This window comes from Idiotropiscis lumnitzeri, chromosome 1 (genome assembly GCF_059441095.1).
Source record: "Idiotropiscis lumnitzeri isolate Australia: NSW breed Sydney's pygmy pipehorse chromosome 1, RoL_Ilum_1.0, whole genome shotgun sequence".
Classification (NCBI taxonomy): domain Eukaryota; kingdom Metazoa; phylum Chordata; class Actinopteri; order Syngnathiformes; family Syngnathidae; genus Idiotropiscis; species Idiotropiscis lumnitzeri.
This window is the reverse complement of record NC_142391.1, coordinates 40,743,770-40,865,665: the sequence shown is the minus strand read 5'-3', so window position 1 is coordinate 40,865,665 and position 121,896 is coordinate 40,743,770. Positions and strand designations below refer to the sequence as shown.

At 40.1% G+C, this 121,896-nt stretch overlaps 1 protein-coding gene across 2 annotated transcripts; it reads right to left on the bottom strand.

The window, feature by feature from the left end:
• Window positions 1–255: 255 nt before the first annotated feature.
• Window positions 256–87,463, bottom strand: sema4c (sema domain, immunoglobulin domain (Ig), transmembrane domain (TM) and short cytoplasmic domain, (semaphorin) 4C). 2 transcript variants are annotated; one of them, XM_088300998.1, is made up of 17 exons: window positions 86,949–87,463; window positions 58,535–58,650; window positions 39,483–39,691; window positions 24,384–24,538; window positions 17,638–17,700; window positions 16,474–16,572; window positions 16,122–16,218; window positions 15,686–15,805; window positions 13,608–13,759; window positions 11,480–11,655; window positions 9,136–9,280; window positions 8,611–8,824; window positions 5,551–5,666; window positions 4,400–4,554; window positions 3,954–4,045; window positions 1,486–3,734; window positions 256–1,395 (listed from the first exon to the last, which is right to left on the bottom strand). In XM_088300998.1, the coding sequence occupies exons 3-16, from the start codon at window positions 39,583–39,585 to the stop codon at window positions 2,839–2,841; spliced, it is 2,583 nt and encodes an 860-aa protein (XP_088157124.1). In that variant the 5' UTR covers window positions 39,586–39,691; window positions 58,535–58,650; window positions 86,949–87,463; the 3' UTR covers window positions 256–1,395; window positions 1,486–2,838. The 2 variants fall into 2 exon arrangements, with proteins under 2 accessions (XP_088157124.1, XP_088157117.1); XM_088300991.1 differs by having other exon boundaries at window positions 4,400–4,557; window positions 86,949–87,459.
• Window positions 87,464–121,896: the final 34,433 nt, after the last annotated feature.

Sequence of the window (121,896 nt, the reverse complement as noted above, 5' to 3'; positions counted from 1 at the left end):
TACGAATTCCAGTCAAGAGACGAGCAGCAGCACTTTGAGCCAACTGGGGAGGCTTGATGGAGGACTGACTGGCTGATTCTAAAATAAAGAGCACAACTGTAATCCAGCCGAGATGTGACGAAGGCATGACTTACTGTTTCAAAGTGCTGTTGAGAAAGGAGATACTTTACCTTAGTCAGCAAAGTTACAGCAAAAATTGGCTTGCATCTCAAAAAACATGTCTTGGTAGACTGCTTTTGACAAATCACACAGAAATCAAGTAGATCTTTTTTTATTTGTGTATATAGAACGTATATACACACATATAAAAAATAAGGGCATATGTACAATGATAATAAATATCGTGTTTGTACAACAAATAAGTTATTTAACATTACTTTAGAACAAACAAAAAAAGATCAATAAAATACAAGCAAAACTCGGTCAACAGGAATGAACACAAATGAAAATACCGCACGAGTGGTTATGGCAAACAAATGTGAAGTTTGGAGAATTCTAAGACATGCATTTTACTCCAACAAAAGACCGCCACTTGTTTAACCATTCTTTTGATTGTTTTTTTTTCTTCAAAATTCAAAGTAAAGCAAAGCCTGACAACAGAAAAAATACTCAATAAGACATGACCAAGTACCAGTGTATTCAAAGAATGCGTTTTAACTTCTTCAAAGTATTGATTACCATCAGGTGCACACATTCTAGCACTGATCTGCTTTAAATCAAAAGAGTCATATTTGGTTTTTGGCAGCTAACAAATGAAAAAATTATTTTGGTACATTGGTGAGCCTTCATTAAGACGAACAAGAATCAGATCCAAAAGATCACTTCTGACAAGTAAAAAAGAAAACAAACAGGAAATCCATCAGTCTTAAGCCATTTCTTCCTCGAGGGAACATTTTGCGGCAGTTAAAATATTCCGAAAGCTTGTAGACATTATCTCCGTGTTGCAAAGTGGACGGACAGCTGAATATTGATCTGGTTCAGAAAAATAACTTAAAAAAAAAAGCAAAAAGCAACAGAAGAACATCTGCAGTCGACTTTGGCTTACCCAAAGGTGAAGTGACACATGGAACACAGCCATGAAACGAAATCCTTTCCTTATCAAGTCTCCCTCCTCCCCTCCAAAGAGAGCATTTGTGTTTTACAATACTGTATTATATCAAAAAATCCAAAAAATGCTCAATCCAAAAAAACGTTTTTGTACAAGGATGAACAAAATGTACAGTCCTTTTGCTGTTGGTCATGCAATATGTTGTCTGACGTCCAAGGACCTCCTTGACCACGGAGTCATGGGGATAAGTGACGTTTTAGACCCCTGTCCACAGTGTGTTTAACAAGTGAATGTTCACATCTTGCATTGCTTTCCTGCGCAATGCCGACACGTCCAAAACAATCACCCTGTTTTGACAAAAGAGAGAACATTTTCAAGATTGAGTAACAGTGACAGAAAAAAAATGTTCAATTGATCATGAAATAGTGAAACAATACCTGTAACAGATTCAGTGGAGCTGTCCTACTGCATGCAGCCTATCAACAGGGAAATAATAATTCTGTCCTCCATGGGGGCCTTGCGTGTTTCTCAGAGTTCTTCACCTCTGTGTCCACAACACAACAAGCCCAACTTGGTCTCCAGCATCACGGTCTCCTGTCACACACTTTTTGACATTCAAAGCCTTGGGCGTGTGACTGAGCGCTGTCGTTTCTTTCTTTGCAGTGCCAGTTACCACTGTCAGCGTACAAAACATAAAGCACTTTTTTGAAACATCCGCAGCAGTCGCAACAGTGAGGGTTCAACTACATTCTCCATGCTTTGTGTTGTTGAAAAGTGTGCAGTCTTTGTCTTATTGCTGAATGCCAAAGCATTTTCTTTTTCGAGGAAATGAGCAAATATCCAAAACAGCGGATCTGACACATATATTTTCAACAACATGTGGTTCTCATGCACTTTTAGTACATTGAAGGTGCTTTGAAGGTCACCGTACAGGGTGCAGCCTGGAATGTAAGCATTTGTTCTTCACAAAAGGTAAGACTTAAGTCACTTGACGACTGGAGCGGTCCTCAAGAAATAATAACAGAAAAGTTTGGGAGAAATGTCTGGATTCAAAGCAACCATCACAACAGACTGGAATTCACAAAGGAAAAAAATAATAAACTGGGATAAAACATTTTGACAGAACGTCCTTCATTGAGAAACTCCCAGGTGTCTCATTTTCATTTCACTTCAATAGTTCTCTCATTGTCTCTAACATCTTCACAGAGATCCTCATACGCAAATATGATTGTTGTCTTGCGTCAACATTAATTAGGCTCCTCTTGGTTCACCATTCGAAATAAGGGAAGACTAGCTTCCGGTTTTAAGTGCAGTACAAGCTGAAAAAAAAAGACTTGAAGGAACGGGAATTGTTCTTGCCATCCATCAACTGGTCTCAGCAAAGATGCTGGATGACTTACTTGGTCCGTCCAACATGAATAAAACGTGCCCTTCAGACAACATATAATGTCATTGGTTCGATTACCATGCCGACGGTGTACTCCTGTGTACATACACCGTTAAGACAAATGGCCATTACACAGTGGAAGCAGGAAAAGTCCAAGACTTGGTGCACAGCACACAATAATTATGCGAGCGCGTTTTCGCGAACCATGGGTGTGAGTGTCTATATTTAACATGCTATAAATGTCTACAGTGAGCCAAACAGGCATTGGCAGGGTGAGGAAAGAGCAATGGTAGGTGACAACGTGTCACTGAACGAGAGAGAGCAGGCATCCTCAAAGGGAGGGAGGTAGGTTGGTTGTTTTGTTATTTCCAACTCAAGGGAACGGAGACGGTGAAGAAAAAGCCTAGACCGACGACTCCTCTGGATTAGCGTCAGGCAACACGCTCCTCTGTTGCAGAGTACGCCTTAGCTCTTCTTTGAATGGGCTTGAGTAGTCGTTCCCACCCATGCCCAGGCCCCCCAGCCCGCCGCCACCAGCGCAAGCCCCGCTAGCCCTCTCCTCCCCTGCTGTGCTCAGGTTCAGGCGGATGTAGCCGTTGCTACCGGAGCCTCGGATGTTGGTGAGACTGAGACGGCTGGGGGAGTGGATGGGCTGGCCTGGAATGGCACAGGGTGACGTCGTGCTGCTGACGCTGTTGGGCCCAAGGGCGTGACCGGGAACAATCTTAAGCGAGCCGTCCGAATAGTAGTAATTGGCACCCGTCTCCCAGAAACGGTCCTCGTCGCTGGGCATTTTGCTGGGCACAAAAGTGGGCGGCTCCTTCGGGAGCGTGATGGGATAAACCAGGGTACTTTCGAGAGGCTTCATGTCAGCTCCCTTTCCAAGTGCCAGCTTCAATCTCCTGCGCAGGTAGAGCGCTGCAACCAAGAGCAGGAGGCACGCGGCACCAAGGGTGATGACCAGCACCCAGAAGAGCCCCATGCTGCTGTCTGGAGCTCGCGCTTCCATGAAGACGGGAGCGCTTGCGACTACAGCCACTTGGTAGCGCTCCGTTTGAAACTTCACACCCTGCTCCTCGGAATAGCAGACGTAGCGCCCTGCTTGGATCTGACCCGCTTCAGGGACAACTAAGGCCTTGAGGGTGCGGTCGAAGCGCGGCCCTCCGGCCTCTGGGTCGCCAAGAAGGAGCTCACGGTCGTTGACAACCCAGAAGGGCTGAGCTAGGTTGGAGATCAAGTGGCAGGGTAACACCATGTCTGACCCCACCACCACTGTGACATTACGCAGGCGGGAGTGTTCTAGGGACAGATGGGGAAAGAAGGAGGGAGGGAGAAAAGAGAAATGCTCATTAAAATCAAATGTATATTCTATATTAAGAATCTCAAGTCCAGAGAATTTACTCAGCTAAAATCAAATGCATTCCCTGATTACATCGAGTATATAAGCTTGCTTTTCCAACTTGCACTAACAATCAAGCCCCACAAGGGCCCACTGTTGAGGCACATCTCATCACTCACCAGGGCTCGGGATGGACACAGGCTTGTCAAACTTTGCTTTTCCTCGGCTGAACCTCTCCAGCATAAGGTCTTGTGACAGAGAAGACGTGGATCTGAAATGCAGCGGGACAGCTCGAATTCAGTCATAGTCGTTTGCTAGAATGTACTAGAAGCAACACTAGAAAGAGTATATGTACTGCATCCGGAATCAAACACTTAAACAGTCCTTAATATAATGTGATCCAGCTCTATAAACTATTGCCATTTTGTTTCTACCAACAGCTAAATGTTAGCTGCTAAGTCTTCCATTTAGCTCTTGGTTGCTCCTAGCGGTAAAAACACTTTGCAGGGTTCAGTATGGATTTTCATTTTTTTCTTGGGGTTTGAAAGTTAAGTAAACAACATTTCAAGTATCTAAAATCAATTTCAAAACAGATTTCAATGAATAAATCAGTGAATCTTCATACCCTCGGTGGAGGTCAATGCGAACACAAGCTCGACCCTCACTGTCCCAAGCGCAGTAGGGGTCTCGGGCGAGTAGACAGTCTGGCTGAGACTGATAGCGGCTGCAGTTGGCTAAGGGCAACTGGAGAACCTCTGAACGAGAGCCGATGTAGACATACTTCTAACGAGAAACAATGAGAGAGAAAAGAGAACAGCAGATCAGAGACTGTTGAAATGGAAGAAGAAAGATAAACAGACAGACAGTGAGAGGGACACTCAGTTCGAGGTTGGAGGAGATAATGGGATAATCACTCTCAATTACAATAACATTTAGCCCACGACCCTCTTCCCAGTGCAATCTGGGCTGCACTCTTCACAAAAAACTGTTATAAAATGTCTGGTGTGGCTAAGCCAGCATCAATGAGATGAACAGCGGGTTTCAAGGGCTGGCCACAAAAAACAAGAACAACAAAAAGCCATCGATAAAGGGGAACAAGCCACCGTGGAGCTTCAGGGACGGACAGTGTCAACACAGGGCAAGCAGACTGAGGAAACAGCAGGGCCTCGGCACGGTTTCAATTTACTGCCGTGGCCAAGGATTGTAATTACTGTTATTGTGAAGCGGGTTTCGGGATTCATGAGATGACAAAGTACAACAAAAATAGCGCTCAATACAACAATGGCACAGGAATTCTGATACAGCTCAGGTATTGCGTCTCAGACGGTTTGGAAATTTATCTGAAGTTGCGGATGGAAATGAGCTGAAAACACAAAAAAAACTATGTATACATTTGCTTAGCTAGTCACCCAAATGTTTATTTCCACATGACATCTCAATCACAAATTGCTGCGGTGATATTGTCAAAAAAATGCTGCAGTACGAGTTTTTACATAATACATATTACCAAAATGAAATCAACGGAAATAAAAAACATTTCTGCATGAAAAATTAGGAACATATTTCATAGCAGTCAATCATTCTCCTGATTTTGTCCCATTTTGACGGCCTAGCAGTTGTTTGAAAATGAACACCCTTGAATTTGTGAGTGCACCCCCTCACCATAATGACGATATCATCATGGTGATATTAATCTTGGGAGGATTTTAGACATATAGTAGCTTTACTAGTGCGACAGCAGAACATCTTACAAGTAGTAGCTTCCGGGAAATTTACCTTGGAGTGGGAAATGGTCAGGCTGTCAACTGGCTGGGCTATGTCAAACAGCTGGATTTCTTCTATCACGTGGGCTTCAGAGCCCAAGATAACCACCCTCTGCAGCCAGCCTTCAGCTGTAACACACAAAAAAGGAGTTATGGCAAAGTGGATTCAAGTAAGTTCATTTCAGTTTCATAGGTAATCGGTTCAGAAAATGGACTGATGGACATCGTTTAAAAAAAAATGCTTAGCAATCATTGTCACAGTATTAAGACTCAACATCGTCATCCTTTTGACCTTACAAACACATTCATACACCACCTCTGCTTAAATTAGTGACAGCCTTTATTAAAGTGATCATTCAATGCAGATCTTTGAACCTAAAAAATGTGGAAATATTTTCTTGTTAAAAGCAACACCATAAAGGCACACACCAGATACTGACACCTTTGAAATTGTCAGTCGCCACCCATGTCCAACTGTGAGGTGGAATCACGTGCCACTATTGCAGTACGTGGACAAGTGTTGTCCAATTCCTAAATTCAATGGAATAGTGTTAAAAAAAGATATGTGCAATATGTGCCAGAATTCCCAGCCACTGCCGGTCCCATGCATGGATTAAAAAAATGGACATCCGGTGCAAACCAATGCCAAAGAAACCATGTGAATGACTCACTGTGGTGACCGGAAGTCGGAACAACAACTTTCAAATACTTGGTAGAAGGGAACGCACTCATTCACGCACCAACACACATGCTCGCACACACACACACACACACAGCAGGCATACAGTGTGACCATGATCGCCTATTGCAGACTAGTGTCGGCCAATTCCTAAATTTGGTGCTGTAAAAAAAGACATTGACAGGCGGTCCCCCCTCTCAATTCTCTTTCCCATCAGCTGCTGCTATGTTGCAGCTAATAGCTAATCAAGCCGGCAGCCCAATTGGCACAATGAGCACACGTCTGCCAAGGGCCCTGTTGAGTTTGTGCTGTGAAGCACAACGAGCGGGGATCTGTTCTTGGCTCAGGAAAAGCGAGCATGTATTACAGCGCCTGTGTGTGTGTACCAATGTGTGTGCATGTTAGCCACATGTGTTGCCCCCACAAACACCGTGTCTGCCGCCTCTAAACAGTCACGTGCCATACAGTAGTCACTTCTGAATGGTAAGTGGTTCCCCTTTCATTCACAAGACAGGCTGCATTCAAATTCACTTCAACTTGAATTTTTGATCCAATTCGAGATTAACATACCTCTTGATTATTTTTGATTTAAGCCAAAACAGGACACCTGCACATGGGCCCATTGGCCACCCACAAGAGATATTAATTAAGTCGCACATACGCTGACATTTCCTTTGATGCATGAAGATGAATCTCAGCATGCAAATCAAGCACTTAATTGAAACCCAGCTGAAATGTGGCCAGATGGCGTGTTGTTTTCTGCCACCTTGCCTGTTGCCAGTCCCTGTCCAAGTGTATTGCAGAAGGCGGAAATTGCTCATCTCTTCAAATACTACAGTATGTGATGCTCATCTAAATAACATACACACTCCCTAACATTTAGCAGCATCTGGGAAATTTGGATCATATATATATATATATATATATATATATATATATATATATATATATATATATATATATATATATATATATATATATATATATATATATATATATATATATATATATAAAAGAAGTGTCATAAAGTGTCAAGTAAATATTTACTTATCATATTTCCTCTAATTTATTTGCTGTATAATTGATAATATGCAGCCACTCACCCCAAAAACAAAGTTCCCTGCCTTTTTTCACTATGGCCGTTTCCTCATGAAACGATTTGGACTCCCCGTGATTTGTCTCTTCTGGCACACCATGGCAAGTTAGTAAGCATGGATGGCCCACTTTGCCGCCATTGTTGATTATTTACAAGAGTGTGTAATGTGAAATTCACACACATGCATGATAAGATCAAGAACTGCCTCTTCTAACACTTTCGCCAATCACAGCAGGTCATATGACCTTAAAAATAATATATACATATATCAAATATACAGCCACCAAAATTCAATATCCTATTTCAATAAATTTTTAGCCTTATCATACAAATAACATTTTAGGTCAGTGATGGCTATTGCACATCATGCAAATTGGCGTGAGCGTATGTGTATGTGCGCCTATGATAGAGGAGCAGAGAGCGATGTGATGTCTAATGTCTAGGGGTTATGTGACAACAAGAAAAAGCGTTTTGAAAATGACTGCAGGCTGGTTCAGGTGTGTGGGTTGGAGATGTTCACACTGAATTGGTCGATCCAAAGAGCTTGGCTACTTGAAGTAGATCTTGAGTCAAAAAAGGTGAGGCACCCCTTCGTTCTTTAGATTGCAATTCCTGACACAACGCCACTCCAAAACCGAGGAGCATTTTTCATGGTGCATATAAATATGCTGCTGCAATGTTCAAAGTTAAAACTTCCTTGATGCTCTCTTTTTATAAAGCTACACCACCAGTCATTTGAATTGGGTGTGTTGGAGGTGGCACACATCTAAAATAAGCTGAATATGGGCCCTTTAGGACAACCGTGGACAAACTGTGGCCCGGGGGCCACATGCGGCCCGTTAAACATTATAAACCGGCCTGCCTAACTTGAAAAAAATTAAATGAATAAACCCTGTTAATGTTTTATTTTCTAAATACTGTGGTTTTTCAAAGACAGATATATTGTTGTAACGCTTTTGTTCACTTTCATTTAAAATTAAATGTATGTCTTTCTCCGATGAGGTGAGGTTACCAAAACACTCCATCCATCTGGTCCTGGTCTGGCCCCTCTGTCAAATTTTAAAGCCCATTGTGGCCCACCAATCAAAAAGTTGGCCCATCCCTGCTCTAGGACTAGGTTTGGACATCCCTGATCAAGAGCCAATCCACCAGTCCCGGACCAAACACCACAAATGAAAAATGCTCAAAATTGTACAAATCGTATGTTGGTATCCTGCGCAACTTTTTGCATCAAAATCATAAAAAAATGACACGGCTTGGGGGAAACTGGCAAACCAGTCCCATGATGTAGTTTGTACCTGTGCCAAGAAAGAGAACGTTGTAGGCTCTCTGGTCTAGCCCAGTAACCCGATCCACAACTAGCCTTGTGAAGTTCACTCCCTTGGTGAGAAGCAGAGGGCGAGCGAGTGCTTTGTCCTCCATCAGTGGGTGCTTCTTGGCAAAGTTGAGTGTTGCATCAGGTAGCTGCAGAGAGCTGTTATAGCCGGTATCCCTGTCTGTGTTTGTTATACACTGCAGCACAAACAGAAATAAAAAGCAAAAGACAGGGAGGGGAGAAAGAGATGCAAGGCAGAAGAGAAATTTAAGAGGGGAAGACAAAGATGAGTTCAGAGTAAGAGGGAAAAGAAGGAAACAGAAGGAGAAAATATATTAGCATCATGTTATTTAGAAAAAAAACTTTTTTCACTGACTCCCACGTCCTACAATAACACCTGGATCATTTCACTAATAGCCTTTCTTGTCTTGTCACCTCTTTTCTTTCCACCATAATCCGACCACACCACAACAGTATAACCATTTATCCTTCCTTCATTGTTTCTTACCGATCCAGGCCGTGGGTTGGGAACAGGTCCAGTATAGCGCCCCCACCTTTGGGACGTCTCCCTGTATTCCTTGTAGGAGCCTTCAAACACCTTCTTCACATCATTGATCTGATACTGACATACCGCCGACACGTCCACGTCACCCCTGAAACATAGCAGGCGAGGGAAGAAGTTAGTGATGTGCGGTGGCGTAAAAGGAGAGAGACGGATTAGCTGTCATCCCATTGTGAGAAACGTGACGTTTTGCTTGCAAGAAGCTTCTGTGCTGCAGCACACCCAGCAAGAGAAAGCAAAAGTGGGAGATACACCACGCAGGAAAACAGGGAAGAGAGAGTCAAATAAACTGTCATTGTTTGAGGATAAAGATAAGAGTTATGCTTAAATAATGGCTTTTGTTACCCAGCGAACAAACGTGACAATTTACATTTCATTTAAAAAAAAAAAAAAAAAATGGATTCACTGCTATCGTGACAGTTATCCCTCGATTGAAAAAGGAGCCATTTTTGGCAGTAAGCTAAGTGACGTCAAATAGACTCTGGTTCTTTCGCACTTGGACTGTGAGGTGCGTGCTTTTACGATTGCGAAAGCTCAGCTCCTGGGTAAATAATTTTAAAACAGCACTGATGTCTTAGCATGCAAGATTAGTTCAGATAATGGCTTAAACTGTAAGTCATTGTTCGCATAATATCAAATGATCTTAATGTTATCTTTTTTCAAAAGCTCGGGGGCTTGGAGGAATCCCCCTGCAAATCGCATGGAGAATAAAAGGATTGAGATTTATTTCACTGAATGGAGAAACAAAGCTTGAAGTTCAAAGCTGGTAGCCTTCGCAACTTGATATTTCAACGAGGAATACAAAAGTCTCCAGTCAAAGCTCATCATCGCCTTGAGACAGGGGAGTTCTCAATTTCAAAAAAGAATACCTCAGGCCCTTGCTCCGGTTTCCTTTGTTGTCAAACTCATCAACACATTAAACTCAAGAGAGCGGCCTAAAATTGACATTTGCACTTCTTTAATGATAGGACACTCTTGTCTCTTTGTCTTTCAAGCCATCCATCCATCCATGCGTTTATCGATCTACTGCAATAAGATCAAGATTAAGATGAGTTTTATGGCCCAATTATTGGCAAGTAGGGACAATGGACATGTATTGGTCTTTCTTTCTAATCATTGTAAAATGATCAAAACAAATGCCTGTGGTCTTCTTTGGTTTTTGGTTCTTGGAACATTGTTGCTGCATATCGAACAATCTTTGTTGAATATCAAACAATCAGTAATTTCATTTGAGCAGGATATAAAATGCACAATTATGGCCTGTATACCAAATATTATGAATAATCTATTCGAGCCATTATTTCAGAAGCCAGTTGGATTTTATTGAAAGTCCAGACGATCAAATATGTTAGTAATGCACCGTAATGTCTTGCCCGAGTGAATAATACTGATATTTCTTATTATGCATCATAATATTCCAAACTGGTTAGGAAACATTTTTATCAGTCAGTTTTCGCACTTGTGCTGTTTTTGATGACAACGACGAAAATATTTTGTCGCCCCTTTTTTCTTCATGCCGATAATGAGACGATGACAAGCTAAATGTGGCTTTTTGATGACGAAAACACGACATGACGTACATGAATTTTCGTTGACGAGATGAGACAGGACGAAATTGTTAGCGTGTGATCCGTCAGACGTTCAAAATGTATGAAATCCCTTCCAATTTTTCATGGAATCTGTAGTTAAAAAAATTGCAATGCTGGTGCAATTTATCCTTGTTTGGGAACGCCCACCACCGGGACAAGACGCAGGACGCACGTGGCGCACACAGCGAGTAAGAGACGGTGAGGAGATGAAAGCCAAGTTCCGCCCTGTCCATTAGCACAATTCTCTTTTGGTCTATTTATGTTGCGTTAAGTGTAATAAAGCCGCAAAATTTTCCAAATAAAATGTTTTGGATCTCGGCTCATTTTGGAGCAATGAGTATCGATTCCACTGTTATTACTTTTATCTGTTCTTAATGCATAATCCTTAGTAGTCAATCAAAAAGTCTTTGCTATTGGGTGGAAAATGGAAACCAAGCCTATTTTTTACTAAAACGGACTAAAACCCCTTCATGTTTTCGTCGACTACATTTACGAAAACTAGACTAAAACTTTTTGGGGGAGTTTCCGTTGACTGAAACTAGACTAAAACATTTTTGAGTTTTCGTCAACTAAAACTAGACTTAAACTATCACGAATAGGAATGACCAAATGTGACAAAAAACTAATACGCATATTTCGTCCAAAATACTACGACTCAGACTAAATGTAAAATGCTTGCCAAAAACAACACCCCGACTCACCATTGAGCGTGAAAGATGCCGAAGAAAGTAGTCCCCCTCCAGTCCTGCCCTGGCAGTGTGAAGACGGCCCGTAGGTTGTTGAAGGAGACATGACGCTCGGGAAGGGAACAGTCCAGGCGAGCTTTTTGGAAGGTGGTCCATTTTTTCTGCAGGGTCCGGCTACCGCCAAGATCACCCTGAGGAAGAGACATGCCAGATCATTTACAAGGACACAAAAGCCCTTCCAAATTTGAGGTCGCCAGCCAATCTAAGTGCACATCTCGACAAATAACCATTCACAAGCATTTTTTAACACCTACGAGACTTGAATGTGGCACACGCTGATTAGGAGTTATATCAGCTGCTTTGATCAGCAGCTAAAGATGCTATTGTGACATTTCATAAGCATCTGTGTCTGGAAAATAATGATTTATTATTCAGTTACACCATAAATATGCCAATCGTGTCTTTGATTTTATATAACAAGCTTAGAAAAGCCATTGTGCCGAAGAATATCATTCTTATTGTCCTCAGAGATGGTGTGCGTTCGAGGGAAAAGATAAAGAACATGGTAATGGTGATAGTATAGCCGTTGGAATGAGGCATAGCACACTGGTGCAAAACCAATATCAGCAGGATGCATGAATTACGTCATTGCTCCAATGCTTATCAAGTGTGGGCAACTGTTTTTAATTCCATTCAAAGTGGTTTATTGTTTTTCATAGACAGACATTGAAGTGCCTTCTCCATAAAACGGTGCAAATACAGTGTGCTTAATTACACACATCTTCACCCTGTTAGCAATTAGGGCTCTATTTTTATTGATGCTGCATGTGGAAATGCAAATTTTTTGTGCAGGCGCAAGCATCGCTGCACGCGTTTACCAATTTGGCAGACCGTTCTACACTCAGCCGATTGTTCCGGTGCACCAAAGATGTGTCTTTATAGATATGGCCAGACAAGTTGGTGGCTGATAATCAGTCTAAAGTTACGCCTGCTCGGACCACGTCTGAATACTGGGGCTGTAAGTCTCACGTGATTTTGGTAAATTTCATCGGGCCGCCCACAATCATTCATAAATAGGCCAAAAGCAGGCATCAAACTCTTCGAATTATTGTAGAAATCAATTCATTGAAAGCATTATTAAAATAACAACCATTTTTACAGTGTCTAGTTCTAATGTAGGGGAGATACACAAACGAGCGGGACATATTTCAGTCGTCAGCGGTATTTGGCTCACGTTCAACATTAGAGATTATATGGCTGCATACAAAATAAAAGGTCATTGAAATCATAATAAGTCATTGAAAATTTCTGTTCGAGCCTGGTTAATTCTTGATACACAAAGCAAAGTCAATGAAAATGTTAAAATACTCAATATCACAGTACACGTCATCAATCCTACACTACTGCACCCATTTAATTTTAAGACACCCGAATGCAGCATATCACCTCCAAAACATTAGACGAAAGAGAAAAATGGAACACGTGCAATTGGTAAAATGCTGTTTTCTTTGTACAGTATGTCAGCAACATAAATTCCATAAGGGTCTTCGTGTACCCATCTGGAATGCTTTGAGGGGCGGGCAAATGCCGATTGGTTGGTTGAACTTGGAAATTAAATGATTAATAACACATTCCCCTTTTCATATTATTGCTTGAACTTGGTGTACATTGGGTGCTCAATGACATTCCAAAACGGCCTGCTACTCAGGTGACGCTTGATACTAATTCATTTGCGTGGGCTGCAAGATAGCAGTAGTCTAGACAAACTCCTGCAAAATTCACCTTCAGACACTTTTTGCATACTAAGGAATATGATTCTTTGAAAATGAATTCTTGCTGTGATAATCGTTTAACAATGGGCAATTAAAATATTAGCCAAAAGTGAATCGTATTGTTATTCAAATGCCCTTACATTTATTGGTAGGCTTTTTTTTTTCATTGCCAAAGGGCAGGTGATCATTTTCTTATACATTCTTACTTTAGTTTGCACAGTACGATATGCTATTATTTCACTGGCACAGCCTAGATGAGATCAATTGAGGCCACGATGTATATGTGCCCCTTAACTACAGTGACTTTGACACACCTGTTCCAACCAAACCAAACGAACTTGGCTTCATTTGTTCTGTGGTGTGAGGTTTACCTTGCAGACGCGAGCCACTCTCGCCACATTGAGCTCAGTGTCACAGTCCAGCTCCAACGCTCGCTCACCAAAGAAGAAATAGATTTTGTCGTCATCACCATCCAGACTGCCGCTGCTTTCTCGAACCAGAGCTGAACCCACAAAGTCTGGTTCTAGACACACACACACACGCAGATATCAATATTACTAGACAGATTGATAAACTGTCTGCAACATTTGATACTTCTCCTTTCTGTCTTTATAGACGACATTGCAATGACGCTCACATTCTTTTTTGTAGTCACTCTATGCAATTCTTTTCATGTTGTGAATGATCTTGACATTTTATTGCTTACCATTACTTGGCTACAATGCTGATGCTATTATTTTCAACACATACTGACTACCTCTAAAGCAGAACATTAAGGCACAGGACACCCAAAAAATCCAGATAATGTACCTGTAATACTTTAAGATTAGTTCTTGGCCTCATCTGTACATTTCCTCCCTCATCAACCGGTCTCTCTTCTGGCTCTGAGCCAATTGTAATGTCTGCCCTTTCATTACCAATTCCACTTGCTATGACCTCCTCATCCTTTCCCTTCATTTCTTCCCACATTTCTCATTTCTTTCCTTCAAAAGATAACAAAATTAAACAGTGCCAAAGTGCTATGCTTTATTTCCTCAACTCTTTCTCTCTCTTTTGTTCTTTGACGTTGCTGGCTTTTTTTCTTCCTGTAATTAAAATCTGCCCTAAAGAAACTGCCGCTATTGTCTATCTAATTTATTTCACGGGATTACCTTAATTCATTCAGGTGTCAGCAGTGTCTTATGCTCATACTGCTGAAAAATATGTTTGTGAAATTCAATTTAAGAGAAAACTGTTTTAAAACGGCTGCACTAATGAGGACTATAGTGCCAATTCATGGTATAACACGATAACGGAACTGAAGACTTTAATATGCAGTATCTATAGAAGTTTGGGACATCTGCAAAATCCACCCCATTTATCTATGTCAGGCGGCGGCCATTTTGCCAATTGCTGGTGACTAAAAATGACTTTACAGTTGCTCAGGGCTCAGATAACGACCAATCCGGACTTCCACAAACACAACATTAATCAGCATACAGTTTTTAGGCTAGTGGGTCTGCAAGAACATATTCTGAAGAACATTTGGGGGTTGACTTCCCCTTTAAAGGGATACTTGATTGGGCTAAACATGTATGTAATGTCAGAACTAAAATTCAACCCCTCGAAAAGCTCAGTAGTGCGGTACAAAATGATCTTAGGTAAGAAATGTTTTTTGTGTGATATCCTTGGCTGTATCAGTGGCTACCAAGTGGACAGGTGGTGGAAGGTGTACCCCCTAGTGGTGGACTTGGGGAAAAGAAGTAAAAGATTTACATTTAATACATAATGACCGATGAACAATTCAGCTTTCAAAAATGATAGTTTTGGGCAACTCATCAAAGAGAGCAAATCTGGCACGAGGAAATTACTGCATGTATGCTGCCCATTTCCTCATTCTCTTGAAAGTCAGACATAGCGGAGTAAATTGTGTGTATGAGGTTGAAGTGGGCATAAGTAGAGATATCCATATACATTTTGGTGCGGATTGATCACCGTTTTTGAAAATTATGAGTAATGTGTGACCATGATTTTGAATGGACAAATATTGTCAGGTTACTCCCGTGACACCCACCAAAACACAGGAAGTGTGAGGCGGGGACAGCTACATTGCTCACTTGAAAGGGGCATTTTGAGAGTAGTTATTTACTGATTTCTCCAAAACCAATTGATAAAATTGCTAATATTATTTTCCTGTTTAAAAAAAAAAAAAAAAAAAAAAGAAATATATATCTATATCTATATATATATGAACAAATTGATCATCAAGCCTGATAATCCCTTTAATATGGAAAATACCACGTTAAAGGTTTACCCTTCCCATTTTTACTACCCTGTTCTAGTTAAGGCACTCATTCACTGCTGTTAATGCAATGCTTCAATCCAGAAATATTCAAATACAACGTTAAGTGTTTTACACACAGTATTTCATTAATGCAGTACGAGTAATTTTTTTTCCTGACATACTTACCATTGAGCCATGCAGGCAAGTATTCACTCTTCATACTATAGTGCTGTTGGCCCAAGTTCCTTTGTATTACTGGCTCAGTTCCCAAAAAGTTGTTTAGCGTGGCTGAGTACAGTTCCTTGTCTGTTCCAAAAAAAAAAAGGCTTGGTTTAAATCATAATCAAGCAAAGATCATTTAGGTGGGCAGTCCTTTAGTGGACCACAAATGAAGAATGGGTTCCTGTAGTTTCAGTTAAAACCATGCAGTCTGAACTCAAGTCTCCAAGTAACTGCATTGCAATAAAACTAAATGGAAAGTCTGCATGAGTACTTTGTGAAGATTTGTTGTTTCATGGCTCCGATAACACTGTAAATCATGTTTTTCCTCAACTCAAAATGCAGTTGAGATGGAGCAGCGCTCACACACACACACACACACATGCCTGCAACAATGACTCACCAACTATCAGGCCAGTGTGGCCCTTGGCAGGGTCATATGGACATTTGCCCTTCCCGTCTTCCAGGACAGCAGTGCTGAGACTGAAATAATCTGCGTTCTGCACATACACACGTTAACACTCAATAATAAGCAGGTGTTTCATTAACGTTTCATGACATTATATATGACACAAGGCTACATAAAATGTTTTCCAATCCCATGTACACACAAAAACATGAATTCAGCGAGCTCAATGTGAAGATAATTGAATTTATTTACACAGCAGCATTATCCATTTTACAATAAAGTTGTAAAGTTCTGTCAGATATGATTCTCTATCTTGGCATGTAAAGTAGCTGTGTCACTTTCTTACCACATAGGTGCATTTAGGTTGAAAGGCGTAGGTACCACACGTGTACAGGTGTGTGTGGTTATAGCTCTGCAGGAAGCGGATGTAATTGAAGCACTCGGTCTGAGGGACAGAGGAGGAATTGTTAGAACCGACTCGCTCACATTGCCTTCCTGGTAAATTAGACATGAGATGCATAATAGTAGCGCCACTATTCTGGCATTTATTCGCCTGCGCCATTCAGACAGAAATCGCCCAAGCACGATATTGCTTGTCAGAATTACAAGTTGGTACAGCTGTAGCGGATTCATACAGTTAGATAATCAGTGCTGCCACAGTTACCATGAAAAGATAACTTAATGTCATTCGTGATTAGTTGATTGATATGTAACTAGGTTACTTTACTGCTTACTTGACTTGACAAGTTAGTTCATAGGTGCATTTACGGCCTTCCTGTGTGGAGTTTGCATGTTCTATCCGGTTTCTTCCTGCATTCCAAAAACAAGCATGGTAGATTGATAGAACACGAAATTGTCCCTAGTTGTGATTGTGAGAACGGATGGTTGTTTGTCTTTGTGTGCCCTGCGATTGGCTGGCAACCAGTTCAGGGTGTACACCGCCTTCGACCCTCATCAAGAGAAGGAAAATGAATGGATGGACTGAGCACAGAGTACTAACAGCTGCTTCTGAATCACTACAAAATGAGCTTCCATGCCAAACACAAAGTGACAACTATTCGACAACGATTTTTGCTGCTTTTAAACCTGTTAGACTGCAGGCGTGGACAAACTACGGCCCGGGGGCCACATGCGGCCATTTTAATCCGGCCCGCCAAACTTGTAATTAATGAAATGAATTAACCTGGTTAAGGTTTTATTTTCTAAATACTGTGGTGTTTCAAAGACATATTTTCTTGTAACACTTTTGTTCACTTTCATTTAAAATTAAAAGTATTTTTTTTCTCCGATGAGGTGAGGTTACCAAACACTCCATCCATCTGCTCCTGATTGTGGCCTGCCAATCAAAAAGTTTGCCCACCCCTGTGTTAAAGGAATGTCACCCACAATTTACTTTAATAAATATCTGGAATAATTAGTGGACGCAGCAAGTAGCGCTGGAGCTGCTGACCCATGCTGCGGCTTTCAAAACAGCATTCTTATAGAAAACCATGCTTCTCCATTAGTCTACCTGGTTGCTCTTCCCCTTGATGACACACTCCCTCTTCTTGTCCAATGGAGCTGGCCAGTCGATCTGCGTACAAGTGAAAGAAACCACACAATGTCACAAAGATATAGTACAATGTATGCTCTTTTTTTTCTTTTGGTATCGGAAAGTATCAAATATAACACGATTGAGGGCATTCCAAATATTTGGGTTATTATTTTAGAAACAACAGCGGAACTGAGAGTCTATACAAATATATCAGAATTTCCATATTTTGAAAATTCTGTCAAGAACATTAGTGTGGGATCGTTACTGGATTGCAGCTTTTACGCAGCATGTGGAAATGTAAAGCGTTAACATCACTGTATGTTTGGCCAAAGCTATAGCAGGGTCTATTGAGATCCATCAATAATTGAACCAACCAAAGAACATGACTGACTAACTAAAGTCCACCAAGGGGTGTTTAACGCAGCAAAACAATGTCGCAAATTCGGAGTGATAAGCAGATGGCAGTGGAGAACAAAACTTTGGAGCGCTGGCATCTTTCCTGGACGTTCCACACGAGGGGGAATGTTAACAGGTGGTCTTATCTTCAATGCAAGATTCATAAACCACAACAGCCTGCGCTTGCATGATGCGTCTTGGTTTGTGCGCACATCTCTGTGTGAGCATGTAATAACTTCTCATTACAGTAAATCAGATAATAATCCTTCAACTCCTGCAGTCTGCTCACTATGCCTTCGCTCACCTGCTGTAATTGTATTGATCACAATGCGGGTCAATTATTGACGACCCAATGCCAAAGCAGATTGGCTCTCTGAGGCTTCATCATCCCTCTGAATACGTGGGCAGCCATGTATGAGGCAAACAATCACAATTCCCACAGAGTGCATTTCAGCAAAACGAGATCCAGATATTACAATCTGGCCAATACAACAGGACGGAATAAGCGCATGAGGAACAGAGCCAAAGCGTGAGCAATATGCATTCATTTTTGTGTTCATCTGCCAAAAGCAGCGCATATTACAATTTTAATATTTGGCTGCTCACGAAACTATTATGGAACGAGACGTAAGCAAAGGCTAAGACATATACATTTAAAATAAAGCAATAACCTGTAAAAATGACAAAGCCTCAGTCCCAAAAACAGACTTTCCTTAAATGCCTTTTCTGTTAAATACAATTTGAATTGCATGTGGTTCTTTTTCGTTCTATACATACACAAAACGACTATTATTTGATTGAACGCCAGAAAATGTATTAAGTTACACAAGCACATATTGAGTCAACATCAAATCAGTTCACTTGAATGCTGGGCAGTATAAAGAGATCAAAGGATTGAGGTCTGCTGCTTCGCTGTCCAAACACTTGGAGACGTGCAATTCTGACATTTAAAAGCAAACATTTTTCCGACAAATGATTTGAGCACAAGAGACAAACATTTTTTATCTCACCAACATTGTCAAGTTTCTATGAACACAAATGTACTGGACACAAGTGCATCGACACACTGTATATCTATAACAAGGTTTTAGTAAGAAAATCTAGAAGTAGTTAAGGACCCTCATTTACATTGGATATTCTTTCCGTCATTGTCAAAGTTACATAATGTTTTTTTTTTTCATTTAATGAGACATTTTAATCCAAATGCTACTTTCAAGTTGATTTAAGTGAGACACAGAAATCCATTTTCTATTTCGCCAACAGTAGCAGTTAATAAAATAAAACATTTCTGTGACCCTTCATGGAGGACAACTTTAACACATTCTAAGAAAGAATTAAAATGCTTGACAGTTTTATTCAATTAGCGTCTGCAAACCTGAGCTTTCAAAAAAGAAAAACAGGAATGACTAATAAAAGTGTCATGACCCGTTTCTCGTCCCATGCCTCACGTGTTGTTTGTTTATGTTTTCCCAGCTGACGTGGGGGCGTTTCTCCAGCGCTCTTCCCCGGGCATGCCGCCACGCCTGGAGAGGCGCGCCCACCTGCCACGCACCTGACCCTGATCACGTCAGGATTACCTCTTCTTCTTAAACCCTCCGCGTCCGACGGTTCGATGTCGGATTATTCTCTTGCTCACGTCCATGTACCAAGTGATTATTCTCGCCATTGTTATGTGCTCCACGCGTTTTTCGACCTCTTGCCCGTTATTCGACTCCGTCTCTAGCCTTAACCCTTATTGGTCGTGTTTGCTTCCTGATTGGAATTCCTTACCCTTCCGCGGTAAGCGATTTACGTTTGTTCTTGTTTTCTTGCCTTTTGCAAGCGTTTTCTGTTCATCGCGTTTCTTCCCTGGTGTGTGTTATCCACCAGCACTTTCGGTTTTGCCATCGGCACCTCGTTATTGTTCTTTTGTTACCTTTGATCTTTGCCGGAACAATAAATTCCTTGCAACCCTCTCTGGCTTGTCCCTGTCTGCTCTTAACGAGTCCACCTCGGCAATCTCGGCACCGCCGGGATTGCTACCCTTACAAAAAGGCCCAACAACTATTACGACCCATGTCATAGATTCTTACACTCTTTTCCACTTTCATTATCTGGCCTTTTTAATATTTATTTTATTACATTTTTTTCATCTTAGTCTGTTCTCAGATGTCCTTGAATCAGAAAATTAAACATTCCAAAAAGAATAAAATAAGTACAGTGTCTAAATTAACACACCGCAAGGAAGTGTGGCAATCAGGGCTCGGATTAGACAATTCATAAAAGCAATAAAAGAAACGGAATTTCATCTATTAAGATATTTGTATTCACCCAATAACAAGTTGAGTGTGTATTGGGCATAATTCTTGCACATGTCTTAAAACGGTTGTACGAAATCATTGTATTCTGTTTTCATTTAGATTTAACACGTTCATTATTTCTGTTTAACGTCCCAACTTCATTGAAATTAGGGTTGTATTAGAAACTGCATGCAAAAATACACGCTCCTTTGAAAGTAGCTTGTAGATGAGCCTTGCACATGTCACTGACGATAACGTCCTGATCCACAATGCAAAGTTAAAAGCCACAATTTGCATATGAACCTATAGAATTCTCATGTCTCATGAAAATTTCACAATCTGGAAATTAGGGTGAATGTGCGGCAATAAGGCATGTTAATAATTGACTAAAGCACAAACGGGAGAATACGCCTCTATATGATGATTATTTTTTTAGTGTACAATTTTGGTATATAATTGAAAGGAAATTATATCCTTCCCTGCATCCAAATCAAGGATCACGCATAAGGAACTTTGGAAGTAAATAGTCACAATTTCTATTCTTGCATTTAACTAGAGCTGGGCGATATGACGATATGTACAGTATAGCGACGGCGATAGAATTCAAGTCTGTTGTGTCATTTTTCTATCGTCATTTGTGATCTGCAGCAAGATGCACATCTATAAGACTGTCAGAAAAGCTTGATTTGACAGACAAATGCATTCTCTGCGTAATCTTATGCCACACAGCTGCCACCGGGTACCGGACTGAACATAAATATGAGGAATGACTTATCGTACATTACATAAGTATGGTGCAAAATTAAATCTGACAAGCAATGAAATTTAAAAAATTACGAGGCGGGTGAATGCAAATGACAAACACTACTACTTTGAGAAGAATAACAACAAACCTGTAATTATTAACTATTTATCTGAAAATGCCCCTATTGCATGCAGGGTACGCCTTCAAACTACACAAGCAAAACAGTTTGCAAATAACAAATAAATTATATATATATATATATATATGTATATATATATATATATATACCCTCGTGAGGAGAAGCGGTACAGAAGATGGATGGTTATATATACATATATATATATATATATATATATATATATATATATATATACCGTATTTTCCGGGCCATAGGGCGCTCTTTAAAGTCCCTAATCTTGCCCAAAACAAACAAAGCGCCTTGTAAAGCGACGCGCCCATTATATGGACTAAGCATCACTTGCGACCATCAACCCTTTTACTCATTGGGTTGTTCGGAGCGCATGTTAGCACACCCTGCTGGACAAAGTCTGAGTCATCTATGCTTCGAATTGACCGTGACTTATACATGATGTGACTATGGTGTTTGGGTGATGGTGTAGGAGAAAGCTGGACAAAAGGGCAGCTGTCCACAATGTTGTAGTCTGTCTTATCATTTATGTTATTGCAAGCAAGAAACGTCCCAGGTTTAGACAACAGACAAAAAGCCCAAAGCACAACAGCACATCTCTCTAAACAGCCATGTGATTGGCTAAGGCTGAGTGGCTCCCAAGAAGCCATTGCTATAATCTTTTTGTGTTATTTTTATTTCTTTTGGGTATATAGATGGCATGAGAGATACATGTTTTGTGTTAATCTTATTTCTTTGTTTCATTGTTTGCTTGTATGCTGAGTTTTTTTTGGTTTTGATTTGAAACCGTGAGTCGAAGGAGTGTGGTGACCAGTGAACTCCCTCCCCTGACGTTGTCTAGTAGGCTAATGCCAAGACACCTTTTATTGGTTAGAGTCATTGTTATTGGCAGTGACTCTAAATAGTTTCATGACATCTGTCATTGAAACGGGGTGATACCTGTGACAATGATCCCTTAGGGGATTGAGTCCCGGTGAGCTGGCATCAGCTAGCGAGAGCAGCTGAGCTAGCGCGAGCAGCTGACCTAGCGCCTTGTAGTGCGGCGTGCCTAGTATATGCATTAAATACGGAAATAGCACCTTCAACTGGTGTTGCGCCCTTTGTTGCAGCGCATCTTGTGGCTGTAAAAATACGGTGTATATATATATATATATATATGTGGGTGTAAAAATATGGTATATATATATATATATATATATATATATATATATATATATATATATATATATATATATATATATATATATATATATATATATATATATATATATTCGGGCGTGGGTTCAATCCCAGCTCCGGCCATCCTGTGTGGAGTTTGCATGTTCTCCCCGTGCCTGCGTGGGTTTCCTCCGGGTACTCCGGTTTCCTCCCACATTCCAAAAACATGCATGGCAGGCCGATTGAACACTCTAAATTGCCCCTAGGTATGAGTGTGAGTGCGGATGATTGTTCGTCTCTGTGTGCCCTGCAATTGGCTAGCAACCAGTTCAGGGTGTCCCCCGCCTACTGCCCAAAGCGAGCTGGGATAGGCTCCAGCACCCCCCGCAACCCTAGTGAGGAGAAGCGGTACAGATGATGGATGGATGGATGGATATATACATATATATATATATATATTTTTTTTTTTTTTTTCCCCATTTTCCTCTAATTCAACGGCGGCATAGTACTCGCCTCCGTGGCAGTGAATAAACAAAACTTGTTAACAAGTATCATCCTCATGAAAAGATTATGAGGAGTAATTCAGAGGGAAGAGAGAAGCCATGCAACTTGCTAAGATAACGTCATGTTATTGATCGTGAAAGACCGGATTTAATGCTTGGATGGGTGATGGAGTACACTTCACAGCGGTCTGCAGGAATAACGCTAAAACGGAGTTGAGCAGCAAAATAGAAGGCAATTTTGGAAGTGCCTGGTATGGAAATTAATACAAAATAATGCTAAACACATAACGAAACAGGAAATGTTACAGCATCCCATGCGGCAGCTGGGAGGAGTGACCTAGAAGATTAAAAAATATATTCATGTTGAGTTGAGTTGAAGGATACAGTATATTGAATTCTTATTATATTGTATATGTGATTTGTTTTCACAATACAGTCCTGAGTGTTAATTTTGACTTTTTAGATCAGCACAATAAAGGTTCTCAAAATGTCATCAATTTATGTCAGAAACACTATTTTTTTATTCCTTTTATTTGGATTGATATATCTGCTTCTCTTTAGATTTGATTTTATATAGCAACAGTAGGAGTACCAGATGCATTTTTCGAAATAAACATGAAATAAAGTGAGAAAGGGTAAGCAGTCATAGTGTGTTCCAGCAATGGAAAATTGAAGCTTCAAATTTGCTTCATGAACCAGTTGTATTTTTTTAATCCTCTGTATGGCACTCTGTTAAACACTGGGGTGAAAGTACACTGACTTGACCTTTTTTGACCGCGTTATTTAAATCAACAGTGCTATCTAGAGGACTCAAAAACTGGTTTAAGAAGCAAAATTTGAAGCTTTAGTTTACCATCACTAGTATGTTTTATATATTTTTTCTAAATTAACGGAAAAAATTTAGTGGTATATCATTATTATGATATCAAATGGCCTACATCATGAGAGCAGAATTTTTCCTTATCATCCAGCACTCCATGCAACACTTTTAGACAGTTCTCACTGTGAAGATAAAGTTAAACGAAAACTCCTGCAGACAACAGTGCACTGTGTAGTCTATGTGAAGCATTTTTGTGACAAAAATTGTTTGATTATTGTAACCTCTAAAATGCTGACAAGAACATGCACCAGTTTGATTTTTTTATCGCAGCTATTGCGGTAGTTTCAAGTAATCGGTAGGACGCTGGTCTGAGAAAGTCAAGTAATAAAGTGAAAATGAAGGCGGGAGACATGAGAATTGTACTCCACAGTATAGCTGAACGATTTTAGGAAAAAATTGCCTTGACGATCTTGAAATCACGTTGTCTGAGATTGCGATTTCAGTCCCAAAACGATAAATCGTTCAGCCCTACTGCACAGTGCTGATAATGCACTCGGATGAGACGAGGACAAATCTGAAGAGGCCGTGTCAAGATGAAGGAACTACAACAAAACTTTTAGGGAGAATGTATGTTGTGTGTGTGCGCGTGTGTGTGTGGTTATGTGTGTGTTACCTGTGGCCGGAGCTGTCTGCTAATATCATTAGGGTCCAAGGCAAACAATGCCTCGCGTGCTCCGACGTACAAAACTCTCTCATGGTCCGACAGTGTCAACATGCTGTAGTTGAACACGCCCTGAATGCTGAACCTGGCCATGCTGTCCAAAACATCTGGATGAAGACAAACGAAACATTTTAAACATTTGCCATTATACCATTTCATTTGCCACATTTGCACACAGATGACAGGGTTGAAAGAGAACATTTCACACTTAAATCGTTAAAAATGTGTCCATGTTCCATCTTATTCACACCACTAAGCCTAGCATCCACGCACCTCCGACACATCCCCAACTTAATGTTATCCACCTAGCTCCAGTACACACATTTCTTGTTCTTAAGCAACACACAGATGGAGAGTAATTCTGATTTTCAATTTTAGCCCATATCATCCTCCACCTACATTCAACCTACGCTGCAATAATCATCATTTTTATAGAAACAATAAAAAAAAAAAAAAAAGAAGAACATCTCTGACTGTTCTTGCAGTTTCAGTAAACACATTCAGTGTTTCTTCACTCTCAGCTTGTATACGGACACCATCATCAGGAGAAGGCACATTTACAGTAGCTGGTAAACGAGAAGTACCAGATATTTTGTTTGCATAAGGGGCTTACATAAAAACACAAAAAAACTGGACGACGTAAAGACAAATTCCTGTAGTCTTACAATGTAGGACTGCGCCAAAACATTTCAAACGTGTGAAGCGCAATGCATACCGTCACCCAAGACTTCCGCACATCTAGTGAGTCTTTAATTGAGTATCTAAAAAGATTACAGCCACAAAGTCTTTCACTTTGTATTTGAAAATGGATCTTGTGCAACTGCTGTGCCTGCGCTTGTTCCACAATAAAGTAACACAGAAAGAAATGCTTCAGAGTTAAGGTATACTTTATTGCGAATTTTTGGAATCACACACTGACTTCATTAAAGACCTCATTAAAGCAGGCATGTAGGAAAAGGAAAAGGTAAGATAACTCAATTACTTATATTTGTTTTCTCTTAGTGAAATAAAGGATATTCGTTTCACTTCCGTTTGATTGGGATAGCAATTAATGTAGATAAAATTCACATCATGGGGAAGGAGAAGCCTTATTACTGGCGATGTTTACATCTTTCAGCAGATAATTCAGCCATTTTTATGGAAAAACAGTTATGTTTGAGATCTGAATGTCAGAAGTGTGATAAGGTGTGCCCATTAACCAAGGCTGCACAAACAAACAACATGAAATTGCTTTTGAAAAAACAGATCTTCTTTTCATTGGGTCTGAAGCAAAAAAAGCACCCGATTTGAAAGCAACAGCAAGAAGAAAAGCATCTAGAATCTTTACAATGGCCTGTCTGTGTGATTTATTTTTTTTTGCACATTTCAACAGCATCAATTTGAAACTGCGCCTGTGAATAATAATTTACAGATGTATGGAATGAATTAGACCTTTGAAACCCTCCAATAAAATAGCATTCTATTATCTGTGGGATTTGAAAGTATTAATGTAACGTAAAATATTAAAGTATTGACGTAAGTAAGCAAGATGAGCATACAAATATTTATGAGGGCACAATAAAAATGGATGTAATTCTTCAGGTACAAATAGACTGTTGATCATTTAGGATGCTGATTAACACCAAACCTTGTGATTCAAAATTTCTCTGGTCTACCAAGCTCATCGAATGTTGTTTAGTTGTGATCGAACCTCTAGAAGACAGGAACAAATACCCTCTCATTCGTCCACATTCCCTGTAATGCACATGGGAGTATACATATCGTCTACTTTCCAGTCATTCCCAACCTGGGGGCTCTGAGATGATCAGGTGTGCCACGGGGAATTATCCAATTCCGCTTAATTTGTAATAATCACCTCAACAACATTCCTAGCAATCACAATGTCCCATCACCGGTGAGCTGTGTATTTTTAAGACAGTTTGCAGGGCTACTCACGGTCACCCAGGGTTACCTGGTGCTCAGAGGTACCATGTTGGTGAACAGTGTTTTGAGAGCAGACAGAGAGGCAAATATCGGGGGATGAAAGCTGAAATGTTGATCTCTACTATTCTCACTGCCATCTTTTGTCAATGCCAAATGTCAACACCGGGCCATCACAGTTTTTGACCCACAAGTCACAGTCTTAAAGTCAGTCAAATTAAAGGATAAAATATGCACTCCTATTATGTTGAACGTGTTGCTTTTCTTTTGTTATGCATATGTTTTGACAGTACAATTGAGCAAGAGCAACAACTTGTGTATTCAGTGGTGCCAAATTAATCTAACTTAATTTCTTTCTTCTGGTAGTTTTGTAAATGTGTGCTGATAGAAATGGGAGTTTGCGCCGCTGTGGGTGTGAACACAGCCGACTCGCGTCCCAGCCAATAAGAGTGGCTCTTCTCATTCTTTTTAAAATCAGCTCATCAGAGGTGCTCAGTCCACATTGTGGAAGCAGAATTAGACTCGCTGGAGTCCATGCAGAAGATCAAAATGTGCAAAGTAGGTTTATAAAGAGCTGCAAGCAGACCTCCACCAGAGGACGATGTAAAGATGGCTAGGGCGATCACAGTGGTTCGAGGTGCGCACTCTGAGGCCGCCTACCCAATGTGATCGTTGGTGTCCAATTGTGGGGACACCCCACCAAACAATGAATTGATGTCTCCAATTCAGGTGGTTGGATGGATACAAACTGTTGTCATATTTTTGAATTAAATACAATGACATGTTGAGCACAGAATCTGTCTGCCTGCGCCTCGATCAAATCCTCCAAAATCGCGTTATCCCACCTGCGCCTAAAGATTAACCTACTTTCTGCCATCAAATTGTCAGGTACACCGGGGGCGTTAAAAGAATAACCATTCGGTCTGCTCTAACACCCAGCATGGCGCAGTATGGTCTGTCAAATTCCCAAACATGCAAAAGAAGGCTTGCACCTGCACAAAAAACAATTGTGCGAGTTTTCAGGCTAAGCGCATGTGCACTGTCTATAAAAATAGAGCCCTGAGTCTCTATCTAGCAATGTGTTGACAACAGATTTGTCTATGCTAAAATAAGTTTAGCGTTCTTGCATTTTAACACAAATTGATTTCTGTTTTCAGTTTTATGATATCTACTTCATAAACACCATACAGTACGTATGCTACTTGAAATTTCCAGGTAATGACGTTCTAACTAGTGACGCGAGACCACACATTGCAGATGAGTAATGAGGTGGATTGCTGTCTTTGACACAGGACGAAGGCTCAAATCCCAGTCACGAACGATATTAACGGGTATGGTCGACCCCAATTCCCACCATCACCAAGTTTGGTTTAAAAGAGAATGGGCTAAATCAGGAACGGCATCTGGTGTAAAAACATAATCACTATGGCGATACGCTCCTAACAGGGAAAATCTGCAGTGTCAACTTTCCACCAATAGAAGGTGCTAATATACTATGAAAACATCCAGAGACGTTTGGAAAGAGTAGAATGAACTATTCAGTGTCCGGGGAAAAATGTCTCAAAATAAATTGGGATTTCAACACGAGACATCTTAAAGGTATACATACAGTATACGTATATGTTGTTCAAATTTCGATTGCTCATATGCCAAAAGCATTCTGAATAGTAAGTAGGTCATCTTGGGACATCCAGCTGTTAATCCAGTGGTTTTCCAATGTAAACATGCTGTAAATATCATTGGAAACGTGGCAGTAAAATATGGACGAGGTGAAAATAGAAGAGAATCTTGACAAGCAGAGATGAGGAGAGTAAAAGTGCTTCATGAAAAAGTGGCAGATAAGTAGTGAGTTCATCTTATTTGAGGAGTAAGCGCGTATAAACATTGGGGGAACGTACAATGAGTGAGGGTGACCCAAGGAGTCAGGAGGCATGCTCGGGGGAGGACTGAACACATCTGTGTCTGCATGCAAGCATGTACACAGACACACAGTCACCAATGTAGCAATTTTATGGACGACCTAGTCGCTGATTTGAACATCCCAAAAAATGCGGCCTGTTTCAATGTCATTGTGTAAACATAAAGCTAGATGTACTACAAACCCTCCGCCACACTCTGCTGAACTCGAGGCCATAACTTTGGCGGGTTGCCAAAAAGATCACACTTGTTGCTCTCATGTAAATATATAGCATTATGCTTGTATGTATGGGGTGCTGCATTTATTGACTGTTTCTAATTCGAAGCGACCAAAAAATATTTGGTGAGCGGTATGTGTGATCCATTTGATGCTCGCACACAACAAACTTTAAGAACTAAAGGAGAATGATTCATAAATGAGATGCTGCAGAGATAAAAGGATGTGTATTGGGTGAAACAGATGTTAGAATACAAATAAAAGGCATAACAGAAAACAGAGAACTGAGGTTAATTTTGTAATGTGACATAATCGCAGGTGTTTCTACGACAGGTCCTCCTCTTTTGTTTGTGTGGAGGGATGCTCATTTCTAAATGAGATGGAGACTGAAAATAAAGCTACACTGGTTAACAATAAGGAGAATGGTGTCCTTGTTATTGTCATGGTGACCCAGGATGACTTACTTTCATGCTCAATATTGTTGGGCAAATCATTTTACTTCTGTGTTAGAAATAGTGACAATGCTAATGTTATTGCTCAAACAATTGAAATGTTGAAGGAATGGAACTTTCGATCCGATGTTTTTTTTCTTATTATTCTTTTTTAATGATTCATTAATTAATCAACAAATAATTACCTGACAGATTCATCAATTATTAAAATAATCATTAGTGAGGAGCTCTAAAATTTAAAAATGTGCAGCTAATCAATATGATTGGAATTGGTATTGCCCAATATCACTCATGGATGATCGCATCGGAATCGGCAGCATAAAACCCTGATCGGAATCACTACAAAGAGAGCGTTTGGAAATGCATTCCGAGCACCTTCTGGTGCACTTAAAGCGCTTATGGAATGTGTTCTTTGGTTATCAAGAGCCACTGCCTTATGCACTGGTCCCTCTGGCAGGGGACGCGGGGCGTCAAAGCGTCAGGGAGGACAAGATGGAAGCTACACAGGAAAGAAGTAAAGGTTGTGTGCTGATGGGGGATGATGGATTTGACTTTTGTAAATACAAAGAGGGAGCCTGTTTTACCTCTCAGAACAGAGTAGAGTTTGACCTTCGGATTTAATTTTTGAAAGCATTCCGATAAATGAAAAAACAAGTGTTTATGTCACTTCCACAATTGTTAGGAGAAATTACTACATCCAGGCTGTATGACATGTAAATATGTTACAGTTCCTAAACACCAATCTCGTAATGTAAAAGTAAGTAGAGTGGCCAAAATGAGCTGAATAGAAAGCCGTCCTTTATAAAGCAAAAGTGCTAGTTCAGATTGATGACATATCCAGACATTCGAGATATTTATTTTGCATTTATTTAATTTATCGAGCAAGGTTTTAATCTGACATGCATTCGGTCTTCTGTGTGCAGTCTGACAGTCAAACACATTCGATGTGTGTACCAGTAGGAGCCTGAAAACATATCCTGGTACTGTGGTGCCGGATGGAATTTTTTAACCAACACACTGAAAAAATGGGAGCCTTTGCAAGCACTTTGGGCGCACTGTCGAGCCCTGGTAAAATAAATGACCAATCGCCTCAGTGCAACTCTTGCAATAAGATTATATTGTGCATACTAATTAGATATTATGAAAATACAATTGCTTGGATTAAACCTGTCAAAATTGTGCATTTTATGCAAAATTGGTGATCGACTGTGATATCATAATTTATACAATGTACCAACGTTGTCATTGATCGGCTCCACCAAATAAGCCATTTAGAGAAAACACGTTCTGTGCTAGCATTGTCTCTGTGAGCCTAATTAGCTAATGTCTTATTTTTAGACCCTTGTGTCTTGTTCACAGCTGTTGGACCAAGATAAGACCTGGCCACCTGAATGACTGGTGATGTTCATGCATTTGTTCCATTATCAGAGATCTTTTGAACATGTAAACATACATTTTGCTGTGAACGGCAGTCGCCGGCGGGAGGAATTCTGGGCCTGCCGTAAATCGGCAATTTTACCATGACTACAGTAGGTGGGGCGTGAATTTATTATATTAGTATGATGTGGAGACTACCGTGTTATGTTCCAACTGGCTTCTGCATGAACTGGCCTCCGATTCCAGTCCATTAAGTTTTTTTAAGATTAATTTGATCACTTTTTAATATTAACCTCCGATTTATCCTTACTCTAATAGTAACCTTTTTTGTGTGTGTCATATGTCATCATCCACACCCACTTATCCTGAACAGGGTATGTATGGGCAATGGCGGAATATTTTTGTGAGGCCCTAATCGTTTTGCCAATCATTTTTGTTATAATTGTTCAATTCTTCAATAAATAGGTGAAACAAAACAGCTCATTTACAACTCCCGACTGGCTGCAAGAAATTGCACACAATATCAATTAAAAAGGCTTAGCCCAGGAGCCATGACATGACTGAATTAAGCAGCACCTTCGGAACGATCGCTCTAACCACTTTTCCACACGATTCATGGTAAAACCCTAGGTGGCGAGTTTTTTTGGGGGGGTATTTTACATTACATTATTCCCATGCCGCGGTCAACGGCAGATTAAATACACAAGTTGTTTAAATATTAATATTGCTCCATTTACCGATCGAACAGATGTTTATCATTTTCCAACCTTTTGATCGTTGATCGACCCCCAGAATCCTGACAGCGTAAAGTCTAATACTAACATGATCAAAAACCTTGGGATGGATACGTGGTGTAGAGGTAAAAGACTTGCTTGCTATGGTGTTAGCCAGCTGTGACCTTTGCAGTGTCACACAAGTAAAAAATGTCCTATGACAGAATGAACTAGCTAAAAAGAAGCCATCGTCAACTTGGGTCAGTGTTGGAAAAGTTCATTTTCATTACAAACTAGTTCCAAGTTCAGTTAACATTTCTTTTTAATGAACTTGTTAAGTTCATAGTTCATAAAAATAATTTTTTAACGAAGCTTTTATATGTTCCAATTAGCCATTACATTCAAAATACTGGTATTTCCCCGTTGTTGCTACCCATTCAGTCTCCACTAGTAGACAGCGGCAAATTTCATCCTCCAATCTCCAGAGGAACAACATTTTGCTTGAATGTTCTTTTTTTTCAAATGAGGAATTAAAATAAAAACAGGACTGTTGTCTCGAATGTGCATGCGCAAATATAATCTAAGGTAGGAAATATGTTAACACTATACTGGTATTCCCACGGGATGGGACTCAACTTTACTTTATTGAGATGGTACAGGATAAAAAAAAATCTATTTAATAAAAAAAATCTCTTATTAAAAGTTAAATATTACAAGCTCACATAAAATTACCAATATTCAGTCATTTTCATCTGGGTCCTTATTTTGAATAGCAAAAAAAAAAAAAAAAAAAATTCTATACTATCGGTATTGACCAATTTGACACTTATATTGTGAAAACTTTTCAGCCCAAGTTTCTATTATTATCTTTAAATGCAGCAGCTGTGAAAGATTGATTTCAACTCTGCAGAAAAGATCATTTTCATATGAAATTAATTAATTGGAAATTAATCTCATGACATCAAACAATATATTGCATCCATGTCAGAGACAAATTATCGTGAACACTGACGACGGAGACTGGGAGCGAAGCGAGGGGATCCACGTTGCTTCATTGTTATCTGAAAAGGTCTACTCAAAGACCTTAGACCTTGTGCCTTCATGAACCTTGTAGCAGCTCCCAGTCTGCTATAAATATATACAGCCACTGCTTATAGCTTGCAACCGTCCAGCCACTCACGCACCAAACTATGATTAAAGGACTATTTAAGGAGACCTTTGAAGTAGTAACAAACACTGACTGGGAAGCAGAATCAGGCAGGAGGGAGAGACGCTGGGTAGGACAGAGCCACGAGACTAAAGACAAACGCACATGCAGCGCGGACAAACCCTCATTTAAGTTGATGCCCACTTTACAAGAAAACTCACCAAATATACAAAATAAATACAGTACATGCACACACAGAAACACACCCAGGAATGGAAGTTTGGTCTCTGTTGCATTGACGTAGAGTGCAGAAGAGCATCAGGTGGAAGATAGAACGAGAGCATGAGAAGAAAAATTGGGAATTCTAGACATGCTCTGACTTTTACTGACTCAATTTGCACGAGACCTATAGTCGAGTGATTTGAATTTAGGGTATTGTGTTGCGTTATTCTCTCCTCGTAATTATTCTTCACGTTTTTAGTCATACTTAATAGCAGCTGCATTTCTCACACAGTGCATTTGTGCAAGATTGTTCAATTTTAATTATTTTTCGAAGGCAAAACCATTTACAGCAAACAGTCTTGGTCTAGCCAAGTATGAGCTTTTCATCTCTTTTCTTAACTGGGTCGCCGAAATCCTCCCATAGGGCAGAGGGCCTAGGATGGAGGGAATCCTGATAATCTTGGCACAGGTGTGGCTTTCCGTAACATACAACTAGACGTTCCACTGAAATGTAGCATACTACTCCTATTGATGAACATACAGATTTCTCAGAGCTTTTCAAAATAAGAGACACTTTCATTTTTCACAAAAACAACTTTCGACTATTAGCATTATCAACTAATTTCTGCATTTATGGTGGATTCAGGAGCTCAACTCACTAATTGGTAAATCCTAACTGGTGCCCGAAAACTTTAGAATGCGTCAAAGCAGACAGAATTGGAAAATTATCTTTCTCCATACAAATACATGAATAAAATACAATATATGTGAAAATATATCCTCAAAAGAAAGGTCTAGTGCACTTTGTGATTGGTTAAGTGTTGCATGCCAATGTACTTTTGCTCATTCAGTATATGTGCATCAGGGTGTGAAAAGCAAAAATAGTGTGTTTAAGTCACTTAAAGGTATAAAATCTCATCGTTGCGCCACTCCTCTCACTCTTTTAAGGCTAAATAAATGGACTATACTGTTTCTGCACATAAGGCCAATAGCGTTAAATCAGGGTATCAGTAAAACCCTTTTAACACCGCTGCAAGGAAGTGCTTTGCATAAGAGCAGCCTGGAGTGGCATATTCACTTTAATCCACATGCCCACTTGGTCACACATCAGCTCTTCCACAGTCAGTGTGACAACAGTGCACACTCCAGGTCGTGACATCTGGTCCAGGCTGTTAATCTCTACCGTCCAATCAGCTCAGGGGCGGGGGATGAGTGACACTCAACGCAGATAGCGAAGCAGTGATGAATTTTCCCCTTCCTTCTTCCTCCTCCCACATCTGTCCTGCCAGTCACGCACAACCTTGCTCTGCCTCCTCTGCATTGCTCTCAACTACTCATTACTGTAATTGGAGGCTTTGAGAAGATATGGAAGCGACAGAATGCAAGAAAAGAAAGGGAGGGGGGAGGGACAGACAAATAGTGAGAGAGCGAGAGAGAGAGAGAGTGAGAGAGCGAGAGAGAGAGAGAAAGAGAGAGAGAGAGAGAGAGTGAGAGAGTTTGAGAGAGCGAGAGAGAGAGAAAGAGTGAGAGAGAGAGATTCTCTGGAGGTCTGGCCCTTTTCCGCACCCCAAAACGTGCCATTTGTCTTTCCCAGCATTTCTAGATCAATCCATCGATCCCTCTCTTTTTTTGTTTGTTTTGTTTTTTAAACAACAGGAGGCATATTGGCTTTGGCTTCCCTTTACAAATTGCAGAGTTCACCTACTGCATCAAAGGGGCTCAATTTTCTAAACATCACGTTTCTTGGGACTCCTTTCTTTCCATCTTTTGCTTTTTTTGCCTCTGCTCTTTGTTTAACCTCAGCTTCTGTATTTTGCCATAGTTTTGGCATACTGGTCTTTGTCACTGAGTTTGGCTATGCTGCGTAATTGTTACTGTGTATTTGTGTGCGTGTGTGGGGGTGGGTGCGCGTGTGTGAGAGTGGGGGTGTGGATGTGTGTGTGTGTGTCTCAGAACACAACAGGAAAACCAAGAAGCAATGCAGGGACATGAGAGAAAAAAAAAGTTGCCCTCCAAAATATTCACACATAAACAAGTTTTACTTGACTTAGGAAAGTTGACCAAAAGTTTACTGACTCATTACAGGTGCAATTTTGGATAATATTGCTCGCAAGCTTCAACGAACTACAAGTGCAGTATTTAAACGTAAGCCTCCTGATTTAATGTTTACCTGAAAACCTCAAAATGCACTCCTGTATCACCGTAATAAAGACAACACTGTGGTCACGGTGCTAAATAAACACACTGAAAGACACTGTGGGTGTGTCTGTAGAGTCCAGAAGCATTTAGCTGTATTTTGGACAAAAAGTAACATTCTGTAATTAGTAGAACATTTCCTAGCATTTCTGCCCCGTTTGCAGATTGGGTTATGGCAGAACTCGTTTATCTGTCATGCAGGACAGTTTACATCGCCACTTGGAGCCCAATTACCATGATCTACAGCTTTTTTAATGATTTCTTATGGCAGCTCGTCATCAAATGCATTGATTATTATGCGTTTTGTGTGTCTACAGTATCACGTGATCAACAGCTTGTCAAGAAAACTATTTTAACATTTAAAATGTCAAAATTTGACTTTTAAAGAGTGGGGAAAAAACAGGCACAGTAAATTGCATGGCAACAGGACACTCACAGAGGATGTTTATTTTCGTGTTCTGCATCCGCATGTATTCCTTGTGTAATTGCAGGGAGGGGTGATGAGTGTTGGGAGGAAGGCTTGGTGGGGAGGGGGTAAATATTATCTCTGCATCCATCTCAGCTTTGACTTCCCTATCACAATCCCAACCTACACAACCATAAAAACAGACACGCACTCCTTTTGCTCTGCCAAAAGCTTCAAAATCCTTCCTATTGCCAGCCCAAGCAGTGCACACGCAGAAACATAGGACAGCTCCACACATAAACAGAATGGCTTTTGCAAGTCTGTGCAAAGATGAATCCTTGGAAGTTTTTGCCCTTTTAAGGTAGTAAGAGACTGACCCGTCTCTCGCTCTCTTTCTCCATCTACCTGTCTCACTTTCATGCTCTTTTGCCATTCTCTTTCCACTGCATCGTCATCTGAAACCTCCCTCCCTTTCCTTTTCTGCAGCTTTGTTTTTCCATTTCATCGTTCTCCTTTCACCATCATCCATATCAGTTATTTACCCTAGTATTGAGCTTGAAAATCTCATTTTTCTTCAACCGAGTGGAGAAATCTCTCAAAGAGTAAGATAATCCTACTTGTTTCCAATATAAATCAATTTGTGCCGAGAAGCTTTCTGCACTCAAGTGTCAAATCACGTAGGATAGGCGATAAGAGGTGACGTGATGTGCCTTCTCTCGGGTTTCAGGACTCAACCCTGCACTAGGAGTAATGGGAGCTCCAATACCTTCTAATTTCACCCACTTATTTCAGAGGTAGGCAAGTGGGGAAGACAGCAAGGAAGGTGGAAGAATGTTCTGAAGAATTACTTGCATCTATCACTGTTGGTCTCTTCTGATGCACCATGGGAATAGATGAGTTATTACCAAGATTTGGGCGCCTGTCTTCCTTAGAGATAGCTTGTCATCCAAGAGGAGCTCAGAGTAGAGCCGCTGCTCCTGCACGTCGAGAGGAGCCAGATGAGGTGGCTTGGACATATGACCTGGATGCCTCCTTGGTGAGGCGTTCATGTCATGTCCCACCTGACGACGGACAGCCCAGCCTCTGGGCCAAATTCACTCAAGGGTTGAGTGGCGCTTGACCGTTACAAAATTGAGTCTAATTCACTAAGCACGCGCAGATGGTGAAACGCTTGACTAACTGTGCTGCCAAGCAGAATGTGTTTCATTTTGCGCGAGGGGACACATTGCAACCAGTAACATCTGACCAATGTCCATAATAACAATCCGACGTCAATCCTTCCCTTATGAACGCTTGTTTCGCTTACTTCTTCCGAGATGAATGGGCTCACTCGAATAAACATCCCTCACTTTTTTACCACCTTGACAAAGCAATTCAAATCAGAACGAATATTTCAATAACATCGAAAAAAAAATATGCACTTGAACACAATATTGCAGCATGTCAATGAAAATATAAAGACAATATGTGTATTGCGCAAATGAATACAAAAATAAGTAATACTGAAATGCTTGCAAAGAAATGAACACACTAATTGGCTACTACGGGGTTACCGTGGATTATTGGAAAAGCATTAAAAGTCATTAAATTGATTTTGACCGAATTTAGGCCTTAAATGGTATCAAAATGCATTGAACATGATACCCACTGTGGGGAAGCGCGACTCAAATAAGGCCGTTGCGCAATGCATCAACCAGCACACAGAAGGCGGAAGCCCAGCTTTGATGTGGGTCAGGTTGCATCGTTCACTTTTAAATAAATTGAAAAATAAATCCATATATATAAAACAAATAAATAAATATCCGTGTTTGGATGCTACATTCATGGCCATTGAACTGGCTGGGCGGATCCCGGGCCATCTTCCCATCCTCTCTCCCTTATTCCATGACTGGATTCTGAATCTGAGGACCTTTCTGACTCCAATATTTATTGCTTTTGGTCCATTCCTCAGAATACTCCATTTTATCAACGACAATATAACAACAACAATGATCCTGTGTAACCCTCAATACCAACTGGTGAGCACAAGCAAAGGCCCAGTCAACAACCTGATGTCGCATGTGTTCCGAAAATGGCATCTTGAATTAAATTGTGGAGTTGTTTTGGCAATTCCAAGATGAGACACAAAGATTGGAAGACCAGATATTTGTCAAATTCCATAAACACCTTGAAATGGTATAACATGCTGAGATGCTGATTTGTCACCCTGAGAATGTCCAGAAACTACTGATGGTATAGCAACAGTTCCTTCTTTCAAGTCCACTTTTATTGTTCCGCAGTGATGCATCAAAAGGGCTTGGCAGGACAAATAGAAAAGTGACAAGCGGGTATATATTAGGGCTTACCAATTTAATGCATTTTCAATGTAATCGCGATTTGATAAATGTATTTTTTTGTCATTGCAAAAGCTGCAATTTGACTGAGCAGGCAGAGACGGCAATGCTGCAATTAAAGCCTGCCACACTAAGTGCGTCTAATTCATCTCACGAGACCTTCAAGCGAGTATTGAACTTGTTTGATCTTTTTTGCCTTAAGAGCTAAAAAAAATATATATTTTTTTTCAAACTCACTGTGTGCGCACTACTTAAACTGTGAACAATCAAAATGCATCTGCTGCGTCAAATGATTTGAAAATGGTGGTGAAAGTTGTCAGCAAGCAAATATTAAGTTAAAGCACCAGATGACAGACGAAATGATGTTAGTCCTCATTTAATTGACGAGGTGTTGCTGCTACCGAGACCACTTGTAATGCTTGCAGGCGTTCATCCCTTTTCAGAATGTCACATCATATAAACAGGTATGATATTAATTTTCCTGCACTTTCGCAAGTGTGATGGGTATTTACTTATAAACAGCCAAGATAAGTTTAGTGTTTAAGAAGTGCTTTTCAAATGTTTACTTTCATGACTAGTTGGATATGTTGAAGTGTTAAAGCCACAGATTTGTTTTCATTGTTCTTGCAATGTTCACTTTAATTTATGTCATTTATTAGTAATTTATAGTAAATATGCAGAGGTGGGTATTTGTCTGTCTGTGTGTGTGTGTTGCTTTTAATTATTTCTTTTTCTCTATTTGGCTGCGTGTCTGATTGTGTGGCGCCTGCGTGTGACCGTGGAAATTATGTTCTTGACGCCGAATGGCTGTCGCCGACGAGGGATGGCCTGAAATACTGACAAAAACTTAGTGACGGACTGACGATGCCCACCTCTTTTTATATGCGTACACCACACTTTTTAGCAGAATTTTGTTGTCATGGTCAAGGCTTACAACACTGCTCGTCAACGTATTGAGTATGTTTCATAATAATCATTTAATATTGTGTATTTGGTCAAATATACATTAGAAAAGGTTCTTGGGGAAAACCCCCCTCAGAATATTAAATCACGATTGCAATATTGAAGAGGGGGAGGGATCGCAATTACATTATATTCCAAAATCGTTCAGCTCTAGACGTATATGTACAACAAAAAGCTTTTGAAATTGCCCCACACATCCACAAGCCTGTTGTTCTCCTGCATGGAGACTTAAAAAAAATCTGAGCTTTATGTGCAAACGTCACAAGAGCATTTCGGGTTCAGTCAATAAGCATACAAAGCTAAACGGAAGGGGAAGGATCAAAGGCAAGAAAAGCGAGAAAGGAGCTTGAAAGATAGACAAAGAAGATGAAAGGTGCGATAGAAGATACTGAGAGGTTAAAAAAATGTTGTTTTTTTTTTTTGCAAAATCCCCAAGTAAGAGAATGTTGCACTTCTCCTTTGATGGTTTAAAACAGGCACCATTTCTAAGCCCGCTTGCAACAATTGTCATTGTTCAGTGAAGAAAAGCCAGGCATGGCTGCAGCGGAAGATGGAGATAAAGAGTGCAAATGCAGTTTAACACCAGGATTAGATTGGCATAATTATTATTTAAATTAGGGTCAACTTCAAAGTCTTAATAGAAATCTGACATCAGTCATTTCTGATAAAGGAGAAGCGTCTCTGACTGTCCAAACAGAATTAATTTGCTAACACCAACAAGGAGGTTAAATGCACTGGAAATACTGTTTGTTTATGACACAATTCTTAAGCAATGAATAAGTCAGAGGTAGGAAAAACAGTCACATGGTCACACTTCAACATCTTGTAGTAGTGTGCTTAACACAGTCCCACACTAAGCGACACAGATACGCTACACTTAACTGGACAAAGTGAAAAAATGTGATGGCAGAACCTCGCAGACATACAAACCTCCATTCTTATTAGGAAACAACAAATTCAAGCACCACCTGTCTTAATTTATTGAACCACAAATATCATGACACAATTGTCAAAGAAAAGGCAGATTACCCTTGCTGCAGTTATTTAACAAAACGAGAAAATGGCAAGAAGAAAGGTGAGACGGTAGATAAAACCCTGCATACGTTTTTGTGGCGATAAAAAGAGGCCTTTTTCCAATTTTTCACAAGGTTTCAAGATCGTGATCTCAGTATTGCACAGCTCACTTACCCTGATACCGCACAGTCTTGCGTGGGATTGGGTTCCAGTTGAGTCCCAGAGACTTTTCACATCCAAATAAGGACAACAAGAGCAAGACCTTCACCCAGGCCATTTCTCTGACGTAAACTCCCTTTTGGTGGAAATAGTGCCAGTGACGGATCGAGACCTCACTCAGATGATCAAGAAGGACTCAGGAGAGCAGACAGCCTCCTGGTCACCTGCCGAGAAAAAAAATAAACAAAAAACACCATGTCAGCTTGAGCAAGGCAAAAATTCACTCTCTTTAGTAACTGAATTGTGTAATAGAATGTATTTTGACAGAATTTGTACATTTATCAAAAAGCCAGAACAGGATTCTATAAGATTACGGCTGTCAGACAAAAAAAACATGTATTTTCGATAGCACTTTACATTATTTGGCTGGTGGCAAAATATGGCATATGCTGCAAAAAATTCCACTCTATAACCGTGCTGACATAAAAATCACAGTATTGTAAAAAAAGAAATTAGTTATGCAAATCACAGAGTCAAACAAAAACACTGCAGATTCCCAATTTGTGCCTGTGCAGATGTCCGCCAACAATAACAAACAACAAAGTTTAATGACCATTGGCTGGAGATTTGTGGAAGAAAGTTTTGTGTCCCTCCCTTACTCTCATTGATAATAAAAGCTATTGCCACTCAAAAAGCTGTGAAACTGCTTATCACCGCACTCTTGTTGAGCCAATTCAGCAGCAGTATATTAAACTGAGGCTACGTTATCAAAGTTAATTGTGCTGGCAATGCCGCAGACGCCAATGTGTTCGGAAATGAATGTTGAGGCAAGGACGATTCAATAGCAATATGATGTAAATGAACAGCTTTACATCGAATGAATGTGTCAAGTGTACAGCTACCGTGTGGCAATACAAGCCACTGACAGCAGTCCCAATGAAATCAATTAAGCACACTGAAACTCACCAAAGAACATCTATCAGCTCTGAGCAGTGAAATCGTTGTCAAAATATGATATTTCCGTTACAACAAATGACAAATTCATGTAGCACTCTTGATCAAGAGTAAAATGTGGCATACACTTTTTCTTGCTGCTGCTCTTACTGCATACTGTTGTAAATCGAATGTGATTGTAGGTTTTACACATGCGATTTAATTTTACAAACTACATTCTAATACATTGTTTTGAAATTATATCAATCTGAAATCATTGCTGACATTAAAAAAAAAACAGTTTCAAGAATCATTGGTGTAAAACAATGTCACAGTTTTTCAATGGAGTCTTTTTCTTGCAAAGAACTTCTGCTCTGGTAGATTATTTTGAGTAAGTAGGACATTGCTGGAGAGAGATGACACTCTTTAATTGAAATGTCATTTCTAATACACTGAGTAGCACAAGTAACATTTTAATCACCCAGGATGTTATCCCAAAACCTCAGCCCATAAATCTAAACACAATGTAGTTTGGGAGGGCCAAAAACATATGTTTGTTGATGAATGATCACACTCCAATGCTCAAGAAAATTTGAGCAAAACAATGAATCGATCACCAAATACATGACGCCTACATCCGGTGGCCACAGTCACTCTCCATTAATAATAAGATCCGTGATTGAATGTAGTGAGCTCTTTTGGACGGCTATTCTCTCACAAAATTTGTAAAAGTAGACTGACTGGTGAAGTACGCCTGTAACAATGAGACTCAATGAAACATCCAAATTGAATTATTAGAAGGTGTGAGCCAAAACCACTATAAATGGAATCAATTCAAAGATCTCCCTAAAGAGGGATGTTATAAATTGTGACTTGACTCATTCCTGGGGGGGAAGTCAAGTCAAAGATTTTCGATACAGCAATACATTTAAAAGTATTAATGAGGCATCCTGATTAATTTTGCGTTTGCGGAATATGAATTATGCAACAAAATCCCCGCATTTTTATCCATGTCAGGGGGCGGCCATTTTGCGACATGCTGACGACTGAAAATGACATCACACTTGGTCAGGGCTCAGCTAACGACCAATCACAGCTCACCTACTTTCTGAGGATGGTTAACTGATGTTCGCGAGCTGAGCTGTGATTGGTTGTTACCTCAGCCCTGAGCAACTGTGATGTCATTTTCAGTCAAGAGCAAGTGGCAAAATGGCCGCCCCCAGAAATGGCCAAAAACGGGTGGATTTTGCTTCTTCATTCAAAAACGCAATGTTAATCAACAGACCATGTTAACACCTTTGGGGTCCCATAGAACATATTGTTAAGAAAATGTTTTACTTGACTTCCCCTTCAGCCATTACACCATCTGTCTGTTTCCAATTCTGTATCTGTCATCATTTTGAGGAAAATGGGTTTCAATCATGTACATTGTGGAGGTTTATATTGACCTTTCACAACCAGCACAAAATGTCAAACTGTTACTAACTGAATACAAACCACTATACTGTCTATGACGTTCTACAGTAACATTAACGTTTTGTGTATTACTTCCTTATCCCTATCTAACGTACCACCTGTACCGTATATGACATTTCCAGCCTAGAAAACAATTGTGGTTGATTTGCTTCCTGGTGGGGCCGGTAAATGAAATTTGAATCTATTTATATGTGTGTGCATGCGTGCATGTGCGTGCGTGCATTTGGGCAACTCGAAGTGACTCTTATTGATTTCATGTTTATGAAGAAAACAAGAGGGTAAAACCCCCAGCCATAGCCCCCACTCCAGATCAGATGATGGTGATGTGTTGTTAAATGACCATTCTCAAATGCTACATTTGTGTGAAATTGGCAAGTCTGGGAATGCACGCTACTGGCTTTATTGGATCGATGCTGGAGGCCTTAGTGTGCAGCCAAAGCTTGAGTGAGCCAAGAAGACATTGAGATTGAGGACGAGGGATGGGGGTAGGGAAGTTGGAGGGAGGGTTGAACAGATAAAAAAAAATTATGAAAAGTGGGGAGGCTATATAAAAATCACAGATTTAGATACGTTGCTAGAGAAATTTTCCGTCTTTCTCAAACTATGCAAAAGGGTAACAGTAAAGTGGGCTTCCTGAAGGCTGGATTAAGTGAAGAGGCAGTGCAAAGGCTGAAGCAGAGAATGGGGGAAGATTGTGGCAGAAGGCCCAGTGAAGAATCTTCATTGAAGATTCTTCTCTATGTTAAAATAGAGATGATGCGGTCTCCAGTTTACATCTACATCAAATCATCATAACGTTTCAGAATATAATCCTTCTACTAAATGATTATGACCGTTGAAAATTCACATTAATACTGTAGTTGTGTAACAGTATACGCCCCCTAGGGGTGGGTAATATATCGTCATTGATATCATCAATGTTGCTTTCACAATGTGTCGAGTATTTATACTGCCTCAAAAGGAAAGACAAATAAGTCCGTCGATGACTGTAAAGGAGAAGAAAGTGGTGAAAACGTCATTCCACAAATCAGTGCACATTGACGACAAAGGAAGAAGAAGTGATTATGTATAAACGTATTATAAATGTTCATTCTGCAAATCAACAGGCAACATCCTGTCACATGAAGTTCTTCATTGTTACCATAGAATATTGTTGTATATTGTTTTTTGGAATTTTAGATATAAACAAGCTACTGTTCACAAATGCTGTCTATACATAATTATTTTGTGACGCAAGTCAGTATTTAGAATCCTTTTGCCAGAATATTGTCAAATGACCGTTATCAAGTTTTTTTTTTTTTTAAATATAGATATTTTTTAGCCCATATCGCCTACTCTTAACGACCCCCCGCCACCTCCAAAAAAAAAAATCAAATGTTGGTACTTACTATAATTTTAAGGTCACAGTAACTTTCACATTCTGCACAAGGGAACACATTTCCCAACAAATTTGCTCATATTCTCTATATATTAAAAAATAAATAAAACATAAAATTAATTACAAATAACAATTCAATTATAAAAGCCTGAGTTCTTTATGAGGGGTGGCAAGATCAATAGTTATCCCGAAGTGGCCTTTCATAATTTTGTCCATCCCTACTACAAAGGGATAGACCAACGCACGTGTCTCTCATTAGACTCCAAAGCGTATAATGGACTACACTTGTTATTGAAATGGTGCTCTGTTGATGCCGCTCAGTACAGAAGCAGAATAATTTACGGCAATTAAAGAGTATTTTAACAAGATCTCAATTCCAATGTACGACTAAAATGGCATCATTTGTTATTGCAACTCCAGAACTTTATAAACAGAATTTATTCTTTGAATCAAGCCTACTCTTATGATCTCTCATGATGCTATAGTTAATGACATACATCCCAGGACGCCATGTGCTTGTTGAGCACATTAATGCAATTGCATTGTGCCTCCACGCTGCCTCAATGAGGTCCTGCAGTGTCACCTCATTCAAATCATCTTTTGGAGGCTGGTACTGTTGTTGAGGCTGTTTTAGCTAATGAGCTGCGACATGGCAGCCTAAATAATATCAGTCACTACTCCACAATAAGAGAGCTCATTAAAACATCTACAGAAAGGCCAACATGGTCTGATTAGGTTTCAGAGACTATGCGTGTTTTGGTTGTGCTTGCAGACACACATACACGCACGTACTTGAGGTAAGATGACTCCCTGAAGGGAGAAGTAAAGTGGGGGAGTTTCTTCATTGTGGGGGCGGTTGTCAGGGGAAAGAAAGATGAGGGAGGTTTTCAATTCATTCTTCAAGTGTCCTTTTTCTTTGTCAGTGTGGAAGTCTGTTTTACACTGCCCTCCAGATCACCTTTATTTTATCCATGTGTTTTCCTGACAGCCATTTCCCCCCCCCCTGCTCCAACACACTCTCATCTGATTGCCTAGCCAATGTCTGACATTTAACCCTCAACCTCTGACCTTTCTGCGAGTCGCAGTGCTGGTCTACGTCTATTACACGGCGTAATTTTCATGAACCCGTGAATGCACGCACACGCACACACACAGACACAGCACACCCACACACGAAACGGCAACTCCCACCCTCTTCCTTCCTCTCTCGCCTCCCTGCAAAACAAACACTTCATCCAGCATCAGTTCTCTTCCTTCCTTCCTTCCTGCTACCTCTTCCTCTCCCTGCCAGATATCTTTCACTGCTTTTCCGAGTCACAGTTCGATCTTTATTATTTTACATTTCTATTTATTTTCATAAAAGGCTAAAATTCAAGGATTTGCCATTTTATTTCACAACTTTTATGATTTATTGCAAATAAATCTTAAATTCAGAATTAGTTGTTTGTTTTAATTAGAACATAAATTCTCTATTGCAGAGTAATTCTTCAATCTTCTGTCAGAAATAAAGGAAAGATCATTTTTTAAAATTTCCTGTCATTGGTTCAATAGAAATGTTATGTATCAAAAGAATTGGAAACTCGGTATTGGTATCAGTGCGTATAATATAGGTCTAAAAAAAAGCATTCCTAAAACGCAAACACAAATGCAAACAAGAACAAACTCAAAAAGACTTTCTGGCAACATGAAACCGGTTGAAACAAGCAATTTCACACTTAGTGACCTATTAAACGATGTTCCTCGTGATATCTGCTGTGCAATAGCTCCATGAATGCTTCTCAATTATAATATCGGGTCATTTAAAAAAATTTAAACATAAAAGATATCAATATGAAAGTCATCATGAGTGTGAAACTCAGTGTAGTACATTCTCAAATTTGCAATGTGTAAAGGAAGTAGAAGCAAATCCTAATGTTGCAATTAAAAAAAACAAAAACCTGTGAAACTAATGACAAATGCCAGTCATATATACAGCAGATGTCACCAAAAAATCCATAACAAGAGAAACATAACTCTTGCTGACTGAAGAGCAATTTCAGACACCTGTTTTTATGCTGTAGACAGTTCTTCGGGATATGTCGCTCAAAACACAATCTCATAAAAAAATGATTCACTGCCTTATGGTAATTTGTGATCCAAGTTCATCCCCAGTTTCATTTTTGTTACTCTGATGGTTATAACTGTGAACTGAAAGTTTTCAAATGCACAATAGGAGACTAGAAAGAAGATGCAAAAATAATTTTAACAATTAGGAAGTTGTTTTCTTTCCACCTGAAATATTTTAGCGCACACTCCACTTTCTCAACAACATCCAAAAGTGATTTAAATCCCAGCATCCGCACATTCCACTTGGCAGGTTTAGCTGTACGTCTGGAATATTAATGCAGAAGTGTACAGTTGAGTCAGCTGATGTGGGTTCAACTTAAGAGCAAAACGACTTTGGATTCTCAGTGAAAAAAGAAAAATATCACGTTGCAGAACTCTCTGCAAAATTGATGATGTGAGATGCGAAGTGAGAAATGTCAACAAGGACTTTATTACTCCTTCTGACTTCGATACCCAGGGAGAACGCCAGGTGCTTTACAGACCTTTTACTCAAATGGCTGGTAAGAGAAAAGCAATAACCCCGATGAGAGCGAATGCTGTACGTTCACGTGTTCTCTGTCACGATTGTTTCATTCTCATTATACTGAGTGGTGATCTGGACGTTTAGCTTAAGAAGAAGCATTTGGAATTGCAAAGTCTCATGAGTCCGAAGTGATTACAGACAAGGTGACTACGCATCGTAACACGTGAACGTAAAATACGAAGGATGGAGTTGTCGTAGCGGCTGGCTTGATTGTGCAACCATCGACAACGATCAGAAATACGATGGTTTTAATTAAAGAAGAAAAGTGTACATCCCCAATATCAAATACTATCGCCAACTATGATAACAATTTGTAGGAGAAATAAATACGCACTCAGTTGCGCGTAGGTGTTTAGCAAACGAGTGGAAGTTGTGTATTAGAACGTAATAAACATACCGCGATTTGTTGCAGATGAGGTGCACATCAACAAATGACACAATTCGTCGGGCGAGTTCTTCCTCGTGGCTTGATGTGATGTGTGATCTACTCAACGACGACTATACGTCAGTGTTTTAACCGTTTAACCGTTTCACGTGTTGTGTTTGTGGACCCTCAGAAAAGCTATGCTTTCAACGTCCCGATTTCTTGTTTCACAACCTTTATACTTCTTGCGACTATCTGTTGATTTTTGGTTAATAATCAGAATTAATTAGTTTATGAATGCCGTAACAGTTTGTTTAAAATGTGAAACATCTGGACAGTTGAATTATGTTTTTCTTCAGATTTGTTTTTGTTTTATTTATTTTTTTATTTCCATTTTGAAAGGATTAAATACTGAAGGTAAGTGAAAGCATCGTTACAGCCACTATAAACGCCGCAATGCAAGACACCCAAATGCAGTGTTCATATTTGAAGTAAAAGCTTGACAGCCAAAGATAGTTTTGATCTGCTACCCAATGAGTGAACACATATAAATGGAATCTCAGATAGGTTTTGAAATTAATTAATTAATCACCAGTCAGCGAGCCATCCATTAATGTTCATGCACCAAAGCACATTGACTATATTTGCATATGATTACTAATTTTCTAAACAGAACTGACGCATCCATCCATTCAAATGCTTTACAAGTAAATGCCACCAAATTTCCAATTAAAGGATAACTTGTATTCACTTGCCATTCTAATAACTTCAAAGTGAAGCAAAACCTTTGCCGCCTTTAAAGACAACCGATTTCTACTTGATGAATGTCAGAACACATATCCTTTGGGACTGCATGGTGCTGCAGTTACTGTCTCCCTGCAACCAGCTTTTATGGTTTCCCCTCGAGAAACTCTGTGGGCCTTTAAGGATTTTCTCTTTTCATCCCTCCTGTGGCTGATGCTTGCACGGGCATTCTCTCTCCCACTCGCCGCCTTGTCCATGTCATGGTCGGCTGGTCAGGCGTGACCGGCTTATGATTCTTTGATCACCTCTCTGATCTCTTCCATCATTGCCAGGGGCACCATCTGATTACAGATGAAATGGATCTGATTTGGGCTCTGACCACAGGCCAAACACCTGTTCAGACTTGACAAATGATAAAAAGGGGTGTACAGGCGGGATGAAACTAGTGAGACTGGCTGTCCCTATAAACGGACAGTAGGCCATCTGTGTTGGTGATATTGAAGTACATCTTATTTATAATCTGTGCTGCAGTAAGGAGCTAGTACACTTCTAATAGGTTCCAAAATAAAATCTTTCCGTATCACTGCAAACCAGGATTCATTTATATGTTTCATTTACAGTGAATTAGATCAATAAAGCTTTTCAGCAGATATTAAAGTTGAGTATGATATACTGCAATTTAGATGTGGCTGGAGAGTCGACATATGTTGCTGGCTCAAAATGCCAACTGAACAATGTAATGTACTGAACTATGTATCGTCATCATAGTGCAACATACTGGCTGGACAATATGCTCTAAAGAAAGTTTGGGACACATTTTCATCAGTGTTACTGGGGGCCACATAGGACCATGCAGCTCTAAGCATATGAATAAAAAAAATTAAAATATAGACAAAATATCTGCATATGTGCAAAATAAGGGCTATTAATGTATTTCAATTTTCATAATACATGGAATGGGGTACATTATTGACGGCCATTGAAATGCATTATTAAAAAAAAAATCCTTCCTGGTCTAAATTCTTGTTACACACCTCTTGATTAGATAAACACTGGATTGGTCTAGATGCCTTTCTTAAATAGTTTTTTTTAAAATTTTTTTTACACAAGGCAAATGTAAGTACACGCTCTAAACCATGCAGCAGTTCCAAATCATACATTTGATTTATCCACATGGTTGACGTGAGCTCTGTCGATAAATGAAAGCTATGGTTTTTACTTTTGTGGCTCATGCAATTTAGAGCCAGCTATAATTAGGAAGTCCACTTTCTCAACACTGCTCCTATGACTTTTTTCAGCTGCTTGCTTAAGTTTTTATTTATTTATTCATATATTTATTGTTTGGTTCCATTTTTTATTGTGTTACATTTTATATTTGATCTGCAGTATGTACAGCACTTTCTTAAGTGCTTTATAAATAAAGTTAAGTTAAGTTGAGTTTAATAATAAGTAAGAGTCATCATCAGTCATTACGGAGCTTGAGCCAGTGCTCCAGACCAAGTCGTCGAACCAAAATTGTTGCTAATGTGGTTGGTGTTTGTTTTTTTTTTGGGTTTTTTTTCTCCAAACTGACAAGTGACGATGACGTCAACGTGTGAAACTATTCTAGGCTGTTTGTGCAGCGCAAATCACTGTAGCAACTGTTTCGAGCATAAACCCCAGAACTGTGTATAATAACTGTACTCTGATTAGTGCACTGTATGCTCTGTGTCTAACTCTTAAAATGTCAGCAATTAGTTTGTGAACATAAAGAGTCACATATTTCCCTCCGGAGTTTGCCAGAGCCAGAAGAGAGTAAAGTGGAGGTTGGATAATTGTCTTGGATTCCTCAGAGTGACAGGAACTCAAATTCAGGAGAATGCTATAATGTCTGTCTGTGTCAATTGGATGTGCATCAACACAGCTGTTTACTAACTTTATGAGGTGATAGTGTGTCACGGTTTTGTGCGCCGTGTCCGAATGGTCCAGAAAATCAATTAATGCAAGTTTAACAAACTTCAATCAATGAAAGGCATTCTTTTCTCTAGTTTCAGTTTGAGTGAAGACATTTTAGTGTTCATGGACAGCTTTAATCAATGGATCTCATCTATTTTGCCGGAGGTCCATTTTCTCCAATCACTGCGGCAACTAATCTCACTCAGAGTATCTCCCTGGTCCCTCAGCTGGAAAGTGCTGATCAGGATCTTAGAGAAGCCTCTCTCTTGTGCAGAGATTGAACAATATTGCTTTAAAAGTAAGTGCACCATCAAGCTGCCTCCCTTGTTAATACACAACTTGTAAAAAGCAAAATGCCACCTCAGCATGTGATCCGTGCAGCGTTCTGTGTTAGTACCTCGATAATCGTCTGAGCACCACGTTGCGCCTTTTCAACTTTTTATATAAACCACTAGACTAAACGGAAACAAATAACACTGGTTTGAAGGGTTTGTATTACAGTGTGAATAGGGTCGACTTCACTGCGCTATATTTACTATATATGGATCTAACCAACATCAGTAGATATTCCAAATTAATTGTTTTTTTTATTGATAGCACAGGCATTTATGTCCTCATGTTTTTAGAGTCTATATAAATATTTATTTGTCAGAGTTAGATATATTATTTTGAGTTTCTTTTAGGTTGTCAAGAAAATAATGTTTGATTTGATTCCTAAATATAAATATGGGGGGGGGGGGGGGGGGCTAAAAACAAGAAATAAAATAGAAAAGAAGTCTGGCATAATAAATTGTCCCATGTCCCTGACAAAAGTATGCGTCTGCCACTGTCATCGCCTTTTCCCTGCTCGACCTTGTGCTTGACAGTCTGACCACGTTGGGGATGAGCACATGTGAGTTCGGTGAGAGGAGATAACACCCCAGTGCACTCAACCTGCCAGCACCGAGTGTAGGCCCCAGGGATGCAGGGCTGGAGTAGCGCTTTACCCTCTACATCAATGCACATGTTTCTATAGACCATATGTGCTTGGTGCTTGTATGAGTCTTTGCTTCTGACGCAGTTATGCTACGTTATTCAACCATATATGATGCAATGGTATGCTTAAAGCAGACTCTACTGGTCAAATGCATCTTTCATCACATGCATGGATACATACACACACACACTCACATGCACTAACACGCACACACTATTTATCAGGTCTTGGACTAGATTCCTTAGTTCGCCCTCAATCCTAATTGGTCATCGTTGATAATTTTGTACACTATAATTATAACTTCAAACAGTGTTTGAAGGGAGTAAAGACGCCTTCTGTGCCCGTACACAAAGCAGGGTTTATAAAGTCATGGCAAGATGATTTAGTTGTGGAAAAATTTGTGAGTCATGACCTCAACTCCCTCAGACACCATCATATTGACTAGAACAGAGATGCGAAGTCAAGACGAATTTCTCGATTTATCGGTCCAAATATGTTTCTACCCTCACCTATGCTCACGAGCTGGGTCGTGACCCAAAGAATAAGATCCTGGATTCAAGCGGCCGAAATGAGTTTTCTCAGCGGGGGGTCGGGGCTCTCCCTTAGAGATAAGGTGAGAAGCTCGGTCATCCGGGAGGGGTTCAGAGTCGAGCCATTGCTCTTTCGTATTTAGAGGAGCCAGATGAGGTGGCTCGGGCATCTTGTCAGGATGCCACCTGGATGCTTCCTTTGTGAGGTTTTCCCACAGGGAGGATGACCCAGGACACGCTGTCTCCCGACGGGCTTGGGAACATCTCGGGACGTCTGGGCTTCCCTGTTTAAGATGTTGCACCACGACATGACCTCAGATAAGCGAAAGACAATAAATGAATGAGATACAGAGCCACGCCCTCCTTTCCATATTCTTCTTGATGCATTGACAAGTCCAAGTCCAATCTCACAGGTAAACTCTAAAATCTAGAAAGTCTTCATGAAGCGCAAACTCTACTTTCTATATTTTTTCCATTTTATTTCATGCGCGTAACATTGTCCCAATTTGTTGGTCCTTTTGGTGAGCGTTACAAAGTGTTACTCATTCACCAACACACTAATGAAATCACTCCCTTCAGGCCAGGTTCAGACAAACAAGAAAATTCGCTCTCCATTGTATTTCAGCACTCACTGAATTGTGTTCTCGACTGTATGTTTTAGTGCTGTAATCAGCTCTGAATTATATAAACTGCTGTATTGATGCCTGTAGGCAGCCAAAGTACTTTCTCAATATGGAACAACAGCAGGGTATGAATACAGAACACATCCACGGCCTGTCCTTCTCTCTGGCCCTCAGTCACTATGCGTTCTGACTTAGTGAAGCCGCCCACTGTTCTCCGAGGGATAATTGTTCAGCAGTGCTCTTTTCCTTTCATTCCAGCTTCCCCTGTCCACAAGAGCTCCTGAGCGTCTTTCTTCGAGCAATTCCTTTCACAAGAGTTCATGAGATCATGCGGCGTCAGGAGCCAAGGAGCCCAGTAAGGTGCCGTTGGGCAGAAAGGTTACACCTAGCTGGACTCCGACAGAAAAGACGGAAATACACATCAACAACAGGATGCCATTAAAAAGGACTCAAACAGAATGAGAGGACCAATCGCAAATGTTTACTTGAATATATTGTGTTTAAGGCGATTTAAAGCGACTTGCTGCCTGATGCTTCTTTTTTTTTTCTAAACCATACTATCGCCGTGTCTGCTACTAATTAGTTACCAAATCACACACATTTGCGGCACAAGCAGTGTACTCAAATAACGAACCACGCCACATACCATTAAAAGTCAAATTCCATAGTATTAAGACTCATCTCTTTTATCAAAATATTCAACAAATAAACAAAATACAATACACTGATGCGATGGTGAAGCCACAAACTTCACAGCATGCTTGTTAAGTTAAAAGTCGCTCTTTATTTGGTTTCTCACAAGTTTGCATGCAAAGTCTTTGAAATGGGAAAAAAAAGGAACAGATAATCAAGGGATCAAAAGAACGTTACAGATGAAAGGATAGGAGTGACATATAAATTTGAAGCTTGGCTAAAGTAGTGAGTCAGTGGCCATATCCGAATGTGCACACTAGTCCCTATTTAGCGCATCAAGGGGTTACGCCATTTTATGATAGTGTCAGAACGTCAAGGGAGCATGAATGTAGGGCACTCAAAATTACCCACAATGCATTGGGAAAAGTAGTGTACATTGATGTTCACGCAACATGTTAATATAGACCACTATTTATTCTGAGCAGGAAAATCAAAGTGATGAGGAACACACCATGGAAATAATTATTGAAAGGAAATAACCGGCGCACCGGCAATCGTGGGGCTTGTGGGTTTAATATTAGTGTAATATGACCGAGACAATTGGCATCCTGACGTGCGTCAAGAAACTGATGTAAAGGAGAGAAGCCGGTCATTTTTAAAAATAACATATTTTTCAGCCTTGAAAAATAAATTAACTGCAAGTACTGCTAGTTGTTTTTTTTTCTTTTATCTGTGTGGCCTGCGGACCAGTTCCGCGGCCCGGAGGTTGGGGACCACTGCTATATAGCGCTACATATAGTTCAGGGCTATATCGTGAATCAGGGATAAGGGAATAATGGTGGACATTCAGACACAGCCAGTGTGTGGGGTGACTGCTTGTGATCTGTGGCCGGTAGTAGCTCCCGAATGAATGTGCATTCTGTTCCTGCTTGGGGGAATAAAGCAACTGAAGAGCATCAGCAACTGTGTCGTCTTTTAAACATCAACTCGGGCGTTACAATACTGTGTGCGCTTTGTACCACGGTAGTAGATCAACCATCCATCCATCCATTATCTGAACCGCTTATAATCGAAGATAAGTCCATCACATGACACCTCTCTCTCTCTCTCTCTCTCTCTCTCTCGCTCTATCCTTCTCTCCATCCCTGCCTCCAACCTCGGTCTCACTATGTTGCTCTCTCGCTCTCTCTTTCTCCAGTAATTCTTTACAAAGTATTCTTAAAATAAATAACTCCTGCAAGATTTAACAGAAAACCATAAACATGGTTTATATGCAAATAAATACTCATACTCATACATAAAATATTTGACTCAATGATTGTAGATTTGTGTTGTCATGGCAACTGATCGAAGATAATATGAGCTGCAGTGCATTTGCAAAGTTGCGAAGCATAACAGTGTTGAGATTTGACTTTAATTTAATCCCACTTGAAACATGAGGCATAAAATGGACATTTGTGGGGATAGAAAACTTCGGACGCAGATGACATGGTATCATCCTAAGCACACGTCTCCGTCAAATGGTGACGTCAAGGAGTCTCATCTCATTACCTACAGCCCTCCCTCTCTGGTGGGAGGTGCTGGTATCGGTTTTCAGCTCAACAAAAAAAAATATTGGGGAAAACTGTCATCGACATACTATTAAAAATAATGCAATGATTAAAAACAGACAAACGGTGCTTGTACATCACCATTAATGATTAATGTATTCTTTTTTTGTATTTCCCAAAGAAATACATTGGCAGTATGGCATTATTTGCATGTTTGAGATCAAATTATACTAAGACAGGAAGGGTAATCATGTTTAATGACTTTGTATCGTCATTTTCTGTCAGACATGGTGAACGTTACAAGGCAATAAATTCAATTAAACATCGTTCAAATAGCATTTTGAACAGCTGTGTCGGAAGCTACATTTTAATAATAATCATGATTAAAAACTTCATCACAATATTTTCACTCGGACCAGAGCCAGTTGATCTGCGGTGGGTGTCTGTATTGCGGATGATATCATTCATCATTTTAAAAGAACATTTAATGACAACTTCCAAGCTCATAAATAAAAAGTACAAAACACAAATAAACTGTAGCTAGAACAGATCTAAAATTACAGAGGTGTTATTTTACTATTTTTCAAAGCACTTAAAGACTAAAACTAAACAAAAACTTGCATACAATTTCGCTCCACAATATGCTGCTGACTCAACGGGTTCTAAAGCTGCCCTTGAGCAAGGCACTCAGAAGAGAGAACAAAAGCTGTGAAAAGTCAGCACTTAGCTTACATTGGGCATAAAAGATGCAAACAATGCAAAGCAGGTCAATTCAGAGAAAATGCATCCATATTCAGCAAATGTTTTCCTTTATACTGGATTGAAATCAATGCATATAGATGGCCGTAGCAGCCATTGTCGAGATATGTTTGGAAGGAAGGGAGAGGCATGAAATAAAAACGAGGGGAGAAAGAAGTCAGTAGCGTGCTGATGTTTAAACCTGGGGTCTATTAGAGCTTGATTGGGTCTATTAGGGGGTGAAGGGCGATAGGTGAACCTCAAGCAGCTCTCCTCCAGACACAGCTTTACATTAACCACTACCTCCTCTCTTGAACACACTAAACGATCAATAGCAATATGGTGGTAGGAGAGGAGTGTCTGGAATGGACCGGCAAATATGAGAGAAAAGTGTTGCAGGTTTACAGGAAGATAAACAGGGATCGATAGTGAGACGAGGACTTCTGTTACAGGATGGAGGAGTGTCAAACAGTTTACACTGGCCAACATCATGAAACTTCTCGCATGGAAATCTGTGTGGTGTCCATATGAGGACACTTTGATTGGCATAATTTCTTACTAGGCAGCTCTTTTTCTGTGGAGAGCTTTCAGTGACCGTGGAGGCTTTCTTCAGGTGTTGCAACTAGAGAGGGGGAGCTATAATTGGCTGTTAAAAACCAAGGCCCAATCAGAATTTTGAGTAAGAACCAGTCTCGCCTGCAACGCTAACCAGTGGGTACAGAGTCTTACCGTTTAATTTATCCCTTCTCTCTCTCGCACCCACTAGCATCCACTCTGTTACCTTCACCACCCTCCCAAATCAGAGGAAGCCAATTACACTGGTAACCAGTCTGTCAATAAATCGCAGCTATGCTGTTTACTCACTGTAGGGCTTTCATGCCGTCCTAGAAAAGGAGTCGGAATAGGAAAACGCTGGTTCGACGGTACACGATTAGCGAAAGCGGGTTTTGGGTTCGAGCTAATTTGAGACTGCAACTTAATGTATGTTTCCGTCGATTATATTGTATATGATAGACTGGTCCAGAGTGTACCTTATAGATCATGTCATATGACCCTGCATCAAACGTCCACAACCCTACATAAGACGGTTGGCATTTCAACAAATTGATTGCCGGTACCTTTTCTATTATTGGTTGTCTGGCATGGAAACCATTCCAAATACCTTTTCACATCAATACATTCCAGAAGTACGTAATAGGGATGGGAATAAAAAAATGGTTCTTTTTAAGAATCTGTTTCGAGTAATTAGATTCGTATAATTATTTGCTTGCCTGTTGATTTTGCTTTTTGATTACTGAAACGTGGCACATTAGTGATGTCACAAGTAAGGACTGTATTCAACTTTTCTAGCATGGCACAAGCATGTTAAAATGTATTGTACCCGGAAGACGAAGGTACCTTGGCTTTGCGCCTAGGACAGGACCAGCGTCACAAATGTGCTCTTTTTGTGTAGAAGAGTGACGGCTGAGCCTATCATTGTATGAAAAATAAATGAAGATTATGCAACTGCAGCAACTCGACTACATCACCCTCAAATACTTGGTTACGGCACTGCTACAGCAGCATGGGTACAAACTACCTTGGTCATAGCACAACATTACAACATACACAACAACAGTGCACGGTCTCGAGAGCAGGTTGTACGACCAGATATTTTTTTAGTGGAATTTTTCACTGGATATTTGTGTTAAGTTCTACTGGTATTTATGGTTTTTCTATTTGATTGTTTTTCTTTATAAATATGTGTTTTTTAAATATAATTAGCTTAGAGAAAATTGCCAGTCAGGAGATGAAATTAACTGTATCTGGAAATAAAAATGAACAGCTTCATGAGGAAACAACTTTTTTTATTTTTTATTATATAATATCTGCATAATGATAAGCGTCTATGCAACATTTGTATTATATCCCTCACCTAAAAGGAATTGACATGAGAATCAATATTAAATTGGATCTATAATCAGTTTTACTCAATTAAATTACAGTATAAATCAAATTATAAATAATACATTTTCATCAGTTCCTATGCCTACTAAGAAATATTTCCAATCCGCCGCTCCCGCTTTTTCACTTCAAAAATATGATTTTAATAATTCACTTTTCAATTCAATATCAATCAATTTACTGAGTATTGCTTCTGTGCCCTGTGGAGGTGCAAGTGAAAAATGGAATAAGCATCAAAGTAAAGATGTGTGCCATTTGTACTCTGAGTGCGCATCTGATCTAAACCATGCCTAAAATGCAGGATGTTTTGATGTGGTAATTAAGAGCTGCCCTCGGATTAACAGGCAACCAGTCCCCAGTGTGTACAGCCTCTTGTCCAAATTTACCTGGACTAGGCTCCAGGTCACCCACGACCCGAATGAGGACAAGTGCTGTAAAAATTGGATAATAATTGAAAGGAAAAAGTGTTATATTGCATGTCTACAAGGTTGTGTCAACGTTGGGTTGTAACAAGATGTGTGAAAGGGTACGCTGTTAAGTGAAACATTTAATCTGCTTCTACCTGACAAGTGTCAGGCTGTTGTGATGTATATAACCTCCACCATCTTTCCTGCATTCCCTTCACCCTCCATTTCCTCCCTTATCTCATCTCCCTGTCAAAGCCCCCTCCTTTCCCCTTTTCTCTCCCCGTCCAAGCCTGTTTTCCTCACTCAAGCGCTATGATGGCATCCTGTCAGAACAAACCTGGACAGCCAATATCCCCACAAACTGTGAAAGACAGAAAGACAGACACGCAATTATTAGAGTGGACGTGGGATAAGCGCATTGGGATTCAGAAAGGAGAGGCAAACATGTCGACTTTGAGTAAAAATATGGATTGCTGAATTATTACCTGAAGCTGTATTTCCCCTCGCATCACTACCGCAGTACGTGGGATGCATATGTGTCGCTTGTTCTTCTCATACGTCTTTTTCGGATGCAATTAAGAACACCCTGAATTTGCTTCCGAGCCCCCGCATTTTGTCACTGGATAAAAATGACTTTTTTATCCGGAGTCACTTTACTAAAGTCCGCCGTAGATCCTGGTTGCCCCATCAAGCTGACAACGGATTGTAAATAAGAGAGACATTCATCACAAGCATCACACATACACACAGCCATATCTCCTCACATCCAGTATGCTGCTATGACAAGGACATAGGTTGGGCGTCAGCAGTGAAAGGGGATTGGGACTCGTAAATAATAAACAGACTCACTTTTGTGGGTTGTGCCTACTTTATGGTTAAAACTTCCACTGGCTCTGCTATACACTCAAGTAAAAACCAGCCTACTGCCCGAAGACAGCTGGGATAGGCTCCAGCACCCCCGTGACCCGCGTGCGAAGGGGCTTAGGTAATGGATGGAATAATAATGTAACAAGATTTGCCTACTTGGTGGGGAAAACTTATTTATCACTGAAGAATTCAGCATAATAATAACGCTAACATCAACATTTTGTCTACTAAAACAAATAGCAAGCAGCATAGTCGACTTCTGAGTTTTGGGTGTCCGAATTCCGTTAGCGCGTTCTACCTGTGCTTGTGTAGGATTTCAAACACTTGCATGTTCGGTTCAAGTCTCCAAATTGTATAAAGATGAGAATGTGAATGTGATTTTTTTTCTTTGTGTATTGTTTGTGCCCTGTGAGTGGCAACCAGTCCAGGGTGTACCCTTCCTCGAGCCCAAAGTCAGCTGGGATGGCTCACGTGCAACAAGAAGATTGAAGTCAAACCCCACTTTTAGTTTAGTATATATACTTGAAATTGTTAAGAATTGTCATCCTTGGAGGGCCAGTTTCCTTCCAAAAGTATACCAGCATTTATGGAGCTCGACCTATCAGGCTGAGCATTTTTCTTTTTGAGTACTGCTTCGATGTGGTTTATTTATTACTGCGAGTGATAGCAGTCTTTGACTCACAAAGAAGCAGGTGTGTCTCGCAAAATAAAATCCATTATCAAAAATTAAAATTCACATATCCTAGCGGCAGGTCTAAACTCCAAATATTTATTTGATATATTTCTATTTTCTCCCTCTAGTTCGACGTCTCCTGTTTTTTGAGTTCCATCTAAACTAGTGCACCATTATACGTATACCTGTACACACACATATGCATGCGAGCACAAGCACACACGCGCAAAACCTTCAGTATTTCCCTACAAGAAATGCTTTCAGAGCTGACATCCAATATCTTACCTCACCTCAATTTTCCCCTCTCTGTCTCGCTCCTTGTCTTTGTGTTTGCGTCTTTCTTATCTCCCAGCTCATGCCCCGTCTCTTTACTTTCTCTTTGTCTCGCACCAAAATGATTTCTTTTAGGGCGTACCCAAAATTGCCTGTAATTTCCACGTCCTGTTTTGACAAGTATCACCCTCCCCCCGTGCACCATGGATTTCCTTTCCATCTGCATATTTAATTTCTTATTTCTTTTCATTTTTGCCTCGTTTTACACCCTCAATGCGCTCACACTCACACACACCGACACATGCTCACGGACGCACCGTCTCCGTCCTTTCAGCATTTTTCATTTGTATTTCTCAACAACACAGATGTTTATAGTTTTTTTTCCTTTCCTTACCCTTTTTTTGTTTGCACGTCCTTTGTTATTCTTCTCCGCCTCACTGTGTCTGTAAATTTTCTTCCTTTCTTATACGTCCAGCAGGGAGACTCTATTCAGATGAAGGTCACATGACACTAAAAGAGAGAGCACAAAGATAGGGGCAGTGAGTAAATTTATGTAGGCCCAAATAAGTTTGCCATAGGTGCTTTAATCATTTATTTTCCATACATATTATTGGCTTATCCACAAGTTGGGGATTGTAAACTTGCACAGACACACACCTGCAGCCACTTGCAAGATCACATTGAATGGCAGATCACACACTTGCCCAATTCCACAAACTATGAGATTGATCAACTAACCAAATGTGATAGATATTTGGAATAAAGAGACTTCAGATCACTTTCCAAGGTTCAAGTCCGTAACACAAACTTGCACATGAAAGTCGACAAAGTCACCCCTAAGCACAATATATGCCCTGTCATTGACCGGTCCATAGTATAGTCCACTTTTTACCTGAAGTCAGCTGTGATGGGCTCAAGCTTCCCGCATCCCTGAACAGGATAAGCCGTATAGAAATGGATGGATGAGGGTTGACAAAAGGTTTAACTTGAACACACACTCACACACTGTTACACACAACCCTCAGCCCTCAAGGCTCACATACAGTGGATCCCAATGTTCACACAGCAGATCAGGTTTTGTGTGTGCACATGAGCAGAGAGCAGGATCAGCATCATGTCAACATCAATGGCTCACTAAGTGCCAAGGGCCGTGCCGATAGTGTTCGAACCATGTGGGCTGGCTTGGGTTACAAAGAGGCAGTGAACAAAGGAAGAAACAAAAACCTCCGACACCATCATACTTGAGTCACCAAAGTCGCCAAACTAGCCTCTAGATGTTCAGCTTCATAGCATTGTGCTATAATGAGTAAAAAAATAGATTTGATTGAGAGAATTCAAGAAAATGTCGATTGTGCAGAAAACCTTGTGGTTAGTCCATTTACAAACTATAGGGGGAGTTTGCATTTTAAAGAAATAAACACTTTTTGTCTGTGTATTTATTAATACAGTCATTATGACTCATGTCGTACATGATGTGTGGGGGGATCACTCATACCCAACTTGAGCCTCTTATTTATCCGAGAAAAATGTGTCAATTGTTCGTCATCATCGAAGCACCTTTTTCATGATGGAGTGTTACAATAACACTGAGGGAACTTCATAAACTGAAATGTGGAAATGCTGATGTTTCCTGATTTTTGTGCTGGCACAAGGCATGTTGCACTTGTTTGCCATTTTAGTTGAACTGTCAGCGCCAAACTTGACGTTCCGGCGTAGTGAGAGTGTGTCCTTCGACATGCGCTCAGCTAACAACTAGGTGGCAGAGATTCACTCTAACCTTATGCCTGCTGTGACCACATTCGTTCATGTACTCGAAGGTCAATACACAATGACTGTTTTGACAAATATGATATTTTTTTTATTTGCTATTACATTGTTATTATATTCTTATTAAGTGAATGAGTGTTAAGGAAAGACATAACAAGGACAGTAAATATTTATTACTTCATTTTCTTACGGTCATGCATGTGTTTGTGTACATTTGTCACATCACATCTCATCTCTTTCCTTTACTTTCAGTTGGGACAGATGTACAAATGGCTATTCATTCATTTTATATAATGGTCATTAATGTCACGTGCGGGCCCGAGCTTGAGTACACTGCATTGGTCATGAGCGGATGACACGTATCGACAAATAAGCATTAACACAAAACCAATCCTCATTCAAACTCCGCACAGGTAGGTCTGAGATTCAAACTCGGGACCTCTCCACTGTGAGGCAGACATGTTAACCAAAAGGGCATTTTGCTGCACCATTCATAATGTTCTTTACAAATATTGCTTACATTTCAGATGTACTCAACATTAGTCTGCAAACAAATGATTATCTGACTGCATGGCAGCACGCTGGCCATCGCTGGTAGATTTTTCCTAAATGAGTAAGTCATCCAGACCTCAGCTTTCCATTGGCTTCATCCAGGAGAACACAGGAGCCAAAATACTGCAAGGCTCTGAAGAAACACTCGCACACACTCAAACTTAAATATGCATGCGTCCATGCGCGGATCGACTAATGCACACCAAGCTGGGCTCGAAGCAGCTACACGCAAGGGAGGCCAAAAATGAGAGCGGAGCAAAGTGGTGTAAAAGGCGGTTTCGTTAAAAAACAGGATTTTAAGAACACCAAACACCCTGTCATAGACATACCTCCAGCCTCTTGCTGCCTGTCTGTGTGTTTGACAGTCAGCGCCGAGAGGGACGAAGTGGCAAGCAGCCAGAGGCTTGTGAATCAGCAATGACTAACAGTTTAAACCCGCACTTACAGGGTGCTTGCAGGTGGGGGGAGGACATGCTTTCATGTGTGCGAACATGCAAAGTGTACATTTCTAACAGCCTTAAAGTGTGTTAATATGTGAGCCGGCATGCTGGTACTATACAAGCCTTGTCCATCAGGCTCACTTGTGACAGCTAGGACCTTTAATTGCATTGCGCCTAATTTGATATTGTCAGAGCTGACAGCCCCCTGATGAGCTGAGTGAAAATGGAGCAACTATGTACCCGTCACATCCTCCAATGAGCCCCGACAGGAGCCCAACTCTGTGCTCAGTTTGATCTCTCTACAAGACAATGCAATGGGATGCTAATCGGATGCAAAGGCCCAAGATTTGAGCATGTGCCAAAGTGTGTGTCTACGTGTGGAGCTCGTGCACGTAACTGCACGTGCGCACGGTTGTAATGACAGCTCTAATAGGAGAGAGGACTGGAGGAGGCAATAAAAGTCCAACAAAATGGCATGCCAGTATCCATTAGAGCTGAGCACTCTCCGAAAATCTTCCTGATGACACACAATCACACTCCCTGTTTGGTGAACATCTGGCCAAGGGCAGAGAGTACTCCCACCTCCCACCAAAATTGGTCTGCAGTGAGCCTTTACAGGCTTTGTCCTCTGTCGTGATTTAGTCATAAACTTTGACCCCTTTAAGTGTAGCTCATTACTGCAGGTTGTGATTTATGAGCTAAAATTGAGGTCGTCATTTGCTCGGAATATTATAAGCATCGCAGCCCGACAAAGTCAATCTCCACCAAGATTCCTCACGAGAGTCGTCAATCCATACACAAGTATTGGATCGATTAGTCAGAGTAGCATGGCGTGACCGATATAAAGCTAAATGTTGACAAATTTGTCTTCTTCCACATATGAATACTGCCTCTCTGGCAAGGTTATTACAGTTAACAAAAACTAACAAAATAACTAAAATTGTAATTGAAAGAAAAAAAACAAAACCGTTTCGTTCACGAAATAAAATAAAAATGCTTTATTAAAAACAAAAACTAACTGAAACTACAGCTTACGTGTACAACTCTTAATAAGATTAACTATCATCATAGCAAAAATGTCCTTCATTTTCATCATTGTGAGTTAATATGAAACATGAGCATCTGGGCTTCATTTTAAGTATGTTTGGCAATGCTGCATGCCCATACTACAGAACACAGGCATCAAACTCAAGGCCCGGGGGCCAGATCTGGCCCGCAATCTCATTTTATGTGGGCCATAAAGGATAAATCCTGTGTGTCAACTTCCTGTTTCTAGCACACTTTCTTCACTTTTAACAACATTGAGATATTATATATTGCCATTTATGTTACCATTCCCCCCAACAATAGTTTTAGGATTCTAGTTTATTACACAACACTTAGTGACCTTTTTTATTATCTTGCACCAAACAAATACTTTAAATGTCAAAACCTGTCAACCTAATAGTAAAACTAATAAAATTAAACCAAGACGAAACATTTTCGACAAAATAAACTAATAAATTGAAAAAAAAAGCTCTAATAATGAATTAAAACTAACTGAATTTAAAAAACAAAAGTCAATATGAAATAAAACTTAATTGTAAAGAACAACTCAAAATATACTATACTAATATTATACTCTCCCTGCTCTGAGGTGTTTAAAATAACATAGAGTTACTGGAATACAAGCTTTTCAAGATCAGTGCTGATATTTTATTTGGCAAGATATTGACTACATTTACATAAAGTTAATATTCGGATTAAGGTCATTTTTTCCATTTCTGAGTCATTCAGAATAACATTCGGACAGAGTTACCTCCCACTTCTAAATCACTCGATTGGAACGGTGACGCACGGACGTCATGACGTAACTATGCGTCATCTATGCTTGTTCTTTCGCTTCCTTCCTTTCTACCTCGTCATTCCAAAAGTGTGGTACCGTACTTACTCTATAATTCGCCAAGTTTTGTTTATTATGCTGCCTGTATTTCCGGTGGGTTGTGTGCCAAACGCTGCATACAAGCACAAATCAAAGAGACCAAGTAGACTTGAAAAGCAAAAGTCCACTGTTCAAGTCAGGGATGTAAAGTGTTATGTGAAGAGTACTTTGCATCTTGTATAATTTCGGTGAAACTATTTGGAAAAAAAAAGGTAAAACCTTTCACTTCATGCACTTTACTTAGAGATGTAAAATTACTGCTGAAAATTGGTGGTGAGCTGTTTGCTATTTTGATGAATGCCCTTACATTACCATCGCCACAAGAAAACACACTTTTCCAGCTCCAAACTTTGTAAGTGCAGCCTGCAGCGAAGATGCGATCAAAGCCTCTAGCATTACAGACAGCCAGAATGTGGCGACCGGATTTCTAGCAGTGGGAAAAGCAGTTTCAAGAAAAAGCATTACGTTCACAGATGTTTGTTTTTTTTGTATCCTTAGCTATCCCCTTGATTGTAAAGTGTAATTTATTTGCACATGTCATAAAACTAACCACCTATAATCGGTTAACAGTTTTAACTGGTGGAAGTTTGTTCAATGTTAAATGTGAGACATTTTCAACTAAACAGTTAAAGAAAAGAGGCATTATGATGGTCTGACTTGACTCGATTAAAATATTTGTGAGTTAGGAGAAACCCAATTAAATGAGAGCAGTGAAGGTGAAGGTAGAGAGGGCTTTGTGTGCATGTTTGTGTGCCGCCTGAGGTGTATTTATGCAAGTGCGAGGATGTGATGGTAAAGCACCGGGTTGAACCCTGACCTTGTCAGAACAAGGTCCCAATATCTAGCTCATAAAGGAATAAATCCAAACATATCTTTGCTGCAAAAACAGGCACATAGACAAAATGGGCAGCAATCCAGCTTCTTTCACCGGAGTACTTTTACTTGTGTTTTTCACATTGATGATGAGTCAAAATCAACAACTTAACATCATTAATAATTACCAATACTGGATGTGCTCTGTTTGAAGAATGTAGTTGAAAAGGTATTTTATTTAATTTTTACATCAAACCCCCCCGCTCTACACATTGCAGCTCAGGACGGTGAAATTGAGCGCGGAACATTTTAACATTATTGCATCGCTCCAATGAAAATCTGGCCAGAAAGTACACTGCTCAGAAAAGAAAGGGGCGACAACCTTAACATAATGGAGCGTCATAAAGTGGCCCAGAATGGGTTTGTGGTCTCATCAGTGGCATTCAAGCATTCGTCAATTCACACAAGTTGTTTCAGTCTGTAATGTAATTGTTCTTTTCCATTTGAGTGTGATTTTGAATCCATTTCTCTTGACCCTTCTTTTGTCCTCTAAGAATAATACAATCACTACATATTTTTAATTGGGAAATTTCATTAATCAAGGGTGGAATGTGTGATAAATGTGTATAATTCCCCACGTAAAATTATTCCAAATCTCTGCATCCTGTTATCTTAGTGATGAAATCACTCACGTTAAAATTCATGGTTTCGCACTTCTTATCATTTGAAATAACCAGGCAATCATATCCCCTTTCATTAGCTTTCCACTTCAACAACTTCAACATCATCACCCTCTTTCCACCCAAAAAGGAGCTGCACCTGAAATAACAAATATTCACCCTTACAAGGCTGGAGGATTTTTAATAATTAAGAATGTTTAGTGTTATGAATCAATTTGTGCAAATATCCATTCATGCAATGTTTGAAAGTGTTTCTATTGTATTAGGACAAAATGTGTTGGAAATATTCTGGACTACTGACACAAAAGATATATTTCTAACAATGAGTTTTCCCCTTCAATGCGAGCCAGACAATCAATCAGCACATCAACAAAGACATCCAGTAGCAAATTCTTTGTTCGCTAAAGGAAAAGTGGCCCAAAAAGTCGTGGCTGCTTCATCGTGACAGCACGCATGCTCACAATAGCCTGAGCATCTGACAGTTCCTGGCTCAAACCAACTTCACTCTGATGGAGTTAACCCTCTACTCATCCTGACTTGGTGATAAGTGATTTTCTTAATGCTTTCCTGAGTCCAAAGGGGTCGTCAAAGAGATTCATTTTGAAAATGTGCCTGAAATGAAGATGGCCACGAAAATGACGCAGAAAAGGATCCTTGGACATTGTTTCTGTTGTGTATGAAGATGTGGCAAAGAAGGCTGCAAAAATGAGAGGGATTAATTTTTGCTTATCCCAATCCTGGAACCTTCCTGACAAACCTTATATATTGTTTATTTGCATTTGTCCTTTCATGTAATTCTGTATGACAACATGAATCCCAAACTTTCCTTTTATGGCTGTACTTTGTTGACTTGCAGTCCCTATTGGCCTGCATGTGTTCTCTCTGTCGGGGCACACAGAGGGCAAACTTAAAGTGCCCCTCCCCTTCCGTGGTAACTACTGTGCCCTTTCAGATCCTGCACAAACTCCAGCTACAGTCTACAGGGACTGATGCCCTCGCCCTACAAACAAAAATCACCTCCCACTACCGGCAATGTCTACCTCAACGCTATCTGACTTCAGATTCAGTTGATATGGAATCCAATTTAAACGTTCTGGCCCTATTCAGCACATTACTCATCACCTCATATTTTGCCAGCTCATTAGTTGGGTATCTTCTGCAATAGTAAAACTTGGCACAAACATCTAATCTTTTATTGTCACTGCTAATATCTGCTGTATTAGTGTGCATTACACACATACAACAGCAATGAAATGCATCAAGTGACAGGTTGAAAGTTCCTGCAAGGTCACACTCCTGGGCAGTTAACTGTTTCGTATCCTACTCAAGAGCATCTTGGCACAGCTCAGAAGTCACCAACCAGTTCCTGCTCCCCTGTACACTTTTGGGTGTGCAGTGGGCCTAGAATCGCCTTTCCATGTCATGTCAAAAATATAAAAATATGACACACGATGTCTGACACAAACAGGATCATTTATTTCATATTTGTGTCCAATTGACGCAGGTATATCTGCAACCATGCATACAAGGACTCAACCTACTTAGCCCAACATAATGATGCACATAATCGCATCGACGTAGCATGAAACAAAAAGAAGTCAGATCCTAAAGGATTATCCCTGTTACATCCACGTAGACCCAGATTTGATGCACGCAAGAATCTTCGTCCACACAATCAGGAGTGCAGCATTCTCAGACTCTTGCAAAAAAATAAATAAAGATGAAGAAAGACACAAGATAGACTAACATTTATTTATTCATGAATACACAAATAAAATAGCTTCTCAAAATAATGATTATTTCAGTGACTTGTGTGTGTTTAGAAAGACAGAAAGAAAAAGTGAAGAAAGCGACGCAGCCTCTGAGCAGCTGAGGTCATTTTTATTAATAAACCTTCTGACAACAAACACACTTGCATCAAGGCCCTCGCCTTCCCTCCATCGTGACTCCCCTCGTCAGCTCCTTGTGAAATGGCACTTGCCAGACTGACACAGTAGGGGTGGGAAGTCTGTGACTACACACACACACATGCACACGCATAACTACACAAATGCAACATGCACACTCATACACAATGCAACATTGCCAGGAGACTATGTGTCAGTGATCTGTCTGTGGGTAACAGTGCGGAGCAGGTTAGATTCTGCGTGCGTGTGTGTGTGTGTGTGTGCGTGCATGTGTGGGTGTCAGTAAAGCAGAAGAAAGTGAGGTGAGACAGACAGGAAGTTTGGCCTGTACACGTGCACTAAGAGGCACTAAGAAACATGCCCTGGCTCATTTGTTCCCACTGACAGCAGAGGAGCGCGATGGATCTCTACAAAATGAGCCTGAGGAAGGATGACAGGTGTTTGTGTGTGTCTGTTTGTGTGTTTGAGGGATATATAGGAAATTAAAATTTGCATTTAAGCATGGGAATGATTGAGTCTGCTTATACTGTTCTTGTGCAAGTCAACATTCGCGTGTGTTTTCAGTAATGGTGTCATGGAGAGTGCTAAATGTGGGCACTTCAGAGGTTATTCTGGCACGTTAAAGCTTGACCCGGGATCATGAAGACACCCATGAAGTGCCCCCCGAGCTATCTCACACACTCATGATCATTGACTGTGAAAAGCCTCTGTATGCAACAGAGGCTTTTTGTTTGTAAGCAGGTGCTCATAGGACTTTATTAAAACCATACGAGGGGCTGTTTTTCACCAAGTGTGACTGCAGGGATTGGTCAAGTGATGAACTCCAATCAGGATGTTTGAGCATGTGCTTGCTGAAACTGTGCTGCTGTGTACATTTTAAAAGAAAGAACTAACTTCATGTTAAAAACAGATCGACTAAATTAGATTGAGATAGATTAAGCTGATGTGCTGGCATTTGATGACTTCACCTGCACAATGGCTTTGTTCACTCCATGTCGTTTTGGTGATACCGCCACACTCTCTTTTCAACATTGGCCGCAAAGTATCGACTTAAATTTTTTTAAACCTATTTACTTAAATCAACAGTGTCATTTAGAGGAGTAAAAAATACAACTGTTTCATGAGGCAAGTTTGAAGCTTCACTTTTCCATCATAGAATAACTGAAAAGATCGTTTTTCGAAAGAGCGCATCGTTATCAAGATATAAAATGGCCTATAATTGTGATAGAAGTTTTTTTTTCTTTTTTTTTACCATCGCTAGCATTACACACAATTGGACCGCACTTTGCGCTAGACTTGCACTGAGCACAAAAATAGAGTCTTCCAGGTTCCCCTTTGTCTTTATAAGCATGTACAAATGAGCTAGAGTAAAACACATTATATTCTGATATGTTAGTAGTGGGGCTTGATTAAAACATGTTGCAAACATTTTAAATTAAAAAATAATTATTCAGTACATAAACTAAAAAAAAACAAAATCTAATAAAAGTTTTTCTATCAGGCTATGATAAAAACAAAGAAATAGGTGAAATTTTTTATGAGGTGTAATTATCGAGATGTCATTTCAAGTTACATTTTGACAATATTCGGAGGGCTCAAAATCATTTCAAGTTGACAACATTCAAGCAATTAGGGTGACTTTTGCTGTGAACTCAATCGTGTAATCCAGAACAGAAATCATCATTATTGTTTATTACCAATTTATTACAACACACAAGGAAGCTGGACTACATCAATTTATTCTAACGTGATCTTGTGCTCCCTGCAATATGTTATATACCAAACGGCCTTGAGTAAATTTTAAAAAGTCTCCTTGTAAAATGTATTTTTAATTTCTGAGTGAAAAAAAAACTTTACTAGTTTCAGCAGGAAAGCAACACCGTTTTACTTCTTTCATCATGCTGTTAGCCTAATATTAGTTCTGGTTCACTGTCATCACTTGAGGCATATTGTGCGCCAGGAATTAGGGCACTGAGAAAAGTTCTGAGGAATAGAAATGTGATGAATCTATTAATTTTGCAATGCAACAGTTTTTTCCTAATTAATTGATAAGAATTAAGACATTATTTTAGTTTAAGTCACATCTTTTTTTCAGTGTGAGTCCTCCGGCTTTTCCAAAGTAAGAGCGACTGCGAAATACAAGGCACATGCCATCCGGTGATACAAAAGACATGGGCCTCAACTCAACAGTGACAATGTTAGGCTGAAAACCGATAAGAATGTCCCCATGTTCACCAAATTAAATACTTTGTACGTTCCTACTCTCGGTAATCTGACTATAATGTGCACGAATCATTAAGAAAAAGACAAAACTTAAAATACAAGAATTCATACCAGAGTGAAAACTAACAACGGGGTAGAGGGCATAAGTCAATGTGAATAAACTCAATTCGTAAATTTGATCAGCCAACTAAAGAGTCCCAAAAATGGTACATATGGCTCAGTTATTTGTAGTACCTAATCAGACTGAGCCAAACTGATTAGACTTTCAAAGAGATATTTTTGTTTTTGTTGTTGCACACGTGAGTCTGGCCCACATGACAGATTACAGCACAGCCAATAACATGAACTAATAAGTTTACTTGTGCATTAATGCACCGTCACACCATGTGAGTCCAATTCCGTTACGCATGTGTTTGTATGCATTAGCTACGCTAGTGTGTGCTACATAAAGAAGCTACTGTACTGTAATCGCAATGCAACCATGGATCACTGTTATGCAGTGAAGCAAAGTGTCTGGGAAATTTTAGCAGCAATTAAAAGTCTAGCTTCAAAGTAATTATAATTCCCCAAAACCAAAGTTGTTTCATATAATGTCTCCTTGGTTTAAATTGAGTTAAGATGGAAATGAAACAAACCAAAATCAGATGACAATGAGCACACAGATGGTGCTATGAGTTATGTAACTGAAACTTTCCAAAACAATTTTAATGCTATGTGTCAGTGTTTTCTCACGATTCGATGAGTAATTACATGCATACATGCGTTTGTAGGTTTGACGGTTGCTGACAAAAACAGTGAAGGGATGCCATGAGCATTCAGCATCATGTTCAGCTGCATACTAACTGGTAAACAACTGTCAGCACAGGCACCATGACCAACAAGGATTATATCTTGTTGTGACACTGCACAGCAGGCCTGTAGCCAATGCAAAAGAAAGTGTCAGGACTTGTGAAGATGAGATGATCAAATGTTGATGATGCTGTTACGTTGTAGCCACATGCAATAAGTCCAATTGCACAAAGTCAAATTACAAGCACACTATATGAATACAGTAATACATAACAGTCAGTTACTATAACATGAATGTGTCAGTGTCATAGGAATTTCAAAGAATGTAGGAGAGAATCTATAGGTGTTGAATAGATTATTTTGTCAGTGAGAAGAACAAATGTTTTTATTTCTCCCTCTATGTATTTTATTCTTGACAGGGTGGAAAAATCTGAAGCCACATTTACACCAACATGTGACATCCAATAAAAAAAAAAACTACGAAAAGAAAATCTTCAAGATGGGCGGGCAGCTTTCACCACATTTTTTTTTATTTTTATGGGAGGCAAAAGCTGCTGACAAACATAATTGCTTCATTTACTGTACATCTCAGTCACATATGGCAACAACAAAATGAGCTTTATAGAAATATTAAGATGTGTTTTGTTTGTAATGAAAACTGTCAGTGCATGCAGCTTTGCTATGATGTTGTTTTAGTATTATTTATTTGTTTGAGTGTTTATTTTTATTTCTTTTTTATTACTCACCCAGGCTGGTACTAGACAGACCTAATTTATTTTCCATTAACATGATATGACATTCACTAAAACCTACTTCTATCAGAAAGGCGGTGGACATTTATTTTATTTATAGTTAGTCTATGGGAATAAAAACTAACTCAGGCCATACTGACATCATCTTTTAAGTATGCGCCTGTTCAGATGTACAGTAAGCTTGGTAACCTGCAGCATTTCTAAACGAGTGTTGATGATGTGTTAAGAATATATTGCTGATCAAAGTAAAACTCTATGGCTCCTAAGATGACATGATTGACAATTCTGCTTTCAATGTATCTTTCGGTGTTGGGACAAGCAAAATGACAGTTGGTGGGCCGCAGTCCCAGGAAGACTGACTGACTAATGATTATTGCCCCTTTGGCGCTAATTTGACAATGAATGGAGCAGATTCACTGATGTACTTAAAATTTGTGAACCAATCTCAGTACTGTGTTAGCTTGACTTACCGGTGCTTGAAGTTACGAGCTGTCGCTTGATTCATCTTTTGCTTTGTGCTGCAGGCTAAAATCTGGATTATGATCATGCTTTGAGTTGAGTTGAGTTTTGAGTGAAGTGAAAACAAAAAATAACAAAAAAGTATGACCAGATGTACTTTCAGCCATTATTTGAGTGGGACAAGCAATCAAACAAAAATACAAAATAATAACACTTGAACGGGGCAGACACTAAACCTGAATAAATTTGTTACTTTTCTTTTTTTTTTTTTTTTTTTTTTTGGGGGTGAGTGGAGTAAACACCAATTGTTTCTTATTGTAGGTTTATCACCATTTTTTCCATGGAATTCTTTTCAGTTAGATTATTTGTTTCAATGCATTACTAATACTCATCAATTATACGCGGCCTGGTCTGGCCTGGTATTTGCAAACCTGCCTCTGAATAAAAGTGATGCACACTTGGAGCCTTCGCATGCTGTCAGCACTGGAAACAAAAGCTCAGCAGTCATTTGGAGATGGAAAATTGTTTTCAGTCCGTTTAATGGAAGCCACATCAGCAGGCAAAACCAGCGGTGGGCTAACTACACAGACATTTTGTCAGCTTTCAGATACAAATTGACATCAATAAAAGGGATAAGTCATTTTATCTTTTATTAGACTGAAATTAAGAGATACTGAATTAGTTCAAAGAAAAGCAACTTTTCAAAAAGCTCTCAACAATAACCCCCCTCCTCCGAAAAATACACACAAGAAAGACAGAATGTGCTTCAAGAGGTAAAAGTAGGACATTTTAATTTGCTTAGTTGATAGTGGTAAGCATGCGTGTGTGTTTGTGCATGCACCATTTAATAAGTCTGTAGTTCGTATGCAAAAGCCAACAAAGTCATATAATTTGTCTGCACCTCAGTCTGTTGCAGTGAGATGTTTCGGTAACACTTTATTTGATGTTTGTTCACAAGACTCATAATCATTATATGACACTTGACATGAACATGGATGAAACCTTATGACAGATGTCATTAAGTGTCATTCGGTAAATTAGGACACTTTTGACACATTGGTCAATGTCAACTTTGGATCAAAAGTGACATAATTTACAGAATGACAGTCTGATGAACAAACTTCAAATAAAGCAATTTGTCGTGTCTTGGAGTTTCCCCTTTAAGTCACTTAATAGATGTTTGTTTACATTCATGCTTGTGATTATATGCTAAGTTGTTTTCTTAAGTTGTCACTTACTTGTTGTTGAGAAGATCGATGCCTCCCTTGTGTACGTATGAAAAGTAAATATTATTGTTTATATCATTGGAAAATATACTACCCAAGGTGCCATTTCCTTTTTTTCCACTTATCTGTTTATTAGTTATATTTGCCCATAGATTTTGTTTTACTATGTTGCTTATTTTTTCATTACAGTACAGTGAATTTATATAACTGTATATTTGCCATTAGAGATTCGGAAAGCCACACATTTGGGGATTCATATCTTTAACCAATTCTCTGTTTATTCACTTAAAATCTTGACTTCATTGTTGTCATACTCAGTCCCAAGTCATTAAAGAATTACTTCGGTGTTGACTGGTGGACTCTTGGCGTTGGCTTAATTCATTGAGGCGTTTTCACCTGCAATTGAGATGTCCTGTTTTGAAAGCAGTCCTTGAACGCACTTTGTGTGCAGTAAAAAGTGACACTGGAAGCACCATTCTTCTCCCGACTCAATGTTGCTACAAATAGCCCATGTAATCTACTTTGCTTTAAAATACGTCTGTATTCCATAACAGAGTCACTGAGATTGACACTGTTTGTGTAAATTGCTGGCGTGCATATTTTTATGCCTCTAAGTGACACCATGGCAGCATGCGCTAGGGTGTTATTTAGGCTTACATGCGCGCAAATACTAATGCTAAACCTCGTGTGAAGGTGTTTACTTTGTGTTTAATAATTTTACTGACTTCCGGTTAAAGAATGTGACATGGGCTCATACTTGCGTACATGCTAGAATCATGGTGTTGATACTTATTGATCCTCTTTGTTTTATGTGCTTTGCCACCATTTTGTGGTATTTATTCCCAATTACAAATCCCTTTTGAGGGGATACAGATTTTTACTATTTGCGTCAAAGTTGTCCTTCTGTCATGGATGTGTGTTGTTGAGGTGCAGGGAAGCAGTGAGGCAAGGCAGATGCGCTCTCAAAAGGTTTTGCATTGCAAAATACAATACAATACAACTTTGTTTATATAGCGCATTTCACAACAGCTGCAGCTGCAACAAAGCACTTTCCGTATGGTGTAATATAAATTAGCGGGGAATTAGAACACAAATTAAAACACGTAAACATTAGATTCCAGAAGAACAGCGACAGTCTCTCATGTTGAGTCAAAAGCTAAAGAGTAAAAATGTGTCTTCAAGCAATCACAGCAAAACACTAAATTAATGAAAGTCCGAAAAACAAAATGCAACGAAACAAATACTCAGACCAAATTGACTAGATTGTGACGTGACAACTGCCAGGAACAAAAGCCAAATCGAAATGATCCTCCAATGATGAAAAAGGAGACCAGGGAACTGAATACAAGAAAACTAACGAGATAACGAGGAACATCTGGACAGGAGAAAACACAGGTGAACACAATAACCTGAAAACACAGGGAAAACATGGCAAAAGTAAAATTGAATAAAAAACAAAATCCACAACTGACATGTAGACTAATTATAATGATACTAATAAAGACTGTAGTAACAATAAAAATGTATTTATTTTCAGAAAAATACTTTATTCACAAAGGAGAATACATTTTAAAAAAGCATTGGGACTAGATTATCAAGCAAACACATAAAATCCCTTAAAAACCTACATATCCCAAAAAATATTCAGGCCACGCCGTTCAAGTCTGGTCCTGTGAGAATTTTTTCTCTTTGACTGGCATAAATGCCCAACTTAGCTTCCCCTTAAAGATGTAAGCGCTGGCACCAAATGTCACCTAATCTTATCTACTTTCCTGAATTGTACCAAACAAATAAACATGGGACAAAAGAAAACCTCACTAGAAAGTCTAAAATCATTTGTATGGTGATTAATGACATCTTTTAGTCTTCTACACTCGACCAAAACATGGAAAACATTTTCATGCAAAGCAAAAAATGGCCACTTATTGAATATAGCAAGAAGAAGAAGAAGGAATGTCTAAGAATGACAAGAAACAATTTCATATGAAGTTATTGAACAAAATTGTTTTAGGTTAACGTTTGCGTCGGGAGGAAACAGCTGGCCTAACTTTATGTGACAGGCATATAAATCATCATCATAAACTAAAACAGCATGCAATTTATACTTAATGGTTGTGTGCGTGTGTGTGTGCGCATGCATGTGATGCAGCGGGATGAAATGTTTGAACACGGTTCGTGTTAATGTGTGAGAATGTTCCACTGAATGTTTGTTGTCACTCAACCATACAGGTAGAAATATTCACCAACAGAGGCACAAAGACATTAGAACGCACAAACGCTAATTCCCATTCCCACTGCAGTCACAAAGAAAGAGTCATGCAGGCTCAGTGAAACAAAGGAAGCGGCACACACAGACACAAAGCAAATGCATACATATTCAAACAGAGAAAGAAACACACAGTGTGACAGACGGTGTGGACCTGGCAGCACACAGCAAAGCCACAATCAGTTCTTCAATGTTCAAGTGGCCCAACAAAGAGCAATACAATCTTCATGAGGCCTAAACCTGAAGCAATACTCCACAGTGAAAGCAGCTTACAAATGGACTATGTTGATTCTGCATAATACATGAGGCATTCAATAACAACGCACAGCAGATGGAGAACAACACAACTGCCCTTGCAGCAGAAGCAAAAGACAAATTACACACATGGACATACTGCTAAGAGCTCCGGTACACAGACACAAGAGGAGACTTATTACGCAATATTTGTCCTCAATTTAAAGCAGCTCCCAGGTGTCTCAATATAAGGTCTTTGACATTCACAAAGCAAAAAGACTGACAGCACGCTTATCATCCGCCTGTCACACCTTGGTTAAAAACACTCACTTTTGGGGCCACTGTTTGATCTTGTGCAAATGATGAGTAGGGCTTTTGACCACAGGATAACTAATCTGTGTGAACAAAAGTAGAACAAAGTAGGAACGTGAACCAGGAAGAATTAGTGTTCTTGTTGTTGCCTCAAGAATCATTTGGAGCGAAAGCAGTGTGCCTAAAAATCACCAGCTTCTGCCGTTAAAAATTCTCTTTCTAATTTGAAAAAAAAGACACATAATACAGGTGAATTATAATTATATAAGTTAATTTAGCATTTTTTTGGTTTTGACCTGTTGTGAGTTAAACCCTAATCATCCTGTCAGTGTCCAGAAATGTTTTTATAAAAATCCGTAAAAATCAATTTTAATTTACCTTATTTTTCTAACCTTAAGTTGCTCCGGACTATCAACATCAAAAATCGTATCATGAAGAAGAAAATAAAATATAATAAAACTTCTAACCACATAAAAGTTTAAAATGGTTTACCTAAACCAGAATCCTGTGTCACTTTGTGGGCGAAGGTACTATCCTGGCCAGTTGTTGTGCGTTTTGGTGCTGTAAAAAGTAAATCTTTGTTGCTGAATTAGCGAGCTATACCTTTCATTTGTTGCCGGGAGAAGCGGCAGCAAATTAACGATGCCCGCCGAACTTGGAAAACATTAAATGAATAAACCTTGTTAATGTTTTATTTTCTAAATATTCTGGTGTGTTAAACACAGATATTTTGTTGCAATGCTTTCAATCACTTTCATTTAAAATTAAATGTATTTTTTTTTCTCAGATGAGGTGAGGTTACCAAAACACTCCATCCAACTGCGCCCCTCTGTCAAATTTTTGAACCCATTGTGGCCCCCGCCAATCAAAAAGTTTGCCCACTCCTGGTCAACAACATAGGTGTCAAACTCCAGTCGTGGCACTTTGTGGTCTACACTTTTTATACTTTTGGTTAATAAGTTGAATAAGTACTTCTACTTTTTTAAAGTATTTTCACACGGCTATGTGTACATCAATTTATGTACAGAGGTCATGTACACTGTACTTATTCCACATATGTCAGAAATAGACAACAATTTCCTTTGTCACGTGAGGAGAAGGACGCACAAGTGGAAAAGTAAAAGTCTTGATTCACAAAAAAAAACAAGTAATAACAGAGAGTCGGGTTGGATGCAGAGGGCACGGAATAAAAAAACTCGTTCTGAGCAACTCGAGTTTAAATACTGAGAGAGAAGAGGCCATGCCCAATCTAAGAAAATAAAGGTGACAACATAAAAGGCCCATCACAAAATGGTCACAAGTTCACAACCAGTGACAATATACTTGTGATGGGCATGACAGTTCTTTTCAGTGAACTAAGTCATTGGAATCAGTAAAATGAATCATTCAAAACATTTATTCACCGAATCGTTCGCCAGTCCCCCCCCCCCCCCCAAAAAAAACACACCCACACAAAAACATTGCATCTGTAATGTATGAATGAGAATGGAAGTATAGTAAATTCACGCACTGAATCGTTGGCGAACAGGAAATGGCAGCATGTTTACTGACATGTTTGTGAACGGGAAATGACATCACGTTCACTCTCGGAATTGTTTGTGAACGCCAATAGTGTGACAGTATTTTCAGAGAAATCCCTCTGCAATCTGACTCTGGTTGCTGATTGGTCATCGGTCGAGAAGATGAACGACATGCGTATGGCTGAGCTCAAATGAACTAAGAAAAGAGCAAATCACTTAACGAAGTGATCCATTCGCTCCTGTTCACTGAAAAGATTTGTTTGCTAACGACACAACTCTACAATACACCTGGTTGATTAATTTCACACTTGATGAGTGGGCAGGCCCTCTAGAGACTCAATTATTCATTTGTAAACAATTAAAAAGTGAAATTTCCATAATCTGTCCCCTTTAAATACTGAACACAGGAAAATAATTTTACTATCTACTTCAGCACACAATGCAATATAAGTGGCTGCCACTTTGGATGACTCTGCGGTGCAATCCAGTCTAAAAATGTCTATTGTATTTAGATTTACTACATATAGTAGCCAGCTACATGTACATAGAGACACCCTCAGAGGAACGCACACCCACACACGCACGCACACACACCCTCCTGTGATCCATCAATGTGTCAGGGGAACGTTGGTGAAGAAAACAGCAAATAACTCACGTGCAAACATGTCTCCCTTATCCACCCACTCACACACACACACACACACACACCCCAACACCCCAACATACAGTAGCTAAGTGAATTTCAAAATCAATTAATTAAACAGCTAAGCCATCTCCCAAAGGGAGCAAAACAAATTATTCAAGAAACCTCACCCTGCTACGCAAATCAAAGATGTTAAGCAGTAGAAATGTCAAAAAGCAAAAAGAATACAGTCAGAGTGGTGTCAGACTGAAAGAATATTCATCTTAAAAAGGGAATCGATATAACTCATTTGGTTTAATTTGATAAGATTCTGCCTCGTAATACTGTACTCAAATAGCAATTTCTGCACTAAGAGGGGAGGAACTGATCGGCAGATAGAATGCAAGATGGCTTTGTTTGCATTTAATTGATATTCACCCCCCTTTCTTCCTCGTTGTCTCTTCCTATTAGTTTCAGGCCTTTTTTAAAAGTGTTATTGATTATTTGACACAAACAGGCTGAGAGGAGTTTGGGGTGCGTGTGTGCGTGCGTGTGCATCATGGTGCGTTTACCGCAGCTGGTCTGGCTTCATTTTAAAAATCGCAATAAAGAGATTGCCTTTCCCTCCTCCCTGGTCTCCTTAAAAAAGTCTTTACCTAATTGGTACATAAAACATGGCGTGGTAAATTATTCCATATGCCAGGTGTGTGTTTTTGGGCTGAAAAAGGCAGCATGGGAACAGTTGAGAGGGTAAAGCGACTCCGAAAGGTAACAAAACTACAATATTGATACAATGACAATGAAGCAAAGATGACAAGTTTGTTTGGTAATCAGTCACCAAGTTTGGACAAGAGAGATCGTCACCATCAGTTGTTTAATGGTGACGAGGTGGAGTCTATCAGCTCAATCCAAAGCAAACTCACTCAAGCAGGCCTTTACGGCCTTTGCTTAGTCCACTGGGGCACAGTCATGCTGGAACAGAAAAGGGCCTTCCCCAAAATGTTGCCACAAAGTTGTAAGCATACAATTATCCAAAATGTCTTCGTCTCCCCCTCACAAGGGTTACCAAAGCAAGTCATGTTTCTGACATTTTTTACGGCTCTGGTCTTAACCTCCCTTCCTTCCTTCCATGCATCCAGGCAGTGATTTGGCACTAAAGATATCCAATTCAAAAATATCTCGATACGCTAAAGAATCAAGAAGATTGAGGTGGTCTAATTAGGTGGTGAGCACATTTTGGGCTGTGCAGATTTGCCGATCGACTTAAGCGTGCCACTTACGCACCTTCATGAAATGTTTACATTCTGTGTGGAGCCCCCTTGTCAAATCGTGTGCGTCTTAAGGTCTTATTTTTCTTCCCCGCTCACAAGGCTGTACAAAGGACTAGCGCCTCTTGAAGGTTGAAACGTCAGATTGCATATTTTGATTCATTTAACTGCTTCTGGACTCCACTGCTGACAGCCACATGACAGAGCGGCTGCTGATTAGTGCTGGCAGCTTGGAGTTTGTCTGAAAGCGCAAATAACAACTACTGCCGCCATTGTAATGGTAGCAACACTGCCTTAGGTTTTGGTCGTGAAATTCATAGAAGTGCGACGAGATACATTGCCAGGCAATATTAAACAATACGCCATCTCACTCGCTTTTCTACTAAGGGAGAAACTCCAAATATGGAGCACAGTGCTCTGGTTAAATTACTTCTATAGAATGAAAATGAAAATGCTCCTTCAATGTAGCCTCTTACATGAGCCTCAAATTTGTCACTAGTGAACCTTTGGATCTAATCCACATTGATTTCAAATTTAAAGTGTGGTGTATTTTCTAAATGGCTCTCTACCGAATTCAAATGTCTCAGGAAAACTCCACAATCGGGACGTGCAGGAATCCTCATAATTCAAAGGGTCATACCTCTTTCTCCGCCTGCGCACGGATTCCCAGTTTATGCACGGCCACACCTTGAAAGTGCACAAGAAAGGCGCATAAGTAATTGACTTAAGCGCAAACGGGAGAATAGGCCCTATGGTGGATAAATGCACATGAAGCTGTGTTGGTATAAAGGGGAAAAAATAAAAAGACCAAGAAAGAACAAAATGACCACGACCATCTCTTATCTTGTTTTGTCAGACTGCCTGTCTGGGCATGCTGCGACTAACCTGGCAACGCAACCCAATCTTGTTTTCTCTCCCACCAGTCATATTGTTCCCCATTTGTGTCTTTCTCCACTTTTATATCTCCAATGTCATCGCTGTGACTTCATCCCAGCGAGTGTCCCCGTGTCTCACCGTTTATTTATCTAAATCTGTTCAGACCGTCTGCCATCAAGGTAAGAGCAGTAGACTGGGAAAAAGAGCTGCACTAGAGAAGTGCCACCACCTTGGGTCAAAGGTGATTCTGCAGTGGAGTTAAGGGTGAGAGACTATCTTTCTTTTCATAAACGTTTCCCCTCCCCAACACAGACTAGCTTCTCAACAACAGCACTTTTATAGCTTCATCTGCTGATACAGCTGGGCTCAAGAGAGATGCAAGTGCTGGACTCAAGGTGGGGCCAATAAGATGTAAACCAGAGATAGCCTTATCAACCCATGGGTTAAATAAGCTTTGAACTGCCCATTTGTCAACGCCAACTCCACACTGGTTGGAGTTTAAAGAGTTTAATGTGCTACATTTGTTTACAATAATACACTCGGAAACAAAGACAATTATGGACTGGTGTCAATTTTGGAAAGTAGGCAGACCGCTTTCCTTTAAAAGTGAAACAAAATACTGACGTTATGAGAACGCTCCGGTATCGTCAGAGCTGGGCACTTGACCCTTTTTTGACGGTCAGTCCCCCACATTTGTATAACTAATGTGATCCAGTATTTCCCCTCCAGAAATGAATAAGCGTATATAGTGTTAAGGCGACAGTCCCAGTGAGAAGGGCGCATTGTCAACAAAAAAACAACTGCTTGCCCAGACAAGATATTTGAGCCTGTATCTATTTTTTGGAGCAAAAAGGAGCAGTGTTTCATAAATCTTTGTAAGAACACTGAGGCAGCGACAGGTTCGAGTCAGCAGATGCTGAGAGCACTGTATCGCTTACTGCTTAATGAAGAAAAGCAGCAGTGGCGTGTGTGTTCCAATGTTTCCAGACTGGCCATCCTGGCATACACGAGTTGGAATCGTATTCGTCAGTTAAAGGGAATGCACCTTACCACCTTCCCCACACCATAGCAGACATTCTCTTTACAAAGAGCATCATTTGTTGTATTGACTTTATTGGGTTTATTTCTAAGGGTGCTTTAATTTATTTATTTGATTTATTTATTTTATTAATCTATTATCTTTTTTAATTTATTTTATGTGCTGTACATTCACATGTTTGAGTTTGAATTTATTTAACCAAATGTTTGCATAAATGGGTTGTATTTTCTCATACGGACTGTTGCTGACTAGTGTGCTATTCATGCTGATATTATATTGGATCGATAACTGTATCAGACAGTACTCTAGGCTGCAATATCGGTACGTATCAAAAGTGAAAAAGTTGCATCCTGACACCTTTCCTACTTTGTCTGTCTCGTTCAGGGTGTATAATCTTACAATTGAATCAAAGGGCAAAAGTCAAATGTGTATTTAGAGTTAACCGGTGCTAAAATGGGAACACAAAAATCACAGCTTGGAAAAGGCCAAAGTTGCTTGCGTTTTCCCAGAACTAAGCTTCGCCCACACTCAAGCTCATGGAAGCTCTAATAGAGCTCCCATGCAGGGGGCTTCCTGCTGCTGATAACCCTGCACTGGCCCCTGTACAGTACCTACCCCGGAGAGAGGCCATTAGCCTGGCTGAATCTCCTTCCTGGATAAAGATGCAGCTTACCAGCCTCGTAGCCACAGGATAACTTTTTTTTATTGTCTTTTTAAAACTTTATGAGACGACAGCATGGGAGTTGGCTGTATATGCAGAACAGAGTCTGCATTACTGTATGTGGGTGCTCTCAAACAGCATGCTACCAGAACTTCCTGCCCACTAACTGGCAGTCCCACAGTTGGGAGGGCTAGCTCGGTTGGAGAAGAACAATGCCAAAAAAAGGCTGTCATAAAAACAAAATACCATGGTCTTGATACCACCAAGAAAACACATACGCACACACTACTAGTTGACTGTAACTATCTGGACACATTATCTCGGAAACAACGCATCGGCTGACTATGCAAAAGCATTCAAAAATAACACGCATACAGACTTGCAAAGAAATTGTGCCACTGACTTTGAACAATATGCATTCGTTTGACCGTCCAAACAATTTTGACCTGTCACCAAAACCAAAATAAATACAGTAATAAGACAAGAATACAAAAACATCAGCCTCAAAACATCTGCTGAGTCAGTGCAAACAAAACTTGCAGCCACTGGGCTCTGAAAACAGTTTACCTTACACAGTGAATACCTTACACAGTGCCCCCGAAACACAGTTGGCTCATGTACAAGATTTCTCACTGAGTATTGTATCATCTCTCCCCAAACAGGCTTTAAGGTTTCAATCAAAGCCATGATGAATAGAGCCAAGAAACACAATAAAACATGAACGATGACAATGCTCTAAAAAAAAATGGGGAAAGACAACATCAGATTGTACTATTCCAGAAAAAACTTTTGCACTTAGTCATTAACATTCATGTATGTACAGTATGTCAGCTATTCTTTAGGTATGGACATAAATAACTGGACATCACAAACATGAATAGAAAACTTAAACAATGTGACTACAAACTACACCATTAATTTTGATTGATGTTTATTTGTTTTGCTGGTGTCTCATAAACACATTCTAGAAAAGTGGAAATTTGTGACTTTAAACTAGGAAAAGTCAATCTAGCCCTCCTTCATCGAAATGCAGCATAGATGTCAAAACTATCCTTTCGAGAGCTTCTGAAGGACTTATCCTACACCTACATGTTGCCATTTACCACAAATGGGTCGGCAGTACATTGAAGTAGCGGTTAGCAGACTGCCTCACAGTCAAGACTCCATGTTGACTTCCCATGTTGTGATTTGAAAACTCTAAACTCTTCATTCTATGTGAACGTATGTCTGAATAGTTATTTGTCTGTGCCATGTGATTGACTGGCAACCAATCCACTTCTCACGCAAAGTCAGCTAGGACAGGCTCCAGTACAACCCTAACGAGGACAATTGGTCCAGAAAATGAATGGACAGTTTCTGCATGGAGATTGCCATGCAGCAATATCACACACAATGTCATTTCTGCATTAAGCTACTCAGTAAAATGTTGCCGTTCGATCAACACTGCCAAATAAGGCACTAATTCCACACAGTTATCAGGCATTTTTGTTGTTATTGTTCATTGGACCTTGGAAGTAGAAATAGAAGATGTAGGAGAGTTCGTACACCGTGAAGAGTGCAGTGCACTGAAGACAAGGCAAGTCCTGCAATGTCAACATGGCTTTGCAAACGCTGATGAAATGACCTCATGGCTCATGGTCTATAACTTCACACATCTTTAGTGAACATTCATATAAGACATAATTTAGGGCATTTATGGGTGCACACTTTCTTAAAGGTCACTGTCTTTGAGCTCTTCCTCCTGTGAACAAAAGGTGAACATTTATGATGCTCTATATTCTCCTTTAAATCAGTCTCAGAAGACCCTAAAGTATGATACTGCAAATGCATTAATATAAAGGGAGTGGGGAAAACAGTGATGGTGGCTAGCTTGAGAGACAAAAATAAAGACAGGGGCTGGTTGTGAACAGATGGCCAATAGTGGTCAGCTGGTACGAAGTAAGTAAGCGGGTCAGGCCTCTCCTCCACTCCAATCTAACCATTCATACATTATGCAGAAGTGTGGCCATTATAAGGTGCCCCAAGAAGCTTCTTTTACGTCATCTGAGCATTCAAATGTGTCTGATAACAGGAGTTGGATTGTGACACCCGCCCAACAGTATAGTGACCATTTTAAAACGACACCTATCACCCTGATTGCAGGGGAAATTACAGATCAGAATGAAGGGTTTATCCTGTCGAATATTCAAATGGAGAAAAGATTTGGTTCATCCAAGAGTATACTTGCTCTTCTGATTTGCCTTTAGGACCATGAGTGTGTACCATATTGAATTTTCCACCAGGATGACTTTCTTGGAAAAAGGTCCCCCTCAAGGTTTATTCATTTATTGATTGCCGCTGAAGGGGCTGGACTGCATCATTCATAGAGAGTGACAAATATTTATTACGACCATATGCTCTATAACGTGAGTTTACAAAAGCCTTTTGGAAGATGATTCAGACAAGAATTCATTTAATTTAACTGAATTGATTTTCTTCTGCTGGGACATTTAAAGCACAAGCAGTGCAATTAGAGACACCATACGGATTATTACACAGCTTTCCTCAGGCACATTCACTTAAAAAAAACACGCTGACCACGCACTTGTCTGATCAATTAAATTTGAGCTCTATAAGTGCTAAGTGCTCACTCTCTGGCAATGCAAAAAGGGCCTCAGTACGCTACCTGGAGTGAGCTAAAACAAGCAGCAAGGAGGAAAGATGGAGGCATATGCTGGCAGAGGGAGAGAGAGCGAGAGCGAGAGAGAGAGAGAGAGAGAGAGAGCGAGAGCGAGAGAGAGAGAGAGAGAGAGAGAGAGTGGGAGAGTGAGAGAGAGAGATCAAAGGGAAGGGTAAGTTGCAAGAGGAGCAAAAGCTTCTTGTCTCGGAACAACTGCAATCACAGCCCCTGCCAAAGCCCTCCGGAATCATCCAGCGGCCTGACAGAAATGTCTCAACAGGCGTTAAAGTGCTCAGAGCGGACTACAGTTTGTGAAGTGTACTGTGAGTGAGGGTAAAAGCGAAACTGTTTTTTTCTTTTGCAACAGTATAATTTTTCTTTCTCATTCAGATGCAGGTTTAAAATAATAACACATGTAGTATATTACACACATGATGATGTATTGAGTTCCAGCATCATGGTGGACTGCACTTTCTTAAAGCAAAACCTCACTGACAATGTCACTTATACGGAGCATTATTCAGGGTGAAGGCAACACGTGTGATAGTTTAAGTATTGTCATTAGATGTGTACACAAGTACCAAATGAAGTGCCCAGTGAGTATCCGCCATCATAATGAATGAATCAATAGCACTAATAATACTGGCGCATTCAAGCACCCCTTGACAAATAACATTATCACAAACTGCTTGTGTTTCTTCATTTCGAAACATCAGGAAGTCCAGCCTAGCCTTACCTCCTGTTGTTACCCTGTGGCACACAAACACACACACACACGCACACCATAATACACGCACATTCATACGCAGAGGTTCACATCCACACGACCCATCTGTTCAACTCTCTAGACCTTGCATCTGGCCTGACATGAACCATAACTTAGTACGCAAACACAAGCGCACACTGTGAAGCGTCACAGCTAACTGAGTCGGGTCAGACTATTGAGGCGGCATCAGAGTTGCAGTGCGCATGGCAGCAAGCGCAAAACACACAGCAGCTAAAACAAAATCTAATCTGCCTTTGAAAGGGCTTTTTAAAGGAAACGGAATGCAGACAGAGGCTGAATCAAATCATCAAGGTTGCGAGCTCGCTGTTTTGACTGCTGGGAGTTGGTGCTGTTGCTCAGCAAAGGAAGCGCAAAAAAAAGAGAAAAAGCACTTGCAACCATCCAAAACGTTATATCGTTAGCAAATTCAGATGCATCTTGCTCTCGCAGAGACATATCAGGCCTGAACAAGGACTGAATGGCTTATGTGTGTGGTCTGGTACGTGAATCGTCTCTTGAGTTACATAACCTGGAATCATCCCATTATCACGGGAGTTTACTGTGCATTCAGCTGCTTGCCATGTGGCCTCCAGTATCTGTTGCGTTGACGTGATGCATGTGACACACTGATGACAATGAAACAGAGCAGGCGGGGGACATCTGGCACAGAGGCAACGTAGCGCAAATGACGCAATGTTGACCCTTTGGTGTCAAAACACACATTTCTGTCACATACAGTATGCGTACACATGCGGAAAATATAAAAGCAACAGAGGTGAAGACAGCTGGTTGATGTGCATGCAGGATGAAATAGAGCAAATCAATGCGCCAATTTTATCATTTACGTTTTTTTTATCATTGATGTTTAGTTGACTGGTTGTTTTATTTTGAATGGAATGGAAGCACTTTTTCAAGAATGTTCTGAACTCCTGTTCTGACACTAGTGTCATCCCAATTAGAATTATTAGAGGAGGTCTGCAATGTTCTGATGCTCAACTTCCCAAAACTGACATGTACTTCTTGAGACTACAAACTAATTGAAATCAATCCTGCAATTCGCTGGGAGCAGTACCCCACCTCTCACCTAAAGTCAACCCGTATAGGCTCCAGTTCACATGCGATCCGAGTGAGGATAATCAATATAGAAAATGGATGACGGAAGAAAAATCGATTATAAAAAACAAATCTGTTATAGTGTCGCAACATGTTCATAATATAGACGTAGTGCAAAACCACATAAACATGCCCACTTATATACGCGTATGTTGCATGTGGGCTTTTGTTCGTGTGACTAGTGGATATATATGTGAATATTTACAAAGAGATCAGTGTTTGTGAGTGAGAGGGAGAGAGAGAGAGAGAGAGTGGGAGAGAACAAGAGAGAGAGGAACACGAAGGGTGCATGGGGCAACATGGGAAGGAGGCTAGCTGTCAGGATGTGGAGTCCATTGTCTTTCCGACAATGAAGATATCAAGTCGGCAGGAGTCCTATAGTTCTCTCAATGGAGTCATTAACATCACGGGCCATGGGCCACCTGTGTATGCGTGTGTCTGCGTGTGTGTGCATGTGCGTGTGTCTTTGTTATACGTGTTGTGGATGAAAACTAATTCTTAATGCTTTTTTTTTTGTGCAAATTTCTATACAAAGATTGTCTATTTTTATGGGGCTTTGAATGTGAGTTGACAAAGTACAAAACTAAGTAAACCGAATTTCAAGTAGATTGTCCTCTGCAACACTCAATCCTAAAGTCAAACTCTAGCTTACAAACAGCCTCCCCATCCATTCATTTTAACTCTATATTGCATTTGTGCTCATTATGGTGGTGGGTGAGCTCAAGCTTATTGCAAGTGACTTTGGGCAAGAAGCAAGAAGACTGGTCAACAGCCAACCACAGGGCACATACAGGGTAAACAAACTATGAATCACACAATGAAACAAACATGCATGTTTTATAGTGGGAAACCGAAAGAGCTGGAGAAAACCCACTCACGCATGGCGAGAACATGCAAACATCGCAAAAAACTGTCCGATGCAAACATGGCACTTCTCAACTGTGAAGATGCGCCAACCATAATTCCACTATTCTGCTTTTTTTGATGTCATACATCTTTGCCACTGTTTCAGTGAGCCACAATAAAAAATGACAACAAATGACAGGTAATAAACATGTGACTCAAGTCACAGAGGAAATATAATTTAAATTCCAAAAGATGGCAAATTAAGACAGCCTTTCTCCTCCATCCCATTAACAGGAACTTCTCCCACCAAGCCCCACCACGCCCTCCCACGCTGTCTGTTAGTTAACAGGCACTGGCACCATTCTTCTTGTTAAAGAAACCCCCCTCGGAGCCACCACTTTTTTCCCTTAAAAAAAATCTCCTTGCCGTCCGTGAGTCCTGCCTCCACCTCAATAATTACAATAATCACTCAAGCAAAGCTAATACTTTCCTCATTAAGGCAAAACACCAGAGGGGGACAACAGGTCTTTAAACTATTTAGGAGTGTAAAATTTTGGCTCACATAATGCAATTTGGTATGGCATATATTTTGTTTAACTGAAAGGAATATTATAGGGCTGATTGAAAGGTGCAGGATGCATCCTCGGTAATCACCTTTCCTTCAACATGCCTAAAAGCTGCAAAGCATCAGCTAAAGAAAACTGTTGCTATAATCACACGCAATACAAAAGCGTCTGAAACTTCAAACTTATAGATTCATATCATCGTCTCTTCAGACGAAAATCGAGTGCGTGTCCTTTTAGTGAAAGCTCGAATTTCGTCAATTTTGAAGTGAGTTGATTCTAACCCCTGAGTTGATTCGTCTCCAACTGCTGCTGACCGCAGTGCGCTTTGTTTACACTGCGCTATGAATGGAGATAAAGTTGCACCACAATGAACCCCCGAAAAAAAGACTATTTGCGAAAACAATGCATACAAAAAATCCAATGTATGCCAAGATTTACAATAAAGCACAACGGAAACAATTGAGAGTCCGACACTCGCACTACACCGCGTCTTCCTCGTCATCATCAGCGTTAAGATGAATAAAAACTTACCTTGTTCTGACTCTAACGACGTGGATGGTAGTGGCGATGATGTGTTTCCTCAGCCGATAGAAGCCAATAGCCTTCTCCTCTTCTTTTTTCGTAACAGCGGATTTGTTTCTCGTATATCTTTCTTGAGTTATAAATCATTCCACATCCTCGTCAATGTCACGCCGTCTTCTCTTTCCTCTTTTTTTCTGCTCCTGTGCTATAAAATGTCCGGACGATGCAGAAAAATCAGGGCTTCTGATCCCGTCATTTAGTTTCTACGGAGGAACTGGGCTGTGCGCGCTTTGTAACAGGAAACCAGAGGAGGAAGGAGGAGGAGGAGAAAATGGGGAGGGAAAAAAGGCAAAGAAAATAGAGTGCAATTTTATGATCCAGAGTCTTGAAGGAGTTTAAAAACCTGCCTCTATGTCGCTCTAGAAGAAGTTCCAGAGCCAAAGCACCCGTCGGACTTGAGTAGCAGTGTTGCTGTATGCGTCGCTGTGCCAGACTGCTGAAAATGAGTGTGCGAGTGGGAATGCGTGCGCGTGCGTGAGCTCGTGTGCGAGTGTGTGTGGCGCAGCGTGCGCTTGTGCAGCACGCATCGCAGCAGGACCCGGGTGCGTTTTTTTCAAAAGCAGACAAATGGATCCCCGCCCATTGGCCTCTCAGAACAAGGACCCCAACACAGGCGAGAAGGGGGCCCCCGGCGGACATTAGCTGCCTGATGAAGACCACTTCCTTTATGTACGTGTGTAAAGCGAAGGCTTGTTCAGGAGGCGCTCCCCAACCAGGAGTATGACCTTTTACTTAAACACGTCCCTGGTCTTTTTAACCGATTTCTAAATGAGCAATTGGCAGGTTGACAAAGTTGGCACTCCAAGTTGGAAAGACAGTTCCACTTTAAACAGAAATCGAAAAAATACAAGCACCTCAAAACACATTTTGGGAATTTTGAGACTGAATTTTGGTTGATTTCTTGTGCATTGGATTTGTCCAGTACATTATATTAGGTCTTGCATTCTTGGAAATATAGTTTGGTTGTTGCTGGTTGTTTTTTATACAGGGTTGCCGATTTTATATATATGTTTTGGATACAAAATAAAAGTTTCAATGTTTTCGTACATGGATCTTTTTTTCTATTTGTTGTATGGTAATAATACTCATAACCTGATAACCTTGATACTGTTCCATCTTTATTCGGGGTCTTCAATTAACCTATGCAAGTATTGGGTCCATGGGAGGACATCACCATAGATGGGCACTTTACATTTTGCCGGGCCGTCCTCCGCCACCCTAGCCCTCAACCTTGGTACCCTTCTGTCCTCTTACTTTCATCCTTATTCATAAAAGTAATCGTCCTCCGTCCCTGTACGTCTTCGTACCATTAATGCGATTTCGTCCTCACATTTCGTCCCCACCCCGACAAAAAAAAGCCCAAAAAACAGCATGCACTTTGACATCGCCGACCAACACTGTCTCGCTGCCAAAGTGTCCTTCTTTTTCCTTCTTCTTCTCCTTCTTCCTATACTTCTTTTGCTTCTGCTGCTCTTTTTCTTCTTCTCCTCTATGTGCAGACCAAATGTTCCCACTGGCGCGTTTCCAATGCAGTACACGCAGTTGGGTGACCAGTGGCGTGATTGAAACATTCAAAGGCAATTTTAGTCCTTGGCCCATTTCGTCAAGTACGGGTAAGTTGAATTGAACTTTTGGCCACCTCATGTTGGCGTCGAAAACACCGTCAGGCGCACGCATGAGGGACAGGGATGGAAGAAAATCCACTTCCGCCCTAGCTTGGTTCGTCCTTTTTCTGCCCTCTGGCCCTCCGTCCCAAAAATGGGCTTTGTTCGTACGTCGTTCGTTTTGAAGTGCTTTCAACCTTGCATTTCACCAGTATACTCCCCAAAAAATAAAAGTGCCCGTACATGACAAGAGGCTAACGACTGAGCTTTCTGTCAGGGTGGAACAATTCTTTTGCAATACTAATAAAAGTAAAATATGGGATAACTTATATATTCAACCTAACGGTTTCATTATTCATTAACATTAAGGCTGCTTTATTTTCTATTCACTACTACAAAAAACATCTCATTAAAAGCCACAATAGCTACATTTAGCCATAAAAACGGATTTGTACACACATTAGCCGCTTCGGACGAATAGCCGCAGGTCTCCATGTTATTAAATGGTTTTATTAAATGTTATTAAATATTAAATTATTATCTATATTCTAAACACCAGGAGACGCCACCCCAACCCCCTAAACAACGTTGAACGCAGCTATACTTACAGAACATAGCGGAAACTTTCTCAGACTCTTGTCACATGAGGCAAATTCACAGATCATTTGGACCGGGGTGGTACTGTCGAGATGGCTGAATTTATTGCAATACATCCCTTTGCCCAAATTAAACGCAATATAAGATAAGATCTCTCTCTCTCTCTCCCTCGCTCACTCTCTCTCAGTTGAAGTCTCAGTTAAAATGCTAGTACACGGAACAGCATTACAGGATTTAATTCTGCTCCGAGTGCAAATATTTGAATTCCATATACCAGGTAACCCGGTTCGGGCCGATTCAAGGGACGGACAAGGCTGTCCTGAGGCTGTCCTTTTTTAAAAACCTTCTGGTCCTCTGTCCTAAAAATGCATATCTGTCCGGGATTGACAGACAAAGCATGACATCTCTGGGATGAAATACCCAACACTATCTCGAAAAGAATACTTTTTTCTTTTTAAAATGCCGATTAGTACATTTTTCAGCCAATCAATTTACATTCTTGGCATAAGTTGACCAACCACTCCCAATTCTGTGCGATGCCATGGCCGTAATTATAGTGTGCCAAGAAAGGACCCATCAGAAATCTTAATAGTGTCATATTATTCTGTCACTTGTCGAACTTTCTATCAGTCACTTTGTCTCTGCACCAGCACAAGAAAAAGCCCACTCCAAGGTACGTTAATACTTTTTTTTTTTTACCTCAGCCAGTATTGTAGGCGCAAGAGTGCACAATGTGGTCTAATTTGGTTAAGTGTAGTCGTTTGTTATATCAGTGCAACAATATTCAAATATAGATTTTATAGTTATTTGCACTCTGGGTTTATAAAATATGTAGTGTGAAAACCTTTTGATTTGTTGGCTAATCAACTTATTAAAAATGATGAGTCTCAAAAATATGTCTGCTGAGATGTTGAAAAATGAGATGAGCATCTCGGTTAGTGTTGGGGAGGGGTGCCTATATTCGATGGTAAGCCTTCTGAGTAGGTAAAGGCAGCCGTGCTCTTCACACACAGTGCTGCCTTTCATTAATATTTTCAATCAAATTTTGTGCTGTTACATCTCAAGTCACATATTGAGTGGTCCACTTAACATTAGACAGAAACTGTCTGGAGATTAGCCTAACACACAGCACATCTCCAGTATTCGACAAAAGAATATACAAGAGAAATTGAAGAAAACCCCCAAAAATATGCAATCAACACAAAAAGTGATTCCAACCGTGAACTTTTTTTTAGACATTGCTAAAACTTGTGAGGGTAGCAAAATATCGGATTCCATATTGCTGAATTTATTGACATGCTACCGTTGGGACACAAGGATAGAATATTTTAAGTTTATAGTTGTAAAGTGGAACTCGACACACTACAGTCTGTTCATTGGTTGTGAGAGAATTGTCACTTCCTTGCAACCAATTGAATATAACCCCAAGAAAATGAAAAACACAACCTCATCATAAATAATATACTACAGATTGCAAGTACGCGGCGTTTGAAGACAATGGTATCTGGCTCCTGAATTGTGTTTACTTGCAATCCAGTGTCTCGACGGAATTGTGATGAAGCTCCAAAATGAAATTGCTGATTATTTACTTCTACTATGTCTGGACTCTGCACGAAAGAGACTAAATCTATGATGCCCAGACGCATAATCTTGACCTATAAATTAAATTCACCAACTGCACAACAATATCCACTCATTGGAGAGTTGTTTTTATTAATTATTTTCAACGATACCCATTGTAATCCCTCAAATTTTTGTCTCATTGGGAATATGGAACAGGCCATCATGGGGGGCTCTTAACCCCAGTCCAAATCAATAAACACACTGGCACAGGCTGTTCCCAACGGATGCATACTGTATGTATCTGTTATAATTGCGTTTTCGGCAAGAACACATTGGGAAAACCGACTAGCATTTATTTCTGTTTGGGAGTGTCCATCGTACGCATCACATTAATGGTAAATTGCATACGCGGCTTGAATATGTTTTCTACCTGACTGTCAGTAATGTTATGGAGATTGTTGTCCCGAAGTCTTTGTAAGAGTTTTGACAGACAGACTCTCTAGCAGTCAAGGCATCATCATAAACATGGAATTATTCTGCAACACCCATAATTACACATTTACATTCAGCGGTAGCTGTTCTGGCACAGATTTGTTTGACAAGTAAAACATTTGGATTAAGGGAAGATATTTGGCTTGGATTCTCATGCGTGTTAAAGATGGAAAGGAAAATTGATGCAGCAATGTGCCGTTAAGAAACACTGTGTGGACAAAATGTCGGATGTTAGGCATCATGTTAACTTTGGTCCACTTTGAACATGAACACAAAGGAAGAAACCATGAAACAAAATCTATGTTTATGCCATTGACTGACACAAAAATAAAGAGACCTAATGGAAATTAATCTGGCAGCCAGATTGCCACCAAAACATTTCCCCCTTTTTCCATTTCTGCAAACCACAGATAAGTGTAATTACTGAAGCAAAATTGCAATTCATATCAACATGTCTCACATGAGCAAAGGCAGTTTGTTTTCTGATGACATTTACTGGATACACAAGTGAGTCCCCACTACTGACACTAGTTTCAACAAACACCATTAATGTCAGTCCAGATGAATGGCTCCGATCAGATAAAAATCAATCAACCAATCCGGATCCTATGAAGTGACCATAATTAATTGCAATTAAAGGTATTTTTAACTACCGTTTTTTTTTTTGCGAAGCTTTGTGAAGATATTTACTTGAATAATATCTTGGAATTAAAGTGAAATGACCAAATATGAAGTATATTTTAATTCAAAGACTGTTCTAAAACCTTTATTTGATCCTTGAATACGAGCTAAACTGATTCATCATTCCAGGCATTTTACTTCAAAACAATTCTCAAAACTTATACAGTACATTTAGTTCTGCCCACAAGCACCACGCTCCAGCAGTGTTGGTTTGCAAGGCCCAGTTGTAACTTGAGTCGGGTGTTTTGTTGTGCGATGATGTGCTAAAGAGGTATATCTAATATGGTTCAATATTTCAATTTGGCTTTGCAAAGTATGCAAATTATTTTTGAACTAAACATTCTATATATGCATTGTGGGGTTTTTATGCATTTCAACCTTTATCACATTCAATGCCGTCTTGCTGTGGAGTTTTAATAATTGCTTCCACACATTCAAGAGATTTTCATTCCTTTTTAATTCTACTTTTGTTTGAACACCTGCACAATGAGAGTGATGGAAGCAGACTCAAATGAGTGATTGTGCTCCAATGTCAAAACGTTGAAAACAAAAAACCTTTCACCATAGCCTTGTGCATATATCCTTGAAAGTATGCAAGGATGATTTGAAAAGTAATGACTGAGCATAGAAAAGAATCCAACTCATTGCAAGTCAGGGAATTGGAATTTATCAAAGCGCCTGGTGAAGATGAAAGAATAGCATCAGTAAGAATACAAAAGAAATGCGTTGATATCTTTCTATATCTTCTAGACTAGGACAAAAATCTATTAATCAACCAGAAAGAATCATTTTTGAGTTTACATCACATGGGTTTCGCAGAGAACAAGCATTGCTTTAATTCTACGTATTATCTTTCACACATTAGCTTTTCGTTACAATAAACTCCAGCTCCATGCAGCAGGATGAAGGAGTTGGTCGAAACGTTGCATAATATGGACTATAGTCATAAAAGTCTGTCAAACAACGTGTGATTATTCAAGTGATCTAGGAGCAGCAGCATCTCAACAATCGCAAGGAAGGAAGCTCTAATTTAAAGGAAGAGAGACATAATGGGGAGCTCCTCCCACCGCTTAGATTGTGCTTCGGGCTGTTCCTTCTTCCTCCCTGAAGGAGGCGAGCAGCAACAGGTCATTTGTTTCTGATTCTCCTTAGCACAAACAGCTGACTAAACATCTTCTGTACTTTGCTGCTGTAATCACTGCCTAAACATCTGCCCCCCCCCCACTAACTCCACGAAGAAAGATCATAGCCGAGATCCAAAAGCCCCACATGCAAACTCTACCTGCAATAATCAACATCTTGTTAAATTAATAATTCTACTATGTATTGAACCACATTGAATTGTCTAATCCAAAGCACAAAGCATAATTCTGGAGGCTATGTGTTCACGCTATAGTGAAAGATACTTAAGTATTAAGCATCTTTTGTGTTCCACCGGACGTAAATTGCGTGCACAATGCCTTTTAATCCCCACTGTTAGCTTTTGAAAAGGTCTTGTGAGGCTGGCTCAGGAAAGGCAGCTCTTCATATACTCCACACAGGAGGGATTAAATTGAGCGATTTGATTCAGGTCAATCTTCCCAGCAACGGCAGAGGAGGAGATTTCCCTGATTATGTTGCGAACAAAAGCTGCTAAATACAAGAAAGGAACATATCTCCTTCCATATAGCAGATCATCAATTTATAGACTGAGAATATAGATCCCAATATTATTTTTTTGCTCCACTTCCAGACATGCGTCCTACAAATGACAGTGATGAAGTGTTAATCTGCACTAAGAACAGTGTGTCACATTGTCAGAAAGCAGATTTCCTGCCAGCAAAGTGGGGTAACATCTCATTATGAGGTAGAACAGAGGTCATCCCCTGTGTGGATCAGCTTTTTATAATTTTCTCTTTTTGAATTTTTTTTTGTCCTCTTACACAAGCAAGGTTTTCTTTGGACGGACTTCTTCTGGGAGATATTGTGAGAAACAGTCAAAGCTGTGAGAGTGTTTATAGCTCCGAGACATTCATAAATAGGCTTTTTTTTTTTTTAACCTTTTTTATAATGTTGCCTCACCTTCTGTTTGTGACAAAACCACAATACTACTTCAGCCAAGCTGAGCAAGTGAAGGGCAGATTTTAGCAACTTTTGTGTCTCAGTGAAAATCACAGTTACAAATTCTTTTCCTTCACTGTAGGTATGAAAAAGTTGATAACAGTTATAACAGTATACTGCCGTGGACCCTCCAATGCTGACCACAAACTTTACCCTGACACTGGTCAGCTTCCAAGGAGCGGTAGTTTGAATTCCCCCCCATAATTCCCCATGATTTGTGTTAATTAAACAACATTGCTTTACCACCCAAGTGTTGCTGTCATAAAACTCATTTCAACTGTACAATGTTTCAAGTAACGAGTCAAAAATTATTTTAAAAGGGATGCAAATAACCCTTAATTATGCATACCTTTCAAAATGAACAGTTCAGAGACCTTAAACTAATGCTGTCGTATTCAATCTATAGGTCGTATTACTACATTAGTTTTAGGTATTTATTTATTCATTTCTCCTCCCCTAAAATTGCTTTCTGTCACAAATCATCTCATTACAATTTTATGGATACACATTTCTGGTCTTCCTCCGGAATGAATGGCCCAAATGTTTCATTGCCTGTGCAACTGACTGGTGCTTCATATCTATTGAAATGAGTGTATTAAAGCATGTCCCTTATGATGGGTGGCTCCTGCCTTTTCCCAGCGGAAGAAGGAAATTACAGTTCAAAGACCATAATTGGATTCAACTTGTGTATTCATTCAAGCCAGATCGAATGTGACAAGCAAGGTTTTAATCAGAGCCTTTTTGAGATGCTAGAAAATGAGTTACTTCTAAGTGCCACTTCACAAAGATGCTTCATTTATTTGATGAAATAGTGTCGTTTGATTAGAAACTAAAGAGGAGCCGGCTTTCAAGTCCAGGTAGCTCGTTTTTAAACAAGAAAGTATCTTAATTTTGTCAAACGTGTGTGTGGGGGGGAAAGATAAACCACTGGTTCACGGCTACGTTTCTCGCGCCTCATTTCACCATGTCACCAAGCCATAAATCAGTATTGGATGTGGGCTTCATTTAGATGTCTTCACAGATTGCCTTACTGCTCCTAATTTTTTTCTGGATGGAGTAACGGCATGGTGATTTATTGTCTTACCGAAGGAGAAAGGATTTGAGGGTGTTATTGCGTTGGAAACTGTAAATGCAGGATTCCACCAGTCTTACCTTAGGTCGGCACGGTTTGCCCTCTTGGAAATATTTGTTTCTCTCCTCTCCTCCGGTGCGTCAGCTGGAGAATTACAATAAACATCAGCCCAACTCGTCTCCTTGCAGCAAAGATACTGACGAGTAGCTTGGCGCGCACAAAATAAGCAAAATTCAATGTTACTTTGTTTGTTATTTATGTGTTTTACAGATGCATTTGGATTCTCAGTTGATATGTGTGCTTGAATGAAAAAAAAAACTGTCCTTGGTTTATCAAAACCAGGATATTTCCAAAGGATGTGTTCTACCCAAGGCTTATTGGTGGTTGGCTTTGAATACATATTTTTATATTCACTTATATGATCAGGGATTATTCTAAAACACAAAAGTCTTCAAGTAGTTCAAACAGTATCTTTTAGAAAAAAAGTGTGTGTACTTTGTGTGTCTGGGTCAAACCATCATAAAATCAACTAGTTTCTAAAGCTGATTGGAGTACATTTTCTGGTTGCTGAAGTAATATAAACCCTTTGAAAGATTTAAAAAAGAGACAATTTCTGGGACATTCCTTGTCCAATAGCAAATTATTTTACATAAGTATTATTCATTACTCTTATTATTTTTACATACACACAGTTTGTTTTGTTTTGCAATCATCCCCAGCGCAGTTTCAGATATTTACCATGTCACATTCAGCTCTATAAGGTAACCACATTTTAACAATGAAGGTTTTACTATTAGCTTTTAAATGCACTGGACCAACCCCATCATGATCCCAGGCTCGAATGGTTACATCCTCCCAACTGTGATAACAGATAACAGTTTTTGATCGCCGTGCTCGCTGGCTTGGCCAAGGCATACACATGCAAGCAACGGGGTTCCCAGGATTATAACGCTGGCATAGCGCTCAAAACCCAGCTTGTTTTTTAACTTATTCCTCACCCCTCCCACAAAACAGTGTCAACTAATGCAATCACTCTTCAATCAGTGTTCCACGGTGGAAATCTAATCACACTGGTTTGAGGTTTCAGCGAGCCATCTGCTTTAATCCGATCCCTGAGAAATATCCCCGTCACAGCGCTCCCTTTGCCACTGAAATAATTACCCATTTTGGCTGCTAATTTTACAGGTTCATCTTGTTAGGGCCGAGGCAAATGCGTGAGGTTGACAGTACTTCCTGGGGCGTTTTCCATTGCCGTGACTCAGCCCGGCCCCTCAGACGCTGGACAATGATGGACAAACACAGAGCTTCTGTCTGTCTGCCAACGCTCTTGGCCTTACCCCATATCTTGCATTCTTGGGAGCTTGGGTGTATGAATGCCTTTCCATGGCATCTTTGAAATGCTAAAGAGCAGCTGACTCAGCCATGAAAAACCGATGCAATACTTAAACCAGCTATAAAAACCCTTAAGCACGACAACCTTTATGTTTATGTTGTCCCCGGTAAATGGCAATACTGAGTGTCTCTGATAGGAAAACAAATAATAAATGACTGACAGTGGCCTTTTCTAATCTATCAATTTTTTTCTCAAAGCTCTTTGTCCTTCGGACTGAGTGCTACTTGTGCCGAGCGACATTCAGCTCTGATGTGGGAAATGCCTTCCTCAATGTTTGAACTTGCAGCGACACATTTATTCAATGACCTTTAGTCAAAACACCTTGACTGAGAGGTTTCCTGTGTCTGAAATGACATTGTGTCATACTCCCATGTAACAAAATATCAAGGTTCTTGATAAAATATCAGATATTGCAGAGATTGTTGCCAAAGTGAAACATTGAAATGTTTACAGGAATATGTATTTGTGTTCAATTAAATCAGGGGTCCTCAATTCTCTATAATCCTGTTTCTCGTGGGCCAGTGTCCAGCCTGTTTTCCATCTCTCCCTGCTGCAACACACCAGATTCAAATCATCAGATAATCAGCAAGCTCTGCAGAAGCTAGATAACGATCCTGATCATTTGAATACTGTGTGAAAAGTTAGGCAAGCCCTTTCTCTGTTTTTTATTCCTTGGCTTTCCATGCAACTTGAGACTGTTTACTGTTCTGCTGTTCTCTGACATCTTTACTGTGTTAATATCATTAATTTGTATTTTAACTTACTGGTCTTTTTTATTGAATTATTGCTACTTTGTCTTTTAGGCTTTGTGAAGTGCTTGGTTACAACTGCAACTGTGAAATGCCCTGGACAAATAAAGTCTTCTCGTTTTGTATATTGTATTGTATTGTGTGGCTGTATGTGAAGGTTTTATGACACAATCCCACTGCGCAGTGCTGCCTCGGTTCCAATTACTTATACCTAGTGTGTGCTTGACATGTCCATGCATGTGATAATTTGAAAACAGATGATAAAGGTCATTAATATGCACACACAGTGTGTCAACACACTACACATAAAAAATACAGGGTTGTCATCACCTGTTCTCAAACTGTTGTCCATTCTGCTCCAAATACCGCCGACAACGGCAAGTGCACACATGGAACGAGTCCCCTGGTATTTGTGTGCATTCACGTTCAATGGTTGTCCTCAATTTAGTGACTCTTGCAGGTCCCATTGTGTAGATTTTTGTTTTGGTATCCCCATAAAACGAAATATAATAGTGTGACATCTGGTGAACTTATCTCTAATTCAAGAAATGGTAACACATGTCGCTCCTAAATTGTTTTTGAACTTCAACTGCGATTTCATACTTCCAGAAACATTTTAAAATGAATTTCCTTTCTTCAACTATCATTTGGTTCAATGGGGTTAATAGGCCAAAAAAAACCTAAACAATAAAGTATACATTTTTGGAGCACCCTATTGATACAAATACATATTTTAAGTGAGTCCTCCGAACTTGCGCTAATGCAGCGTTGTAACTGTGAGGTTTCAATTGTGGATGAAAAATACTTCTATGGCCCTATTTTCGCTCCCAGTGCAGTCTAGCGCAAAGTTGGCTCTCACAGATCAGCCCTGCGAATTGTGCACTTGGGAAATGCCGTCGTAGTAAGTAGCTACACGGTCACTGAACATTTTTATATTGGATGGAAAAGGCGTTTGACCACTGGAGCCGATGGATAATTAATGCACTGCAACAAGATGGAAATGAATTATTTTACACAGCTCTCAACAAATTGTGATAAGAGAAAGTAAACTTAACGTGTGAAAATTTCATGAAAAAGTGATATTTGTAGAATGTCCGTGTTCCTTCTATCAAGCAACGCTGGGCACTTGACCCTTTTTTGACGGTCAGTCCGCCACCCTCCGCCGCTATCTTGTACCCATTCCAGCCTCGACCCTCCGTCCTTATTCATAAAAATTGTTGGCCCCCAACTCCAAGAATTTACAGTGCTGTTAACAAAACCTTTTCTCAGTGTGTATATGTGCGTGCGCAGTGCACGTGTGTGTGTATCCGGCAGTGCAGTGGCAGACTAAAGCTTTATCTTGAAAGCGGTGCATTGTGCTGTAGAACCACTTAACCTTCACTCCCGCATGCTACCCTCCCATGGCAATCCCAATAAAGTGTGGATTATTTTATAACACATCGCGTGGCTGTTGACTTTTACAAGGCCCCTTCAAGCGCCTGAATGACTTTTGGAGGGGATTTGGAGGGGGGCAGATTTAACGGAACGAAAGGCCAGGTCTGAAACACTCAGTGTCTCCAAATGGGCAGCATATCCAAAACCATCAACGGAGGCCTTGTCTGCCGGGAGCATAAATAAACAGCCTTCACTGATCCCCTTTCATTTTCCTTTGCTGCCGTATGGTTTTACACAAGACTTTACTGTAGCTACAGCACCACGTCAGAGCTGATGGTTTTCATGTTCATGTATCCCCTATACTGTCCGCACCATTACCTTTGCTGTCTTTACCATTTATGTCAAGAAGTTAAGATTAGTGATCAGATAAAAGACAATTTAACTTCCAATTTCTTCTAAAAAATTGTTCTGAGATCAGTTAAATTGGAAATAATCAGAATCATTAATGAGATTCCAAAATACTGATATAATGCATACTTACTATCACACACACACCCCCCCCACACACACACGCACGCACATACACACATTCTATATGTATCCATTTATCCATCCATTATCTCCTCACCAGGGTCACTATCCCAGCTGTCTTCGGGCAGTAGGCAAGGTACACCCTGAACTAGTTGCCAATCAATCACACCTAGGGACAATTTAGACTGTTCAGTCAGACAACATTGCGTGCTTTTGGAATATGGGAGGGAACCGGAGTGCTCAGTGAAAACCTACGCAAGCACGGGGAGAACATGCAAACACAACACAGAAAGGCCGGAGCCCGAACACATTAAAACAAGAAGCGGGAAGTTTTGAGAATTTTATTTTCAATAAAATACAAGAAAGATGCCTGTTGACTTAGTCAATTTTGATTGTTTTGTTCAGCCGTTATATTTTACATATATGAATACACGTACATATAAATACATATTTGTATAATTTAAGTGTGTTTGCGTGTGTGCGTGTGTGTGCATGTGTGTGTGTGTGTTGCACATCAGGCGCAATGCAAGTTGCCATGCAAACAGTCCACACAAGTTTTCACCTTGTGGTTTAAGTCCCATTCTTTTTACATAGCACTTTTCCACCGCTTAGAGATTATACATTTTGCAAATTATTATTATTTTTACTTCTTGAGAGCATTTCAAAGTGATTGCAGTTTTTGCAGACTTCAAGGCTTGTTAGCAACTTATTAGAACAGTGATCAGGCTACCGCATAGTCATAAACTCATCAGATGTATACGTCATAAAATTGGATGGAATTTCTCCATTATAGTATAAAATTTACATTTCCTCCAGGAAAAAGGCACGCTCAGTCATTACGTGTGATTCATCATATGACAATGACTAATTCCATGGAAATTAATAAGGGTGGCTAGGCAATTTTGCGGTGGGTTGTAGTTCTTGGATAATTCCGGTTTAATCTTACTTCTTATTTGTAACTGGCGATAACAAAAAGTGTTACCTTCTTTCTCTATATGATGGTACATTGTGATTTTGCATTACTCAAATTGACACAGTAGTTCTCTCTATTATTGGATGTCTCTGTAAAAAAAAAAAAGGCTTGGATGGGGGTGGGTAGCGGTGGAGGTGGGCCTGCTGCATCAGCATGTGTGCAGTAATGTGATAGCAAGGCCTGGCCACACAAAGAAAACAACCAGCTCTCAAACAATTCTCCCAGTAAGACCCTGGGAGGAAAGGGGAGGCAGGTGAGGGCTGGGCAGCACCATCGGCAATCCTGCTGCCTTCAACTGAAGTTGAAATTATTGTTTCTCGTCATCTATCGAATGATGAGGAATAAAACTTGCAAGTTGTGTGTGAAGTGATAACATCCACAAACAATGCCGCCCCTCCTACAAAATTTGTCTGTTCAGGCTTCTTTATACTCTGACACATTGGATCACGTGACCGTGGCGCAGTATGTCCGCCATTTCGAACAGAGAAAACATGGACCAAGTAGACGAGCGACTGTGTGAGGAGGCAAGCAAATATATTCATCTAATTGATGCCAGCTCCAGCTTTTATAAAGATGGCCAAATGGCAGCCAACTCCTGGCGTGACATTTCCGCAGCTGTAGGCTTGGAATTGTGAGAGTGCCAGCCAAGGTGGATGGTTTGGATGGACAAATTCGTCTGGATGAAGACAAGAATTGGCGGGAAGAGCAGGCGGAAGAGTCCTGCATTGTATTATTTTATGTCGTGGCTGTCTCCCCATATCCGGCATCGAGAGTCGGAGTGAAACTGCTGCACAGTTTCAAAACAACGCATGTGGGTGCAATTGATGCGTGACATTGACGCACTGACGTACACACGGACATCGAACGCGGAAGTATAAAGAAGCCTTTAGAGCAGGTGTGGGCAAACTACGGCCCATGGGCCACATGCGGCCCGCTCAACATTTTAATCCGGCCCGCCGAATTTGAAAACAATTCAATGAATAAACCTTGTTAATGTTTTAATTTCTAAATACTGTGGTTTTTCAAACACATATATTTTGTTGTCATGCTTTTGTTCACTTTCATTGAAAATTAAATGTATATTTTTTCTCCGATGAGGTGAAGTTACCAAAACACTCCATCCATCTGTTCCTGGTCCGGCCCCTCTGTCAAATTTTAGAACCCATTGTGGTCCACCAATAAAAAGTTTGCCCACCCCTGCTTTAGAGTGTATTCATACCAGGGGCATACATAAGGCGTGACAAATAGGGGGACACCAGGGGGTTGTATCCAAAGCTCCCCCCTAACCGCAAATGTATTTTGTGCATGTTGATCGAGGATCAATTACAGATTAATGCGCATGTTGAAGGGGCTTCGTGCTATAATTGAGGGGGCATATACTTTGAGAAAGGAACGTCCACTCCCCCAAATATGAAAATATTTCGGGTTATGGATAATGGATGTAAGCTTTGTGTAAAGGCACACTTCACGTGCCTTCTATTAAGTGGACTAGCGGCCTGATGTTTTAGCGTGATTAGTGCTATGCGTTTCCAAACCAGAGGTGCAGTCACCAAGGTACACTCGCCATCCACGTCACCCTGACAGCAACTCTTCCAAAAATTAGGGGAAATCGAAAATGGTCGTTTGCCCTTGGGCATCTATTGTGGTTCACACGCCCAAGATTCACATGAGAAAAATCCTTTGGTCCGCTTGCTTGGTTCGGGCCAAAAGTGGACTCATTCGGTGCTGTTCGCAACCACAAAGTGAACTTTATTCTTTCAACATATCCACGCGTATGACAATCACTGATTCCATTGGACAGATATAATCAGGCTGTCATACGGAGCTCATATGGAGGAAAACATGGAAGTCCTATATGCTGCATTCCTGCTCTGTATACTTGTGCTGTTATTAGAGCTGCAAAATCATTTGGAGTGTCAAGAGCAACTCATTCAATACAGGTTTCAAGACGCCCTGTTTCTAATTTTGGAACAGCGTCGGCGAATGCGTGCACTAAACCGAAGGAGACGATGTGCTCTGTGTGCTCCGACCCTCAACATGCTGCCAGCAGCGTGACTAAACAGAAGACAAAAGATCAGGAGGATCAGTATTAGCATTAGCAATTGAGAATGACAAATTTTTCCCATGATGCCTGCAATAGTGGCAAGCCCCAAAAGGCGCATGTAGCCTACAGTTTTTGTGGCTTGGCAGTGGTTTGTATTCACACCTGAAGCGAACTGCAGCAGCAGAGTTCCCCCATCAAAAAGTCGGTCTTGGTCAGGTCGTGTATAAAAGGTCTGTAGTAGCATGTGAAATGAACCCTGGTCCGTTTAAAGTGGACCAACCATGCGGGTTGAAAACACCCTTCGTCAAAAAGCATCACCAAAAACGTTTTCTCAAAACGTAGTGCCAATGGGATTTTTAAAAAAAATTTTTGTACGTATTGAAGTCTTGTTAAGTTTTGTCACAGTCTCTCATGAAATATTGCCGGTTTGTAATTTGTCAGTGGTCAGGCCTCCTGCCTGTTATCGCCAGTCCGTCATATTTCATCTGAGCAAATCTATCATCGTTAGTCCATCACCTCAAACCAGAATTAAATTCAAAGCTTATGAAATAAGAATTGAAAAAAAGGCGGCATAATTTAAAATGTTAAAAATATACCAAAATAGTTCGCAACAAAACAAAATCACTCTCCACTAAGACGTTGGAGTATTTTCAATGCACAATATATAATTCTTTATAATGATTGTAAAAATATGTGTGACATTTGGCCTACCCTTCTCATCAGAACCTTCTAGAGTTATCAATTGAAATTTGTGTTCAATGTGCTTTACTGTGTTGTTAAAGGTGTGAAGTTTCCGTTCTTACATCAAATAGGAATATACTGTATAAATATAAAAAAATATTCCAATACACCACTAAAATATTGCACACATTTGATCTGTGCCATTGAAGCATGTGTTACAACCCCCCCCCCCTAAAAAAATTAGCTCTTTAAATAGTTTCCACCTGTGCACCGTGCATTGAAGTAGACTCTGTCCTAGTTTACTAATCCTACTTTAGTAAATTTGCATGCAATCTGTTTAATGTTGTCCAATTATGCTTATTGATGTTTGGAGCTCACATCAATTCCATCAAATCACATTTCTGTGTTTTTGGAGTTCGGTGTGGATGTGGGGGTTGTGAGGGTGATCGGGAGTGGACAGATGTGTTTAAGCTGGCAGAGAAAGTACAATGGAGGAGGGGGAGGGAAGACCCTGCTGCTTTGACTCAAACAGTTCCTGCTCTCAAATCCCCTCCGCCAATCCCTCGGGTGATATCCCCTGGCTGGCTTCACTTTCACCATGTGATGGAAGCACTATGATGGAGCTTTGTAGTCCAGTCAGGAGAAACCAGCATAACAAGGCACATATGAGTTGAATTGACTCTGTGACACAATGACTCCGTGTATCTTTCTCCCTTCTCAAATACAGACATGTGCCACACGACGTAAACACCAGAAAACATGTTCATGCGATACACTTTCCTTTTTGTGCGTTTAAATTCTATCCTAAATGCAATAATAAACACACCATGCACATCCATCCACACTAATCCATTTGGGGTAGGAAAGGGGGAAGAACACCTTTTGAAACCTGAAACTCTTCTCCATCAGCGGCCCCTGTGCTTCCTTCCACCAGCAGCAGCAGCAGGATAACATGAGCCTCTGTTGTCTCAGCCGCAGCCCTTTGGATACATTTTGAACTCCGTGTCCCAGGAGACACAGCCACATAGAGCCCCCGTTGTACTGAGGAGCATGTGAATACACTGCTGACTTGAGTGTGGTGAACAGTGTGACTCGGTTCTGTAACACGGTTGTTGTCCGCTGCTGTGACAGACGAATGGGCCCAAGTGTCTTAACATACTCATATTGTATGTGTTGACAGTCATGCGCTAGCATGGAGAATAAAGATACAGCTATGAATCAATGTAAAGACTGAGTGTTACGACACAAATGCAAGGTTGGCGAAAACGCAATCGTGCAACAATAGTTTTCCAGATACATTCCTCAAAGATGAAAATACATTTGGAGTCTTGCGTGAGACCATAGAAAACTGAGTGATAAACTGCAGAAGTGTGATGTTAATTCCTACGGCTATTTTTGGGTGGTGGGGATTTTATCATTCGAGTTTTAAATAATTCTTTCAAAATAATTTCCACACTCAAATTAATTTCAGAATTTTGCTAAAAAGAATAGCATGTAGCTGAAACAGGTTGTGACTAACATATAAACTCATGGAGAAGCATACCAACGAGCATTTTTTTTTTTGTTTTTTGTATAAAACTCAACACAAAACACTTTTTTAAAGTTAAATACCAACAACAAAGCTGACAGAAAGACATACAAGGCTAATTAAGTCTAACAGAACCAGTAAAAAAAACTAACAAAAAAACAACAACAAAATGCCTTACAATGAAAATTATACCCAAATTTGACATTCAACAAAATGTTTATTATTTGGGTTGTGATTTTTTTCAGTGGTGAAAAACTGCATCCCATTGGTCACAGAAAAATCATTTTCTATTTATCAATTTGAAATAAAGATACAATATATGGCCCTGGTTGACATTCAAAGGGCTCGTGTTTATCCCTTTTTTTTTTTTTATTTGACACTTCTTCAACTACTGATGGAAACACTCAATATTAGCTGAGATGGGCACTTGACCCTAATTTACCGGTCCGTCCTCCGTCTGCGACCTGGGCACCCTTCCGTCATCCTCCCCACGTCCTTGTTCATCAAAATAATGAATCCTTGTCCATCCTCATCCTTTGAAAGCACTTCCGGCCTTACTTTTCACCAGCTTGTATGGAGGACGAGTGCCCCCCCACCCCCTTGTGTCGGCTTGAAGGAAATTAAAGCAAGCGGCACAACATCATATTTCACGTTCTGTCTGAAGTAGCGTATTGGCGGATTGCACACGCAAGACAGGCTGGGCGTGTTTCTGTCAGTGAAATAGGCATCTGTCGGTACTTGACCCGGTGAGGGACGATTAAAGGGATGGACGAAAACCCACTTCCGTCCTTGCTTAGTCTGTGCTTTTTAAAAAGCTTTGTCCTCTGTTCTCCATCCCCAAAATGGGCATCTGTCCAGGTAATAATTACAGAAGAAAAAAATTTGTGGAAATAATTGAACTCATCATTAATTTCAACCACTGCACTTTGTCATTTAATGTGATGGGATATTTGCATATAAAGCTGCTTCTCCATATCTTTTGAAGGACATTATTACAAATATACTGTAGCTTAGACACAAATAATAATTATATATTAATAATAATAACGATAGTAATAGTGATAATAATCATAATAATAATAATATATTAATAATAACAATAATAAAAATAGCCTTTCTGTGTCTGTTGTCCTCGTTGATCCAGTCATTCATGAGATGGACAACGTTTAACCGACAACATTCTGTCCACACCTTGATGCTTTTCCTGTTTGTATTTTGTGGAGGTTTGTGTTTATTACTCGTCTATTGGTATGTGTACGAGTCTTATTTGCACATTATTCATATGCTTGCTTTTGTTTGAGCCTCTTAGATCACCTAAAGATTGTATATAAAAAACAGTTCTTAATGTTCAATCTGGATGAATAAAAGTGAAAAAAAAACATTTAAATATCACTTAGGTACACGCACGGCTCACAAACTGGATTCAAATTTCTTGATTTATCTTAACAGTTGTGATAGCGATTGTGATTACATCTTTCTGTTGATGTTTGTGTCATGTTTATGACCATTTATTTCATCAAGTGATTCTATAATTGTCAGACGGATGGTTATCTTCATCAATAGCAAATCTCCTAAAGCAAAAATTCAAGCTGAATTGTCTTAAAACAAACCCGAAATCAGTTTGTATGTTTTCTTCAAATTGTGGCACGTGGCTAAGAATAGCAAGGACTACTTTCTCATTTTTGTTTTGCTTAATGGTTAAAGGCCAACATCGAATGTTGTTCACGTCTGACTCGCTGGCTTTCTGTAATCAGATGAACTTTCCTGACTTGCGAAACCTGATGATCCTTTACTTATACTTTATCTGTACATGTCTTGCTTGCCTGCATGTCTCTCGCTGACATCGTCAGCATGTCATGTTGCATTGGGCAAATGTGTTACATTTGAAAGTGCAAGATAGCCCCCGGAAGCTGCAGGGACCAGCTTAATGCACCGCATCTCCTGGCATTCCACCAGTCCTCTCTGAAGTGTGCAGCCTCAAACACCAGCCTCGGGGAGCCGCTAATATGTTAAACGATCGAGCGCCAGTCCTGCAAACTCATCCGGCTAAGGAAATAGGAAATATGAGAATGATGTGTGTGCTTGTTCACCTTTGAGAGAACTCCACATACACTTTGTGTGTATGATGAGTATTGCTTTGAGATTAAAGTAACAAAGCCAAATGGAAGGAGAGAGCCACTTAAAGAAAGGATGCAAATTAGCAAGCGAGGACCAGATGAAATTGCCTTCAATTTTTCTTTTGGTGTGGTGTGCAAAGCGGGAGTGCCTTTACCGTGAACAGTTCAAAGCCAGTGCCTGCATCTGTGCCATGCTGTGTATACAACAAATGGTTTGATCCATCTGCACACAAACAGATAAAAGTGAGGGTGGCTTTCAAATAGCGAGTGTGAGTATAGGGTTGACCATCAACCTGGATTCAATATTTCAAAGTACATTGTTGGTATATATAAAAAGCATGAGGCCATCTAGAAAATGACAAATGCTAAACAGAAAATCCAAGAAAAGAAGGAGATCAAGCAGGCTGCATTTGTATGCAAATTTGAATAAGAAGGGAATGAACGAAATGGTCTGTGTTCTCTGGAATTACGCTGCTAATAGCTAACAGAACTTCACATAATATGGTGCCCAACATTACAAGAATTTAACAAACGCCATTCTACTCATGCTAATGTTTGTCTTTCCAGGAAAGAATATTTGTCAGGTTTCTGGATTTTCATTGTAAATCCTACCAATTATTTTGGCAGCTACTTTACTGCCTGCAAAAGCATGTGGATACAATACAATACATCTTTATTCATATAGCGATGTCACAACACCTGCAGCTGTATGGACATTATGTCAATTTAGTTATTTTCCCATTGGCATGGGAAGTGATTTCCTCTGCCCCTGAGTGGAAAAATTGTTTTTTTTTTTTTTTAAATATCCACGTACATGTGGAAAAAGCACAAGAGCCTGAATAAATACCAACATAATGGAAAACACCTAAAGTATAGAAGGACTGAAAAAGAAATATCCTGAGGTGAAAACAATGAAATAAAGTGCACAGGAGCCTAAGAAAACAGCAAGCGTACTGTGTGAAGGGATGAAAAGTAAAAGAAGACTAGGAGAGATGAGGAAGCTCAAGAGGCAGAAAAAGGGGAGAAAGGTTGAGTGAACAAAGAAGGATAGCACCTGCGAGGATGATGGGTGACAGAGGAATGGATGTTTTGCGCCATTTCCTGTGGTGATAACCAGACTTATTTTCAGCTCCTTCAAATGCACCACACTCTCGTGGAACTGAATACTGAGCACTTGAACAAAATTTGTTTACTACGAGTTAATGTGGGTCCGTTGGCTCAGCTCGAAAAGAATGACATCCGTGGGCTATACTCATGTTTTTCACTTTTGTTTAACAAGTAACTGCTTGGGAATAATTACATCTCATTTTATTCATTGTCAGAGAATTACCTGCTTGAGTGACCGTGCACAATCAAACTCCAAGATGTGGATACATGGGCAGGGCTACTTTGATGCCTGAATATTCTGTGCTATTCTGTGTCTGTACGTGTGTGTGTGTGTTACTGTAAATTCAACAAAATAGGGCACATGATTCTCTTTGCGTCTTAAGGTCTTTTAGACATTTTAAGTTAAACTCTATTGTCTCCTCATGGGAACCTCCGCGCTGGGAAGTGTGTTCCATCTGCCCGCTGGGATGATATCCTGCTGATTCTCTGGATCCGTGGCCTGTGGGACTCTGCACATTGTGGAGACTCCACCCGGTCTCGCTGGTCTCTGGCGGCATCCTTTGTGTTGAGGGCTACGGCACCACTTGGTGTGAATGGCTCCCATGGGTAGTTTTTCTTCACCTAGGTTGTCAGTGGCTTATCAGGTCTCAACAATATTCGGTAATATGTGCTCTATGTGCGGTGTGTGTGTTCGTATGGGTGTGCGTGCGTCTGTTTACTGGGAAGGGATGAGTGAGTTTTTATTACTTGTCATTTTTATTGTCAGTTTTTATCATTGGAAAGCACTTTCTGATGTACAAAAAGTGCTATACAAATACAACTTCATTTGATTAAATATGAGGCTACAAACAGAAGGCTGTAACATGTTTATTAACAAAACCTGAAAAGTCTTTCCCCAGCAATGACGTGATTATTGAAATATAACCAACTAAATTCTGTATTTTGGCAAAAACGAAACAAAAAAACCCCCAGCAGTTACAAGTTACACTTTTCTGGGAAGACCTCTTACACAATTGTTAAAGTGCTGCAGGGATTTTATTTTTTTGTCCTTTCATCCAGCAGAGTAGGAGAGTATGTGCGACATTTGAGGTCAGCGTAGAACAAAGGGACCTTACTGACAAGTTCTTCGATGGTCATCCCAAAATGGTTGTGGATGTTGTTGATGTCATTCATGGTCATGCGCACAAAATTAATCCAATAATGTCTTTATGCGCTTTGCCACAGTCAAACTGGAATACAAAAGGTCCTTTTGAAAGCTATCCAAACTCAGATGCATCATATTTTTGAAAATACCTTGGTAAAATGAAAATTGAATTGCAATTCTTTTGATATAAGGGTCTAATTGTAGTAATAAACAAACTGTATTTCCAATTTTGTTTTTTTTTTCAAAAGAATGTACAAATGGGCTGCTTTAAAAAAAATAGACAATTTATTTATTTTCATGACAGCAGAGATTCTAAAATGGTTAACAGGGAACAGAACTATCTCACTGTTTTCTGTAAGGGTGAGTTGACACCCCCAACTTTGAGCAAATGGTAAGGTATACCTCGGACTAGTGACCAGCCAATCATAGAGCAACATACAAATTTATGGTGTTCAATTAACCAGACAACCACAAGTTTAAGATGTGAAAGGATGCCAGAGTTCTTAGAGAAAGAAACGCAATGCAAGGACGTGGACAACGTGCAACCCACGAAGAAGGTCCAACGGAGATTTTAATCTGCATCTCTAACCTTTATATTCCTTCCTGATGCGGCAAGAAGCCAAATGTGATAATTTAATCTGACGTGGAAATGAACCCCTTACTTCAGGGCAGTAGAACACTGTGATTTCTCTCAACCAGTCAGCAAAGGCAATTTATTATACAGTAATAACAGAAATGTTGATTAAATCTAATATGGAACGTGCAATATATTGTTTTTTTTATACGAATAATCATAATCATTCAAAACTTTTAAATGAATGTCCCATAAAAGCTTAATTACATTTTCAAAATTTATGCACGTCTTTTGGTTGCTTTAATATAATAACAACCACACACTTTCCAATCAAAATAGTAAATCATTCACCTTAAGTAAATTATCCTCAACTGTTTATGGCATGTCTGTGCATGACAGGCTTTTTGTCCAAAACACTGAAGGCACATAACACTTGATGGGAAGATGATGTACCTGTAAATATTTAATATGGTCCATGCACTCTATTGCCCCTGCATTAGACCTGCGACTCAAAAGAATGTCTGAGTGTTTTTTAGCAAAAAACAAGCATCTGCATTCTGCCTGCAGACAGAGACTGAGTCTAAAACAAGAACGTGAGCATCGTTTCATTTATGAGGGGCAATAGTTCAATAAAATGCACAATCGAATGCCGAGTAGCAACTTGATAGGTTGGCTCCCCGGCAAAAAGTATTTGACCATTCTGATTCTTATATATTCATGAAAAATATTGATTGATTTACTATAATTTTGGTGCTCATCATAGCTACAACAAACAAATATATGATTTAAAACCGGCGCAGTTATTTAACTGTATGGGTAAGTTTGAGGGAAATGAATTCCCTCATGGGAACTTAGCTTTTCAAGTCATCAACCGACATGCCTACCTATCAACTTACCATCCAACCGGGTGGCGTATCTTTGCGCAGAAGCTGATGTTGGTAATTTTGCAGTTCAATTAATTGCCAATCAAAGCAGTTCCTTTCATTCCGTTGAAATCAGGCACACTAGAGTCTCAGCATGGCGGTAGCACGTTTGCAATAAAGTGGGCACTTGGTTAAGTTCCCTGCAGTGTTCCAGTTTTGTGGACTCTCACACCAACAAGATCACAATGAGGAGGTGACGCTACAGACGAGTTGTTCAATTGCTTTGATGAACCTAACATACTGTACATGTTTTCAGAATGTGGAAGTCAGCCACTGTACTCAGAGAAAACTCATGCAAGCAAGGCCAGAGCTGGGATTTGAACCCTGACCTCAGAACTGTGCTGCAGATAATCACTAAATCACCGTGGTGTCTTGAGATCGTTTTGCCTTCAAATATTCTGCTTGTGCCACATCCCTATGTTTGAACCAATGTCCAATGATTATTGACCAATTGACCATTATAAAACGATTGTTAAAGATGTTGAGGTTTTAATGCACCACAAAGTTTATATCAAATAATTTCAAGTTTAATACTTACATTCAAAAGTGAAAACCAGTCCCACTCTCTCAGCTTTGTGCTACCACAGTGAAATGTAGACTGATGCGCAAACTATCTTGGGATATGGGTGGTGCTTCCCCCAAAGAATGAGAAAGGAAGGCTCCATGAGAAGAAACACTTTGACTGGCACAGCTTTTACACATTATGATGCAATTAGTCGTCATATGCAAAACTCTGAACTGGGACATAGCTAATGTCAACAACTAAGTAACTCCGATACAACACGTGGCATGTCTCTGCGCAGAAGCGGGCGAGTACAGTTCAATCATTGCCAATCAAAGCGGCTCCTTCTATTTCCTTAGAATGGACACCCCTGCACCAGAGTCTCAACAAGACTGAAGCACGTTTGCTGTAAAGTGGGCCCCTGGAGACCAGCTCCCACCATCGATTGTTAGTTCGCCCCTCATCGCACAACCACAACCACCACCCCAGCCCAGCCTCCCCTCGCCCCCTCACAGCTGTGAGGGATGAGTTATATAATGCACTGATGCTCTTAAACCAACATCTTGCTATCTTATCCGTCAAGTAGATTGATTGTTTTAATTGTCTTCAGTGCACACTAATCAAGAGCAAATTAGTGATTCACATTTGAAAGAAGCAAACTTTCCACACGGACATTCTGCCAATAAAAAGTGTTTATGTAATTCATTTGATGTGCACTTTACCGTGGCAACCCGACTACTTCTCCGCCTCGGCCTGAACACCTACAAGCTCAAAATCATGACCTGAAAAAATACCTATTAGAATTGCTGTCATCCTTCCTTCAATTTTCTGGTTGTCAGCATTGCAACAAAGTGTTTGGAACAACTCTCATCACTTTTTCCCCTGGGAGAAGGCTGCCTGTGTCATTCTCCAGCTCTCCAGACATTTGCTGCATCAATACAAGGCCCTTATTTCCCCTCACTTGGCTGCAGCGCTGCCATTTGGAAAAGACGTTTCGATACTTTCCTCGTGCTTCTCTCCTGTCTTATTTTCCTCTTTCCAAAGAGTCAGATGCCACAAATCACTCGAGCTGGCTTTTTAGAGTTTTTCTGTAAATTGATATTGATAATCAAATGCGAATGTAATGCGTTTTTCCTTTGCGGTGTCTTCTCTGACCTTGCATTTTCCTGCTGCGTGTCCCACATTCAGTTGTCAGCGCTGGCTGACCACGATGCAGTATGTGTGCCCTGCCTTGCCCATCTGTTTCTCACTTAATCCAGTGCCCCACCCCATTCTCATCAGGGCTGAAAGTTTTAGAATTAATCTTGTTGTACAACAACCAGCCATCAAAATTAGAATCTTGTTGACTTTACTTTTAGCGCAGCCCCATCTGGGAAATTGTTTTTAGTTTTTCCCAGATATTTTGGTTTCAGTTTTATCCTTTAACACAAACAACCACTAATTAATTCTCCTATTGCGGTCATGTTGTTCCAAACTCAAATTAAATAAAAAAAAATGACAACAACTCTTGCAACCAGGAAAGCTCATGTTCTATTAAGTGAACAGTGAAATATTCAGTGACTATGTTATATTTCACAATTTACCAATGCATTCCTCATTTTGTAATGATTGTTTTTTATAAATAATCATTCTAATGCAAAATAAAGATGCCAAACTCTTTTTAGATTCAGTGTCAAGAAGCAGTTGAAGGAAGGGTGTTAGTATATTTGAGGACTTGTAGTGAGAGTTTCACACACTGGATTCTTCCACCTTAGAGCCATCCAATTGTTTTTACCGCTGCAGCTCTTCATTCTGTCATGAATTATATTATTTTGATTCCTGCCAGAGTGCTGCACAAATTAGAGTTTGAAACTCAATCCCGACAATGGCTGGCATGGAAAAACAATGTACAGCTGTCAACTTAGCAGTCTCCTCCTCCACTGTCTCTCGCTCCCTGAACATCTGTTGCTTCCACTCAGGCTGGGGCAGGGTGGTGAAGGGCTAGATACCGAGGGTCAAACCAATCTTTATATGCAGATTGCGCTAACTTCCTGTATCACCCATTCAGCTGTCTTCATCGCTCGTGAGTGAGTGAATGCTGAATGGGTCCATTTGTCAACAAGCTGTTGTCCCAACACGTTAAACACCATAATTATCAAAGTGGAAAAACGAGGGAGAAACACATTTTAATAACAGCACACGTAAAATGTGTGAAATGGAATGTCAGTGCACATACTGTATTGGGCCTTATGGCCACATTTATAATGCAGGGCATGTCGCCCAATTAAGATTTTTCGCTAAATCCAATTTTATGGAGTCATTCATATAATAAAAACAAATGCGACTCCTAAAGTGAAGGAAATACGTCTGTGATGTGACATGCATGTGCAAAAAACACGTCGTTGAGTGACATGCACACACACACACACACACACAAAATCATGATGTGCAGTGTTTAAACGAAGTGCATATCCTGCACGTAGGGGTTCATTTATTTAGCTGAAAAGGAGGAAATAAAAGGGAGAATTGTTTCGGGAAGATGAGGCAAAGGTCGTCCATCTCCTTATTTAATGGAGACATCTACTAAAGACGACGTCATGTCATAAATGAACCGTCTGTGTGCTTGAATTTCTACTATCACTACAAGTGTCCATTTTATGGTTCATGTTTCAAGTGGCATTCAATTAAAATGTACAGTAAATGTAAAGTCAACCACAAATTCCAGAACATGGCGTGAAAATGAAGATGCGCCAGTGTTTTATTTATTTATTATTATCATTGCTATTATTGCTATTTACAGAAACAGAGTTCCTACATTGAGTGGGCATTGCAGGAAAAAGTAACACAGAGAGATTTATGAGTGACAGATGTAATACAACTACCTCCACTAAATCACTTTGAAGGGCACATATGTAAACAATTTTGATCTGCTTGTTTACAAATAGAGTCTGGAGTGTTTACCCACCCTTCAAGTGTAAAATTAACTGATCCAAGGGCAGATGTATTTTTTTTCTGTACTACACTAAAATGTAATTGCACACCCACTACAGTATGTGGCAATGTCCTTCTAATTGTCGGCCTGAGCGCAGCAAATATAAACAATGTTAACCAAGTTTTTCATCCGATTTATATTTTTTGTTTTCTTTAGGTGGTGTTCTCATTAAAAAATATAGCAGGTGTGGGAAAACTACAGCCCAGGGGACACATGCTTTAAACGTATTAATCTGGCCCGCCGGACTTGAAAATAATTAAATGAATAAACCTTGTTAATGCTTTATTTAGAACCCGTTGTGGCCCGCCAATCAAAAAGTTTGCCCTCCCCTGATCTATAGTCTCATGGCTGAGAGTTAGGGGCGGTGTGGAATATTTTCTTCTTCTGAGGGAAGGGAGGGTGTAAAAGAAAATAATTGAGAAGCACTGACTTGGACGAGGCAAAAGATATCAGAAAAGTTATAATAATAATATTGAGAAATTTAATTTGAAAAAAGTGCATAACGTCTAATTTAAAGCACCATTGAACCCTGTGATGATGATTACACATTTTTGGCCTCTATCTGCTACACATTTAAATTGCACCCTGTAGAGTACACAGCAATTCAATAATAATGGACTGAATTTAGTTTGTACTTGCTTTTTGAGTAGATGCAAATCCAAGCTCTATTTACACGGTCTTGGCTTGGCCTGAGTGAGTCAAAATTTTCAAGAAATTCCGGCAAGAAAACCAGTATGTATAACATTAGTTCACATCTCAAAGTTAGAATGACAAAGATGAACTACTACTCATGAACTAGTCATAATGTCAGACCTCTCATAAACAACACATTTTCAAGATGCTGACTGTTTTGGTTTGAGCTACCACATAATTAAGACAGAAATTAGTGTATCGGTGTCCACTGGTTCTAATCAATATTTTAAGTTGGCATGTATTCTTTTCCCAGACACACTTCTCTGATTGGTAATCCACGAGGAGCTCTGTATTCAGTTGACTGGTTAATCAGACATTCACGGGCGATGTCAAAAGGCAACCCAAGGCGAATGATGACCCTCTTATTACCAAGGTTTTCCTAATAAAAAAATCCTTTCTCATATTCCCATTATTTTCCACCCCTTACTCTTTTACAAAGGTATTTATATTTTTCTTGAGTTCTTTCTATTCATTTTTATCTTCTTCCTCTGGCTCAATTTCTCACTTAAAATGCGCACACAAAAGACCTGCCAGTTTCCAAAGCCTTTCAGCTGCATCTTATTGGTCTGCCTGAGAGTCTCATCTTAGTGGGGGTGAAGCAGAGGACACTTTGTAACACCATGCGCCACGAGCCGTGATTGCTTAAGCATAACCCGAGACGTGAAAGACTAGTGAGAACATGCAAATGACACCGCTGTGGATACCAGTTAGCCAGCTGTGAGGATCGGCTCTCAGAGCATTACTTTCTTATGTCTGTCACTGCAACGAGTTGCAACAATCAGCTCACAAAGTGAAAAATATGTTGTATCTGTTTAATTGCATATAAATATTTTCGCAATAGTCATTGGACTAGAACTGGTCAGAAACAATGTATATGTATTTAGACACATAAACAAAGCAAATAGGTGTAGCGAAATTTTTATTACACTGGTCAACATTTTTTTTTACTAAATCCTGTACAGGGTCGCAGGAGGATGCTGGAGCCTATCTCAGCTGACATCGGGCAATAGGCAGACTACACCCTGATCTGGTCGCCAACCAATCGCAGAGTACGCACCGACACTGTCACTGAGCGGGAACTGATCCCATTCTGCACGCACATAAATCAGGCGAGTGTACCACTACACCATGAGTGACTAAATCGTAATATATTTAGCCATATTTATGATTCGAGGGTTTGGTTCCGCCAATTTTTTATGTAACGTTTTAGCTATAAATTACAAATTCTGCATTGCGCATACTTTATTGGTCAAAATTAAATTAAAAAAAAAAAAATCTGATTATCTCACAAATTTGAAACACTAAAAAAAAAAGTAAAGACAGTTTTTAAATCATTTTGAAAAATACAATTTAGGCACACATCCCTGATTACAATTTCCTGTTGACCAGTGTTATGGGACAATCTTTTCAAATCAATGATAAATTATTCCTGTTTAAGATTGCATCAGTCTGCAGAATGAGGGGACAGAAAAAAGACTTCATCTTGCATCTTAAAACAGTAGCCGCCTTATTGGGTGGTTGTGTTCAGCAGTTGACGCTTTTCTTGTGTTTTTTTTGTTTTCATTGTATTGTACTTGAAATTTTATGTTTGTTTGATGTGTGTTAGTAATTTGATGAACATTCCCTTTCATGATCCCTCCACATTGTAATTGCTGTTTTTCGTCTACTGTTCCATGTATGAGTGATAGATTACAAGCAGATGTGTGTCATTCTGGGCAAACAGAACACTGCAGCAGCAACAGCAGCAGTCTTGAGTTGAAAAAAGAAATGATGAAATTTCAAGGTTAGATGAGAAGGCGTGAGAAATAACTTCTGCACAATTATTGCTGATAACAACAAGACATTTCAGAAATTCTTGAAAAGTAACTGATGGTGTAAACCAAGAGTGACAATTTCATTTTAGTTCAGGTGTCACATTCACCCCAATTTGATGAAGTGGACGAGCTCAATATAATTTGGGCTCATTAAGCTATACACACTGATTGTTCCAAATTTTTCCAATGTTTTGGTTTAAATAATACTTGTACATTCTGAAAATGCTTGCATACCAGTGATGGGCGGTCAAGGCCTTCAGGGCCTTCTCTGCTGGCCAAACATCATCAAGAAATCGTGATCATATTCTCCATATCCTAGTGTTGTATTTTTAGTGAGTTTTTATCCAATCAGAATGCAGCAAGCTCGTGTTGCCTGGCAAATTTCACAATATCAGTAGCAAGCACAATTCGTCGAAGGCCTTCAGAAACAATCGTGCGGGCGTCTGTTCTGTGTCTCAAGGGGGCTTTTACAGGTGATAGACAGTTGCGATAGCCAAACATATTACAAATTGGTGACAGTGAGCCTTCTCGCTGGGCTTACGCTGAAGGTGATGAACACGTTTTGTGATTGAATACTCACTCGTGAGGGGGCAGCGCTATCACCCGGAAGTCGTAACTGGTGAAAATATATTCTTGCTTTTTCAAACCACAATGGCGGAAAGAGGAAAAAGTGTGGATTTAATAGATACAGTACTGTGTAAGTGTGTCATTATCCACACCGCTTATCCTGTACGGGGGGAGGAGGTGGGTGTGTGCTGGAGCCTATCCCAGCTGACTACGGCCGAAAGGTGTCCAACAACGTGAACAGGTCGCCAGCCAATCACAGGGCAGACATAGACACCGTCACTGAGTGGGAACGAAACCCACGCTGCCCTCACACAAGTCAGGCAAATGTACCACTACACCATCAGTGAGCTCTGTGGAAGTGTCTTTCTGGATATTATTTGTGCAGCCGTGGTGTCATAAATGATGGTGTTATGCGGGGGATTGATTCAAGTAGGACTAAGTAGGCATTCACTGAAGGCCTACATGTGAAATGCACGGCCCGACACTGTTGCATACATACACACACATGAAGATGTGCATATGCAGGAGTATTTTTTTATCTGCGCGTAATCACACCAGATTTCTTCATCTCCATCTTGATGTGTGTAGTCTGTCACAAAGCTTTTAACATTTGAAAAGCCTTTACGCGTGTACCCAGCTTTAAAAGGACGCTTGATTGATGTTAACATTGGCACTTGTATAACAGGTTTGCATGTAAAAAATGACATCAGGACTAAAATGCTTCCCCCAAAAAGATTCTCTAGTGATTGAATGGCTTTTTTGTGATGGGATTTACCACAAATTTCCACACCCCTTTTTGGAGCTTGGCGTGTTGTATTTTTCCGGTTTCAGCGTCTACGTCACAGCAGGGAGGCAAGCGAAGTAATATTGCTCGAATTGTCAGTTCTGTTGTCTAAAACGGCGACCGATCACCTCCAAAATGCAAATCCACATTACTATTTTCGTCCACTTCAACCTCTGTAAGTATAAAAGCGTTCTGCACTATGGTTTGGATTTATTGACGTCAAACGTGAGCTCATGTGATCACCTCCACTTTACACAGGCTGAAGCAGACAAAAGCATGAATGTACACACAAACCCTGGCTGGTTATATTCCGGACATTTCAGCGAAAGTCGTGTCAACTCTCAGGAGGCATACGGCGGCTGACAGTGGGCATGGGTCTTTAGTTCCTGTCTTAAAAGGGTGCTTGTTTGTCTCTTTGGAGCTCCTTGTCAAAAAGCCCTCAGACAATACTTGACTTTGGAAGAGAGAGCAAAAGAAACTGTGTAAAATATGGACAAGCAACAAGATAAAGTATGGCAAGTGAAGTATATTAAGAGGGCAAGATGTTGACACAAGAAGAGATTTCGAGCACAATACTGTATACGGAAAAGAATGAGCTACTGTTATCAGTGGCACATGTTCCTACATGTTGCAAAAGTGAAAAGAGGATTAGAGAACATAGAAAACTGGGCTGGAGGATGAGCACTGAATTAGAACAAGACCCATGAGGAGGAGGAGGAGGTAGGAAGGGAGGAGGTGAAGGAGAGGAGCAAAAGGGGGACACGTGAAGCATGGTACAGATATAGCAAGACATCATTCTGATGAATGAACATGAGGAAGGTAAAAGGGGATAGCATATCAAACAGTGACATTGTTCCACACCCCTCAACATACGCTAACAATGTCGAATCACCGTTGGCATTTCAATGAGATGCAGCAGCTCTCCAGTATTTTCAATGAATGCAAATCATTTTAGTGAAATCCTGTGACAAAACCAAAGCTCACTTGTTGGGTAAGTGTTACAAACTAATAAAAGTTTTTTTTCTTTTTTTGTTGGTAGTCTTAAGGCCACTCCAATGACTTGTTACAAATGAGAAACTTTCACAGCTGTTAAACAGCAGTTTATTGCTACTAACTCTGGTGCTCTCGCACGTTCACTGATGTGGGCATCATGCTGTCACAGGTGCTGTAATAAAATGCCTTGCTTTTTTTTGTGTGGAGTGGAGACTTCCTCCAAGGTTGAACATGTTTGTTGGAGGTGGCATTGCGGTCTTCAATATTTCTTACGATTATAAAATAGACCTTTTTAAAATCTATTCATCCAATTGCTTAATGAACCATAAAATGTATGATATCCTTGGTATTCCTACACTTTGCCACAGAGTGTTGTCAGTTGGGTGTTTTAAAAAAGCCTAGTGGGCATTGTCTTTCATAGGCACTCACAATTTTGCCATATTTAGCATAATTTTACCTAATTTTACTAAATTCATCATCCATGAGCAGCCCGGGTACTCATCCGTCATTTTTTTTCAACCCGGACCAACCAGTTGTTGTCGACTGGTCAGTCCATCAGTTCGTTGGTCTGGTATTATTATTATTATTATTATTATAGTCTGTCAGTTGGTCAGTTTCACATACGCTTATTTGCATGCGGGTAAATAAAATCCAATCCAAGTCGCGCACTCCACTTACTGTTCATAAATAGTTTTGCTTATTTTTCTTCTTCTTCTTCTTTGCCTTCTTCTTCTTCTTGTTCACGGGCAGATTACAGCTCTTTGGCACATAATGCCGCCTACTGTACTGGAAGCGTAAAGCATTTCCATATTTAGTCAATGGAAGCAGGCTGCTTGCATTTAGCCATTCACGTGCGACAGCCTTTAATAACAAATAAATTCACAAAGGTTCAACACAAACCCACAAACACAAGGTTTCTATCCAAATAAATACACACACATAAAATATTAGACTCAAACAAACATTGTAGATGTGTTTTGTTCGAGAAAAGTGAAGTGACATATTCTGGTTCTGCCTCCATCGCCAATCACATGCAGCCATCACAGTCCCTGCAGAGATCCTATTGAAAACTGGAGCAATCATTCTCACACATGCATAGTCAATGCAGTCTTCTCAAAGAAACCCCCACGGACAAACACATGGGACAGTTGGGGCATGTTTCTGTCAGGAGCCAGCAAAATGGGCGTCTGTCAGTGACGGACTGAGAGGTCCTTTGGAACTTGACCCAATTAGGGACAATTAGACTGATGGACGAAAACCCACTTCCGTATGTGATTAGCAGAGGTGGGCACTTGACCCCTTTTTGACGGCCAGTCCCCTGCCCTCCGGCCGCGACCTAGGGACTGTTGCGGTCTCGACCCTCCAGCCTTATTCATAAAGATTGTCGCCCTTCATTCGGAATGATTTCAATCTGAACGACAAAAAAGTCTCCAAGTAAACCTGACTAGGAGGTGTCCTTCTCCTCCTCCTTCTTTGTCTCCTTATTCTTCTTCGTCTCCTTCTCCTTCATCTCATTCTTCTTCTTTCTTCTTCTCCACAAACGTAGCCAATGCAAGTAAGTACCCACAGATGGTAGTGGCGCTTTTGGAGGCAATTTTTGTTGTTTGCCCATTTCGCTGAATAGGTTGAAATAAACTTTTGGCTGCATTGCGACTAAAATGCACCTCCGGCCTTGCCCTTTTTTTCCATATTTGTGACTGGTGGAGCGGAACAGGGTATGTGGTGCAAGAATGTGCAAGAATGGAATGTTTTAGAACAGACGGTGATAACCGCAAGGAGGGGGCGGAGACGAGATGACTCAAGCACAACCAGGAGGAGCCACCATGTGATTCTGCAGGGGAAGAAAGACCAATAAGAGCAAGCTAAAGTTAACTGCAGGATACACATAGCCAATAGAATCATGCCAGGATGCCTTTGTTGCTGTGCCATTTGCATATTGTATAGTATGAATCGTTACTGTGCAACTCGGATGTAGAGTACGTCTGCTGGTGGCAACAGAGGCGTACAGAGTTGTATTGAGAGGGACCCGAGACCCAGGTGCACATGTAGTAGATCTGTGTGTTAGGAATAAATCCACTCGTGCGTGAAAATGCCGGCTTCCTGATACCTTTCTGTTGCAGAACGAGCGCGCATATTGTTGGATGAGTGAGAGTTGGGTAAGGTCACAAATTGGAGTCAGATTGCTAACTAGAGTTTATATTGATTTAAAATAAAATTCCAACATCGGCCACAGATCCTATTATTAGGATAAATTCACTCTTAACACACCTCAGACCAAAGGATTGTCTCATAGGATAATCTTATAGCATGTAAGATTATCTGGCGTTTAACATCCTTGGTTGGGGAGGGGGCAAATTTTGGAAATAAATAGACCAATTGTCTTTAATTGACGCATGTACCCAGGCTTAGCATTTCACACAGAAACCATTTAAGTTGGGATGTTGCTACAACTGTGTGTTTTCGCACCGCATCACATCATATGTCTGTCTTAGAACAAGTGACAATATTATTTCAGGTGCGTAACCATTTCTTTCAACACAATCAGGGGGAAGGGATTGTTGGGTGTGAAACTTAACATTCCTTAACTAATCAATAACTTTCATGGTCATGACACAAATGCTACTACAGACACATACTCCTGAAAAGCATTTTAGAGAAAAACTGCAGTTCCTGTAGGATTTGCACGTAAATGCAGAGCAGTGCTCTTACCAAGATGATGGCAGCAAAATGAATTGACTGAAATAGTTTAGTTCATGACATTATTTCTACATTATTCTTTTTGTGTCTGTTCCTCTTGCGAAAATTAATTCAAAACTGATAATACTTTGACGGGGAACAATAGCTGTGCTGTCTCGAAGAGCTCTTGTTTGGTTGGAATCCATTATTAAATTGGATTCTGTTGACACTTTATCAAAAGTGAGCAGGGTTATATTAAAAAGCAAAAATTGGTTTGGGCTCTAAATAGCAATAGTTTGAATTATCTCCATTCTGAACTCTCACACACACACGAGAACACCCTTACCTTGCAGAACAGCATCGTGATGTGTTTTTATATACCCTATTCAGTACTAAATTCCATTGCACTCTCTTATTTATTTATCTAATTTATATATTTGTCTGTATTATTGTTGTATTGCACTGGAGAGGGGAGCCCTCTAATCTCGTTGCACACTTGAGTACAATGACAATAAAGGGATTTCTAATTCTAATTTCTAATTCCAATTTCTCTGGATTTCTTCTCATTGTGTGACTTCCTTACTGTCGTAATTGACCTGTGTACCTCCTTTGCGTAACTGTGCCGCATCCTGTGGAAATTACGTATAACT

Coding starts and splice junctions, on each gene's coding strand:
- sema4c (XM_088300991.1), bottom strand. CDS start 39,585: ATGGCCTGGGTGAAGGTCTTGCTCTTGTTGTCCTTATTTGGATGTGAA. Junction 9,281..11,479: donor GGCATCTTTCACGCTCAATG/GTGAGTCGGGGT, acceptor GCTATGTTTCAG/GGGTGACGTGGACGTGTCGG. Junction 5,667..8,610: donor CGTTCTCTTTCTTGGCACAG/GTACAAACTACA, acceptor TGTGTGTTACAG/CTGAAGGCTGGCTGCAGAGG.